Raw genomic sequence first — 100,992 nt, 5'->3', positions numbered from 1 at the left:
GAGCCACAGCTGTTCCCCAGAAGACAGTACCACCAGGAGCCGTGACCACAAAGAGCTTTGCCACACCCCATCTCCAGCCTTTCCCCACTGCTCAGGCTGGAAGGCCACACATGAAACACATCCCTGTGCTGAGGGAAAGACACAGCCAATGCCAAGAAGCCCAGAACAGGCCAGAGATTGGTATTACACAAACCAGAGTGGCATAAACCCAAACTATTTTGTTTCAGTTCGGTACTGCCTGCATGCAGAGGCACAGTGTAGCACAGCCTCTGCCCCCCACTCAATGTTTTTAATGAGATGACGGTGGGGTAGCAGCTGCACCCATCATAAACCTACCTGCTCTTCAACAGCAAGTTACAGGACTTGGTCTGTATTTCTGGCTACCTTTGCTCCAGGGTTTTTAGGAGCCTCTGGTCACCAAGAGCACCATTACACATACAGAAGATCACAGTGATCACTTCTCCGCTGAAATCTTGTTATGAGGAAGTTTGTGGCCTTAATGGATTGCTAACAGCATCATCTAAAAGGCCAGCTGCACTTGAACCATAGGGAGCAGAGAATTCAACTACTCTCAGGCCTTTGAGGAAACACACACCGACACAGCAAATCACTTCTGCATACAGTGATGCATATACAAAACCTTCAAGTACCCACTTCATGATAGTCTTACACCCATGTGATGTCATCACACATTCACAGTCTTCATCTAATTAAATATTTTTGCAATTGAAAAAACCCCCAAACCACCCCATCATAAAAATCACAGGATCATTTCACAGTGATGCCATTTAAATTTCTACACTGTGAAAACTGCAGAGACTGATAAGAGGCCAAAGCACATTTTATCTGAAGGCTTTTATTTAGAGCTTTGCATATAGGTTTGTTCATATCTGAATCTCAACTGTATTCCACAGATTTTATGTTATTCTCCAAAAGCAAGTGTCTTTGCTGTATATATCAATTTTTCTCTTCTCTGACAGCCGTATCCTGTAAGAGGCAGCTGTGTTCTGCATGTTCATTTTCTTAACGGCAGCGGTGAGAGCTACTTACAACGCAGCACGTATGCCCGTAAGCATCATGCAAATGTTCACAACCATTTCCAATTCGGTTTTTAAAAAAAATAAATGAACAGCTGCTTTTGTTCAAGATTGGTTAGGGTTTTTTTTCCTAGCCCTCAATAAATAGAAAGCATAAGGCATGTGTAATCCAAATTCTTTAATGGAGCTCAAACTAAAATAACCCACCGCCTGCCATTTACCCGCCATTTCAAGTGGGACCTTTTCCTTCATCGGTCTCAAGCATTTCGCCTCCCCCAGATTTAACACTAGCAAGCCGGCCGCGGGTGCCGGCTGGTCGGGTACGGGGGCACAGAGAGAGAGAAAGAGAGAGGAAGAATGTGCAGGTGAAGAGCTGAAGATGCCGGGCCCGACGGTGGTGCTACTGGAGAGGGAGAGCAGCAGCCGGAGGGCCGCCGGACGCAGCGGCGGCCCCGGCAGGTAGCCTGACGGGGCGAGCAGCCGCCGGGACGGGGCTTGTCGGAACGGCCAAGCCCCCTCCAGCTCCCGGCGAAGGCCCAGCGGCACGGCAAGGGCGGCGGCGGGGCTCCGCTTTTCCACTCCCTGGCGGCTCCTCGCTCGGCACGCCGGTGTCAGCGGGACCGGCGGCGAGGCGGTGACCCCCGCCAGGGCAGCGCTACTTGCAGAGCCCCTCCAACCTCTCCAGGGTGCCCTTCATGTCCCGGATGCGCTTGGCCAGGGCGGGCACGGGCTGCATGGCGCGGTCCAGCTCCTCGCAGCGCGCCACCAGCGCGTACATGGCGCGGATGCTGAGGTCGGCCGCCTCGCCCAGGCTCTCCACCCCGTCGCGGTAGGTCTGGATGCAGCCGACGCTGAGGGCCGTCAGGGCCTGCAGGCCGCAGTGCACGTTACGCAGCAGCTCGTCCACCTGCGCCGCCACCTGCCCTGCCAGGGCCACCACGTCCTGCAGCGCGCCGGGGTCGATGGCGGGGATGGAGCCGCCGCCGCCCGCTGCCGGCGGCTCGCCCCGCGGGGCGCCGCTCAGCCGGATCCGCCGCTCCAGGTTGTTGGCCACGAACTGGGTGAGGCGCCCCTCGCGCAGCACCGTCCCCTCCAGCTCCAGCGCGCTCGCCAGCGTTGCCCGCCGCCCCTCCGGCAGCTGCCGCCCCGCCGCCGTCCCGCCGTCGGCGGCGAGGCTCAGGGCCTCCAGGCTCCGCTCGTCCCGTCGCCGCCCCGCCGCCTCCCGGCCGAGTCCCTCCTCGGCCGCGGCCTGGTGTCCAGCGGCCGCCGTAGGCCGCGGCGCCGGAACCTCCATGGCGGGTTACGCGTGCCTGGCCGCCGGCGCGCCACCACCCACCAGGGGGCGCGCCTCCACCTGTTTACGTCCCCCTCGATTGGCTGCCGGGCGCCGGGAGGTGTGGCAGGAGCTGTTTGTGCGCCGCCCGATTGGCCGGCACCGCTCGTGAGGAGAACCGCCCACCCAGTCTGTTCGCTACTCGCTGCGGGCCCGTGACTCGGAGACTGGGGCGTGCCCGCTGTTTGTGTCCCCCCGGATTGGAGGGCCTGCGGAAGCGGGCGCGGCCCCGAGTGTTTGTGTCGCTTCCGATTGGGCGAGGCAGGGCCAGAGAGGCCGCCTGTTCGCCGAGATTGGCGGCGCCCGGTGGAGAGGCGTGCCGCTCGCGCCGTCCTCGCACGGCGATTGGAGCTGGGCCGGAAGGGGGCGCGTCCCGCTCCGGTAACAACACAGGGGCGCTGCTGGCAGCTCCTCTCACTCCCCCGCCATGTTCTCCTAGCAGCGGATCCGATTGTGTCACCATCTCAGCCCACAAAGCCCGGGCAGACACTCCCCTGCTACCCGACCCGCTCGTCCCCGCCTGGGCTCGACCCCTCTTCCCGATACAGCTCTGGGTACCCACGTCCCGCCATGGTCACCACCACGGCGCCGCCGCCCTTCCTGGCTCGGATCTCGGCAGGCACCGAAGACCCCAGGCGGCTGCCCTCCGCTCTCCTCCAGCGCCTCAGGCGAGGGGACAGCAACTGCGAGAACCAGCCCAGCTGCTGCCTGGCGGGGCCGGGGGGCAGCGCGCGGCCCCCGCTGAAGCGAGTCCGGCGGAGGAAGGGAAAGATCCGGCCCGGCCCCGCCGGGCTCCTGCCCAGCCGCTACCAACAGTACCAACAGCATCGCGCCGGCCTGGGGAGAAGGACCCCGCTGGGAACGTACGGCCCCGGCGAACTTAGCGCTCACCCAGTGCCAACCGTCTCGGCCGCTCCCGGCCTGGTAGCGACTTCTCTGGAGGAGCCCCCCGCGCCCGCCCCCTCGAGACCCGCGCCCAGCAAACCCCTCAGGAAGGAGGTAAACATGGGGCTTCTACTTGTGCTCGCTTCCCCTCTTTTCCCCCTCCTCCCCCCCCCCGCTTGTCCCGCACTCCGGAGCCTGCTGGAGGGGGGTAGCGAGGCGCTCACCCCCTCCCCGCGGCCCCTCCGTGCGTGTGGCCGGGCGGGGGGGGGGAAGAAAAGGGGGGGGGAAGAGTTTCCGTTACGCCGCTGGACGGGGCGGGGGAGTGGGGGTGGAGGGGGAGAAAGAGAGACACACACGGGAAATCGCGGGCGGCGATTGGCTGCGCGGCGCCACCAATGGGCGCCCGCCGCTGCGCCCAGCAACAGCCGGATTTAGCTTGCTGGCCGCCCGCCAGCTGGCTCTGCGCGCGCAGTTGGGACGTGCGAGGGGCGCAGCGCCCCATGGCGGCCGCGGGGGGACCCGCCGGCGGGGAGAGCTCTGCCGCCCGCCCTGCGGCTGCCGGAGGAGTTGTAGATAGATGTGGGGACGGCTTAGGAGGGGAGCGGTGGGCGGCTTGTAACCCCGCCCGCTACACCCGCCGGGTGAGGCGGCCCCCCCGGGGCACTTGGCTCCGCGGTACGGTGCTTCGGGAGGCCGGCGCGGCGACGCGTCCGGTCCGGCGGCGGTATTGTCCTTGCAAGCTGCCGGAGGCCCCGCCTGAGGAGAGGGGCCGTGCCTTGACGGGAATTTTTTGTCTCCCCAGTTCTTAAAGACCAAGATGGGAAAGACTGAGAAGGCTGCCATTCCCTACAGCCAGCCCGTTCACAGCTTACACCTGTGTGAACAACCAAAGATTAACAGGCAGAAGAGTAAGTGTAACGTGCCGCTGACAAAGATCACCTCGGCAAAGAAGATAGAGAACTTTTGGCAAGATTCTGTATCGCCAGAAATAGTTCAGAAGCAGGAGAAAAAGCCACTTAAAAACACAGAGAACTTCAGAAATGCCAAGTCCAAGAAACCCGTTGGCCTGACTGAAGTGAGCCAAAAAGAAAATTACGCTGGGGCAAAATTCAGTGACCCGCCATCTCCCAGTGTCCTTCCAAAGCCTCCTAGCCACTGGGTGGGTGGCACAGCTGAACTGTCTGACCAAAACAGGGAGTTGATGGCAGTCCATTTGAAAACTCTCCTCAAAGTTCAAGCGTAGTTTCCCAGATCTCTTCAATAATTGGCAAAGAAAACTCCATCCAGGAAACTTAAACATGCCTTGTTGCAAAAAAAAAAAAAAAATTGCAAAAGACTGTCAAGTCTTACAATCACATTTAAAAAAAAATTCCTTGTATTATATTTTTTATGGTTGTGTAAATAGTGTACATCATGTATTATGTGTATATTCTTGTTCATACTTTGAGAGGTACATTTTAGTTTTGTTATGAAAGGATGTATTTTGCACTGCCTGAATGGTAGATGTCTTGTATATAAAATATGGACAATTTTAAGTGTGTGCTTGACACATGAAGACTTGACTTGATTTGCACAAGGTAATGAAAATTTTGGAAGGAGAGTACAACTTTCTGATTTTAAGGTTCCAGATCAAATGTGAATGTTTCATTTGTGCACTACTGACAACAGTTTCACATTCTGTGTCCCAATCAAGTACAAACATGGAATTTTCATACAAACGTGAAGTTATGCTCTCTGCTCTGGAAACCATATCTGGAATTCTGCATCTATTTGTTTTTAAAATTAACTGGAATTTGAGTGAAATTCCAACCCACCAATTTGAGCACTGCTGATTTCTTAAAAAAAAAAAAAAGAGCAGAGCTTTCTGCCAAAAATCCAATTGGTTACTTAAAAAAATAAATAAAATAATTTGGCCTCCCCTTAAACAAGTTTCTGTTTTCCTTTTGTGTGTGTGTGTCTGTCAGTTCAAGTACATGAGCTTACATTACTTGATTGCCTTTTAGTGCCTCAGTAGCAGTATTCTTCCCAGCCTTGAACTACCCAATTAAGGGATTCAGTACCTCATTAAGAATTCCTCATGGTTAAAAAAAAAAAAAAGGTTCCTTTGTGGTAAATCATTATAAGCTCCTTATCCCTTTTATAATTGAAAAATCAGATTTTGAGGAAGTTGTGCAATTACACGTTCATATTCCTGCTGCAATGATCCTCTACTGTTTTTCATAGTAAGCTGATGCTGCGAAGTAGCAATAACATAAAGGTATTGGATGGGGCAAGTCGAGCTTTGCATTTTTCACCAGATTTTTCTAAATTGCATTCCTCTGAGCTGAAATTCTTAAACAACAGGCCTGTAGCTTAGACTGAGAGGCGTGTTGAGGAGAACATAGATTAGTTATTTTTAAAAAAAGATTGATAAAGCAGGGAATTAATTTTACATGAGATGGAAAAATGAGTTTTCAGATCCACTGAATAAAAAAAAGGGCACTAGTGTGCTAGGAAGGATGCGTAAGAAGAAAAGAGCAACAGGAGGGTCGTCTGGATGAGGTGGTTCCTTGGTGTGATAGGTGTTTTCAGGGATATGGAACGAGCAGAAGCTAGGAATTTCTGTTCACTGAAATTTTTCATTATAGAGCCATCATGCTCTAAACAAAGAGCGTATGCGAAATTTTTGGCCCACCCCAAAGCCCAAGGTTCCTGCCTTGCAAAATGGACGCGTGTTGATGGATGGTGGGTGGTACCTGCTTCAGGGAAATCTCTGTCTTCAGTGGCCCAGTTTCTTGCCTAAATCTAAACACTCCTTGAGCCCCAGCTTGTCTTCTAAAGATGAACCAAAGTCCTTGTTTTCTAGTTTTTTAATAAACACTATATAGAGCAAAGATAAATTCTAGTAGAACTTCACTAAGGATGACTCAAGCAAACCCCAAGTCCCAGTTTACTCTGGTATATATTCTATTAATGTGCTTTTTGCTTTTTTTTCCCCTCCCTTTTCCCTTTTGCCTGAATGCCACTAAGCGCAAAGGAAAAGGCCCTGCACAATTCTCCATAGCTTTAGGCCATGGTTAATTCTGTCAACTGAACTTGTGATCCACTTGAATCTTGGTAATTAGCCTGACAAGAGCTAGTTTCCATCAGCCATGGAGGCTGGCAAGTTTTTTTTTCTCCTGATTATCATCTTTGTTAGCATCAGCCTCATTTCTTCTGTGTCCCTGGGAGCTGCCACCGAATTACATAGTTGCAAAACTAACTCCTATGTAAAATCAACCAATGTAACACTGGGAAGTTACTGTTTCATCCAGTCTTTTCCAAAAATCAAAAAAAACCCCAACCAACCCACAGCTTATTTAGCTTGCTTCTGCATCAGCGTTGCTGCTCCTGTTGTGACCTGGCAGGAGTGTTGGGGCACTCCATGGCCCACATCTTAAGATCTTCGGGTTGAGTCCCTTCCTGGCCAACAGATTGGATTATAAAACTAGGCCTTAAGCAAGATCATCTGAAAACTCAGGATATTGTCATCTGTTAGGCCTGTATTCTGCACTTAAGTTGTCACTTTCCCACCTTTTTTCCTTTCTACATTAGTTTCTCCAAGGGATATTCACTTTCAAGGTTTCTTTTGCTTTGACAGATCTCCCAGCGAGGCCTTGTACTACCCGAATGTGCTGGGTTTCGAGTTTAAAGATGATAGGTATGCAAAAGAAAAAACAGTGTCACCCTGGGAAGATGAGAATGTCTTTTGAAGTGAACAGCCAGCCTTTGAAGAAGACAATGAACATGCTTAGTAGATGTGTTATCATAGAATCACAGAATCACAGAATGGTTAGGGCTGGAAGTGACCTCAAAGATCATAAAGTTCCAACCCCCCTGCCACGGGCAGAGACACCTCTCACTAGACCAGGATGCTCAAGGCCACATCCTACCTGGCCTTGAATACCTTCAGGGAGGGGGCAGCCACCACCTCCCTGGGCAACCTGTACCAGTGCCTCACCACTCTCACAGTGAAAATTTTTTCCTAATATCCAACCTAAATCTACCCCCTTTCAATTTAAAAACATTCTCCCTCATCCTATCACTCCATGCCCTTCTAAAAAGTCCCTCCCAATCCGCCCTGTAGGCTCCCTTCAGGTACTGGAAGGCCACTATAAGATCTCCCTGGAGCCTTCTCTTTTCCAGGCTGAACAAGCCCAGCTGTCTCAGCCTGTCTTTATAGGAGAGGTGCTCCAGCCCTCTAATCATCTTTGTTGTCCTCCTTTGGACCCATTCCAACAGTTCCATGCCCTCCTTATGTTGGGGACTCCAGAACTGGATGCAATACTCCAGGTAGGGTCTCAAAAGAGCAGAATAGAGGGGCTGAATCACCTCCCTTTCCCTGCTGGCCACATTCCTTTTGATGCAGCCCAGGGCACAGTTGGCCTTCTGGGCTGCAAGTGCACATCGTCAGCTCATGTCGAGCTTCTCATCCACCAGCATCCCTAAGTTCTTCTCTGTAGGGCTGCTCTCTATGACATCATATATCAGCTGATATGTGTCTGCTCTAGAGGAATTAAATCAATTCCTTATTACACTTCTGGGTTCAGCCAGAGTAAGGAAGCTGAATGTGCTGCATTTTGGTAGATAATGAAAACCTTTTCAGTTTAAAATTCTCTTCAGTGCAATGCTGTGCAGAACTGCAGGGAACCAAGAGAGAACCAGCTTACTTCTGAAGGGTTAAATGGCACACAGTGATGGTCCTGAAAAATTAGCTTTTGTTGGGTTTTCATGCTTGGCCAAGTTTCAAACCATTAGACACCTTCACTGATAACGGCTGGACTGGTGCTCTACTAGAGTTAAACCGCTTCCATCTCCTAATGCAACAGGCACTAGAAATCCCAGGTGTGTTTGAACTCCATTACACCAGCATCTCTTCAGAGATGCTGCTAAATTCCTAAGTAGTCTGGACGTGAGGCTCTCACTTCTTCCATAATTTGAATTTTATTTCAGCTGATTAATATTTTATCCAAGTAGTGTCATTTTCAGCAGTTCCTGTAATTATTTTCAGAGAGTATTTTTTAAGCTTATGCATTATAAAGCGTTTGATACCTGCCCTAATTCAGGACTTTCTTCTGCCTTACCCAGTTTTGAGATCAAATATGAAGCTTATAGATTATGTGAAGCCTGAAGATTATAGATTGATTTTAATTGTAATTTTGAAATAAGCTATTTATTTCTGCATAGAAAGTCTTGATACTTCCACCATGCAGCTAAACACATTCCTTATTTTCTTCTACAACTCTTTGTGCTCTTTGAATTTTGAATTCATAATACGTTCTTCAATTGTTTGTGTTTTTTTTCATAATACATAACTGCCTGGACAAAGTGTTTAAGGGGAATTAGTTTCTGCTGTCATTTCTAAGAAGGTTTTATGTTATGCATAAGCTGGTCCTTGGCCTAAAGAGGCCAGGCGGTAAGCAAATAAGAGATAAAGGTTGTAAAATGTTAACATTTCCTGTGAAAAATTGATGCTACCTTGTTGAACAGGAACCATGGTGCTAAATATTTTTGATAGCGGGAAATATTTAGTTGCTGATTCAATAGAAAAGATTAATGAAGGAAACATCCATCAGTTAAGGAGAAACATATCATTAAAAGGACCTAACTACTGAAGCTGAGCAACAGAATGTTCTCAGCAGTGTAGAGGCTGTGAACATTTTTTTGTATCTAGAATGTAGAAGAATAGTGTCAGAGGTAGGACAGCAAAGTCAAGAATTCAGCAGAAATTGGAAAAAAAATCCTAAGGAATTAATTTTCACAGTGAACACGTCCTAGCAGAGGTACTTCTTCCTGTGTGTCGAAGTCAGCATTTATCTCATTTATTCAACTGCCAGAAAATAGGTCTTTAGGTTTTGCAAAGCCCTGACTCCTGTTCAATGTTAGTCCAGTGACGTTACTACAAGTTGCACATATTCAGGCCTGTGTGTGGCAGATGCAGATGCAGTCTGAGTGGTTCATAAACCCTTGTCTTCAGTTTGAGAATGACACTGATTCTGTGCACTTATCTGTAGGTTGCCACTGGTGAGCGACCCAGTGTGGTCTCTGTCATTCGTACCTGAAAGAGGAAGTATTTGGGAATCAAGGGCTTTTCTTGTATGTATAGGATGTTGCTAAGTATTTTGGATCATAGAAACACTGAAAGCATTAGGTTGGAAGGAGCCTTTAAAGGCCTAGTCAACACCTCCCCTCCCTCCCTTCAGTAAGCAGGGACACCTTTAACAAGATCAGATTGCTCAGAGCTTCATCAAGCCTGACCTTGAATGCCTTGAATGGGATGGGGCCTCCACCACATCTCTGGGCAATCCCTTTCAGTGTTGCACCACCCTCATAGTGAAGATCTTCCTAATGTCTTATCTAAACCTACCCTGCTCTAGTTTAAAACCATTGCCCCTTGTCCTATCACTACATGTCCTTGCAAACAATCCTTCCCCAGCTTTCTTGTAGGCCCCTTCAGGCACTGGAAGGGTGCAAGAAGTTCTCCCCAGAGAACCTTCTCTTCTCCAGGCCGAACAGGCCCAACTCTCCCAGCCTGTCTTCATAGGAGAGTTGCTCTAGCCCTCTGATCATCCCTGTGGCCCTCATCTGGATCCACTCCAAGAGGTCCATGTCCTTCTTGTGTGGAGAGCTCCAGAGCTGAACTCATTTCTAGTATGTATTTCAATAGATGGACAGCATTTCAAGATGCTGGCCATATGTATTTTAAGACATGGTGTAATCATTGCTGGTTTGCCATTCTTAAGCATAAAATTTTGAGGAGATACTGTATCTGTGAAAGATGGCATTTGCTCTTTTAATGAAGCAGTGGGCTTTTGTCAGGTAGGTCTAGGAACCTTAATTTGCAAATGTCCTTTTTAAGTGGTGAAGGCAATGGCTGTCAACATACAATTTACTTGGGGTTTTATTCCCTGAAGCAAGGCCTAGAGCAACATGAAATAAAGGTCTTAGTGTAGAGTCAGGCCTTCTTCTTGTTCTCTCTAATCAGCTGAATCTTGTGGGTTTTACTGCCTGGTGACATACCTGCAGAAGAAAGAATAATGTGTGTCCTTACTTAAAATAATATATAACTTAAAATCTGTAATTTGCTTATACACATATATATCTCACAAAGCTTTTGAAAGTTGCATCCCCAGCATCAGAATACTCCAAAACTGTTTGTTGTCCTATTTAGAATACCAATAGGTCCTTGTAGGAATTAAAGGAGTAGTAAATTGATAGACCTTCCTTGTCCAAATTTTAGACCTTCTTTGTGTGCAAGCACTGAAGAAAGCGCTGATACGTGTTTGTGCCCTGTACTAGGAGCAATAAGGAAAAAATAGTTGATGAGTCAGGTAGAAAAAAAAGCCTGAAAAACAAGGTCAACTAAGAGATAAGAGAGAAGCAGCGTAGATGCCACCACTGAATTACGTGGGAAGGAAAGATACTGCAAAAAAAAATATCTCCCAAAGTATCTGATGTTACTGCAACAGGGAATTTTAATGACTAGATGAGAAGCGATTTGCTACCGATTCTTGACCGGGGAAAGACAATGTGTGCAGGCAAGCCTTGTAGCTGACTGCCTCCACCTCATCAGTACCTACTATTCGTGACGTTGGTACAGCATTCCTAATGCCTGGCACTGATCTGGGTTTCACAGAACGCTGTACAAGTGCTTACTGCTGTCGAGTTTCCCCAGGTTTTTAAAAGTGGTCAGGTAAAGTATGTACGCACGTGACAGCAGCCTCCCTGTTTTACAGCTGGAAAAACAGGCAAACAGAAGTGAACCAGCTTGCGGAAGGTCACTCAGCAGGCTGTTAGCTAACCCAGGAAGAGATCCACAGTTTCTGGAGTTCCAGCCAGGTTTGCCCTTTGCTACTACGTGCCTTGGCTGTGTCATCTGCAAGTCTTCCTCATCCCACTGTGTAGTATGTAAAATCAATCAATATAATATTCTGCTTCGAGATTCTGTAGTCATTGAAAGGGCTGGTGAGAGAACTCAGGCTGCTTTTAGGTTTTGTGTTATGTACACTTTTAATACGCTTTAGTAATTTACACAGATGACCCTTGCACTTTCGCCCTTGTCTACTCATAACCCTCTGTTACAACGTATAATCTATACACACTGCTGTCATTTTCAGCTCACCCTCTCTGTCCTCTCCCAACAGCCAGCATCAGGCCAGCTGACAGTAAGTCGAAGGTTTCTGCTTCTTGGCTGCTGCTCTCCACTGCTGTGTGAGTGTGCTGCAGCCAGCAGCTGGCTGAGAGGCCCATGGCATGCAGAGTATCCTCATAGTTTCTTCAGTTTACATTTGCCTTATCTTTACGCTCCTGTTAGATTCTGGAAGGCAGAAAGAGGCCCAGTCTTTCCCTAGAGAGAGGATCTTCCTACAGGAGGACAGAAAGTGAAGGTTTTAAGTGACCATGTCTCTGTAATCTTGTGAAATGTGCCAGATGTGATGGCAACATCAGTGTATGTCAGAGCATTTGGAGAAGGCAGCCTTCCAAAGAGAAGGGGTTTCTCTTCCCTGCCCCAGAAGTGGCACACAACCTCCTCACCTGAATAGCCCTGAGATGAAACAGGAACTTCTGCAAAGGTGAGAAAGCCTGATTTTATTCCTTCCCCCTGTGGCAGCACTGAAGAGTTGTCCTGAATTGGTGTTATAGCAGATTACTTACACTCTTCCGAACAGTTGCCCTTTCACATCATTTTTAACACAAACATGCCCTACTTTCCAAATCCTGTAGAGACACAGTGTGGAGATGTGGGGGGAAGGGTAAAACTAATCATGATCTGGTCTTGCAGTCTTGATCCAAATGTCAGCTTAGTCACAACTTTCTTAGGAAGGGCTTTGCTTACTTTTAACATTATTGAGATGGTTATGTGGGCTGAGCCCTAAGGACGGTGAAAGACGATGCTTTCCCTCTGGGCAAGATGTGAGGTGCTGAAGAAGGTGAAGGAGCAGAAGGCTGATATGGGATGATCAAAGGAAGGAGCTCTTTGCTCACTTAGAAACCTTCATGTTGTCTTCCTCAGTTACAGCCAACCCCCCCTTACCTCACCTTTTAAGGACGCCTTGCATGTCTCCACACTTCCTTAATTTCCTAGTCCCGAGTCCCTTTATTACCAGAAATGCAAGGAATGTGTTTTACATACCCAGCAGTAACCAGGAGCACATTATCAACTTTTTGGTTCACTTCCAGGGAGCACTGACACCTAATAGACAAAGAATAACAGAAAAGGAGAAAAAGAGAAGAGAAAAAGAGTAAAAGAGTAGCCCTACTGAGAAGGACTTGGGGATTCTGGTGGATGAGAAACTTAACATGAGCCAGCAGTGTGCTCTTGCAGTTCGCAAGGCCAATGGTATCCTGGGCTCCATCAGAAGAGGGGTGGCCAGCAGGGACAGGGAGGGGATTGTCCCTCTCTACTCTGCCCTCGTGGGGCCCCAGCTGGAGTCCTGTGTCCGGGTCTGGGGCCCCTAATACAAGAAAGATGTGGAACTGTTGGAGAGGGGTCAGAGGAGCCACAAAGATGATTAGAGGGCTGGAGCAGCTCCCCTACGAAGAGAGGCTGGGGGAGCTGGGCTTGTTCAGCCTGGAGAAGAGAAGGCTGCGAGGGCACCTCATTGCAGCCTTCCAGTACCTGAAGGGAACATACAAACAGGAGGGGAATCAACTTTTTAAAAGGGTAGACACTGGCAGGACAAGGGGGAATGGATTAAAACTAGAGGAAGGCAGGGTTAGATTAGATATTAGGGGGAAGTTTTTTACAGAGAGAGTGGTGAGGTGCTGGAACAGGCTGCCCAGAGAGGTGGTGGATGCCCCGTCCCTGGAGGTGTTCAAGGCCAGGTTGGATGGGGCCCTGGGCAACCTTGTGTAGCTCCAGGCCTGGAGGTTGGTGTCCCTGCCTGTGGCAGGGGGCTTGGAGCTCTATGATCCTTGGGGTCCCTTCCAACCCAGGCCATTCTATGATTCTATGATTCTATAAATAATGAGGAAAGAAAAGAATTAAGAGAGAAAAAGTCAAAAACCTACTTTACTACTAATATAAAAGATGAAACACGGTGTGTGCATGCGGTACAGAGCAACGCTGCTACATTTGCTACACAGATGGAGTTACCGTGGCACGTGTCTCTAAACCATATGCATATACATTCAGGTATGTGTCTGCATGCAGCTTAAAGTAAAGGTTGAAATAAATGAATAGCAGGGAAAGTGCAGTGCCAAAGGGCTGGTGGTGAACAGGCAGAGTTCCCTCTCGTGGCATGCTTTGGCATTTCGCAGGGGTGGCTCCGCAAGCACCCCTTTGGGGAGCATCAGCCCATAATCGTCCTTGCCCTGAACCCACTCTTGTATGAGGTAGCTGGAGTAATTCCCGGTGAGGGCCTAATTGCAAGTTAATTTTAAGTGAGTTATGTAAACGGATTAAATCAATCATCCCCTGACTTTATATCTCACATGCAGATGCAGCCACTATCAAAAAATTCCCTATCAGCTTTATTCTGCTGCTTCCTTGAGTTGCTGCCCACTGTTAATACCTGCTATTGCCAACACCTGCGTTAGGCAGGGGCTTTGTGAGATCCCACTGAGAAAGGATAATGCATGGGATGTCACGAGGAGGTTTTAGGAAAAGGCTTTGCAGAAGGAAAGCAAGGCCAGCAGCAGCGGAATGATTTGTGGTTCAGTGTAGTATATTTATTTTAAGTGAACACCAGGCACTTAATTTATTAGGTCAAAATATTATTGAATTATTGTACTGTTGCACTAGGACACTGACAGCAAACGAAAAAGGCTCATGTTTTACCAAGAAGACAGCTGGAAGGTTAAGACTAAATACACCAGGCATGAAACCTCCATTTATAAAAAAACCCAGCCAATGCACTTTTGGCAGAGACTGTATTTTGTAAAACACAAACTTATGACATAATAATTACTGTGTCCCTTGAGCTTTAAAAATAAAGAAGAAAATATTTCCTACTGTGAACTTACGAACTGGGGAGGAGATTGCAGTAAATAAGAGTAAAAATGTTGTTGCTCTCTATCCTGTGTGCTTATCATAGGATATACAGCATAGAATGTGCCATAAATCAGGGGCCTAAATGTTAGACACCGATGTCTGACCTCAGCCACAACTTAACCATTAACAAACAGAAAAGGGTACGTTCATTTCTGGCAACTACATGGACAGCTTTGGAGGAGATGAGACATCATTCTGCTTCTCAGAATTTCACCAGATTATTTAGGCCAGTACCTGTCACTGTCAGCACTAACCCAGGCACAGCAGAGAGGACTTAGCTACCAGGTCATTCACCTCTGAAGAAATCTCCTCTAAGCTCTCAGTTGGAAGGGACCCGTAAGGATCAACTACTCACTCCACACAGGGCCAGCCAAGTCAGAGCATGGGACTACGTCTCAGTCCCTGGCTGTTAACTAACCCCCTTTGGGGAGGTCAGATCATTAGACATGGATTTTTTACACTTGCAAGGACTTTTCCTACTGCTGCCTCCTGGTGCTTCCTCTTTGTCCAGACACATAGTCCAAGATCATAGTTGGCTCTGATATGTACCCAGGCACAACTCTCTGTTGTGGTTTATAGAATCATAGAATCACAGAATGGTCTGGGTTGGAAGGGACCCCAAGGATCATAGAGCTCCAACCCCCCTGCCACAGGCAGGGACACCAACCTCCAGGCCTGGAGCTACACAAGGCTGCCCAGGGCCCCATCCAACCTCCAGGCCTTGAACACTTCCAGGGACAGGGCATCCACCCCCTCTCTGGGCAGCCTGTTCCAGCACCTCACCACTCTCACTGTAAACCTTTGCTGAGTTAGCTATTGTTTTTGAATTGGCAAAGCTTAGCCAGTTTGACACAGGTTAGCCTCAACTCTGTTCTGGAGGAACTCGTGACATCACTTCAATGTCATAGGCATTTAAACATCATCTAGGTACAGAACATTGGCAACTGAAGTCCTCCTTGTACTCTGCTTCCCCACATGAGCAGTTGTTCAGATTTACTGGACTTCTTGCAGCATCACTGTGCCAGGAGAAATTTTCTCTCCCCAGTGGAAAGCCTTAAGCATAAGCCCAAATCTGGAGTTCTGAGAAGAGGATATCCGCTTCAAATGAAATATCAAATATCAGTGAGATCCTTCACTGCATTCATTACAAGACAGAAAATGGATTATCATAAGGTTACTAAGTCACAAACCACTTTACCATCTATTATGTTCTATACTCCTGTGAAATTTAACCATTTGAAACAGGTGTCAATCATCTTCAAATGCCAATTAATAGCCGGTTTCAACACAGAAACTCTGAGAGCTGGAACATAAGCAAGAATTTGGATGCTGTAATGTTTCCTTACATCATGCTTCAGTTTGAAGGTCAGAGTGTTTCTCTGGGGAGATTGAGGTGGAGGTCTCAACGCTGAATAAGAAAATCTTAATTTTGTTCCTCAGCTGGAGGACCACTGCTGGGAGCTTGACCCTGATTTTCCTATATACTTTGACCTTTCCCTTCATGACTCAGACTGTGACTTTGTCATTGACCACCCTGTTGATCCACAGCATCTTGGAAGCAATTTGGAGTGGAACTGAGCCTGACTGCAAGAGTGTCATCTATAGTCTGACAAGCACAACAGACACAGTATTATTACAGCACTTCTTCAGTAGCAATGCAGTGGTTTTCATTGCAGAAATTATATTTTACGCATGCATTATTGGCTTATCTTGTCAATTCTGTGTTCATATTTATTGCTTTCCATTCTGAAATCTATTGATGTTTTTTAAAGTACCTTGATCTCATCCCTACATACCACACGACACCATTTTTCATGTTTAACAACAGTTTCTTTGCATTCAAATTTCTGCAGTCTGACAGCTCTGGATTTGTGCTACAAAGTAAGTCACGTGAAGAATAAGAAATAGTGCTGTGAGTCAAGTGATTTTATCAGCAGAATAAATGTAAGAAAACATTTAAGAATCTGTGTTACCCCCACACACACACACACACCTCCTCAGAATAAATTAGGTGCTGACATATTTTTGTGAATCTAGGCCTCTGTTCAGAGGAATTTCATAAGAGCTTTTTAACCTCCTGCGTGCAAACTGAATATTCCTGTATAAGCACAGAATCTGCAAGAGAGATACGTGACAAATAACAAATTAGGGCCATCTTAGTCATGAAGCTAAGTAAAGCTTCATTAATGATTTAATCCCTTATAATACTGAATGACATAAAGTGCCCCTCACCCTGGGACCTCTACCACATGTCCAGACCAGGACAGGTCTCCTGTCCTGACAAGGGAGCTTCTGTATTGCCCAGGAGAGGGCATTCAAACTGCTGGGAGAGGCTTTTCTGAGGAAAAGCGAGTGCAAATGCTCACCAAATACAGTCAGTCTCAGAAAATGTCACCCGGAGTTCTAGGGCCTGACCCTATGGGCACTTTAGCACGTGATTGTTTTCCTTATTAGTGAGTGGACTTACTGATGTGACAATTTGTAACAGCATTAAGCACATACTGAGCCTGTCTCCATGCTCAGGGCCCTACCAAAGATTCACGTTCACATGTTAACCATGAAGGTAGCAATAATTTCTCCACAAACTCTCTGTACACCTTCATCATTTTCATTCCCCCCATCTCTAGCTTGCATCCCACAAACAGCACTAAGGAGACAAATGTAACCCACGGTGGTCACCCCATGAGCTAGTCCAAGGACTGCCCTGTGAGAAGGGTGTGTTGTACCTCCACCACCACCTCAACGTGACACATACTCATGCAAAGGACGGTTCGTGCAGTCTTTCAAGGCAGGAGGAAACACGTTGTGTGCTGCAGGCCATCTACTTGTGAATTCTTCACCATCTCTAACCGTCCCCAGCCAAGGAGGTGTGTCAGTGCTGCTACCTTGGGTGAGCAGCAAGGATTTGTGCCTGCTTGATGGGAAAGTCTGTGGGCAGCATGACATGGCTGCAGCACCAGAATGGCTCTCTGGGAACTCCAGCAGCCACAGCTGATGGTTTGTGAAAGAGCAGAAAGAGATGTCACAGCTGTTGTAGGAAATGAGATGTATAGTTTGAGGGTATCTATGAGTTACTCAAGCAAATAATTTCTTCTGTTCCTCTGAGGCAAGTGCATGGTTCTCAGGTGGGATGTTCCATCCAAAATGCTTTTCATGCAAGCTGAATACCAACGCCACAGGGAAAGCTGCAGGTCTATCCTCTGATCTCCATACACACTATTTATGCAATGTTTGGAGGTTTGGAAAGTGCCTTTGGCACTCCAGAAAAATCACTTTGTTAAGGTAAGGTTCACAATATTAAAGTCTAATGCAAACAGTAGTTCCCAGCAGCTGAGCATAAGGTAATGCAGGCTGGAAGGGACGTCAGGAGTCCTCTGGTCCGTCCTCTCTCTCACAGCAGGATTGGCTCCAGGGTGGGACCAGCTTACCTCAGGGCCAATTCTGACCGTCTGAAGTGGAGCCTGGCAGAGGGCTGGATGATTGAGCGCATTCAACTTCATCCTGTCATACAGAATTCTCCCTGTCAGAGAGTCTAAATATAGCTCCCTAACGCTCAGGGTTTGGGAAAGCTTTGACATCAATCTGTCCCTGTTTGCTGCATATTGAGTTAAAAGGTCTGAAGGGTATAAAATATTTAAGAATGAGCAGGAGGGATTAAAAAAAAATCACAATGGATCTTGTATAAAGTGTTTTAATTCTGCAGTTGTCATCTAAAACCAAATGGGTGTTTAGCTTGGTGTCCCTTGAGAGGATTTGTCTCAGGCTGGTGGGAAAGCCTACCCTTACCTTACGCACAGGCAGCCAAGCGCATACACTGTACTCACAGCTTCCTGCATGCCTGCATGGATTTAAACTGGAAAAATTTGAACAGACAAGAAAAACTAAGTGATCCATACCGGATAATTAATTTGTTATAGTGTTCAACAAACAGGATGCTCAGTGGCCTTAGGATAACTCGTTCTGCTTGCCAGGTGGCAAATAGTTTTGCATTTACTGTCCATAAAATCAAGTGAATACATGCTGGTACTGTGAGTTTCACAACTATGTTACCCAAGAAGCAGAGCACAGTGACATACCTGACCTGTCTGTACATTCTGTCTCGCAGTATAACATATTTTTCTGAGACTAATTATTCCTTTATAGTTTTGGAAGTATTTCTTTTTAAGGAAAGTTCTGGAAAAGGCCAGATACAACAGTGAAAATAAAATTTACAAAATAGCTGGTGAGGAGAGTGAGGACACCTGATGGCATAGGAAGAACACCATTTAGAGATTTTCACATTGAAATTAGCAGTAGTAGTAACAGATGATGTATACCTTAAAGGAACTCTAAGAGGAGAGTGGAAAATTTTCATACTTACTTTTATGGCTGTGGTGCTGACTGAAAGTACTGGGCTGTATTTTTTTCCTTTGGAGAATGAAATCACTTTCTCTTAAGTATCTATTAAAAGTAAAAAGTGGCACATACAATCAATACACAGCCCAATTCCAGAAGAGACATTGCTAGCATTGGAAATTTAATTTTGCTCTTTCGAGTCACTCAAACCTTGGACTTTCTGCCAATCTGCAAAGTAATCACACTGGAGAGTCTTGTGATAGAGGCACCTGCTGCTAGGGAACCCAGATTAATATTACCAGCACATATTGAGCAGGCTGCAGAACAGCCAACACATACTAATGATGCCTGGGCTGCGAAGTCAGCTGGCAGCCTCCAGACACCCCATTGTCAGTCCCCTGCGCTCCGCAGTCACCACGGCTCCCTGGTACCAGCACAGGCACTCCTTGCCAGAGAAACTTTACCCTCTGGGGTTATTTTTTTATTTATTTATTCCAAAGTAGGTCAGTCTGTGCCATCTGCTGACACTTCAAAGCCACAGAAGTTTCCAGATTTGCTGTGGTATCCATCCTGCAGTTTAACATATATATTTTAATATCCTTTTGCTCTACCTAGCTGTTGTATGTAATGAGACTACTAATCACAAGAGCTCATTCAATCAGGTAATGTTTTTAGCAACTGAGTGCAGCCCTTGGAGTAATTTGTTTGTTTGTTTGTTTGGTTTTTGGCTGATGGTGAATCCTGGGCAATACTGCTTTCAACAGAGAGGTGCTCATGTGCATCTACTTTCTGCTCCTCCAGCAGCCTTGTTAAAAGCTTTGGGAAGCAATCAGTCCCAGATAAGCTTATAGTGGGTCTTGTCAGGCTCCTGTTAAGTTTGCATCTCTTGTTCTCTAAGGGTGAGCATGTGAAATAAAGAGCTTTTCATGTCCACAACTGTGTCTCTAATATCCTTGTACAGCACCCTCAGGTGCTCACAACCTGTTGAGTATGGGTATTTCTCCTCACAACCTGTTGAGTATGGGTATTCCACATGCTGCAAGGATGTCTTCTTTTAAATAGTGTTCTTGATTTGTATCGATGACATTCAAGTTATCCACAGGCAGATTTCTAGAGAGGCACTTCTCCACCTGGGTGAACAGGGGGTGCATCAGCAGCATCACACACAAGTCCTAACAAGTGCCTTCGGTATGTGACACAGTAAGCAGTGCTGACAGGGAGAGAGGAGGTCACATGCACGTGCTAGAAAACATACATACAACATACCACAGAGCACACAAGTATCCGATGGTGAATGAAGACTGTGCATGAGAGTGTAGGAGATGAACTTCTTAATTGCAGAATGGCTACCTTGCTACTAACTGGATGCTGTTCGTGGTATACCCATCTCAACCTGCTGGCATTGAGCCACCTCTGCATCCTGCTTCATGGAAAGATTCGGGACAGTAGAAGGAGAGTCAGATCTCTATAAATGCACAGACCAGATCTGCTATGAAAAGGTAATAAGGTTGTGAAGTTCCTGAACAAACTGCGACTCAGGGTCTCTCTGATTTGCTTAAAACTAAAGCAGCTTAACTCTAGGCTGCAACGAACAGGCTGGGGTAACTACAGATCAAGCTCTCTTGGACTAGAAACAACTAGAACACATTAGCTGAGTTTGCCAGATGTCATTGAGCAATGCATGACTTCACCTCGAAGTCATTTTAACCATTAGTTGAAACCAAAATGGATTGGAGTAGCTTGTTCAGTAACACAGTTTGACCACAACTGTTTGCAATTTCCAGTACTTGTGCACCGGTCTCTGGATGTACTGGATGTCCTAGTTCCCTGGATTTTAACAATACAAAAACATACTTGTTTCCTTTCACAGTGATGACTGCGCAAGTTGAAATGACCTTAGAGCTCTGGCAAAGTTCTGCATGCGCGTTACACTGACCTGAAAAAATCCAACTGCTCTCTTCCTGAGTTATTTGTATATACAAGGTCAGCAAAGTTCACAGTAATGTAAATTAGAAATCCCATTCTTTTTAATAGCCCTGTATACAAATACATTTTTTTCTTTTCCTTTTTCACTTGCCTGCTGATTTTTTCCAGAAAACTGATATAAACTCAAACAGACCTACAAATTCACTAACACCCATAAACCTCTTCTTGTCGGCAGTATGCCCAGGAATGTACATGGTGAGAGCAAACACAGTCTGTAAGTGTTTATTTAAGTTTATGATACCACAGAAATTAAATACAGACTAGAAAAAAAAAATCATTGTGCATTAAAACAGCTATTCCCAGCATGCTATTGCTTTGTATTCTCTTGCTGTGAATAAACTATGGGCTTGAAAATATTTATTTTGAAATGAATACTTTAAGCAAATAATCGTTATTAATGAACACCCATAAGGCTTCTTGTATTTGTATTTGCATGATTAGTACAAATCTGTTCAGTAATAGGAACAAAAACGGTGACTCTTTTAAATGTAATTTCCTACGGTACTATGGAAAATGTCAACACTTAATACAAGTGCATTTATGATTACGTAATGTATCATACTTCAGATTCCTAAAATTTATAACCAAAAAGCTTTGGGGGTAAAGAGATTTGCAATTAGACACAGGAAGCTGATGTTTTGTTGTCTCAATATCTCCTCAGTACCACTAAATCCACAACAAAGTACTTAATAGTAATTTGTGATGCCTTAAAGAAGTAATCCATTTAAGATTTCTGTGGACTGTAAATATATCCCAATTTTGCTGTCTATCTGTAAAATAGTATATGCACATGAAACAAGCTAGAGGCTTACACATATTTTTAGGAGGTAAAAATCTCCATCTAGATTTCAACTGAAATAAAAGAGAAAATTGAATATTGAATTTCCTGTCTTGAGTGGCCATCTTCTGCCTCTTCCACCCACAAACAGATACTGTCTATGAACAAACAGCTGCAATGCTTGAAAGCCTCAACAGATTAAAAATAAAGATCTGTAAGAGCTGCAAAATACTTTTATTCTCCAAGGGACTAAAAGAGTTAGGGCCTGGCTGTGGTTTTGTTTGAATCAATAGCAAAATTAAATTTTGTTTCTAATAACATAGGATGTCACTGCAAATAAGTCGTGGAATATATACATTAGAAAAGGGGCATTTGAATGCCAGGAAAGACCATTTTTTCATTGCTTTGAAAAATTTAGCACAGGCCAGATTTCATGTTTTATATAATTTTTTTTTTTTTTACATTAGAATAGATACATCATTTTAAGGGTTTAAGATATAAGTGGGTGTAGTTGAGACAAGACTTTTTTATTGGAGGAGTGGGAGGGTTTCATGGTGTTTTTCTCGAAGGTAAGATCTTTCACATTTGACACCTTCCTTGCTGTTACAAAACTAAAAGCTTGGATACAGAAGAGAGAGCAAGCAGTCAGTAAGTGTTGCGTGCTAAGAGTACTGGGTATCAGTAACACCAGCGATTTAATCCTCTGTTTACATTCAGCTGTGCAAACCTCAAGGAGCCCCATAGTAGCAGAGGAGTTTTATGGAACTCTTCAGAGAGCCAAACCAAAGGAAAAATGTGAGTTTATTGAATTTAGAGAACCCTGTCTTTTAAACATCTGCCTACCCTGGTTGGTAAAACTTAACTCAGGTAATTTGTGAACTTTTCTTGAGGTTAACTAATGTTTCATGTTAAAAATCTCCCCCCCTTTTCCCCCCCCAATGGCAAACCACCAAAACCACAGAAGACAAGTAAGCCTTCGCTGCATTCTTCTAGCTTTCAGAGTGCAAATAAGAATCTGCACCAGATAGAAGACCACTGCTTTGTTAAACCGGGCTAAAGCCAGTGAAGCTTACACCAGGCTCTGTGGCTCATGTTGCACTGAGAGTGATTGTTTGGGAAATAAATGCATTGGTTTATAATATTGCCTCCTCTCTCGCAGAGGATACCACCCACACAGGGGAGTCAGCAGACTGAAACCACTGATAATTCTAAGCTGTGTCAGGACAAACTCCGTGTTTAAAGCACAAAGTGCCAAGGGGGGTAGGGGCAGCTTGATTCAAGCTCTTGGATTCTGCACTGCAACAGCTCTGAGACATTTGTGTCTCGTTCTGTTGCCAGAGCTGGGGCAGGCGTCTTTGGCAGGTACAAAGAGCTGGGGGCTGCGGCATCTCAGATAGCTACAGCTGCCTTCTCAGCGCGTGTAGCTGAGCTCCAAGCACAGCTTTTTCCTTGCCCTTTCGCATACAGGCTCATAGCATTGGGACAAACAATGAGGTTTTAACCACGAAGTCAAACAGCTAATACACAGGTGACAGGGAAAGGAAGATGGGAAAGGTCCCAAGGAATGAACATGTTCTGGGAGGGATTTCAGATTTAATCTCAAGTTTTGTATGTGAGGTAACCAAATCTGAGGGGAACATGAAGCTCGTGTTTTCTGACCCCGTCGGCTGTGGACAATGAAATTTTGGCCACACTGTGATTAATTCTTAAGTAGTGGGAATGATATGCCCATATGGAGAAGACATTACTTTCTGAATCCATCTGCCCTGCATTACTTTTCCCTTGATAAGAAATGTATAAGATGTAGTGGCACTGTTGATCCATAAATGGTTAAAGATGATGACATGCTTCAGTGACTTAAGCTATTTCTCTTCCTGAGATCTTTAACATTCTTATGCTATATGGAGATACTGTGATCTGACTGAAGAAGCCCTTATCATCACACTTTCCTTTTTAAACACACAATCCCCTTTTGTACCATTGTATGTCTTGGTACGTACTTCCTAATATAAAGCCATTTGTAAACCAGACTGGAATGTTATTTTAGGCAAGCCCCTGTATAGCTCCTACACACGGCAACAGCCTACTTTTGTTTTTAATACTCATTGTGCTATTGTTTGCAAAGCCTTGGATTTTGGCTTGGAACCCGGGCCACCATCCAGTGAAACTTTCACTGAGTTCAGTCTGATCTGGATTTCAACCTAAATGCCTAATGTTGCTAATGTGGTAAACTTGATCATCAAGTTTTTTATGGCCACAACAGATGTTACTTCTTTTAGACCAATGGAAAGCTACTGAACCTCATCCACCCTCTAAAACAAAAATACAAGTATTTGTTTACAGCTTGGTTCCAGGAACATGAATTGAATTAGCAGCTGCAAAGTTTGTCCTTGTTTACTTACAAGTAAACACATGCACAATTATGTCTTTCCCCAAAGATTCATGATGTTGTCTGGATTGTGTTTCCTCCATGTAGTAGCAGTATTTTTAACAGTCTAATACTGCGTTGTAATTTGTTTAGCACTGATTTTTTTTTTTTTCTTTCTTATGCCTAGTAGACCAGGACAGCATATTTTGGATATATGCTTTGTATTTTGTAGACTCATAATTTAGATTGACTATAAAATACAACATTCTCATAAGCCAAGGGATGACCTATAGAAAATGAAGGTACTGAATTTGTTTTCTTCCTACTGGCGAGATTCAATGGATTTTCAAATGGTGATGGAATATTGAAAGCCAAGTGCCTTCACCTAAAGTAGGAGAAAAAGCATGATAGTGTAGTAACTGTGAACTGAAGCTTTCTAATACAAACAGCAAGGAAACTATTGCTTGATTTCATAGGTGCCACCCCATCTCTGAGGTAAATATCCAATAGTTCTTCCACAGAAACATAATAAGGAGGAGATAGAAAAGGAACAAGACTGGGAAGGGCTTTGTATAAAAGGAACAGAAGCCTCATTTAGCATGCATCCATTGCTTATCCATAAAAATACATTACACGTTTTCCCTTATCTTTCCTAAAGTGGCCTGATTTCAGGAGACCATAGCACAGTTCTCACTACAACAGAGAAAAAGAATTCTGCAAATGAAGTTTAATTTCTCTTCTGTAGGATGTCCTCGTCTGTGATGCTCCCAGCAGCTGTTAGAATGGTATTTACCAGAGTGGTTGAGCTGTCCAAAGAGCTCTCTGCTTCTCCATAGCTACTCTCACCACACCCTCCTTGCCCTGGCTCTTTTTAGACCTTTGTGCAATTGAACTCTCTAAAACAGAAGGAAATTACCCAACTTTTGCATGTTATTTTTGTGCCATTTTTGTGAATTGCATTAGGTAAAGGTCCGACAGACACCAAAGACAAGGTCAGGAGTTTTTATCTGGGAGAGGGAAAATCACAGTGGAACTGAGGAGGACCCCTTTGGAAGCAGAGAGCTTCAGCATACAGGTAATACAAAACTGGGAGAAGTGGCTGATAGACCAGGGGGGTTTGCTGCCATCCAGAGGGACCTGCACAGGCTGGGCGAAATCTCACAAAGTCAACAAAGGGAAGTGTGAAGTCCTTCCCACCACCCATCACCCCCCTGCCCTGGGATGGACTAGATGATGTCTAGAGGTGCCTTCCAGTCTCACTCTCTCCTGTGACTTTGTGACTGTCATCTGTAAATCATCTGTACATGTGATTTGTAGATCGCCTTGTGAAAATTTGGGGGATACATGAATGCCACTGAGAGTCCCTATGCTGCTAGGAGATAGACCATAGCTTATTATCCAGAAAATGTTGATGAGGAGGAAATCAGCAGCAGGCCATGCATTTCCTTTGTAAAAGAAGAAAAATAAGTAAGGGAAGATTGTGATTTTCCCTGATCTACATGAGATAAATTGAAGCACATTCCTCCTTTGCCTGCCCTACCCTGTAATGAACACCTCACACTTTTGCAAGAGGAAAGAAAGATTCCACATTTCAATGGGTCATTATAAAATATTAGCATTTCCATGATGGACACCTGCTGAACGTGTTGTAATACTTTCAACAACTGTTAAAGTCTAGCACTACAATATGGTAGTTCAAAAAGGTCTGTTATCTAGGTAAGGAAAATTGGGAGCTAGTGCAAATGGGCACACAGAGCTGATTATGGAAAATGACGTTGTACACAGAGCATGCAAATTATCTGGAATTGTGAAGTGGAACTTACTGAAACTACATACCCATTGTTATGTTAACTCAAACATGCAAGCTGGAACTGTGAAACTGGCATAAGCCCTGTAATCCTTCATTTTAAAAAATTTACATTGGCTCAATGCATGATTTACAAGTCCTCATGGCAGACAAGGAACATTTTAAGCACATCCTAAAGGTTAATTTCAAATTATTAAAACTGTGGTTACATGAGTAAATTACCCCTGTGATTATCTGAGATGTGTCAGGAGGAAAAACCAACAAGCTGTAAGCAGATAACATAATCCCTAAAAGTAATTTAGCCTCTCCCCATCAGTGGTAAATTTTCCCTGGATGAGCCAGAGCTAAGTTTGTCTCACTTTCCAATGCCTACATTCCTGTGCACTCCCTGCTCCTTCTTCTGCCCCTCAAAGGAGCAGCACGTTTGTTTGGTGGCAGCTGTCACTGCGGTTTGCTCTGTGGCCAAGCCTTGCCATGCCTGCACCCATCAGCTCAGGCTCAGCTGTGGCTCTGAGACCTGACCTCAGCTGTAATGCCAAAACAGCTTAGCTAAGCCAGTCCTAAGCTGAATCTAGCCCATGCGCTGGCCACTTCAGCTTTGCCCTTCATGTCAGAGTTATGTTGTTGGCATGTTTTGTGCAGTGCACTGTGTTGACTGCTCTCATCTGACCCCATGCAGAGCCATTTCTGCGATCTGACAGGAAACTAACTCAGCCAAAGAGCCCCTTGTTTTCAGTTCTCATTTCAGCATAGGCCGCAGCACGTGGTGCGCTCTCTACATCAGGTGCAGACGGAGCAGAGACTGCACAACAAGTACAGGAGAGGTAGGAGCAAGGAGGAAAAGTAGAAAAGCAGGCTTTGAAGGCTGTAAAGAAAATAGGGTTTAGGGAAACCAGGACAGGAAACAAGTGGAGGGGGGACCTGGGCTGACAGGGCAACAAACTGGGATTGTCTTTAGCAAAGACTGAAAGAGCTGGGAGGGAGAATGGTGCCTAGTGGAGCTAGGGAATACAGCTATGAAGAGGGAGCAGGACAGGAGAATTAGGATTCATCGGGTGAGAAGAATGGGACTGCAATCACTGAATTGGAGCCTGGAGGGGCAAAGTAGCACTTTTGGGGTGATGCTGCAGAATGCAGACTAGATCTGGCTGGATGTGCTAAGTGGGGCCGTAACAAGCACCCAGTAGTAGGGCAAAGACAGACTGAAGGGGCATTAGTGGAGGGAGGCGACAGGCAGGGAAGGAGGACTGAAACAATTTGTGGTCTGTGGAGGATACTCCACTTCTGCACTGACCCCAAGAGTCCCCAGTCTGACTCTCACCTTTTTCTCACTGTCAGTAAATATCTATGAAACCTAACACAGGATTCTGCTGTTTGGTACCATTCAGAAAACCACAACCTGCAACGTGGCTATTGCTTTGTTAGAGCAAATGGATGAGGTCTATGCAGTAGATCTAATCCTTCTGAAAATTCATGTGCGAGCTGCTTGGATGTCATGTCATGGAACATTTATTTTTCCAGTTTACAGCTTTTAAAACTACTGCAAGCCCCCACCTTTGGGTGGAAAACTACTGATCAGATATAGAAAAGCACACAGGGTACAGGATGAATCAGTGTGAAGGATGCAGTGGGCTGATCAGGACCCCATGGTTTGGTTAAGGCAATACGAAACTATACAGTGAACAGCAGTGCCTCAGGGAACCAGGCACTTAGGAAGAAAAAGCGCTCCTCACTAAAAGTGGGACACAGCTCTTTCCATGAGTGCAAAAGTGTCTGGGTTTGATGGATGCCTGGAGTGGTTGTTCCTAAAGCACAGCCATCGCTATCCTCAGGAACGCTTCGCCTGCTCCAAAGAGCTTCCAGTCCTAGAAATCCCTTGGCAAACATGCCTCAATTACATGACCCTTCGTGGAGCACCCGGCCCCTCCACTGCTGGCAAACACTAACTGCACGTGTCCATAGGGTAGTTGGGAGTTCAGCTGATGTTTTTTGGGTGGATAGTTTTGTTTCACTTGGAAGGATTTGGGGGTGGAGGGAAAGAACCGGCAACAGCCATGATATTTGCTGGAGTGGGTTGTAAAAGTAAAAATAGCTCGTGACAAATATTAGGCATGGGAGCCCGAACTCTGCTTGGAGTGGCTGAGAGTCCCATAGGGTTTGTGTGTCCCCAGGAAAAGAACCTGTGGAGAGGAAATTCTGTGGTTCAGCACACCAAAGTACATCTCTAGGTGACAGAAAAATGTGGAGAAAGTGTATGGTGGATTAACCATCATTAAAATGAACATAAAGTGAATTTATGGTCATTCAGTGAATGCAGGAAAACCATCAGAATTTGTCATGTTTCTGTTGACTTTGGCTTTCAGCAGTTACTGGTTGGTTAGATAGGCAAGGTCCCTGATACTGGCCATAGTCCAGACAACACAACCATGTATTTGATCAACAGGATATAATAATGAAAGTCAGGAAAACTACAGACGTGTACTGCTTGGACTTCTGTGGTCAGCACTGTGTGCCCCACATGCCGTGCAGCCTACACGTGTCAAGTCCAAAGCTTCCTGAAAACACCGAGCTTTCTTCACCAGGGCCGTGCAGAGGCTTACCCCACATGCTCTGCGTGCAGTGCTGTGGATGGCATCCAATTTCCCATGCCACAGACCAAACACCCATGCTGCGGGTTCAGGTGCAGGGTTGGGTCTTGGGTGTGCCCCAGGGGTGCAGAAGAGGACAGGCCACAGGTGGTGGAGCTGCCTAACCGTGGTGGGGACCATCCGGAGCTACCACGGCCCTATTCTCACCAGTCTGGGGTTCGGAAATATCAAAGAAACATAAAGGAGAAAAACAAAATGCAGGGCTTTTAGTTGGAAAAATGAAGGAGATGTTGGAGAAAGCAGCGTCTTAATTGCCAAGCCCTGCAGAGTTACGGCAGACCTTGCGCTTGCCTGCAGGCTGCGGGAAATGGCTCGCAGAGAGCAGGCGGGGACTGAAATCAGCGAGTTTTGATGGGAAATGTGTGTGTGAGCGAGATGTGTGTTAAGTCAGCAGCAAAAGACAGAGGTTAAAGGTATGAAGCGGCACCTGGAAGGCCGTCACAGTAGGAGCTGCAGAGCTCTGTAGAGCACAGGGTAGGTGACACCAGCAAGGATGCCCAGGCTCAGCCCTCGGTAGTAAGAGCGACGGCACGGATGCCCATAGGAACCCGGCGGCAGGGGCAAGGCGACAGCCGGCCCCCGGGCGCCCTGGGATGGGTAGTTCTGCCAGGACACCGTCGGCGGGCCGTCCGGGTCGGAGAACTACGCTTCCCAGCGTGCCCCGCCGCCCCGAGGAGGCGATATAAAGGCGGTGGCGGCGGCTGGCTCACAGGTGCGAGCTGGCCGGGTCGGGAAGAAGTGTCGTTGCTGGTGGGCGCTTCTGCCGCCGCCTCGCCGCTCCCTCATGAGGCCGCAGGACCCGCCGCAGGGCGGCCCCGCCGCCCTGGGCGCCGCGCTGCCGGCGCTGGAGACGCTGAAGCAGCGGGCGTGCGAGAGCGTGGAGCTGAACGCGGCGCGGCTGGGCGCGCTGAGCCGCGACATCTGGAGCCGGCCCGAGCTGGCCTACGAGGAGCACCAGGCGCACGACACCATGACCCGCTTCTTCTCCAGCGGGGAGCTGCCGGGCGCCGCCTGGGCCGTGCAGCCGCGCTACAAGCTGGGCACGGCTTTCCGCGCCGAGTGGGGCACGGCAGCCCCTCAGGCTCCGCGCCCGCTCCGCGTCGCCTTCCTCTGCGAGTACGACGCTTTGCCCGGTATCGGCCACGCTTGCGGGCACAACCTCATCGCCGAGGTGGGGGCCGCCGCCGCCCTGGGGCTGAAGGCCGCCCTGGAGAGCCTGCCGCAGCCGGCGCCCGTCGCCGTACAGGTGAGGGCCCCGCCGAGGGCACCGGCTGCGGGCCCGGCCCTTGTGCGCCACTCGGGTCCTGACTCTCTGCTCTTGCGCTGCAGATCACGGTGCTGGGGACGCCTGCGGAGGAACAGGGAGGAGGCAAAATAGACCTGATAAACGCCGGAGCCTTTGACGGCCTGGATGTGGTTTTTATGGCACATCCCTCGCAAGAAAACGCGGCTTACCTGCCCGACGTGGCCGAGCACGAGTGAGTGAGCAGGGTCTCTGGAAGGGGTTGGCTTGTTACTAGCCTTTTCTCCTCTCCCTGCTTTGGAAGGGCCTCAACTTAGGGCCAAGGACCTTCCTTGCAGGTGCCGTTCAGAGAAATCACTTGCAGTCATGTAATGAGCCAGGACAGCGTTTCAGACACTGAGCAGTTCTAAGTGTGCTGTTCAGTTCTAAAGATCTGTGACTCCCTGAGATAATCTTGCGGGTGTCCCCAAAATCTGTTCTTCTGATATTTCTAGGAGTTTCTTTTTACACGTGCCTGTGACTGTTAAAAAAAGCTTCATTTCAAAACCACCTGTTAGCTAAATTTTGGAGCATGCAACTGGAGTATGGCTCATGGTTCCTTGTTTTCCTGGACACTAGGTCATGTAGTCCTCTGCATGCATTTTAATCAGTTTCGGAAGTGTTTCACATTTTCTTTCCCACTTCTGAAAGAGACAGCCAGCTGAGCCTGACTGCTGCTTGAATACTTATTAACTTCCAGCCTCAATTTAATTGTGGCTGGTTTATAGCTATTGGTTCTTGCATCAACTTTTTTGACTCTCATGTCCTTCACATTTACTTCAGTCAGCTTTTTTTGCCAGCTAGCCATATAGCTCATCAGAAATTATGCCTTGTCATCTTGTGATTAGCCTTACTATTCAGTGTCGATGCTTGTTTGTTTCTATTTGGAGTGGTTTGATTTGTCTTGAAGTACTCCTTGCTGGATATGCATACCCAGTACCTGGGGTAGAGTTTCCATAGACCTTACCCAGCTGATGCTGGGACCATACTGTGTCATTTTGGAGACAGCTGGTATGTTTGGGGCTTCCTCTTCAGTCACTTTCAGGTAATCCATTCTTAGGCACATGCTTAGGCTCTAAGTTCATGATTTAAAAAAAAAAAATTGAGCTTGATTCTATTTTTGCTCTGCCAGTCTGCAAGGCCATGCTGGTTTTCCTTTGGTATTTATTATAAGCCTTCTGTTCTCACAGTGTCCCAGCTGTAGTCTACCAGCAGGTTTTGTTTTATGTTTTATGCCACAGTTACTAATGGCTCTTGATCCTAAGGTCTTACCATGTAGAGACTCCACTAGTAACCTCCCTCCAGTGCAAGAGTTTTTCCAACTATTTTTCTGATGAAATTCTGTAATATTTAAATAACTGGCTTTCCAGCCGTTTCTAACTTGATGTACTGACTGCAGTTTTCATCATGGTTGTGCTACCTTCCAGTACCTATGTGCTTGATTTTTATGGACCTTTTGCTTTTGCCAGTGCAGTCCCTGGTGGATAACTTGTGGTTTTTACTGCTGAGTCATATGATAGAAACCAACAAGGTTGGCAACACCTAGTCTTCCTTGCCTAGCTAGCCCTCTGCCATGTTCTGTCATTTCTGAAGAGCCTTAACAGGCTAGTGCTGTGTCCTTCCAGACTCATCTCCGCTTGGTTTTTGGTTGCTGTTCCTTATGACAGAATTTTTAATCTTCAAGTTGCAGTTTTTGCTGGTAGCTTTGTCTCTGTGTTCACTTTAACTCTTGCAATAGCCTTTTGGGTTTGATACAGTAAGATTTGGAAATCTCCCTTCAGAGGTGATGGTCTGCTGTAGGGTACAGTTCTCAGTAGCCTGTGGGAGAGGTATGGAACTGAAGCACTGAGCAAAACAACTTAGTGCTTCCAAAAGCTTGAAATACCCAGCTTACCTCAGGTCTATGTAATTGATATTCTAAAGGTACAAAGGCTGTTTTGATGATTTTTAATTGATCTTTCAGTTGTTTCTGAGGAATTGAAGGGCTGCCCATCACTGAATTGCGATTTTTACTGTATCTGTAAACTCAGAAGCTGGCTTGTGCCTGAAATAAATTAACATACTGGGGTAACTGATGGATGCATGCCAAAATTTGCTGATTCTTATACACTTATCCTTTACCTAATCAGTCTATTTATTGTTGGTCAAACAGGACCCACATTGTTATGCTAACATTCTTAACTTGGCATAGGGTTTCACTATTAACCAAAATACATTGTGTTTTTCTGAGTATGTGATGTGTGTAACAATAGCAGTACAAGAAAGTTTAAACACTACTTTTAGGGCTGGGGAATGCATCGTAACTTTCTGCTTTGAGTTGATTTCAGGAGTTGAAGTCTAATACTTGATGCTAGTGGATAAGGGATCTTTGTTTCATAAGGATAATAAATGTTAAATAAAACGGATGCTTTACAGAATGGGATGTGTGACCCTCTTGGAGGATGAGGGAGCATAGAGAAGGGCACAGTTAATTTGGATTGCAGGCAGTAGCAGTTGATGTTTTTTGCTGCAACAGTGTGCTCCATTGTGTCCCTCCTTGCTCTCCAGTATTGAATTTCTGTATTGACTAAGAGCTGTGGAGTGGTTCAGAGCATGAGGGGTCACTTCAGGATAAGAGACCAAGTTAGCATCTGTGCAAGACAGGGACAAGCAACTTAGGCTTGGCCTAGCTGGGTGAGAGACAGCTTGTGTGTCTCAGGGGAGCGCTGAGGATGGAGTTTTTAATGTAAATGGCTGGGTAAGGAGTGCATAAAGATTCAGTTAAAATCTCTAATACTGATAAAAACCTAGTGTTTGGTTTTGATAAGTAGTAATACTTCATGGAGTAGACAGCATTTAATTTGTCCCTCATGCAGAGTTTCCATATAATTTGAAATACTCAACTGTTTTGTAAGGCTAATATAAATGGCCCTCAGAAGATGAAGTCAAGCATGAATTCTTACTGGAAGTGTTCAGGTGCAGCGTTTTATGGCTTCCATGAAGATGGATAATAATGTTTGCATTCTTTCCCTTCCTTCCTCCCAGCATTTTTGAGCTCTGCGAGGAAAGAACATCCCTGCTATAGCATGCAATGTGTATTTTATACTGGGCTGTGCCTTTACTGCACTTCTAAAACTTGACTTCTGCTGCTTAGACATGGCTTGTGTGTGATCTCTGTAATGTGCTTTTGCTGACTTGTGTACCGTACACCAGTTTGGCAGGAATTGGCACAATCAGCCTCTACGTTTGAATCAGTGAAAAGGCTTTGTTACCCTCTGAGAAGAATGTGAGTTAACTTCAAGTCTCAGAACATTCAGGAGGTACAAAAAGGTGTTGGAAACACTTAATGTGAAGTCTGTATTTCTTGAGAAAAGACTGTACAGTAGGATGTTGCTGGTGGCTCTTGCCTGACTGGCTTTTTATATCGTTCCATTTATTCATTGGCTTTGTAGAAATCTTGCAGCATCTCCCCACACTCAGATACTTCAACTTTGCAATAGTGTAGTGCCAGGTAAATTGTCTGCTGCACAAAGCTTAAATATTGGTGTGAACAAAAGGAACTTCTTGTTTTAGAGCTTTTTCAGTGAATGAAAAACAAATAAGCAATGCCTTTTATTTCCTAGTGTGACTGTGAAATACTATGGAAAAGCTTCTCATGCTGCTGCTTATCCTTGGGAAGGAGTTAATGCATTAGATGCTGCTGTTCTTGCATACAACAATCTGTCTGTTTTAAGACAGCAAATGAAACCGACCTGGAGAGTTCATGGTGAGATCTTCATTAAATCTAATGTCCAGCAAGTAAGAGTTTAGGCTGTTGAAATGCTAACTTACACAATCCCACGATTTAAAGTATTGCATTGCTATGCTAAATTAGTCACTTTGAATACTGTGGAATAGTACCCTTTCATTTAAACAGTTTGTAATCTTTAAAATCTTGTTAGTGTCCATAACTAACTTCTGAAAACAGGCTTATGGGTCAGGTTCAAAAGAGGACACTGATACCTAGAAGAGGCTGGGCACACTTTAAGTCTTTGCTCTTGAAGATGCAGTTCAGAAAGGGAAAAAAGTGCTAGGTTTATTTTGGTACATAGCCTTGAATTTGTTCATGTATGTTTTCTGTGAAGTTAAGATTACTTCTAGAAAATGGAAGTATTACTGCATCACTTTTCTGGTAGACTTTCCATTAACTACATGGCATTTACATTGATACCTATAAATGTCAATGTAAATGCCATCTAATAGCAGGTATAGCAGAAGTGACTGAAGCTTATTTGCTGAGGTACAAGTGCAGTGATGGCAGAAACCTATAGTTCTCATTAGTAGCCCCATCAGCTAGGGGTGCACTGTGTTCTGATATTTAATATCTAGTAGACCTTGAAGTAGAAAGGTAATTTTGCAGTAAGATGTGTTAAGCTTAGCTGATATTCCTTGAGCACGATGCATTTCTTAATATGCTGTGAGAAAGTTCCAGAAGTCGAGATGGAAGCTGTCTTGTAGCTACAAACGCAGGTTTCCCTCATTACACTCATAACACTTTTTCCAAGTTGAAATTAAGGAAATTTGACATTTCTAGAGAACTTAGGAACCTAGAGCTGTTTATTTGAAAAGACTGTCATGAGCTTAAATTCTGGAAGTTCTGAGCTAATGATCATTTTATGTCTTGGCTGCTTGTGTGCTGTATAATACATGTGTGTATTTCTCTCCAGGATATCTGGATGGAGTCTGGGAGCCCTAACCCTTTTGACTGTAGATGAAGATGCTTGCAGTTCTGCTGGGCAGCTTGAATTTCAGACAGCAGGCAATGCCTTGGCTCTCTATCCTATTGCTCTGTAGGAAACAAGGCACTTAATTATGAATTTGGGTGTCTGAAACTCCTATGCTGCAGGTTTAAGATCGGAGGTGCCTAAGTCTTCTTTTAGATCTAAACCTAAGACTCTTAGCACTGCTTTCTTCATACTTTAAAATCTACATGGGTACTGCAGGCAAAGAAAGAATTATATAAACAAAACTCCAAGAGATAACACTTCAACTACAGCAAAATTTAAATTACTGTGATACAATGCCTGCCATAAACCTGCCATAAACCTGCTTTTCAAACTGGAAATATTTAAAATACCTTTGGGAAAGTATAAGCAGCCAGAATGAGATTTCTATTTTAGGAATACTCTCTTTACAACAGTGTGATGAAGGTCTTGTGTTGCAGGCTTTTGCAGTAACAGCCACAGCTGACTTGAGTGATCATAAAAATCTTAGTGTTAATCCACTAACAACTGAAATAGTTTCCACTTCCTTTCTAAGAATTTTGAAGCAATGTTTTATGTACTTGAACAGTGTTGGCTTGAGTTTGTCTAATAAATAATAAATTTCTTCCCTGCTTATGAGTGGAGTAACAGCTGCCCCCTGGAATTGGAATTTGGATCTCTTTTTTGTTCAAGAAATTGTATTAGGCTGTAAGACAAAGTTCCATCTAGAAGCATGGCAAACTAGGTGTGCCATTAATAGTGTGCAGGCAGCCTGCTTTTAAGGTATATCTGCTGTCCAAAGCAGCTGTAATACAGACTGAAGCTTAGGGGAGACATAATCTTAGACTCTATCCAGTTCCATTTGCAACTATGTGGGAAAACAAATGAAAGATCATTAAGCAACTTCTTTTGAGCAAGCATAATGTCATGCAAATTTACATAATACCTTTTATTTGCTGATTTGTTGGTCCCCTTTCTATGATATCTGTCCCCATCATGTGAGCTGTTCAGTTTCTTATGAAGCAGTACTGGTTTAATTCAGCACTCTGTTTAATTTGACTGTATTTGAGACTGGAAAGGTTTTACCTGGGGGGAGTTCTGCACCAGAAGTAAAGATTTATTGCTTATTTACATTCTGATGGCCCTGTCTTTTCAGGATTGTGACACACATAAGTTACTTCATGCAGTGTTGCCATTTAAAGTAGTTTCTCAGATTCTAAAGTAAACAAATCTTACTCCACATACATACATTGAGGATGTCAGCAAAGCGAGTAGCCTGTTGAAAGCAATGAGCTGTTATTGCACTGAAATATCATGTAGAATTGAAGCCTACAATGGGTTTTTTGTTAAAATACCTAAATGTTGTGGTCTTTTTATGGTAATGCCTCTGGTGCCGTAGTTAAACTATACAGTTGTCTCATTTCCTTGAGGAAACATTTAAAACTAAGGTTTCAATCCTGGATAAAACTGTACATGTGTTATACACCCCAGTGTCTAAAGATTTAGTATGAGGAGGAGAATGAACTGGGTGCACAGCAGTGCACACATTACTCCAGTATTGCTGAGAAATGCACTTTGCTGAATGTGTCTCCAACTGGCAAAATAAGTTTGAAACATTTTAGTTGGGGAAACATTTAAAAGTTGTAATCCCAGATAACCTTTATAACACTTTTTTTTCAGTGGCAGCAGATTGGTTTATGACTCTGATGCATTGAATTACAGGGGATTAATTGCAAATTAAAAGTATGGCTTGTCTTTATACCAGATAACTAACAAATGCAATGAAATCATGCTGAAAAACTTGTACATATCCCACTTAATCTGATGTGATGAAGAAACTGTCCTGTACTGTGGTCTTTACATTCTTGTTATATTTCATGTTCAGTTGATGTTTGTTCGTTTTGTTTGTGTTTAGCTCTTGAGCAAGAAATTTCATGACAGGGGTGAAGATCAAGTATTTGTGTGTAATAGTGATAATGTGACTTTTTGCCTTTCTGCAGGAATAATAAAAAATGGTGGTGTGAAGCCCAACATCATTCCTTCTTACACTGAGCTAGAGTTTTACCTGCGGGCCCCATCAATGAAAGATCTTTCAGTTCTGACGGAGAAAGTTGAGAACTGCTTCAAATCTGCAGCACTGGCCACAGGGTGCAAAGTAAGAATGTATTCATGGTTGTGTGTTTCTGTTACACTGGAGGTAAAGTGGGCCAGAACTGGAAATTAAGGGTTTCAGCATTTTTATGTATGGTGTAGCTGGAAGAAATCAGTGTCAGTGATACAACTTGCTATTCTGTTGCTTTGTCCTGAAATTACGGTTTGTTTTATAAATAAAATGCCAGAGTACTGCTGAATCTAGGTTGGGAGAGACTTCCAGAGGTGATAGTCTAACCCTCTTCTGAGCAGGACCAGTTAGAGCAGATTGCTCAGTGCTGTGTGGTTGTCTTGAGTATCTCCAAGGATAAAAGTCTACAACGTCTCTCAGCAGTGCTCTAACCACCTCATGACAGGCAAGATTTTTCCTTGATGTTTATATTGTGTGATGACTGAGTGTTGGTGCAGGTTGTCTGGAGAAACTGGTGTTTTCATCCTTGGAGATACTCAAAAGCTTCATTGATGGGGTCCTGGGCAACCAGCTCTAGATGAACCTGCTTGAACAGGTGAAGTTGGAGGTGACTGCCTCCAGAGGTGCTTTCCAACTCCTGTGATACTGCTGTATCTAATAGGCATTTCCTTTGTTGCCACTCACCATATCCCTGAGCATCTGAGAAGTCTGGTTCTGTCTTCTCTCTACCCTCCCCATTTGGTAACTCTAGGCAGCTTAGCCTTCTTTTCTAAAGGTTCAACAAACTTAATTTCTTCCAGCTTTTACTGGTATGCCATGTTTTCCAGCACCCTAATCATCTTGGTGACCTTTCTCTGGACTTGCTCCAGTCTTGAGTTCAGGAGCACAGAAGTGAACACAGTACACCAGATGTGGTGCCACAGGAGTTGTATCAGTGAAGACAGTAAAACAGTAATAGCACCAGTATTGATTGTAGATGGATGCTACAAGTAACAGGCAGCAATTTGGATTTTTGTGCCACTAATCACAACACTTGAATGTCTTCTATGTTTGCTGAGCCAGACCTGTCATCACGAAAAGCTAAGCGCTGCCTTGCACCATCTGCTTTTCTGTGAATCCTGTGCTGGAGAGATGCAATCACCTTGTGGTTCATGTGCCTGGACATGGGTCTTAGGAGGATTTATCTTCTCTGTAATCTCCCTGTGAGCTTGAGGATGGGACAATCTGACCAGTCTGTAATTGCCAAGTTCCTCCTCCTAGCCCTTCAAGATGTATGTGACCTTCAGCGCTCTTACAGTGAGCTGGAGCATCCCTCTCTTTGCTTTGCCCCATTAAGCAGCAGGCTCACTTATGGATCAAATGTGAAAAACTAAGTATTTCTCAGTTAGCATTCTTTTTCTTTTGAGTGACTGTGGCTGGTTCCAGCAACATGGCTAGGTTGAAATGCATCACTAAGGAGGTTCTAGCTATTCTGTAGCTACAGGTCAATGGCTGATACAGCTATGAGAAGAATGTCTATGCTCATCAGAACAAGTATGTACAGTGTGTATTAATATGAGATACTGAGTTTTAAGGCCTGTCTGAGGTGTTGGATGCCATTTTCCTTGCATGGCCCCTCCACTCTTAAATAGAATTTCAAAGAGTGTACTTTATGCAGAATGAAGGGTAAGATCTCTTTTGAAGCTTGACACTGGTATGCTTTTTACATTTGTTTTAAATTTCTTGCCTGTGTGAAGCAGTTTCATGAATGGGGCTGTAGTTAGTGAAGTATTCTAGAAAAAAGTAAAATAAAATTTGGTGAAAGACTAAATTGACTTCTATGCAGTTAAACAATACCTCCAGTGGAACTAATTGGAAACTGTTACAGGAAATGTTTGCTTACTATTTTTGGAGATACTCTTCATGAAATCCCTGCATCTGGAATTTGGCTGTCTAGCATAAGCCTGACAGAACACCAGCTGTGTTTTCATCAAGCTAATATTTGGCAGAATGTTACATTTTTGATAGAAACTTGGCACTTGTGTCTGTTTTGATATGGGCTTGAAATATGGATGTATAACTTTTTGGAGCTTCAAATTGTTTATATGAAACTGGCTTAGGTTGATGAAGAAAATTCAAATTGTTTGGGGTTTTTTGTCTAGGTGGAAATAAAAGGTGGTGAAAACGATTACTACAATGTACTTCCAAATAAAAGCCTGCAGAAGGTTTACAAGGAGAACGGAAAGAAGCTTGGAATAGATTTTATATCAGAAGACTATATCTTGAATGGTTTGTCAGGTAACTCAGTTTGGGTTTTTTTGTTATGACTTAAGCTTAGATTGATCAGCTCTTAAGTGTATAAAATAATGGGATAGAGGTGGGTTAAACATGTTTAGTCAAAAGAAAAAAGCCAAATTAAAATAACTGAAGCTCTGTAAAAGGATTGTACCTGTGGCCGGTGTTTCTGTATTTGTTCAAGTTGAGAATTTTTCCCAACACGTGTAAAAAGCTGTAACCATTTTCTGATAGTATTTGCAAAAATACTTAAGTAAGAAACAGTCTGGTGGGAGGAGAAAAGGATGGAAAGACAAGAACTGTCTTACTGAGAACATGAGGATGTGGAATATATTGCAGCTCTTTCTGTTGCTTTGAATTACAGAATCCTGGTTTATGCTATGAAAAGTTTTTAGGAACCTTTTATAACAATATTTTCCAAGCTTACTTGTAAGCAAATGTACTAGCATCTAACTAATATTTTAGTGGGAGTTTTTGAAGAGAAGTAGAAGTTTAATCACCCTAACCTAAAGATCTTTCTGGTAATGGGTAATTTTGTGCCTAAATTATAGCTCAGGAGTTCAACAGATTAGCTTTCCAAAGGGTGCCATTCACGTAGGTGTTTGCCTCTGGGTCTTGACTGTGTTACAAACTATTTCCTTTTTTTGGTGTCTCAGAAGTGTAGTAAGAGGAGTATGAATTCTTAAATGCTCAGCTGGGTTTATCACTATCCTCAACAGGTTTTTTCAGAATCTACCTACCTGAGCTCTGTTTAACTGCTGCTGATACTTTTATAGCCTTCACTACTGATCATAACTGTGTATATACATATATGGGCACTGTTATGTATATGTAAACATTCTTACTATGCTCATGTTAACTGTTTTTGGTTAGAAGGGAAAGATTGTTTTCAGTAAAACGAGTTAGTACTGCAATTGAACTACTGGAATATTTGTCTCTAAAATGCATGTTATCTTTGAACAGTTAAGATCCTGGTATTTGAGAATAGAGTTCTCCAAACTTTTATTTGTGTGACAGTATGTCTAATGGAGCTCTGGTTGTTTTTACTCTTATTTCTTACTTGCCTTCCAAATGAAGACCACACTGGCATATTTTCTCCAATCGGTTCATTGTCTTGGGTTTAGAAACAAATTATAACTAAAGGCAAATTTATTTTCTTTATTCAGCATGGTACAAATCAGACTTGCTACTTTTTTTAGCTTGAGGTGCTGAGGAAACTTAATTAGAATATTTACTGTAGTGAAACTTTCTAGAGCTCTGTTGCTTCCCTCAAGCTGTTGTATTAAGCATGAGGATTGAGTACCAGTGGTCATGCTGATTCAGACTTACACCTATTTGTAATAGTGCTTTCACATGTAAGTTATATGATATGCTAAGTGTCAAACATTGATGTGCTTAAGAGAAACTCTCCACATGCCTGTCCTGTCCTGAAATTGCTTGTTGAATGTTAAAATGTGCTTGAGCAATTATGTTTTTATTGCCCACTGCACTAGGCTTTACTGAGTTTTCTTTCCACAGCTGCTGCTCTGAATTTTTGCAGTGGGGATTCAGGAGCAGTAACAAAGCACAGTCTCCAGATGCACAGGAGTGGAATTCTGTGTGCAACCCTTTTTGGGAGGGGCTGAGTGTATTGTTTCACTTTTTTCAAGACCTCTGTTTCTGTTTAGTTTTCATACGGTTTTCAATGTTTTCTTTTAGGATGTCAGTTTCTTCTGTTGAAAGGGAAGGAAGATAGCTCAGTTGCTTCTCCATGTCTGTGCAGGAGAAAAGTCGTTAACAGATGAGCGTACTCGCTGCCACCTCTACATGGGTATTAGTATCGGTCTGCGTACAGGTATCGCTCTAGGTAGCTAAGCATTGTGAAGAGTTCCTTTAGTCCATCAAATCACACCACCTTGTGTGCACAGCCAGGATGCTGTGAGATAACATGAATCTGAGTCAGCTTTGACCAGATGCTGTGACCTCTTTCTGCTGGTAGGGTAGCTCTGCAGCAGGGTACTGATGACCTCCCAAAACTCATGAGTTAGTGTGCCTTAGCTGTGGCACCCCCCCCACACACACACACTTGTGATAGCTTACTGTATTTTTAGCATTCCTAGGGGGTCACTGCCTTCCTGTGCACGAAACTGGTATAGATAAGGAACTAATAGGTTTTGAAAATCCCACTTTTGAAGCTTGTGGCTGTATATGAATCCTTACTGGAATCTTCTGCATTTTTCCTTGTGTTCCATGTTCGTGGCAATACTGGCTTCAATTGTGTATGGGCTCAGTGACTTGAAGAGGCTTCAGTATTGGCTTCAGGATTTTTTGAGTGGCTGCAGCCTGCAGTAACTTTCTGCTGAAGACAGCACACAAGTCTCTGCATTGCGTTGATAACTGTTCAGTTATTTATGTGTCTAGAAGGAAACCTGATCTCTTGAGCACATGGTTCCAGATGTTTGTATGGAATCTGTTGGAACACTCAGTGTTTTAAATATGCTGCTAGGCACAATAGAGGGCAAGATTGTTTTATGCTTTTAGAAGAAACCTGATCTGTACACCTCTAGCAAGGTAGTAGACTTAATATGGACGTAACCTTAAGTGGAATTACATGACCAAGGGCTGGGATGCACTGAAATTAGTAATGCTTCATTTGATGGGTGAGAGCAAGGGAAAAGGGCATCACAATCATTCCAACAGGACTTGGGAAGACAAGCCTTAAATTCTTGGTTTAGCCTGGAATAGGCAAAACTCCTGAACTTCTAGTTTTTCTTTCCAGACTGACCAAAGAATGGGTCAGTAGTGTGAGCAACTGAAAATTAAAGTAACTTGTTGCTGTGCCAAGAGTGATGGGGAAGGTTTTTTTGGACAAACCTTGCTGTTTCCATTTGTCTGTAGGTAGAGCAAATAAGCTTGCCTTGTCCTTTTTGGTCACGTTATATAGGCTCTGTGGACTCACTTCTAGTGACTCTCTGCTCCCAAGTAAAATCTGTAAGCTAAGATTTCATTAGTAAGTCTTAAGGCATTAGCAGTATCTTGTCTCCATAAAGTATCATGCTATGGAGGCTACCCAATGTGTTGCCAATAATTTTAAATCTCTGGAGCAGCCACTTTATATGCTGTTGCTTAAAATAAATTCTTACAGCTCTGTTCTCAAAAGTCAATTGAGGTTTTAGTTGGTCATTGCTATTTGTCTACTTAAAAAAAAGGCACTTGAAGTAGTTGTAGACTTTTGTAGTCTTCTGTGGAGGGTCTACTACTTCTGGATGGTATTAAATAGTTATGGCAGTATTTTGAGATAGGTGTTATCTCTAGCTAACATACTGAAAGTGTTAGTCAGCCATGAAAGAATCATCTTTAAAATCTGTAGCATTGATAACTTTTTTGCCTATGAAGCACTAGTGTTTTTTCTAGAGTTCTGATCTTGTTACTTCAAGGGCTCTTGTGCTGTTAAGGTCTCCACAACTGAAAATAATCAAAAAGCACAGGAAAAAATAGTTGTCTTCAACCTGGTTTTGTTTAAAGATAGATTTGCTCCTTCAGAATCCCCACCTGTTGCTGAATATTCGCATACTGGTGAAAAGCGGTAACTCTTGGGCCTGGTTCTAAGGGTTGTAGCAGGGGAATAGCTGGACTGGCTGCCTGAAGCTCCAGGCAGGAGTTTGCAGCTTTCATTGTTTTGAATCAGTAGCTTATATATCAGGTGATGCTTCAAAAAATGAACAGTGAATGGAATAGGAACATGCTGATTTGTTTTCCTTGCAGTCCAGTAACTGATTGTTGATCAGAAGCAAACTGGAGAGCAGCACCTGGAGATGGCTAGTTAGGGAAAAATTCTGATGGGAGATTTTTGTATGGATAATAACTCACTAGAAATGCTTATGTCTTACTAGTTGGGGCAGAGGATAATCTGTTTTAGATATGGGCTGATGATAATCTGTCATACATTTTCTTACAGCATTTACAACTGTTCAACACTTGCTCATTAAGAAAATTTCTGTGCTGCTTCTAGGTTCCACTGACTTTGGAAATGTTACATTTGTAGTCCCTGGGCTTCATCCATATTTTTACATTGGCTCTGATGCGTTGAATCATACTGAGCAGTACACAGAAGCTGCAGGTGAGTGAGAAAAGTGTGAAGAGATTTATATTTGGAACTCCTGTTATCCATTGTAGGGTCTGGTTGCTGACTCTTTGCTACAGCACATCTAGAAATGATAAATGCTTCAAATTGCAGAGGATTAAATCTTTCATGTGCTTTGGTGGTACTCAAAGCTACTGTGTAGTAAATGTAGGAAAGTAGAAGTACAAGATCTGAAGGTGGCTGCATATGAGTTCCTGTGTAGAAATAGAGTGGCTCAATTCAAGCACAATGGGATCTGAGCTGCATACATACACTGAAACAGCTTGTTTAGTTGTAGAGGTGCAGAGAAAAGCTGACAACATACAGAGTTTCTAGATTTGTTTTTAAAGTTGAATGTATAAGAGAGGGATGACCAGGTCTCATCCTGTGAAAGCCTTACTTAGTATACCATCTAGATGGAAGAAATTAGGAGGATTATCCGTAGCACATTCAGAAGAGCTGCTGAACATGAGCAAAAAGTTTGAAAGTAACTTTTAAAAGTAACTTTTCCCCCCAAGGCACAGCACTCTGGAAATGTACAAAACTCTGAACTTTCTGAAAAGGAAGGTGTGAATGCTCACTTTCCTGTTTCCAGTCTTGCTTACATCAGCAGAAAGCAAAGTATTTTCATGTGGAAATTTGTTTTGAGGCATCAAAATGGACATAACTTCATGCAAGTAGATTTTAAAGAAACTGTTCCTGCAATTGAAACTTGAAGGTCTTGTTTTACAGAATATGCTTTATGTGGTGTCTGATATTAGTGATCCCATCTGAAGTTTCTCTCTCTCTGCAGGGTCACAGAATGCTCAGTTCTACGCTCTGCGCACAGCCAAAGCTCTGGCAATGACGGCGCTGGATGTCATTTTCAAGCCAAGTCTGCTGGAGGAAGTCAGGGAGGACTTCAGACAAGTGAAGCTAAAAGAGGAAGGACAGATAAATCCAGTAGAACCTAAGAGAGAGTCTGTGTTGGCGTAGGAATGTGTGCAGCACACCAAACTTTATTAAACCTCTCTCAGTAGGATTGACTTAATGGAGGTGCTGTATGTAAATCCCAGAAGGGGCTGGATAAACTCATAGCTGAAGAAATGCTTGGGATGGGGGTTTTCTTGGACTCTGAGAAGCAAATAGTACCATTGCTTTCCAGAATGTGTGATTTCATCTAGCTGTAATGTTTGCTGTATTCAATATGGTGATGCATTTCAGAGGGAAATCTCAAATATGTGGCCTTTAAGTGTCAATGTTGAATAAATGATAGTGTTTAGATCCCTTGTCAGCGATTTTTCTATGGATTGCTAAAGCCATGTTCCTTATAGGGGAAATACAGCATTTATGTAGAAATTCTTGTTCTAAAACAAGTACTGTTCACTCAGTGATTGTACGCTGGATCTGATTTATGCAGCATTTCTCTCTGGACCATTACTTTTTCTTGGAACAAGACAGACTTAAACTGAGCTGGTTTCACTGGAGAGAAGGGTGTATATTTAGATTTGCACTAATAGCTTCTAAAAGTGGAAGAGAAATGTTTGTATTGAAATGTGATTTGTAAAGGTTGATTGTCCTTCCTAATAAATTTTGGAGATGTTGTGAAAGTCATCAGTCAAAACAGGAAGGCAACTGTGTGTTTAGTTAAGGTGTCCTGGAAAATGCACCTCAAGTTCTAAGGCAGCAAGTGTCCATGCAAAGTGTTGCACAAGCTTAACTGATCTGAAGGATGTGTATAAATTCAGCTAAACCAGTTGAAATATCTTTGAAGGTGCATGGTACACTGAAGGAGTTAATGAAGGTGACCTTCAACTGGTTGCGTGCAGACCCTTCTAGTAAGCTCTGAGAAGCTTGCACTGAGGATTGCTTGTGCAATAACTGACTTCTCAAACCCATTTGTTCCCATTCCCTAAGCTGCACATCCATTAAGTCCTGCCAGCTGTCCTTTCTGTGTGGTTACTCTGTGTAATCCTTGTTATTTTGCTTCCCAGGGACATTAGTGTAGCAGATTTTCTCTAGGTGCTGTTCTGCACATCCAAACCTGTTAGGAATTTCTTTTAATTTGCTTGTTTTAAAGGATGTTGTGAGTACATAGAGAAGGGACTAATGTTTTCTTCAGATACAAATTGCTGAGTCTATGGACAGACTGAGTGAAAAAAGCAACTTAGTGGTTAACATTTCCTTAAGCATAGGTATTACAGGAAGCTTCTGGAAAGTCTATGCCCAAAATTTCAGAAACCTTGTTTTTAACAGCACCAGTCTCTAAATAGGGAACTGTAGAATTCAAATCAGGATCTATTTTATTAATTTCTATATTCAGTTTCTAATTTTGGAAAAAACAGAGTCCTTATCTTGTTTTCTGTGCATTCCCTCTGCATTTCTGCATGCAGTCTTTAACACAGGCCTCCAGCTGCAATTTAAGAATTCTATTGATGTTTTCCCTTCTGGTTGTATGTCATGTGAACAACATAATTTGACAGTTTTTAGACTTTCAGGTGATATTTCACATACTCTGTGCTTGTAGAAATAGGGCACAAACTTTAAATATAAGAAATGCTCAGTGTCTTAGTAAGTAACTGTATAGCTGGCTCTGGGAGAGCTAGAGGCATAGATAATGTTTTGTATTATAAGGCAATTGCTTGAAGGGTTGACCCCCAAGTCTCAGAGGTTGCTACTGGGTCCTTACTTGCACCAGTATCCTTGCTTTCCTTACACAGTTTTGACAGAGGAAAGCATGGAACAGAGGGCTGGACTCTGAGCTACAGGTATGTCCAGGTTAGTAAGTTGGATACTAAATCCAGCTGAAATTTGGTCCAAAGCTTGTCAAAGGAACTTCTTCCTTAATGTTTAACTTCAACCCTGCCTTCCCAGCTCTCAGACACAGATGCAGTTCATGAAGTTCTACTGGATTAACAGGCTAGTTTGTTAATTTCCTTAGGGTACGTGGTTTTGCTGTCCTCCTGCAGGACCTGCTTCTTGCTTTGCTGTGTTTAAGGTGGTGTGTTGGAGTGCCAGGAACACATGCTGCATTGTTGGGTTTCCTACTGGCTGATGGGCCTTCAGTTCTCTTTGGCTGGACTAGCTGGCTGTTGGCTGCATCAGGGATGTGGTTGAGTCACCGTACCTGGAGGTGTTTAAAAGTAGAGTAGATGTTGGACTCGGTGACATGGTCTAGTGTTGGACCTAGTACTGCTGGATGGATGGTTGGACTCAATTTTGAAGGTCTTTTCCAACTGAAACCCTTCTGTGATCATTTAATTAGACATTTCTGCCCTAAAAGAGAGTCAATTTTGTTTTAATCATTGCTGGAATTAAAATGAAACTGAAGTACTGATTAAAGATGAGTTTATATCAATAAAGCAATTTAATAGTGACTGAATTTTCTTGTCCCTTGATTAATACTGGGTTGCTGCATGACTTCATTTAAATAGATTTTTTTAATAGTATGTTTGATTCCACCCACCCCTGCTTTGGTATGATTTTGTGAGAGCTGGGGGTGTGTTAAGTTTCCATTTCAGGCTGCCATAGTGAGCAGTGTTATTTGAGGGTTAGTGCTTTTCAAATGCAATATTTAATAGTAGTCTTTAATAGTTAAACCAGCCCTAAGATTATAAAACACATTAGAATTCATAGAATAATAGGAATGGTGCTTGGGAGGGCTCTGGAGGACCTCAGTTAGGCTAAATCTGGCCTGGTGTGCAGCTTGAAGTGGGATGATCACCAGTGCTAGATCAGATGAGCTTGACTTGCTACTGAATGGTGGAAAACTCCAAGGAGAGAGACTTCTCAACTTCCCCAGGCAAGTGAATTCCATTTTGTCTGAGAACATTAATGCTTATGGCCCAGGACTAAAGCAGTTTGGGATTTAAGGTTAGGATTTTCCTGTCATGATGATACAGATGAGAAATGTGTATTCCTGTGGGGGGTATAACTCACTTGGATTTTCAGTGATTTGTGCTGATAAATCGTGTGTGTGAAAATACCTAGCATGGCTTTTTAAGTTACCATAGCTGCAGACTTCCCCAGGCTGTAGCTTAAGAATATTGGAATATTTGTCAAGAACAGTACTATTAGCAGTGTCTCAATGTGTAATAAACTCTGATTGAGGGGTGGCCAGCAGGGACAGGGAGTGATTGTCCCTCTCTACTCTGCCCTCGGGAGGCCCCAGCTGGAGTCCTGTGTCCAGGTCTGGAGCCCACAATACAAGAAAGATGTGGAACTGTTGGAGAGGGTTCAGAGGAGCCACAAAGATGATCAGAGGGCTGGAGCAGCTCCTCTATGAAGAGAGGCTGGGGGAGCTGGGCTTGTTCAGCCTGGAGAAGAGAAGGCTGTGGGGGGACCTCATTGCAGCCTCCCAGTACCTGAAGGGAACATACAAACAGGAGGGGAATCAACTTTTTAAAAGGGTAGACACTGACAGGACAAGGGGGAATGGATTAAAACTAAAGGAAGGCAGGGTTAGATTAGGTCTTAGGGGGAAGTTTTTTACAGAGAGGGTGGTGAGGTGCTGGAACAGGCTGCCCAGAGGGGTGGTGGATGCCCCATCCCTGGAAGTGTTCAAGGCCAGGTTGGATGTGGCCCTGGGCAACCTTGTGTAGCTCCAGGTCTGGAGGTTGGTGTCCCTGCCTGTGGCAGGGGGGTTGGAGCTCTATGATCTTTGGGGTCCCTTCTAACCCAGGCCATTCTATGATTCTATGACACAAAAGAGCATCCCTCTTCAGAGTAGAGTTCTCATGCAAATTCTCTGCTAAACCAAAGCTGGCTCTTCATCTAGGTATGCTCACAGGCAGAACTTGTGTCTATCCATAATCCATACAGACCTGCCTATAGACTTTGCCACGTAAAACTAGCATCACTTGGGTTAGCCTCCAACAAACGGGTGTGAGTTATGTTGCAAAGTGTCACCCTCAGGAAGAAGAACAAGGAGCTGCGATATACAGGGCCTGGGGTGGAATGTCACCTTCTCTGTGACTTGGACTTTGCAGGCTTCTTAGCAGCCCCCTGCCTGTGAAAGCCCAGGGCTCCCTAGCCCTACCACTGCCACAGGATTTAAGGATGTTCAGTATTTGACTGGATTGAGTCCTGAGCAAGGCGGCCTTACCTGCGCGTGTCAACCCGTGGATGTCGTTCTTTGGAAGGTAAAAACCATGCAATGCTGTACAAATGTGAAGGTTTATTGCCTTTTTTCTGTGTTTCTAGAAATAAAACCAAACAAATCACTCTTACTGTGGAGATGGCAAGGAGCAGAGTGTTGATTGGATGCAGAAACGTTACACTGAAAGGCTGAATGCCAGACCCATGCATGTAAATATGTTTAATGAGTACAGCTGTTGCTCGCAAACACTGGCTGTATATGACATATCCTGTACTTACAGAATACATCTCTATACACATTTATATGAGACTGAAAAGGCACTAGAGTTTCCCAAATAAAACACATACATATTTACAATGTAAAACCAAACATGAAGGTTGGGGCATCAGTTCAGGAAGATGTGCTGGAAGGGAAACTTTGAAAGTCACATGGGACGATAGAAACCAGTCTCTCACTGAAAGCCAGGGAATTAAAAAGTCCAGCTCCCATTTGTATCTTCAAAATCTCCCTCGATATGCTGGTCAGAGGTCAAAGAATGTGCGTAGCATAAGATTAATGAGTCTATATGTCTTCTAGCAGGAATAGCGTAGCCAGCAGAACTAGGGAGATGATCATTCCCCTGTACTCAGCTCTGGTGAGGCTGCACTTCAAATACTGTGTTCAGTTTTGGGGCTCTCACTACAAGAAAGACATCAAGGCCCTGAAGAGTGTCCAGAGAGGGTAATCAGGCTGGTGAAGGGTTTGGAACCACAAGTCTTGTGAGGAACAGCTGAGGGACCTCAGACTGTTTAGCCTGGAGAAGAGGAGGCTCAGGGGAGACCTCTGTAGCTACCTGAAAGGAGGTTGTGGTGAGCTGGGGACCAGCCTCTTCTCACAGATAAGTAGCCATGGGACAAGTTGCACCAGGGGAGGTTCAGGTTAGAAATTAGGAGAACTTTCTTCTCAGAAAGAGTGGTTGGGCATTGGAACGGGTTGCCCAGGGAGGTGGTGGAATCACTGGCCCTTGGGGTGTTAAAGGAAAGGTTGGATGAGGTACTTAGGGACATGGTTTAGCAAGTAATATGGGTGGTAGGGGGATGGTTGGACCAGATGATCTTGGAGGTATTTCCCAACCTTTATGATTCTATAAAGGAATGTATGGTACTGCAGCAAACTACATAGCATGAAGCGTCTTACAAAGCTGGAGAGCTTTCTGTAAAATCTGGCAGTCCCATTCGGGCTGTTCTTAAATTGTAGAAATTAATGAGTTCTTAAAATGCTGAGAATCTAAAAACATTCCTGTGCAAGGAGTGCCCAAGAAATCTTGGAGCTTTTTGTGGCAGAACGTGCCATCGGAATAAGGAATAAGGTAGGGTGGCCAGAGCCGATGGCCAGCCTGTCCTCCGCTCTTACCAGAGCGACCTTTCCACCTTCTTTGACTGAAAAGTTTATGGTTTAAGGAAATTGTTTGGGTTTTTTTAATCTCTTGAAAATACCTGTATGAGAAAGATACGATAGGCAGGAAAGCTGTTAAAATGAAGCTAAGGTAGTACATGCATGGAAAACATTAGGCTGTGTAGATATAAGGGGTAAAACTCCTATGGGGGGGTGTCTGTTAATGATTCTTAGCATTTGTGATCTCGTTGCCCTGGCTGTAAGTTTGAGGCGAGTGCACGTAGCTTTGTGGGTCCTGGTTTTAGCAGCTGTAAGAAACGCTGGGTACGTTTGCATGACCTTTATTTACAAAGGAAGTTAAAGCAACAGCCAGCAGTGTTCAAACCACTGCAGTGTCTGTGTCATGAGCCTGATGGTCGGTCTGTCCAGGGCAGATTTCATGTGAGAAGATTCACTTTCTTTTCGGAGACACAACTGCTTTGGTCTGATTGTCAGAGCAGCTACACCTCTAAAAGACAACAGCATCTGCTGTGCTGGGAATGATGGGTTGTCATTGTGTGCAAAAGCGTGCGTGCGTTCCAAGTCCTGCTAATCCAACCCCTCAGCAGCTGTGGATGTTGGTGTAAAGCACATGGCAGCAGAGACGCCTCTGGTGCTCCTGTTACTTGTCAAGGCCCCTGATTCCATCCAACTGAGTCTTGCTTTCCTGAAGTATTTCATCACTTCTGCACCGCAGATTTTACCATGGGGGATATTTATGCTGACCGGCTGCTCTGCAGAAACCATGATGGAGAGTTGGGCCTTCAGTGAGTGGTGAGTGCCCCCAGCTCCAGCTGTGTGTCCTTGCTCCTGCCCTGGAAGGTGCTGAGCCTGCTCCAAGGGCATGGCAGGCTGCAGGGTGCTGGACGCTGGGTGAAAGCAGAGTCAGTTGTACTTGGGTTGGCAGTGGAGCTGCTATCTCATGGTAGAAGCTCCTTTTTACTTCATCCCAAAGTTTTTGGTGTGATATCATCAGTAACTCGAATATAAAGTCCTTACAACTGCTTTATCAGCTGGTGAGCATCCTGCTATTCACTAAAACCAGATGACCTACGCTTTTCCTGAAAGCAAGTACAATTACTGGTGGCTTTACAGGCTGCAGTGGGTTCTCAGGCTGTACAGACCAGTCATCCCCCAACTACCTCAGAGAAAAGAAGCTTCTACAGGAGTGGTTTTATTCTTTTCATAGACACTCCATTGTCTTCTCTGGAATATTTTGCAGAGAAACCTGTTTCCTCTCCCAAGGAAACTCAAGAGCAGAACTCACCAACCCAACCAAGGAGATCCAAGGAGAGCTCCTGTGTTTCCCAGAGGATTTGATTAGCACTGCAGGAAGTCTGGCTTTTGTTTCTTCCTTAGTAAACACACACTGCCAGCCATATGTTAAAAAGATGGTCAGCACAGCTTGGAAAGATTTCTTTGTTTTAAATATGATTGACACAAAGCTCCAGTCTGAAAGTCCTCCTCCCTGGGCCCGTCAGCCCAGTGTGCATTAAGCAGTGGGAGCGAGCTGTAGCCATCCATAACCTTGCTGATGTGTTTGCAGTACTGCATAGCTTGTGTGTGTAATGACCATTTCTGACCTCATCCTGCAAAAACACAAGTATTGGCATATTCTCATGTTTCTTGGTACTGATTGTGGTCAGTCTGCTGAGTTGAGAGATGGAGGCATGCACACAGGTGCCTAGAGAATTCGGATTTCAGGGGCACAAAACAGAGGATGCACCATATATAAGCAGCTGGTGATTACAGTCACTCATTCAAATAGTTGACAGTGGCCTGTGAGGCACAAGAAGGAACATAGCACAGCTTTAAATAAGTATAAAATTTTAGCTTGTATGTCCTGTATTTTGCTGGAATGTGAAACTCGCACAGTTAGTTTTGCTGCAGATGAGTGGCATCTAATGAATACAAAATTAAATCCTCTCCCTGCCAATCAAAACAGCTCCCCATTTTCTTCCTGTGAGACTGTACTTGCAGTTAATGTCACAACGCTCTTTGTCACCACAGAGGTCACCTGTATTTATGAAAAAATGGACCAGTATATCAAGTTAAATAGAATGTATGCGCCAGGGAAGATAATCCTGGAGTACTTGTCGATGGCGTGAGTGTCGATGCGCATGCTGACGTACCGCGGGTTTTTCCTCCTGCCCGAGCCCCGCTCTGAGCCCAGCGCCAGCTGCACCATCATTCGATCCTGTTTGTCCCCGTTCTCGGACACGTAGTGACCCAGTTCGTTCACGTCCCCGTCGTTGTAGCTGCCGTCCATCATCATGGGTCGGGGCTGAGGTAGGCTGCACGCACAGGGAAGCTGTGGACACAGGTAAGCGCAGGGTGATTCGGGGTTGTACACAGACATCCCCTAGACATAGGGGGTTGGACTTGATGTTCTCTTGAGGTCCCTTCCAACCCCTACAATTCCGTGAATCCCTTTTCTCCCTACAAAAGCAGAGGGGACGAGCCTGGGGAATTCAGGCTGCTGGGACACAAAAGGGAGAAAGAGAGGATGGAGCTGGGCAACTGCTTTTTGCATCTCTAATTTCATGTCTGCAAGACACCATGCAGTGAGGGAGAGAGTGGGGGGGTCTCTGTGGAAAAGCTCATTTGGCCAAAGCACTGGTGTCATGATGTTAATAAAGGTTGCACAAAGCTGCATTGGAGATAGCAAACCTCACCTTGTCCCGCAGTTTCCTCTCCTTCCTCTCCTGCACCGTGGTCAGGTAATTCACTGCTGCGTATTCCAGCACCGAGAGGAAGACGAACACAAAGCTGACCCACAGGTAAATGTCCACTGCTTTGATGTAGGAAACACGGGGCATGGAGGCGTTCACCCCAGTGATGATCGTAGACATGGTCAGCACAGTCGTTATCCCTGGGAATAAATACACCAGCAGAAAGCTTGTAAGGCACTTCCAATCTTGACTCTTCATCACGAATACGGCTGTTGTTTCCTGACGTACCTTGCATACTGTTTTTCATGTCTGAGTGCCAGGTGGGTTTCACTGTCTGAGGAGGCCCTGATTTTGTACTGGGGTTGTTCTCACCAGAAAGATCAGAAGGTGAGAAGAAGCTCTAGTTCTGGTCTCAGGCTGTTCCCAGCCTGCTTCCCCACCACACCACCAGTTCCCACCCCATGGACAGGTCTTTGTCCCTGTGCTGGCTGCGCCCCATCTCTGGGATCAGGACAGAGGGGATGTTCAAGTAACTCAGCTTTTAGTTCACTACCTCTTCCAGCACAGACACAAGTGAAGCCTGTCTGCCTCTGCTACTGGTACCTACAGCAAGTTCCCCAAGCGTGTGTTTTCTGTCTGCTCCTGGGAAACCCTGCTTTTTGGGAAGCCACCAGCCAGCTCCTACGCCTGGTCTGTGCCTTCCCCAGGGCAAGAGCAGGGACTAATGAGGCACCACAGGGCATTGCTGCCCACTTACACTAGGGGCGAGCACAAGGAGCACGTCAGCCAGGGCAGGAGCTCCTGTAGTTCAGTGTTATCCTGGCACTCTTATTTCAGGGGCTAATTATGTCATATTAATCATCACTTCGAAAGTTGAAATGGTGTATATAGGCACAAAGAGCAGCATTCACAGGAGTACCTCCATGCTAAATCTCTGTTATGCCTCTATATATCCTCACCACTGATAAAGGCAGGGCCTCATCTACCAAAAAGCCATGGCCCAAACATGCTTCTCTTAATGATGTCAAAAGGCAGTTGATGCTGTTTCTAAATACAGACACGAATAACTGCCCCACTGCCATCTCTGTTATGCTTCTATATACCCTCACCACTGAGAAATAAGATTTTAACAAGACATGAAATCCTGAAGTCTGTTCCCTGGAATAAGCTTGGGCCCAAAGTCTGCAGAAAGCACAAGCAGCACCGACTAAGGACAAAGCATCCATGTTAGAAGGAGTTTTATGTCCATGTCATAGTTCTGCTCCCGTGGTGACTCTGCTGACAGACAGTTTCATCTGTCTGAAAGATGCTGTGAAAGGGGAAGCTGAATCCCTCACATTGCACTGTAAACTTAGAAAACAAGTTGAACAGCACAGCTGGCTGACCGCGTTACCTCCACCCTCCCTCCTCGGGCAAAACTCAACAGCCCGAGTTTGGGTCAGGGCTGCTAATAGTGATTTGCACCTCCTTGCTCGCTGAGGTTTCTGAAGGATACTGGCACTCTGGCTCTACAGGTGCCCCGTCTTGCTCTGCAAACAGCAGTAAGAGCAGAGCTGGGTGTCTGCTCTCTGCTTTGCACCGCATGCCGCTGTCACTTACACAAGCAGGGAAGGCAATTGGCTCAGCACCACAAGGTGCATTTGCAGCATGACCAGCCCCCTTCCTGGGGGACATATGTGTGGCACAGCTAATTTCTGTGCCACAAGGCAGCGTGGGGCAGTGCACAGCACAGGGGATGGTGGTCAGGGCTGCAGTGTCAGGAATCATCTGTTACGTCTGCTGGCAAGAAGATTGTTTTACCTAACGGGACTCTTGCAGGAACTGCTCGGCGGTCAATCCAGAAGGACACCCAGGACAACATGACCATCAGAGTGGCAGGGAAGTAGGTTTGGAGCAAGAAGAAGAAGATGTGTCGGCGTAAAGTGAAGTTTATGTAGAGGCGATTGTACCACCCTGTGAAACAAAGAGAAGGAAAAAGAGAAGTCGCACCAACATCAAACTGCTTCAGGTAAGGTGACATTACATCAGGGAGTGCAATGACCAGCTGATGACCACAGATCTTTGCAATTTACAGAAAAGACTCTTTACCAAACCAATTATCAAAGTCAAAGTGTCTCTTGGGACCGTGTCTTCCAGAGAAGATAATATAACCTATGTGTTCAGAGAGTTTAATTCATGCTAAGGCTTGGTGTGACCTTTAAGAGGGACTGTCTTTTCCAGACTACATAAACATCAAGATGAAAGTCTGTGGCAGGTACAGCAACCTCAGCATAGAAGAGTCAGGTCTGATGGGCCACAAGGAGATCTCCTGATGGACAGTTCTCCATGGCCAAGGTCAAGAGGGATGGTTTACACCCCTTCTTGCCCAAGCCCACTCTCTGGCAGGCACTCTGGTACCCACCTGTGCTGCTGTAAAAGGCGAGCTTCGTGGTGGTGTGAAACTCCTGGATCAGGAACTGGGACAGTGATATCCTCTCATCTGTTTTTAGGGAATCGTTCCCATTCTTCCAGTAGAGCATGAGGTCATCTTCAGTATAGGCATCTAGGAGAGCAGAGCAAACCTCAGTGCAGTGCACTGAGTGCACTGAATGCACTGAATGCACTGAATGCAGGATTCACACTCCCAGCCCAGGCAGGGTGAGCCCATGTTGTGCTGAGAGCCACGCCAATGGCTCTAGTGAGCATTGTTACAGCCCTCAGGCCTGATGCATTTTGTAAACTCTTCTGTTTCTCTAGTCACACTTTTGCACACAAAAATGCTGTCAGGTAACCCACTGCATCAGAACTTGAAAAACTGCCCCCTATAAATCTCATAAAATCAGGAGTGGAAAGGAGATTTAGAGGAAAGAGCCTGCTTGGGGTAACGCAAGGAACAGTCTACCAATGGTATGAGACATGCAGGAGGAAGAGTTCTTGGGTGAGATTTCTGCCTGTGATGCACACATGAATCCTACAAGTCTTGATTTTTAAATACATGTGAAAAGAGTATCATTAGTCCTTCCAGATGGGTTTAGGAGCAGCTCTTTCCCAACAGGGAGGAAAAAACACCCACATGTGAATGCATTAAAGCAAAATTAAGATTATAATTTCTTACTGCAAGTTTAAAAGGGGGAAGAAAAGAGCTGCTATAAAGCTAAAAGTCTGAAATGTTGTATGAAATCTGGCCAACTCATATGTGCGCCATACTTGGGACAAAGGAGCTGCATGTGGATATAAGCTGGGTTTATCTCAAATAGGGGCAAGAAGTATAAGGGGAAGGTGATTAATGTCACTGCCCCATCATGGTTTTGTGCTCACTGTGGATAAGTGGATGATACACGTGAAGGGCATAGAGCCATTTATTTATTTGTTTGAGGTACCTGGGCAAGTGGGTGCTGCTGGAGACTGCTGACCTGTAGGCAAGCAGCCCAGGTCCTCTGGGGACTGGGTGTCAGTGAGGCAGCCTGTCTGGCTGCCAGGGGCACTGGCAAGACAGCGCTCACAGCTGGCTTTTCAAAAACACTGTGTTGTTGCAAACACCATTTCATTGCAGTCAAAAAATACGGGGAGGGAGTTTTTCTTACTGTTGAAGCCTGCTCCCTTTGGTTAGGGCTCCCATGAACGTAGCAGCAGTTTAATTATTATCAATATAATTGCATACAGGTTGGGTGCCCATGGGGCACAGCCCTCGGCTCCCCTGCAGCTCTGCTTTACTTACAGCTTTCAATCTCCAGGGAACACGTCTGTGTGTCCAGGGGAAAGCGACTGAAATCCATGTTACACATTGCTGTCACTGTGACTCTAGGAATAATAAAAAACACTCCATTAAAAACCCGTCTTCTTATGTGGCTGAAAAACAGTAAACCTGTGAGTTTAGGGTTTTTATTAAGTAACTACCTGGCCAGTTGCAGTCTTCTGATAAAAAATACCTTCCATTCTGCTAATGCCATTCCACTTCCTTTAAAGCCTTTTTTTTCCCCCCACTAAACTAGTCCTAGATGACTAGAAAGCTAGGCTATTACAAATTACTGCTAGACAACAAAAATGTTGGGGAAGAAAATGGGAAGGGACAGAGAGGGCACCTCTTCCTCTTTAACTCTCAACTAACACCTGTCTGCAGAGGTCTGTGCTTTCAATGGATGCTTTATATGATAAAATAATTTACATTTATCAAAGCCACCCTAGTGCCATGAGAGATGCTGGTAGTTTTCTACACCCACTATGGATTTCCAGGTGCTCCAGGAGAACCTGGTGATCACACCTGGCTACCAGCCACCAGACAGCACAGGCAGTGGCCCAAGTGAGGGCTGGAGATGATATGCCACAGAGACCACTGACATGATCTGCCTCAGCACTCAAAAAGATCTGGTCTTGCTATAGTCTGATTACCTCATTTTTGATAGCATAATTTTGTGTCTGCACTGGAAGTGCCCATAAATCCTGACTGAGCTGTCCTGAACTCCGGGGAAGTAAATGAAAACAGAAGTATAAGTCACAATGGGGAAAGATGTAGTGAATTATAGCCAGGCTAATGGTAGACAGACGTCTGTCACGTAATGATAAAGACAAGATGCAGTCCCTTATGTTGGCAGCCCTTTAGCATGTGCTGCTTTGTGCTGGCACCACTTTCCTATCTGGGTTTAGTCTTTGAGTGAAATCGCTTGGCTCAGATTTGTTGCTTGGGTGCCAGCGAGGTCTACAGTGGTTTCCAAGACAAGGCAAAGTCTGGCAAAGATGCTTAAATAGACAAATCCTGAGGAAAAAAATATAATCCACGGGCAAAGGCATTCATCAAAGACAGGCAGGCAGTAATGACCTGTTTGGTCTGAAGGGGAGATCAGTGTTCATCCTTCCCCAGCTCTCACAAAGCTCTCCAACCTGCAGTCACCACTGAATAGAAACTCCAAAACTCTTGTCAATTTGCTTTTCAACATGTTCACCACCAGTTTGTGCAGGGTAATTGTTTAAGCACAGGGCTGTAACTGGCAGCATCTAAGGAGTTTGCTACTCTTCTGTTCCCATCTTCTTTGGACAACCATAAATACTTGCAATGCATGTGAACTTGCATCATGAAACTAAATGAAAGAGTATGTAAGCATGTGTGATATATCTGAACATTATGTCATTTTATAGTCCTTTTTTTGTTGTACTAAGGACCTGAGAAAACTTTCCAGAGGGCTAAGGAAGATCTGAACCTTATCTAACATGCTGAGTGGAGAAAAAGTTCTAAAAATGAGACAGTAGACACTGTTCAGGCTGCGAATTCCAATGCACAGTAAGGTAAAAATATCAGAGAACAAGAAGATTCTTGTCAAACTGATATCCCACAGGGAATCAAGAATTGCTTCATAAAATCATAAAACACCTTGTCAGGCTGTGAAGCTCATCTCCTCTCCTCTCCTCATGGCAGGCTCAGCTCTACCTCTGTTAGTCCTAACTTCACTGTCTAACTTGCCCTTAAAGACCTCCACAGCCTTCCCAAGCAACGGAAACATTCAAGGTCACGCTTGATGATGCTCCGAGCAATCTGACCTAGTTAAAGGTGTCCCTGCTTACTGCTGGGGGGTTGGACTAAATGACCTTTAAAGGCCCCTTCCAACCTAACACATTCTATGACTCTATATGCTATGCAACCTCAGCATTAGTTATATCGATGCATCTTGCTGATACTGACCTCCTGTTTGGTAGGTTTTCCTTTTTTTTTTTTTGTCCTTCAGAACACATTATCTGTCATCTGATGTTTTGTTTATTTATCATGTATTTTTCTATTTCATTGTTGTGGAGGTAACGTTGACATTCTTGCATCAGAAATTGTACAGAAATTTCCTCTCTAAGAGTTTTTTTAGCAGTCATTTGGCAATAACTATTTTCTGACTGGATGGAGCTGAAGCCAAGGAAAAACAGAAGCACTGATTTTAGTTTCTTTTGGAGATTCGTAGTTGCTCCTCACTTAGCATCTCCCAGTATGAAAATGTTACTCATTAGAAAGAAAAAAAAATCCTTGTCTAATAATTCTCAGACTTAGATCAGCAATGTTCCTCTCAAAGCTGATCGACCAGCTGGAAAATAAGGGAGAAAGCCAGGGTTGGGATCACCCCTTAAACTAGAGGACAAAACAAAGTTTACCCAAAAGGTTCCCTTCGAGGAGGTTTCATACATTTCACATGAAATGTGAGCAGAAAGCAGGAAGAGTAATTTTTGGGTTGCTCCAGCCACACACATGAGTCACCAGGAGCTATGTATTTATCCCTTCATGTGCTGAAGGATGCTTCATCTGTTTTGTCGCTTATCATAAAGCTAAAGTGTCACTGAATATAATTCATACTTCTTCATAATTACCTATAAGAATAGAAGTTGCACATTTTGCTAGCCCCGGAGACTTCACTGTACTCATTCTTTTTTATGGGAGGGGTTTTTTCAGTATGAAGTAAAGCAAGAGCACAGACAGGACTCAAACTGCTTGCTTTCTCACACCACCAATAGCTCATGTCGACTGAACGCAGCTTTACCTGAGGCTATAAAGTACCTTCCCATCTGGCTGGACGCGGAGCATGACGTTGTCTGTGGTGGTGTCATGGATGAAGGAACGCTTGGAGTGGACAAAGAACATGTCAGGGACCCAGATCTTCTTCACCAGCCTGCCATCAAAGGTCATGCTTTGGTTGTTGGTACTGGGGAAGGACAGCCTCTCGTCTTTCCAGTAGTGCCTCAGATAAAGCGTCATGGTGAAGTCCTGCAACAAACAGGCTTATGTCACAACTTACCCATGATCAGCTTAGCAGTGATTTCTCCTCTCTGGGACAAGCCACGAGCTGTAAAGCACCATTCCTGCAGGTACATCCTCTCCCTGAGCTGCAGTGGGCATGATTGGCTGCACCTTGTTTATCCTTAGGTCAGACCAACTTACTGTGTTCAGAAATCAGGGTCCATCCAGGTGATGAATCCACCTCTGAATTGCAAATGTTGCATTTTGGTGCCTGTGAGCTGCTCTGGGGATCAAAAGGCGGACATACTGAGGGAGTGGTAGGTGGAGAGCGCTGCTGATCACTTAATCCCCCTTCCATATGATGCTGCATTTCTGGAGCCAACAGTGAAGGAGAATGTGCTGCCTGCACTGCCCTCCATGCAGCTCCAGCAGCTGCACGCTGCAGTGGGAGCTCTTCCTCCAGCACAGCCACTGAAATCTTTTTGACTCGGTATTTGACTGAGAATTTGTTTTCTCTTTCTCCCCATATATTGTTCTCAAATCTGAGACGTGCTCCTTCTCTTTGATCTCTGTTGGGAATCAGACCCCAGAGGCACTTGGGTTTGCCTTTTTCATTCAAGGGAAGCCCTCACTGATGGGCCACTCTGCCAGTGCCTCATCACCCTAATAGTAAAGAATTTCTTCCAAATATCTAATCTAAACCTACCCTCTTTGAGCTTGAAGCCATTGCCCCTTGATGAACAGTCCCTGTCCCACTTTCCTGTAAGACCGCTTTAAGTATTGGTAGGCTGCAATTAGGTCTCCCCGAAACCTTCTCTTCTCCAGACTGAACAAGACCAACTGTCTTCATAGGAGCGTTGCTCCAGCCCCCTGACCATCTTCATGACCTCCTCTGGACCCACTCCAACAGCTCTAGGTCTTTCCTGTACTGGGGACCCCAGAGCTGGACACATCCCTGGCAGTGTTCAAGGCCGCCAGGTTGGATGGGGCTTTGAGCAACCTGGTCTAGTGAAGGCGTCACTGCCCATGGCAGTGGGGTGGAACTAGATGATCTTTGGGGTCCCTTCTAACCCAAAGAATTCTATGATTCTATCTGAAGATAAGCTCACACACCAGTGTCTATAAGCATGGTATCTTTGGTGTAGCATAATATATTGCCCATGAACTGAAGGGATTGTCTGAGACTCACCAGTCTGTCTTGGTGTCTGGGATAGAGGAAACCAGATGGGTTTGGAGTGTTCTGTCTTTTACAGTCATTTGACACTTTCCAAGTATTTTGAAGTACTGGGATTTTTTGCAGTCTTTTTTCTGTGCAAGTGATTTGTTAGTTGCCACCTGTGCTATTATTACACTGGAGGCCAATATAATTCTTGGAAATGTTCTACATCGCATCCAGCTGAAGCTCCCAAAGCCACTGACCATATAATTTCTTCCTTTTCATATGATATATCTATAGCATTCTTTAACATTTTCTCCCCATATTCAAATTTAAATAATACTGTTTTGGGAAACCTTTTACATTGGTGCTGTGTGTTAATGTGTCCTTTAAACAGTATATAAATTGGCAGACCTTTGGTCTTCCACAAGAAGTCAGTGCCTCATTTTTTTGCATAAAGTGGCATGTGTGGTTTCTGTGAAAAAATCAAGTGTTGTCAGCTTTCATTAGGAAACATTTATTAATGCTAGTTTTGGGCTATTGAACTGGGAGCCCCTTTATTTTACAGCACATCATCTGAAAATCCCCCAAGCAACAACCTTATAATATCTCCCTCTTCTCGTGGTCCATTTCTCAGAGACACAATTAGCTCTCCCATTAAGTTTGCAAATGCATCTCCAGTCCTGGGTAACAATCTGTTTTTTCCTGTCTTCCCATCTTTCTTCCAGGGAAAACAGCTGCCCCACACATCCTGCAGAAGGTCTGTTAACTTCAGGGTCAGTGGCCCACAATAGGTACTTAGATTAATTAATTGAACAAAAAGACTCCGGTTTGTGAGATCCTAGTGAAGTTTTATAACATCCTCTGTTATTTTACCACTTTCTTGCAAATAGACAGAAAGGAGGAGAAGAGAAAAAAGGAAGATTGATATATCTAACTCCTCAGGCTTAAATTTAGGACAGAGGGCCCATCTGATGTCACCAATGTCTTGTCATCTAAAAAGCAACTAATGATCTTGCAAAGCACTGCAGCCTTTTGCTATAAAGCTGCACAAGTCAAACAGAATTGATTTTAACAATATAAAGTCTTCTCCATCATTATTTTATGAACACCCAAAATTGACCCTGAATGTTTTTTTCTTTACCCAAGGCTGGGGTGCTTTTCCCATGTTGCTGGGTGCTGCTGCATGATGTTAGATGAAGAGCAGGGCCAGTATTCAGAAAAGAGGGAAAGTCATCCAAACTCATAATATTTGCTTAAAAAAATGAGTAAGTTTGTTGGTTTAGGTGGGGTTTTTTTACATCAAAGTGCTCAATGCTAAGTTCTTTCTCTTTGCTTTCAAGTCCTAGTGCTTTTCAGGGGCTCTTTGGTCACCTTCACAAGCTTCCTCCTCAACCAGAAGCGCTGGGACTATCCCAGGAGAGGTGAAAGCTCCGTGTTCCCTGAGCTGGGTGCTCTTGGGGTGCCAAGAGCACCAGGGACAGGAGTGGCAGCTGGAGGGCTCCTCAGGGCTGGGGCAAATGTGTGCCCTGGTGTGCCTCAGCACTGCAACCCTGCTGTACTCTGCAAGGGATCCGCCGACTTCATATATCCCAGAAAGCCAGAATAGCTGCAGTGAGAGGAGTGTGGTGTGCAACCAGGGTGGCTGCTGAAACCCCAGCTGTGCTCTCACACAGCCACACTCCTGGCTTACACATTGGAGGAGGTCACGTGCAGGGTCTTTAACCCTGTGACTGTTAATTAGGAGTGCAGAGGAGCTGGGGCTTTCTGTGAGAGCTTTCAATAAAAGTATCAAACAGCTCTGAAGTACTGATTGCTATTTTGGAGAAGTATTCTGTAATATTTAATGTTTTAAAATTTTAATATTTTTTTCCTCTTCCAGAGCAAAAGCTGAGCTGCTGAGATGCTCTGGAGATGCTCTAATGGGGTACATCTGACAAGTTCTGGGCTTTGAAAGGGTGAATAAAATTGGTGTAGATCTTGCAATGTACATGCAGGGCCATCTCCTGTTCCCCTTCTGTGCTCCTGCTCTCCTGCACAGGCTGTTGCTTACATGTCATGTATATATGTATAATGTTCCCATGAAAAATCTCCTGCAGAAATCATACCTTACTTTCAGCTGTGTTTTGTGATTAAAAAAAAAAAAAAGCTCCTCTGGCATAGGATCAATAGAAGTACTTGTCAGCAGATTCAGATTAAACCCAAATCTACATCCTGGAAGCTGAGTGTACATTCTAGGAGGTATTCAAACCCCATGGACGCAAACCCAGGCAGACTGCTCTATACAGCCCTGCTGTTAGCAGGGATTTGGGCTAGCTGGTCTCCTGAGGTCCCATCTGACCTTGCCCCTTCCGTGACTCTTACCATGTCCACTTCAGAAATGCTGTCCAGACTTTCAACTTGGACATCCACCCCAACGGGAATTGCAGGGCCTGGGGGGAAAAATTAAAAACTGAGGAAGTATAAATGTGGAGAGTCAAAGTAATCCTCTGACTTTAATGTCTTAGAAATAAAAATAGATGTTCCATCTGAAATAGAAAGAACAGTAAAACAACTGAAAATAGAAACTATTGGAATGCATAACAAAAATCTCCTGATAACACTCAAAATCAACAATAAGACTGACCTATCACTGACTTTCTTTATTGCACCAACCCACACATGTCCCTTCAAAATTTAAAAGCCCTCTCTCTAGCTCTCAGGCTCAGGGCTCACCAGCCTGATGCCCAGCACAGCACCTATTCACATGCAGAGCTTCAGCGGTGCAGCCAAAGGGGATGTGGGAGTATTACTCCAACTTTTCCCTCAATTTTTATGCTCCTTTCTTGGGCTAACAACACCCGTGATTGCTTCTCTAAGTACTTGGCTTTCACTCAGTGCTCAGCTGTGGGAAGGACAGGGTGATGGGAGGGGATGTATTACAGGACTTAGATATGTGTCACTGAGTCTGGGGCTCCCAGGAGGAAAAGTCGTGCCATGATGATAGAATCACAGAATCACAGAATGGGTTAGGTTGGAAGGGACCTTTAAAGGTCATCTGATCCAACCCCCTGCAGTAAGCAGGGACACCTTTAACTAGGTCAGATTGCTCAGAGCTTCATCAAACCTGACCTTGAATGTCTCCAAGGATGGGGCCTTCACAACCTCTCTGGGAAACCTGTTCCAGTGCCTCACCACCCTCATAGCAAAGAACTTCTTTCTAATATCTAATCTAAACCTACACTGCTTTAGTTTAAAACCATTGCCCCTCGTCCTATCACTACGTGCCCTTACAAGCAGTCCCTCTCTAGGAGGGGATCCTCCATAATAGGGATCTGGATCTTTATATTTTTTTCCTCCTCCAGACTTTGACTAGCCCCTCAGATACCCCTGGCAATTACAATACAGGAGATCTGTGAAGATAAATAGTGCTCACGTTAGTGGGCTGCTAGGAAACTGAAACCTTTTTAAATTAATTGAACATGCTGGTATGTGGTATGCTAAGCAGTTAGCAATAAAATCTTCTTCCATCGGAGTATATAATGGTATCCTGGATTTGAATGACCATCTGTCAGCCAGAAAGGGTAGATAAATTACAACATTCTCTAATCCGATGGGTCGAAAGAAAACATGTTTCTCCTTCATCCATTTCCCTGAAAGCTTAGGTTGCTCTAGCACACTGCTGCAGGGCTGTGAGCAAGCCTTCACACACAGCAGCCAGAAGATTTTCTTCTGGGTTATAAACGAACCAGCCAGGTCAGTAAGCATGGTACTTGAGTTGATTATGCATACACATCACCATAATAAGATAACATACGGTGGGTTTGCAGATTTTTATCAGAAGAAAGTATCACTGAATACCAGGAATATTATGGCCTGTAATCAAATTTCCATGCCTTTGACTACTCTATTTGGTCACCCAAGGAGGAGGCTATATTGCATTGCACCCCAGTCCCCCTTAGCATGTCACGAATTCGTAACACAAAATAAATTAGAGACAGAAAAGGCTCTGATTGTCAGTCTGCCCATTTGCCTGACTACATGTCACAGTAGAAGTGACAGTGTAATAGAGGAGCAGTAACAAATGCACAGTTCTCATACCTCCAAAACCTGGTCTCATGCTGAAGTCATGGTCATCTATTCGCAGCAGCTGCTCTGACTTCGTCAGGGGAGATTTGGTGATGTCAGGGCTTCGTTTTAGGATTGGGCTACCAGGAAAAGAGAAGCACAGCTGTGAGTCCTAAGCAGCGCCTGCGGGAAGTACGTGCTTGAGTCACTCCATTGCCCCTTAGACCAGAACCACGCGATTGCTCGCAGTGGTTGGCAGCGTCTTATGGGAAAAACGAAAAGATTCCTGCACTCAACATACAGCTTGGGCACTCTGGCACTGGGAAATCAGCTGTTTGGCAGTATTTCATCTCTGTGAAATTCTCTCTGCTTACAGCCCAGTTAGGAGACGGTCGTTCCAAACTGTGGGCTGAAGGGATAGCGTGTGTGGATAAGTGGGGAAATGGAAGCGGGGGCGGAGGGGGGTGGGGAGAGCATTTCTGACATTGAGTTATGACATGGCGTGAGGCCAGGAATTAGGGAAACAATATATCAAATAAGCTACTGGCTTCTGCCCAGGAACAAAATGGAGACAGGCTGGGAACCAGGCCAAGAGGCAGGCCATCCCCTAACTTGGGATAAAATGATTAGCTCCTGCCCTAGATTTCTAACAGGGATAAAAAGGAGCATTAAGGGAGGTCTCTGAGCATTAATAGCCTGAGAGAGGGTCGTTCCAGCAGCTGCTGGGGTTGCACCAAATGCTGGGCAGAGAATGTTCATCTGCATCCACCACTGAAGGTGTAAAACTGGTGCTTCGGATGTTGCTGGCAGCAGCTCTTATCATGTGGGTGATGCCATGATGACCTGAGAGTCAGGCACTCAGGTGGCAGGAGGGCTTAAAAACAGGAGGAAAAGTTTTGCTGGTTCTTGGTTTGGGAAAAGATGGCATGCTGAGAGATACAATTGTATAGATTAATGGAAAACAGGACAACAAAGAAACTTCTACAGGGAAAATGTTCCTGATTTAAAGCTCCTCCTAAATGAGACTGCTGAGGCATGCTGCACTTCTCACAGACTCAAGGGCAGTACCTGTACTGCCAAGTACCTTAGAAAGATGCTCAGTCTCAGTTTAACAATTCCTAGGAACAGCAAGTCCTCAAGTGAGTTCATTGAGTCATCAATTATTCCTCAGGCATTTTAGAAGGTGGCCGCTGCTTTTGCTTTAGATTTAATGCAACCTCTCAAAACATTGTGTGTTTGAAGGAATGATTGTGCTCAACTGAGACAGGGAGCAATACTTTAGCAGGTCACTGGCAAAGCCTTCAACATTTGTGAGCAGGCTTGACCATGCTCAGAAAGGCTCTTTGTCCCTGGCAGTAGCAGAGGGAAGGATGAGTGGTAGAATGGAGAGCCTGGGGGGGGGAGCTTAGCTCTGCGGAGTGACACTTGGAGGGAAGGCACCTGCTCTGCACTGTATGGGTGACACAAACTGTGCAGCTCAAGGGGTGGTAGACAATGGCTGTGGTATCGCATCTCACTTCCATGAGAGTGTCAAGGTAACGTGTCACCCTCTGGGACCTGCTGGATCCTGCTGATGGCACAACTCCTCCCTAAATAGAGCTGGGATGCTTGAGTGGTGTCCCTTTCCCCTGCCACAGCCTCAGTCCAGACACGAGGATGCAGTTGGTGGGTTTGCCTACCTGCCTTGCTTGTGTGCTTCGCCATGGGCCTCCCGTCTCTGCCGCTGCGGCCGGCTGCACGGAAACGACAGGAAAAGGGAGAGCTGAGACACGCAGTCATGGCAGGTGCCTGAGGACATCAGGAGGGAAATGCAGTGGGAAGCACAGGATCCCCATGGTTTTACCTTCTGTTACACGAGTGAAATGGCTCTTACCTTTGTTCTTTCCACTTTTTTACCACAGGCTGTCGGCATGTCGGGCCCAGCAAAGGCGGCAGAGGGCAGGGGCACTGGAGGCTTGCCAAAGGAGGGGAGTGACGATTTTTCTAAGGTAAGATGCCATTGTTTTTGACTCCCTGGCAAAGGACCCAGGCAGACAGCTTGCCTTCCTCCCCTTGCATCCATGGCTGGCGCCACTGAGGCCTCTGGAGAGAGGCTGCGCTGCACGGACCAAGGTGGGCTGCGCAGGGAGCACGGCCATTACATCGACTCACCAGAGTCAGTTGGGTATTCTCATGAGAAGAAAATATTTTCAAAGTATTCCAAGGGGGAAATAAATACAGAAAATTGTGGAAATATTTGTTTCTGGGTTCACACTGTCTCCCAGCTGGCTGCCAAGAATGCTTCTCTCAGGTGTTTGGCAAATGTTTTATAGTGTTAGAGGAAAGAATATTGCTTTTAGCCATGTAAGTGCTAGCTTGAGTAAAAGTAGCATTTTAAACATTTAACAGTTTAATTAAAAGTTTAAAAAAAAAAGCTTTGCTCTGTAATCAACACTAACTTTAATCAGCTCTACTAATTAGATTTGTTTGCCCATTAGCATACATTTCAAATCCCACTCTAGAGATTTACAGAGGCAAAATTCCTTTTGCAATAATGTGTGTCACCACCTGGGCACCATCATCCATGCAGTGAGCAGTGGCCAAACCCCAGGCCTTACAGGATGTTTTCTTTCCTAGGCTGGGAACTCTGTGAAGCCACAGTGTCAGAAGGAAATTCATCTTTCCGCTGCCACAGAGAAGCAGACAACCTCTGCATCACCCAGACTAGGAGCAAGCACGCTGGGCTGTATCACCAATTCATCCTGAAGCAAAGTATTTGCTGAGTGGGATTGGTTTCTTCCCAGGATCTGCTGGGAATAAGGCCACAGGCAGAATGATGCTTTGGGGAGCCTTAGGATGTGCTGCACCATTGCAATTGCAAGGAGCAGCTGCTTTAGTACTGTCTGGACCTGAATGTTGCCCAGCAAATGGCACTTGCAAATGCAAAATTCACTTTTTTGAGTCTTCTACTTCATTGATATGTCCTTGGGCTGCTGCTGCTGTCTCTCACTGCTGCTCGCTTCTCATCTGCCAGCCATCAGGAAGTAATTTCACATGTTTGGGGGATAAGCAGATTCTGGCAACAAGCTGACCTATTTACATGACTTTAAAGTGCCCTAGTAAACTCTTGGCTGTTCAGGAATAGTTCTGGTATTCAAACAGGGGTGAAGAGGAACATGTTCTTGCAATTTCTAATATTCATTTCTCTTTTTAGAACTTACATAATGCTTTATGTTGGTCCAGGTCCTGTGCTGCCTGTTGAGAGAGCCTTCAAAGCATGGCCATGAAGGATTCATGGACGAATCCTCCCCATCTTCTGCACCCAGCAAACCTGGGTTGTTCCTCTTATTCTTCCATGTGACTTTCCACTGCGTCTTAACTAAACTTTATTTCCCCACCACAAAATGCCCCAGCCATGGCATAGGACTGTGATCATTTGTGCTTGGTTAATCACTTCTTTTTGCCAGTCCCATTTCCCTTGTCACAGCTCTGAGGCTCTGAGCCTCCCCTGCTTTCCTGCCTCCCCCCTGGCAGCAAAACATTTTTACGTGTCGCCAATCATTCCCCAGTTACTGAGATTTGAAGCCCCATTTCTTTCTACTCAATAAATAGCTTTTCTGGTCCAGTTCCTGGGGAGTGCTCCTCTGGCTAAGTGATCAATGGCAATTCCATCACGGGACCCCATTAGCCTGGATGTTTGGGCTGTGAATCAATAGCAAGCTCCTGTGTCTGCTGTCCCTGAGCATTTGCAGCAGGCAGCCACACTCAGGACACAGCCCAGACATTGCTCACAGGTTGTTCAGCGCAACTGTTTGCCACGGCAGCCACACAGTGTGATGGATTTGCTCCTGCCTTCACTGCAGTGACAGACTCTTTAAAACTAACTTATAACTCCTCAGGTAACATACACTGAATAATGGACAAACATCTTATTTTTCTTTTCTTTCTCCAGTCTCAATATTTTCTCCTAATAGTTACTGTGCCAAAAGACATTTCATGGCTCATGAAGCTCACTGAGATGCTTTTTGAAAAAGCAATAACTAGACCAGAGTGGCTTTTATTCATAGTGTCCCTGTGTGTTGCTAGAATAGCTCTTAGCCCCTTGATGGCAGCTGGGGTGATGCAACCTCTCCAAAGCCATCATTGTTCCCCCAGTTTCCCCCCTACTGCCTCAAGGCATCATGAGATGCCTCTGCACAAAAGGCTGTGGCTTGCTGGGGTGGGGAGTGGAAAGGCAGCGACAGGAGATTAGTATTGCTGGGAAAAATGTAATTCAGCAAACCCAGATTTTCATCACTCTCACTACAGACACAAGGCCAAAAGCAGTCACTGTTTTTTTTAAAAGCTTGACATTTACTACAGCATGTATAGTCCCTTCAACACAGCAAAAAGTCTTGGAGGGTTAGGGATAACCATGTCTCATTTTCAGGACAGTCTGACCATGACATCTGAGGAGCCCAGCAGGAATTTCCAAACACCCAGCTTCACAGGATGCATGCCAGAGAAGTGTCAGGTCCACATTTGCAGTGTGCACCAGAAAACCCACGGTATTGTTCATCTGTGAAATAAGAGCTTTTGGAAGCAACCACAATAAACATGACAGAAGTCACTGCCCACCTTAGTGTTCAAGTTTGCAATTACACAGCGTACAGCTGCCAACTGTAAGTCACACTCTCTTTTCTCTCCAGGAGGCAATATACCTGCAGTACACCGTGACCTATTTTACACTCTGATTAGGATAATCTCATTAGGATTTGAGAACATTTCTTCCTTGAGGAGTTAAACGATTATACAGTTCCAGTTCTTCAGGAAAAAGCAAGATCTGATGTACTTTCCTCAAGAGAAGAGTGAAAGTAGGTTGCTGACATAATGGAGCTGGTTCCAAACTGTCTCCTGGGTCGAAGGGGAGACATCCTCAAGGAGCAGTCCTGGTGGTGGGTGTGACAGATTGGGCTAACTGGGCCCTCTCCAGAATGTTCCAGGAGACCTGGTTACACAGGATATGGAGAAGGCTGAGGTACTCAGCAACTTTTTTGCCTCAGTCTTCACCAGCAGGTGCTCTAACCATACCACCTGGGCCTCAGAAAGCAAAGGTAGGGAGGATGAAGAAGTGCCCACTGTAGGAGAAGATCAGGTTTGAGACCATCTAAGGAACCTGAAGGTCCATGGGAGGCGCATCCAGAGGACCTGAAGGAACTAGTGGATGAAGTTGCCAAGCCACTCTCCATTACATTTGAGAAGTCATGGCAGTCTTGTGAAGCTCTCACTGGCTGGAAAAGGGGAAACATAACCCCCATTTTTAAAAAAGGGAAAAAGAAAGACCCGGGGAACAACAGGCAGGCCAGTCTCACCTCTGTGCCTGGCAACATCATGGAGCAGATCCTCCTGGAGACTGTGCTCAGGCACATGGAAAATAAGGAGGTGATTGGTAACATACCACAAGGCTTCACTAAGGACTATGCCTGAAAAATTTGATGGGATTCTATGACAGCGCTACAGCACTGGTGGAGAAGGGAAGTGTGGCTGCTGTCATCTACCTGGACTTGTGCAGGGCACCTGACACACTGCCCTACACTGCATCCTTGTCTCTAAATTGGGGAGACATGGACTTGACAGAGGGACCACCTGGTGGATAAGGAATTGTCTAGACAGTCACACTCAAAGAGTTGCAGTCAATGTCCCAATGTCCAAGTGGAGATCAGTGTCAAGTGGAGTTTCACAGGGGTTGGTACTGTAGCCCTAAGGAGAAGGACTTGGGGATGCTGGATGGTAGAAAGCTCAACATGAGCTGGAAATGTGTGACTGCAGCCCAGAATGCCAACTGTGTCCTGGGCTGCATCAAAAGTGAGACCAGCAAGTCAAGGGAGGTTGGACAGGGCTTTGGGAAACCTGGTCTAGTGGAGAGTGTCCCTGCCCATGGCAGGGGGTTGGAACTAGGTGATCTTTGAGATCCCTTCCAACTCAAAGCATTCTGTGATTCTATGATTATCAGATTCCACAAAACTCTTGGACAGTCTCTTCTCTCCATCCCTTATGGTACTCTTAGGTCTGCAAAGAGGATAAGCAGATCCTGTCTCAGGAAGTACTGTTGAGATGTGGCTGTGACATAATCTCTGTCCCTTTGGTTACTTGTTTTGATAGCAACATTCTGGCTGGGAGCTGTGGCTGCAGCTGATCCCAAACCCCCTACTCTGAGCAGACATGCCCACCACCCTGTGAAGCCTGAGAGCTGGCAGCTGGGGAAGAGACACTAGGGTCCCCATTCAATGTCTGCTTATCTCATGCCTAAATGATGCCTCCACACCTTCTCCAGTGCAGTCAATCCATAGTCTCTCCTAACAATGATATAGGGGAGGGTGTGGATCTTTTTAATCCAGTTTTCATCAGGACTTTTACTTGGAAAGTAATGAAAGCGATGAAAACTGCCTCATCCCTGCCCACCATGCCATGGCACTCATCTGTGGGCTCTCCATCCCTGGATGGACACAGAAGGGGCAACTTATGCCAAACCTCCTGTCCTACACCTGCCATGCTGCCCAGCCTTCACGGCATGGCAGGAAGAAGAATGGCAGGAGCCATGTTCTCCTCAGTCTACCCGTAAATTCTCAGGACAAGCTCCTGAGAAAACACTGGCTGAAGCAGAAGGACCAGGAGAGAGCAGTGGAGACAGGCCAGCTCCCTTCAGGGGACAAAGCCTTGGCAGGGAAGGCACAGGAATGGCAAATGTGTAGTGCTACTTCCAGGTATCTGTGAGAGGTATAAAGAGGTTAAAGACCTGGGCCTAAATATTTAACTAGGTTTCAGTTTTCCCTCTGTTTTATGGCTGGGTAGTGACTCACATTTATTCACATTATTTCAGCATCATGTCAAAGGCAAAAAACAGGTGAAGAATGTTAGGTCAGGGAATGAGGGAGAGGCAGGAAGGGGCTGAGGGAGGCCCAGGCTGTATGCACCAACACACAGCAGGTTTCTGCAGAGAAAAAGGGGGGCAGAGGCAAAGAGAGCTTGGATCTGCAACAGAGCCTATGCCTTGAGTGAGACTGAGGAGGAAAGATGCTGGATAAGGAAAGCTGGGGAGGGAGAGGAAATGCTGGGTAAGGTCAGAGAGGAAGATGTCATAAGGAGCAGAAAGGACACACCAGTTAAAATAGTGCCTCACTGTTCAGTGGGGTGACTCCTGGGGCAGGGACCTGGACTATCATCCGTGAGTTAGGGTGTCCCCTCACCACAGAGTGTTGTGGGGCAGAGATGACACCTGGCCCCTGAAATGCATGGCCCAGCATGATCACTGTTGAGCTAATGGACCTCCCAGGCTGTATCCCAAAGGAATGAAAGATAGTTTGGATCAGGAAGTTCACAGAAGGTTTCCCCCACAACATGTCTTTGCCTCACAAAGGACTTGGAAACACCTTCTTAGCAAGCAGGACATGCTGATGGACAGGAGGTGCAGCAGGCCTGGGTGAAGACTGAGAGGTAGTCCACAGCCTAAAGAAGTGCTTCAAGGGAAAAGTGAGGTAGCTGAATGGGGAGAAAAACCACCCAGCACTGGAGGGAGGAAATGGGAGGAAAGCTGCTCTTATCTAGCAACATGCACTGCAGGAGGCACAACCCACTGTGTAACATACTAAATCCCAGGTATGATGTAGGATAGAAACCCACTGATTTGTACTCAAACTGGGAGAGCTAAAAAGTCGTGAGCTGTAAACAAGCCACTAAAAACTGAGGAAAATTGATTACAAAAATGTATTTTATCTTGGCATTTGGCAAGCCCTTGTTTGCTTGTAATTATGGCGGGTTGTGTGTCCTTATGATTAGTAGGTTTAAAGATGGTGAAGAAAGGTGACCTATTGCTACTGTAGGTGGTTAAATCTATGAAAAGAAATGGGGAAAGAGCACTATTTTTGCTGTTCACATCACAAAGTCTGAGTAAAAGTGGGATTCAAAACTGTCCTACCATCATATTTTTGAGTGGTACAGAAAATTCAGTGAGAAGATCCTTTTAATCTAGCTTTACTTGAAGTTGGATCAAGCTCGAAATGCAAAATACGCAGAGATACATGCATGCACCCTTTAAATATTGCACTTCCTTTGCTCTTTGCCTGGACATAAACACTGGCAAAAGAAAAAAATAATAAGCAAAGCTACATATACTGATTATTCACAGAAATGTCATGCCAGCTAAGATGTCAGTGTTATACCAGAGGCTGCAAAAATTAAAGTGCCTCCTCCCAGAAACTGCATCCAGTGAGCGTGTCTGTTGGGTTTCATGTTATACAGGTTGAAAGAAAGACTTGGAGGAAGCAGAAGAGGCATGACTGAGGCCCATCCTGAGGCTGAGGAGGAGGCAGGCACTGTGCTGGGACTCCACTAAATGAAAAGGAGAAACAGATGAAGGGAAGGAGAGCAGCAGATGGGGTTAATGTACAACATGCTGAAAGGTTTAATGTCCCCTCGAGTCTTCAAAGAAAAGTTGATTTGTGGGAAAGTGCCAGCACAGAGCAGATGAGAGAATTAAAGGAATATTTAGATAAATTGGAGGTATTAAAGACAACAGAGGCTGATAGCACTTCTCTGGGAGCACAGGGAGTACCAACTGTCACAGTCTCCGGGCTGTAAGCAGGTACCTCTGAGGACTCCTCGCAGATGGGCGATACCCCGGAGAGAGGGTGAATGCAGAACCTGTTTTTAAGCAGGGGACAAAAGAAGGATGTTGGAGTTTAGTGTTTGAAATGAAACTGGGACAAACTCGTGATCGGTTTGTCTGCTCCCCCAGGGATAACGAGATTATAAAGATCAGTCAATGTGAATCTTTGTGATAATTGACGTCAAACCAGCCTAATGTCCTTTCTGACAGTGTAACTGGCCACCTCAGTGTAAGCAGGAGGAAAAGTAGATTTGAATAAGGTTTTACATATTTCATTACTAAACTAGGGAAATGCAGCAGAGATGAAACTGTGACTTTACACACGATAGAAAGACTGTGGTTAGAGTAACTGCCATTATTTTGCTGTCAAGAGACATTGATGTCTCTCAGATTTGATCCTGGAAACTACTAGCCAATGTTTTCTAATAACAAATGCAGGTGACAGAACTATAAAACTCATGCATGACAGCATATGCTCAAAAGAGAAACAATTTGGTGTCTAGGATCAAAATTCAAACCTCCTTCAACACATTGGAGAAATGCTCTGATGTCAGCAAGATGAATTTCAGTAAAAGAGAATGCAAAGAGCTGCATGGAGCACAGAAAAATAATATGAACAAAGGCAGAATGGGTAGTTAATAGCTAATTATCAATACTACACTTGTCTTAGTTCCTTATTTACAGCAATGAAAGCACTCTGTCTTTAAAAGGGCAATAAAAACATCAGCAACTCAGGAATTTATTTGCTCTACATAAAAATACAGAATTGTAACAATTCTGTTGTTAGGCCAATGTTAAGAAATATTCATATAGGCACAGGAGCAGAGGCAGATTTAAAGTAAACAGACTGAACAGTAACAAGTCACCAGGCTTTCACCCAGAAGAAAGCCAAGTAAGAAACTGTTGAATCAGCATCTAAAGTGTTCTTGGTGTCACAGGAGTGGAAGGTGACAATTTTCTATTTCTTTGGAAGAAGTAGAATCTGAAAAGCTCCATACAGCTCCACTGGTCAAATTAGCTACAACCATAGTAAAAGACACCAAGGGTAGACACTGGATAAATATAAGATATATTGAAGAAGACAGTAGGACTTTTCTTCAGGGATGTTATGCACTATAAATGTAATAGACATCTCTAAAAAGATAACGACCTTGTAAATGAGGGTGATCAAGATGGCACACTGTACCTTAGTTTCCAAACAGGGTGCTGATAGGTCCTTTCCAGAGCATTGTAAAGAAACCAACTAGTCAGAAAGAGGAAACTTCCCTTCAGGGGAACAGTTGCAAATAAGAAACAAAGGGAATAATGAAGATTTTTCACTGTGAGGAAAGATTTTCAGTGCAGTCCCTTGGGAATCTGTGAAAGGATCTCTGTTCAATAATTTTATAAATTATCAGGGAGAAAAGAATAATCACTGGCAACAATGTTTACTGAGGAAAGCCATTCAAGGTAGTCAAAATCAGAACTGGGAGTGGAGAATTACAGCAGGACCTCACGATGCCAAGTGACTTCAAATAAAATGTCAGTGTCAGTAAATTCAGAATAGTGTACATTGTTTCATACTTCATATTTTTGCAGTTTTTCAATGTACTTTCAGAAACAAGAGAGTTACTGCTTGGGAAGGAGGCCTTAGTGTCACTGTGGCCATTTCTTTGTAAGCATCAGTTTAATGTTCCCCAGCGCTCAAGAAATACAACAGAATGTTGGGTGTTACTAGGAATGGGGGGGGCAAGCCAGACAGAAAGCATTTCAGTGCTCTTAGTAACACCAAGGCATGCCTGCATCTCACATATCCAATGCCCACAGCTTGGAAAAAAGGCAGAGCAAGAGAAGAGAGAGAGAGGGAGAGAGAGCTCAGAGGTCATGAGGGCTTCCAGGCAGCCTGAGCAGGACTCTCCAGGTGGGAAGGGTGACACTGTGCAATGATACAGACTCAGAAGTGGCATGGTGAAGATGAGCTGGAATTTGTTGCTTGAGACACACATAGCAAGCAGGGGAAATTCCAAAGGATGTACATAGACACATCATGTCATCACTCTGTGGGATTCACTCCCACAGAAAGCTGGAAATGAAAGAAATGCAAGCAAGTTTGGAAGATACCTGGACAGTTTATAGAAGAAAGACCAGTAGGAACATTTCAGGTGTGAATCCAACCCTGGAATCAGGAAATCAAACCATTTATACGTCTTCAGGAAGGAGGAAACTGCCTTGCAGTATCTTTGGGGGTTTTTTTGCTCAGCTGCAAATAGGTTTTTAGGGTCTCTTATACCTTCTCACACTGGCTCATAAAACACATTGGAGTCATGATGAACTAGAAGACAGCATGAAGTGGCTGATCCTGAGCAGTTACATGGTGGCAACACTGACTGGAGATACTATCATCAGTGGCACAGTGAAGCGGCTCTATGAGTCGTGTGAGCCCAGCTACTGAAATACCAGTCGGGACAGTTCTGCCATGAATCACCTGAATAAAGACAGGAAGTTGTGTGAAGTGTAGGCACAAAATAAGTTCTAGAAATGATGAAAGGAGGCTGGTGATAATGATTGGAGTAGAAAACACCATTTTCAAAGTGTCATCTTTTTCAGAAGGAGGACACTTTCAGCCAGGTCATGAGAAAATACCACAAGACTTCCAAGAAAAGTTTTCACGCAGGACTGAAGTTACTTGAAAGAACAACAGAGGTGAAAAGGGAAAGTGAGAGAAACATCAAAGCAATAATGAGAAATAAGTTAATGTATAACAAGATAAAGAAGATGAGTGCTGTTGAACAGAAGAAAAGGATTTCTGGCAAGTGGAAGAAGAGGTAAGACAGCAACAGCTACTAGAGGAGAGAAGGAAGTTACAGAACAATATAGAGTTAAAAGCAACTGGAGAAAACCTGGGAGAACTGTGTGACAGGGGAAATGAGGCAGGTGAAGCAGAAGGCAGATAGTGTTCAGGACAAAAAGGAAAAATATTAATTTGGGGAAAAGGAGGAACCTTGAATGGGGGAAGAAAAGGAATGAAGGATACGGAGGTGAATATAGGAAAAGGAAAAGCAAGTTACCAGCATCGGAGGAGAAACTTCAGTTGCATTGGCCTAAAGTCCACTCTGGCTTCTCACTGCACTTCTGACACCCAGCACTGCTGGTGTTTGTGGTGTCAAGGCACAACACAAGCTGATGATCTTAAAAAGCAGTGCATTGGGAGCTGAGGATGCTCAGCACCTCTCTGGATCTGTCTCACTGATAGTAATGTGGTCCTATAGGCAATGCTTTCAACGGGCATTTTATGAGCTTATCTCTGAAGATCTGATCTAAAGATGGCTTGCATTAGTAAGCTTTGTTCATGCAAATAAATGCTTTCAGGATCAATCCTGAAGATAAGATACAAGAGCAAAACTGCAGGACAAGAGAAGAGCTTAAGAATCACTTGGGAGGTATAGGAAGAAATCCTGTTAGGGATTAATTTATAAGGCCAGAGAAAGCATTTTAGGGGGGGTGATGGACAAGGAGGTAGGAGCTACCCTACCCTACGTGTAGGAGGCAGCTTCAGTGGGGGTACCAGGATAGCCATGTGTTATTTGCAGTGTGCAGAGAGCTCACACACAACATGGCTGGGGTACGGAGGAGCTGACAACACAGAAGCCCTATCCAAATTCAACAAAAGCAAGGGAAGGCAACTTTAATGTTGTGAATGTTTGGTATGATGCTGAGCCTTTGAGAAAGGACCAGGAAGGAACCATGGCCATAATGATGCAGAATGGCTCCCTTCACTTAAGAAGAGTGTCACTAATTGTAATAACATCTGAAAATGTCATAAAGATCTTTGGCCAGGGAAGAGACCTTGTGATAACAAGCCCAGGGCTTATTGTGAAGGATGTCATTCAACTACTGTAAAAGAGAGCTCTACTGACAGAAGCATGGACAGGCAGCTTTAGAGGAGCAGAAATTGAGTTGCTGCTTGGAGACCAGTGAGGCAAAATGATTCTAACACAGCCAGGGAATGGTAGGGACATGGCTGAAAACATGAAGGGGGTCTCTTGGCTAAGATTAAACAAACATGATTAACCATCTTGCACAGAGAAATCTGCTGAGAGTTGTTTGTCTGAAAGGTGGTTATAATGCTGTCTGGGGAGATTTCAGTGTTGAGAAAGGCTTCTTTCCCCAGCAGTTATCTCTGGTAGAGCAATCTGGGCTCAGCTCCAGGCCAGTTCTTTCCCTATTGCTCATCCTCTCTAGCAGATTCTTCAAGTCTAATTAGCAGCACAGGCTGTGGCCCTTTAGTTGGCATAACAATGTTGTGACCTTTGGTGACCCTTTGTATTCTTTGAGTGACCCCCGTGCAGTCTGGTGGCTTTCCAAGAGCCTGAGCAGTTGGGAAAGCAGCAGACAGCCCTCTTGCTGGTGGTCTGGATCTCAGCTCCTTCCTGTTGGAGTTTTGGCACCGTGGATTTAGCAGGAGGAAGAAGCTTTGCAAACCCTGTAGGACTGGCACACGGCTGACTGCAAACTGCAAACAGGTCTGCAAGGTGGGAAAGGTTTTATTTTTGTAGTGCTGCTCTTGCAAGTGAAATTCCTTTGAGGTGATTTGTCCTGGAGATCAGCAAAAATAAGCAGTTGAGTCTTTGACTGACACACAGATGTTTTTGCAGTGAGTTACAGTGTTGGAGGGCTCTGTAAAAAGTCCCATGCAATAAAGCTACCTGCTTTGCTGCTTTCACTGTCACTGTATGTGTACTTTGACCTACACTTGTTTGCCATTTTCTTGTCACACTCTGCACTGCATCCTGAAGCCTCATCAGCTTGATTTCAGGAATGCTTTGGGACCTTTTGCAAAATTCCCATCATGCAAACCCAGTCCTCAAAACACTGTGGTGTGTGCATGAACTCCTGTGGGGAAAACCATGCCTGCCTGCTCGCCCTTCTTCAAGGCAGTTGTGTCTCATGATAGAATATACCTTAGGGTACCTGCAGTGCCAAAAATTATGATAGAGAATGTGACTGACCCTGCAGTCCCCCAGGCATCACATCAGCAGGCGTGTAAAGGCCATGGGGTTAGCTGGATTTGGGTAGAGAAAAGGACAAGCTTTGGAGCTGAAACCTGCAGAGCAAATGGTGAGGTTTTTATTTGCAAGCAGAGTTCATGGCAAGTGAATCTCCTTGACAGAACCTAACACTTGCAGAATGGCACCATCTAAAGAAACAAACTAAAAGCCTGTGTATTTCCTCCGTCAGCCGCACCACGAGAATCAGCAGCAAAGCTGGACACGTCTGTCGAGGACAGCAGGACACTGGCAGCACAGCCAAGGTGGCAGGTCTCTACAGCAGGTGCCTGCGCTGCCTGCCAGTGCTGGTGGCTGGCACTGAGCCCTGGCAGTAGGACATGCTGACAGTCTTGTACCCCTAAAGGGCTTCTGGAGGCAAGGAATGCCAGGGGTGCAGATCAAGCCATCCCAAGCATCCTGTAGTGGTGTGGAGCCAACCTTTTCCAGTCCAAACAGATTTCTCCCATCAGCCTCCAGTGAGGCATGTGGCTCCCTTCAGAAGACAAAGACTGCAAAGAAGGGATGGATTTCCATTCTTAAGGACCAAGGATTGGTCCTTATGATTGGCTTTATGGAGCAAGAGATTGCAGCACTCGGAGAGGAGTAACAAAGTCAATTGTTACAACTTTTTCAGCTTAATGGATACTCAGGGATAACTCTTGAAGGGAGGGGAAACAGAGTAGATAAAAAAATGTCCAGGAGCATTCTACACTGCAAGCTTTTTCTGAATTTATACAGCATCTCCCCTTGCTTTGTTTTTCTTAGGGGATCTAATTCTCTGATGGAAAACACTAGACTCTGAGAGGCAAAGGAACCATACCTGCTTCAAAACTATCTGATATGATCAATATCTTAACATATAGGGAACTACTTGTGAGTGCAAAGCAGAATGGACGTACCTCTAAGACAAGGTGTCCTGACATACACAGATGCCCAATGGTGTTGGGAAAACGTCATCTCCTGCTGCGGGGCTGCAACAGAGATGATGTTTTGGACCACAATGGACCACAATCCCAGGAGGTCAATGGGAGTAACTGTATACAGCACCTATGTGAGGACTGTGTGAACACTAACCCCAGTCCTGATGGCAACCCTGAAAAAACAGTGAGGGAACTTTAGATTAGATATTAGAAAAAAAAAATTGTTACTGAGAGTTGTCAGGGCCTGGAACAGGCTCCCCAGGGAGGGGGTTGAGTCACCGTCCCTGGATGTGTTCAAAAAAAGGGTTGATAAGGTACTTAGGGATATGGTTTAGCTTAGGATGGGAATGGTTGGACTTGATGATCTTCAGAGATCTTTTCCAACCTCGTGATTCTGTGTGTGTGAACAGAGGAGAACAAATGAATGACTGAGTCAAAGTTTGGGAAAATTCCTACACTGAGAAATATAAACTTAGTCTTTTGAATAAATCTAAGAGGAGGTGAAGAGAGGGCTTGATCCATCTAGATGGAGAAGAGATAAGCTAGCACAGAATAGGAGAAAATGGATGGAACCTAAAATTAAAGAATACTTGCAATCCTATTTTGAGTTTATGTGACATTGTAGGCAATTATCAGAAATTAGGGGACTGGTGTACAATTCTTACAGATGGCTTTGCTGCTAGTGCTTAGCAGCAGGAAATCAGATGAATGACCATGACTGTCCTTTTTAAACTTAAAAATGATAAGGCTGTTAATACCATTGGTCTCTTGTGGCTTATCCCATCACAGGGGAAAGAACTTTTCCACACTAAGGGTGACAGAGCACTGGGACAGGCTGCCCAGGGGGATGTGGAGTCTCCTTCTCTGGAGATATTCAAGACCCATCTGGATGCCAACCTGTATGACCTGTCCCAGGGAACCCGCTTTGGCAGGGGGGTCGGACTCAATGATCTCTGGAGGTCCCTTCCAACCCCTACAATTCTGTGAATCTGCGAAAGTGAGCGCCATACTGGACACCAGGCTGCTGATGGACAACCCTATGATTGCACACCAGCGTTGCTCCTCTCTCCCCATCGGTCCTCCTCAGCATCAGTACTGCTCTGCTGAGGCAGAAATAGGCCAGAAAGGGCTCCCAGGCCAGTGTGGGTGTGCTGGGAGGGTGGTGGACACAGCTTCTCAGAGCCACGATACCTCAGGGCTTTCTGATGGGCTTGTTATATTGTCACTTAATTGCAGTGACATTAAGTGTTTGGCACCGTGGGAGTTTTGATTAAAGATGCTAAACACGAGCATGGCTGTGTGCACTCCATGGTGGATGCTCTTCAGCTCAAATAGTGGTACCTAGCTTCTCACCCCTTAATTTTGCTGCAGCCAGCACATCACCTCTGCTGCCAGTGCCATGAAACCTCAGTGAAAGCAGAGGGTTTGTGACTGCCTTGCATCCACACTGTCTCTGGGAATGCATCCCCAGGGGGCTGGTCGTGAATGCCGCCACTGCATCCATTTTGCCAGCTTTACCTCCACGAAAGTGGCATCGCTGCTAAAGCCATTTCCTATGTATAAGATGGCTCAGGGAGTCCCAAGCAGGACACTGGGATCACTCTGTAATGCAGCCCTGGCTTCCCTACAAGGGAAAACAAAAAGGCACCGTGCTTTCTATGGTTCTATGATTCTTCCTTTCCACCTTTCAATCATCCTTTCCAAAGGCTAACAGGAAAGGTTTTAATTCCTGTGACTGTGACACTCCTGCATTTCCATCCCCGTGCACTTTATGGGACTAATTGTGATGCAGAGTCATTACAGAGCAGAAACAGTGAATATAGCAAAACAGAAACGGGATAGGTTCGGGCTGTCACAAGCAGAAGTACATTTGAACAGCAGCCTAAATGTGTCAGCTACATCCTCAAAAAAAACCCCTAAGATTTTCGCTCCAAATGCCTCTCGTTATGTGCCTGAGTATTAAAAATCTTCGTACAAAGTTCTGGATATTCCCCAAATATGATAGGAGAAATCAGAACTCAGCTGTGGCAAAAAAAATCTTCCTCAACATAGAAACCTCCTAAAATGGCTGTCTGCAAGATAGAGGGAGAAAAATATCACATAGCCTTTTTGAGAGACAGAGAAGAACAGACAACATCTGAAATAAATTTTAATGTCTTAATTAAATACACTGAATGCTCCTTCTGCTTCCTCTGATAACTGACCACAGCCTTGAAGTTTGCAGAGACACTTTCATTTTTTACCCTAATAAGCTCTATAAAACAACTGGTCTGGGAATAATAAAATAAATTCTGAATATTTTCTTTTCAGATCTCATGTCAATCTAATCTTCAGTGAATGCAATAATCCTCATGAGCCTAAATTTCCTCTCCACTTTCATGTAAATACTCTACCACATTTTAATCACAATCAATATAAGATAATGCTTCTTTTTTTACACTCTTTCAAACTTTGAGATACCACACAAATTCTTAACATTTTTTTTTGAGGGAGCAATGATTTTCACTGTAGAAAACATATTAAAACTTACTCGTTGGCAAAAACAGCAAAAGAAATTTGAGAGATCACAGTCTGTAAACACAAGCCCAAATTATCTTTTAGTCATTGTATCTTCACTTGAAACATTACATTTGTCCAAACTGTAGCTATTTGAATGCATAAAAAATGAGACTCACCTGCCTTTTTTGTATCCCTCGTGTATTTCTTTTCCTTGTCGGTGGGCTCTGCATTCAGTGGATAAAACCCATCCCCACAACAGCAGGAAGATGCTAAAATGCATTTTATGGACAGTCAACATGTTACCTGAAGGTTCTGTATCCAGAAATAGTCCATACAAGAAGAAGAAACCCCAAATGTAGGTCCTGTTCCTCTTTTTAAGACATTATCGGTCCGATCGTTATTGGAAGGATGTTTACTCATACAAAAAATCATCCTGCAGTATTTAATCTGGACAGTGGGGAAAGCAATTTCCACTAAACCTATAAATCCTTCTACGTCAGATGGCAGGGATTTTCTAGCAGGGGGGAATTCACGTATTCTCAGGGAACAATTATTTTTTTTGTCCAAACAGGCTATTTTACTAATTGGTTTAAATTGAACCCTTTTCAAGTACCTAGGGGAAATGGCATATACCTATTTCTGCCTGGTTAACTGAAGTAGTGCAGTTGGTCAGGCAGAGCTCATCAGTCGTTCTTTAATCATTGAACTTTTCTGTGTAGCCATGGCATTTGTTACAGGCATTGCAAATAGATTGAAAAGTGATAATAAATGTGCATCAGGTTCCAGCAAAAACTCTTTACTTCCATTCAGCTTCACAGGATAGTATTTTGACCCTGTGTGGTTTCTGTTACTTTAATAGACAGTGGTCCTGTGGCTGGAGTCAGTGCTTTCAGGACTTGTGTCATGTACCTCACTACTCTGCTGAGCAGGGTCTCTGGAAAGCACCCCAGTGTGTAGAGTGAGGGGAGATAACAGCACGGGGGAGATAGGTCTCCTCTGCACTGGGATGTTTGGAGGGATTCTGCTCGAGCAGAGCAGCAAATGCCAGAGCAGTAGGAGAGCTTGAGGACCTAGTGTGCTGGGTCTCATGTTGCTGCCAAAATCCTCATTGATGCTAAAGAAAATAAAACAGGATGGGCAGGTGGTTGAGCCAGCCACGTTGCCCATCTCTTTGAAGCTCACTACCTCCCTGCATAAACCACCGCACCATGTTTACTCCCCATTTCCGTGCCTCCCTGCCAAGGCCTCACAGCCCTGTTCCCACTTGTGCCTCATCGTGGAGATGCTGCCCCACCCTCTGCAGATACTACCAGCTTTGTCCCATCCCTTTGCTGACAAGGATCTTCCTCTGCCTGTTACACATGGATTTCTATTTTAGAGCAGTTTGCCAAGTCACCCATCTCTTTTCATAAAAGCCCTTTCTAAAACCCCCAGGGAAGAAACCTCTACCTGGTCTAAGCTGCCATGGCTTTCTTTACTTCAGTGAGCATCTACATTGCCTCAGGACCCACAGTAACAACGCTTCAAAAGCCACTGAAATTTCATTCCATCAACCAAGTTTCAATTTAATGATTTGCTGGGCTAAAACATTTCCTACACAAAGTCAGTCACACAGGCTTCAAGAGACAGGCAATCAGTCACCAGCAGGTTGTTGCAATGGGTAATCACTGTTGCTGTCCAAAGAAGTTGTACCTATCTTATCTTTGAAAATCACCTGCATTCAGCTTCCACTGATTCACATATCATTCTCAAGGAGGATAAAAGTACCTTAATAACTACTCTTCTCACCCGTGCTGAAATTAGATACAATCTTCTCAGTCTCTGCAATGATCTATATAAAGTTTTATGGCAACTTTCATCAAAGGAGCTTTTCTTTTATTTGAAATAAATTTTTGTCACTTCATAGACATTTTTTTTAAAAAACCCACACTAATCCCTTCCTTCTTCACCAGAGGAGCAATGGGGATTGACAAGCAATGGATAGCTATGAATTCACTTAGCTGTCCTGGGAAAGCTGGAGGTCCCTTGGCACACATGAAAGGAGGGAAACATCCATTCTCTCACTAGCAGAAGGAATTTATGAAAAGGAGATATAGGGAAGGCAAAAAAAAAAAAATTGGTTCAATTTCTTTTTTTTTCATTGTTATTCATAGAAAAGTTCAAATATGAGCAATTCAAAGAACAATCCTCAGAAGAAAATGGCTGGATGAGGGGCAGACACAGACTCATCAAGAACAAACCTCTTGAACAAACTTAACTTCTTTCCCTGACAGGCCAACAGGGAAAAATGTGGTTTGACACTCTATTAGGCATTGAGAAAATTTTCCAGCAATAAGGACAGTGAAGTGTTGTGGTAGGTTACATGGGAAGAGTTTGCAATTGCTGTCATTGGAAGTCATTGAGACAGGTATGGCTGATCCTGTCTCAGGACATAATGCCACTTCCATCTCCTGCTCAGCTCAGGAGCCTATTCAACACCCACCAGCTGTCACTGCTTTCCCTGGGCAGGGGACTTTCACTTCAGTCACTTTATTTCTCAGAGTTCAGTGAGGCATTGGGCTTTTACTTAGTTACTGGTGCCATCTAAGCACAGGTTTCCCAAGCTGCCCAGGATTCTAATCCCTTGTTTCCTGGGTTTTCATCAACAAAGGATGATAAGAAATGTCGCAAAAGGAAACAGTTTATTTGATCTGAATGTGTGATTATAGTGGACAAGTTTTATGAAATGAACAAGCTCTGAGCCAACCACAGATAGGCTTTTTCCATTTGACCACAGAAAAGTCAATTATTTGTTCATTTCTATTTATAACCCGTCTATCTCCAAAATGAGAGTAGTCAGAAGAAAAATTTGAGACTTTTTTCTCCCTTATGTCAGCAGTGTCCTGAGATGCTGACCTCATCAGAAGCAGGAATCCAGGCTGAAGAACAGTCACACAAGCCACCAGCCACCATAGGAAACCAGGAATACTTTCAGCTCCCAAGAAGGCAAGGCACAATACAGTATACAGTACTGCTACAACCATCACTCCAGTCAAATCATGAACCAGGACTCCTATTTTTAATTATTTACCCAAAACTTCAAACAGTGCAGTAATACATGGTATGCACTGTGCAAATACCCCTGGAGCTATAATCAGATTGCAGCAGCCACACACATGTTCTAACATCTTCCTAATGGGCACCTGCCTTTATCTAAAAACTTCTAATGCAAACATGGATGAATGTGCCACTGTAGCTCTGTTGTGATTTGTGTTTGCAGTAGCTGGAGGAGCGCAAGGTTACCTGTGCTGTTTGACTTCTGGGAAGTTATTTCCCCAGTGCAGCTCTGTTTCTTTCAGAAGTGGCACTCTGTGTCTCCAGGGCGTGCTGTCAGAGTGTAGTTTTTTACTTCTTTAGTGCCTTCAGTCACGAGTATTGTCAGAGACTTCAAAAATCAGGCTTAATGTGAAGGTAGCGGAGTTTCTCAATCCATTACCTGTGTCCCTTTTTAAGAGTGTACTTCCATCCTTTGGCATGCTCAGCTCACCTTGCTGTGCATAAGGTGAAATATGTCAGCTGGATCCTTCATGTTGTTGGATATAGGATCATCTCCAAGGAGGATTTTAATACAGATGATGGACAGAATTTGAACAATATCCACTGAGTTTCACTCTGGTGGTGCCAGCAGAGCTGGTGGCCATTCATGGCACTTGTAGCTCTGCTCATTGCATGGCTTGAAATCAAACTCCCCAGGACGTTAAGAGGATAAGAGAAGTGTGAATAAACCTATTTACACTGAGGTGATTTAAACTAAAGAAGACCATGCAGAAAGGGAAAGAAGATATTTCCTCTTCAGGCACAAGAAGCATATTAGCTGTGTTTCTGGGGACCAGAGACCAGGAGGTGCTGGCAAGAGTGGGGCACGGGAGAATATCTGGACAGGAAGATTTTACTTTGTGATGTTTGAACTGGCATAGATGTGCACTAGGATGGGAATCATACCACTTTATACTGGCCAAGGATTTCACCACAAGTAACTTTTGCACTTCATTAACATATTTTTCTTTATGGCCCTGCTCCTCTCTGGTCTCATCATCACATCAGAGCAGGTTCACATGCTCTCCATGGAACACTCTGGGATTTCTTCAGGTAATGATGAAGATGATAGTGGACCTCAAAAAATCACAAACACTAATTAATAATTAGATTTCCATGGAACATGAATGGCTGGGAGGAGAGATGTGCCAATGAACCCATGACCCCAAGCCTTCTTATCACAGAATAAAAATCAGATCGAGGCAAGGCACTGTCCATGTGCCTCTAAGCCGCTATAAATCCCTAAATGGATTGCACACTGTACGAAAGACAAGGGAAATAGGCCAAGCCTGTGCTGGGCAGAAACCTGAAAGGCTACAGCAAACAATGTGCTTGAGTGAATTGCAGTGCTTCGGGACTAATGCACTCGGCTGCCCATTCTCCCTGCTGAAGTGAATAACCAGACCATGGCACCACAACCCGGCAAATCTCTAATACCACTCCGGTTTCATCAGAGCTCTTTCCTCAGGGATGTCTTTGTCCACCGAATGCTTCTTTTCTCCCCACATGACGTGTCACTGTGCCCGTGGAGACTTAAATTTGAGTTCACAAGTGTCTTTACACGGCCTCACGCTCTGCCTGAGAGATTATGTGCCTTGCGTGCTGAGCCGTGTCCTTTTGTTTCAGCCTGTTCCCGGGGCAGCGTTAGCTGGATTAGGCGGCTTTGTGTGTACTGGGCCATGGGGCACCAGACCTTTTTGCACGGAGGTTCTGCTGCTGAAACTGGGAAAAGATACTTTAAAAAATAAAAGGCAAATAAAAGAGAAAAAGACACTTTTAGAGAGGTGCTTTACTTTTAGCAGTTTGAGAGGGCTGAATTAAAACACGTACACTAGTTCCCAGTGCAGCCCATTGGGAAGTATTTTTGTCTGCTGCTAGCAGACATATTAGAGGAGGCAGATATGGGATGCTATGGGTGTTAGGGTTTCCCCTGACACTCCCCATAGGTGCTAATCCCTGGAGCATACAGAACACTCTCTTAGGAGGCAGTGTTCCCTCAACGCCTGTGAGTTCAGCACGGTTGGAATAGCCAGAACTGAAAGGTATGGAAGCATTCAGGCTGGACTGAAATTACTCTCTGCATATTCTGGATAGGGATGAGTTTCATTCTGACTACTAGATTCTGGTCCTCAGGCCTCCTACCCAGCCCACACCATTCCTCTTGTTTGCAATTAGTACATTTCCTATGCACAGCAACCTAGCCAAAAAGGGTTTCCCAGCTTCCTTTGCTGTTCTTGCACCCCATCTGCATTACCCCCATGGGGAACCTCATCAGCAGCATGCTAAGGACCCCTGCCTGTCAACCAAGAAATAATTCAAAACACTTTTCAAAAGACAGCGACAAAATGGAAGAAGAAAGAAGGGTGGTGACTCAAAAATTCTTACACTCCAACACTGAGGCTCCAACAGGGCCACCTCGAGGCAAAAGCTAACACAGGTAAGAGTAACAGCTACAGGCCTGTAAACAGCTATTCAGAGAAGGCAGAGGTGCTTAATAAAGGAGTTGTACTGCCAATATTCCAAGGGGATTAAATGAGCAACTGAGTAATTACAGCCCTCAACCTGACACTGATCCCAGGCAAAGTATTGGAATGGCTGATATGGCACTCAATAAATAAAGAGTTAGAGGGTAATTTGATTAACGTCAATTAGCATGGCTTTAAAGAAAAATAGATCTTTCCGAGCTAATCCTTTTTTGATTAATTTAAAATGTGTTTGCTGGAGGAAATGAAGCTATGCAATGTGCTTCTGTAAGGCATTTAATATTGCACTGCATGGCACTTTGATTAAGGAACTGCAACAATTACGGTATCAAGTTAACATGAGGAAAATATTTCAAAACTGGATAAACCCCCCCGTATTGAATATGACTGTAAATGGCAACTCTTCATCAGTCCATGCAATTATATCTCCAGAGAGACTGGTTCTTTATTCTGTTCTGTTCTTGTCAATAAGCGAAATTAAAACACCGACTATTTCCTGAATAAGCCTGCAGTGGCTTGAAGTAGATCAGAGAAACTGAAGGATCACCGACAAGGATTAAATGGAATATCATAGGGAAAGGCACAGAAACTGCTAGTGTCATCTGACTACAGTTTACTGCAAAACTATCCTTCAAGAATGTGGGCAAGAATTTTAGGATAAGAAGGATAAATCCTGCACATCAGTGCAGAGTTTCCATGAAACAGTACCTTCCCATACAAACCAAAGTGGACAAAATTTGCTGCCTTGTATGTTTAGAAAAGGGAATATTGTGAAAGTATGAAGGTTATCTTACCTCTTTATGTGATGATGCAGACTGTCTGAATCTTGAAAATAGGAGTACTCCTCTAGCCAGCAAGCTAAAGTTTTATTAAAATAGTTTTGTTAAATCTGTTACAAGATCCAGTGGCTGGAAGACCACAGAAGACAAATTTGAAATAGAAATAAATTCATTTTGCGGGGTTTTTAACAGTACCAGTGAAGTTTGTTTCTATATGAGTGTACTTTTTAGCTGAAAACAGTGTGATTTTCTGAAGGATATGAGCTAGTTCTCAGGCAAGGCTAAATCTGGGGAAGTCAAACAGCTAGTGCTATATGGAGGTTCTTAACAGATAATAGATAACAATTTGTTGGGGTTTTTTAATAAAGTTTAAAATATACCACAATACTCTCTCTTGGTAGATGTACTCTGAAGTATATGGTGGTTTTCAATAAGCTGCTTCATGGAGTCTCTCACTTCCATAGGTGGCCATCTGGTAGACTCACCAGCCAACCACTAGTGATCTGTCTCGTTATCACTCGCAGGACTCACACATGTCAAATACAGCTTCAGCACCACTTCTGAGTTTTTCAACCAAACACTGGAATCACAGAATCATAGAAGCACAGGATCACTAAGGCTGGAAAAGACCTCTAAGATCAAGTCCAACCACCAAGCCAACACCATCATGCCCACTAAACCACGTCCCAGAGTGCCACATGTGCACATTTTTTTAACACCTGATGGGATGGTGACTCCATCACTGGGCAGCCTGCTTTTGTTTGACCACACTTCCAGCAAAGAATTTTTTCCTAATATCCAGCCAAACTTCACCCAGCACAACTCGAGGACGTTGTCTCTCGTGTTATTGACAGTTACTTGGGAGAAGAGATCGACTCTCACCTGACTACAACTTCCTTTCAAGTAATTGTAGTGAGTGATCAGTTCCCCACTCAGCCTTCTCTTCTCAAGTCTAAACAACCCCGGTTCCTTCAGTTACTCCTCATAAGACTTGTTCTCCAGATCTTTCACCAGTTTCATTGCCCTACTCTGACACGCCTCAGCACCTCAATGTCCTTCTTGTATTGAGGGCCCCAAAACTGACCACAGTACTCAGGGTGCGGCCTCACCAGTGCCGAGTGCAGAGGCACAACCACTTCCCCAGTCCTGCTGGCCTCAGTATTCCTGATAGAGGCCAGGACGCTGTTGGCTTTCTTGGCCACCTGGGCACACTGCTGGCAACTGTACAGATTATCTTGGATTTATTCAGGGGTGAATACATGAACAGGTCAACTGAGAGAAGTATTTTCAAGCTCCATAGTCTACTGGCAGCCATTGGACTGTGTATGAAGCACTCTGCACCTTTCAGTGTGTAAGGAGCCAGGGGCTTGTCTACCCAAATACCTTACCCACAACATGGACAGCTACATGCAAACCAGACATTAGGGCCTGCTGGGGAAGCATTTCTAGGAAACACAGCATTTCATCAGCAGGTAGCTGTCTAGGTCAGGTGCGTTGCCTTCTAGCAGAGGCTGTCTCGCTGTTGGGGACACCAGCCTGACCCAGCTGGCCAGCATATGGACTGCTGTGCTGTGGGATTCTCCTCATGGACTTGTGCAAGTATTTTTCTAAGTATGCAGAGTCAAAAATGTGACTAATGACAGTAGGTTGCACCTTCCTATTGTCGTTTTCTTCTGACCGAGTCTCATATGTTGAATGCTCATGGAAAACCTGTCCCAGTGGCTTCCTACATGTTTCCCCTCACTGGAGTCATTGCAAACATTTGGCCCAAATCCTGAAGCTTTCATTTCCCCCTGTGAATATGCTGCAGCATCTCCAGCATGGTCAATTCTGAGCTACTTCATGTTTTGCATTAACATGACTGCAGAGTGGCACAGCTCTAGCAACAGTATTCCTTGAATTTCTGTGCTGAAATGCTGTTAGTCTGACATTTGGATGCACTGAAGCTCTGTGAATTATTCATGGTCATTCAGAGAATTACTGGTTGATTTCTTTTCCTCTGCTACTGATCTCCATCACTTTGACACTGATGCCTCAAAGCAGCAATGAAAAAACACACTGAAAAGGTGCTATGAACTGCACAGAAACATACCAGCAAGAGAAGAGCAAACAGGAGCCACAAATCTGCAACATACAATTCTGATTTCAGTGGCCACCTTCTACAAGCTGCAAGATGGGTTATCACAGATAACTTGACTGACATGGCTTCACCACCACAGCTGGTACTGTTTACTGCCTCTGGATTTCAAGCTGCCTGCAGCCCTTCCACACCTCCAGGTCTGTGGTGAAACAGAAATGCCACAGCAGACATTCCCCACTGTGCCTCCCTCTAGCCTTCTGCCAGTAAGCGTGACCCCACTGGTGCTCAGCTGCTCTGTCCCTCAGATTTACATAGGCAAACTGGAGCTATTTTAAGCTGTTTTCTCCACTGAAGAGCCCTGTGAAAAATCCTTGCACTGGATACAGGTTGGATTTGCACCCTTTTTCTTTCTTTTTCAATTTTATTCTGAAACAATTGCCTGCTCTGTTGTCTCCCAGGATCTCAGTTTAGCAAAACATTGACTTGCTCAGTTTGTCTGACTGCTATTGTTAAAGTCTACACAAATATGTGCTGAGTGCACAGCGAAGCACACGTTGTGTATCTCCACCAGCTTAGCTTCTGCCCCTTGTCTACAGATACCATATGGTGCAATATGGGAAGAAACAAGACTGTAATTAGCAGAAAATTAGTCTGATTGGAATATTTAACTGAAATAAAATACTAATACAAGGTCTTGTTTTGCAGCAAAAGACTGCAAGTGTACAGGAATCAAAAGATGATTATGTAGCATGGAAATCACTGTAATTGGCAAATGAGCAAGTTTAGTATGTTTGTAGAGCTTTTTGAGTATTAGAGGACCCTGCTTGTCCCTCTGCAGAATGAGGGGGTTCCTCAGGTGTTAGCACAGACCGCTCTTGGAAGTGGCTCATGTCACAGGGAAACAAAACAGAAAGAAACCCCCCACAAAGAAACCAACCAGTTCTTCTGCCAGTCTGACCCAAGGGAAAACTTCCTTTCAGATTACAGAGATGGTGATCAGGCTAATCCTGGGCACACATGAGAAACACATCAAGCAAACACTGAAAAGCTTTTCCATGACAGGTCTGAAGAGTCCTGCCTCCCATCTGTTGCCAATCTCTACTTCACTTTTGGAAGACAAAACCAAAGTGCCCCTACTCTTTCTCTTACCCAAATAAAAGGTATGAAGAAGAACAAGTGTGACAGTGTCCCAAACTTTGAAGGTGACCATCTCAATACTGACATATGCATCTTAAATCCATGTGATCCAAGAAAAGTACAACCATGAGCTTCCCTCACCACCAGTCTTCCTTCCAGCACCCTTGCAAAGAAACCAAACAAATGGCTGCCCAAAACCTGCAAACTCATCTCCATAAACTCATCAAGCCCCATCTTGTATCACTTTACCTTCTTTGACCTCACTTCCTGGTAAGTAACGGAGGTCCTCAACGTTACAGATAATTAGAAATCTACAAAGATAATGAGGGGACTGGAGCATCTCTGGTATGAGGAAAGGCTGAGAAAGCTGGGGATGTTTAGCCTGGAGAAGAGAAGACTGAGAGGGAAATCTCATCAATGCTATTAAATATCTAAAGGGCAGATGTCAAGAGGATGGGGCCAGGCTCTTCTCAGTGGTTCCCAGTGACAGGACAAGGGGTGATGGGCACAAACTGGAACACAGGAAGTTCCACCTGAATATGAGGAAAATCTTTGCTCTGAGGGTGACAGAGCACTGGCACAGGCTGCCCAGTGAGGTTGTGGAGTCTCCTTCTCTGGAGATATTCAAGATCTACCTGGATGTGACAATGTGCAACCTGCTCTGTGTGATCCTGCTATAGCAGGGGGGTGGGACTAGATGATCTCCAGAGATCCCTTCCAACCCCTACTGTTCTGTGATTCTAGTTTCCAGTTTGGCATTATTCAGTTCTATTAATGTGAACCTGCATCAATTTGCCCTTTGACATCAATAATTTTCCTTTCTGATATTTATCCTTCCTGAAGTGTCCACAAACTGCAATCACATGCCTTCACAGCTGTGATTTTGCAAGGCTTACCACGACAAGCTCTCGAACTCTCTCCCTGTAAGACCCTAATCATCCCAGGAGTCCTTCCCTACACCTGAGCCTGTTCACATGCATATTTCTTCAACATCAGTAACCAGAATTGTATAAAATATTAAAAAATATTCCAAATACTCCCTGATTCTTTCCGAGGCATCATCCCCACCTGGTGATAATATTTTCTGCCTTTCCCACAGCAGTCACCTGCTAGAGCATTACTAGCAATCTCTTTAGTATCTACTTTTTTCAACGTCCTACTAGTAATGGAGAACAGTTTATGTCCCTCTTAAATGTAGGGTCCTGTGCTTGACCAACACAGCCAGATATCTCTCCTCAGCTACTTACAATTGATGAGCCCATCAGCACTTAGAAGGGGCGTATCTGACAGCCCAAACTTTGTGCAGGTCCATCAGCAACAGCAGATCTTTACTCAGTGTCTCACACTGTTAGCAGAAGAGGATGGCTGCACAGTGAAACTCATCTGGGCCCTCAGTGGACCTCAAAATGGTGCAAATGGCAAGAGGCATTTGATGAAACACTGTGTGGCAAAGCCCTGGGGCTGGATTCCACTTATGGTGGGGTCTGCCTAGGTAAGGGTGATGTGTACGGTGCTGTCCATCCTTCATGGGTTCTCCATCAGGGTGGGTCTTCTGTTGCTGGGAAGCTTGCTCACAGAAGGCACCCCTTTTCCAGGCTTAGCTGCTTCTTCCTCTGGTGTTATCTCCATGGGAGCTGCTGAGATATCTCAGGGCTTCAGCAGAGCTACTAAGTCACAACTTTTAATGCTGTCATTTCCCAGGCTGCACAGCCAGAAGCAGATAAGAACAGTCAAATATTAATGGTGTCATGATTTGTGTTTGGAATAGAGATTTTATTCATGCCAGTCTTCATATCATATACAATTTTTTATTAGTGTAATGTTGATGTTCTTTTCACAGTACAATTTATCATTGAGACTTTAATGAATTATTTGATAGGCTCATTTCATATCAAAGTCATAAAGCAATGTGGCTTGGATGTGAGACCATCAGCCTTGGTATCTGGCTTCTTGCTATTTGAGGAAACTGTTTGAAAGCCAGACATTTTATTAACACAACCATTGTCTAGAGCCATGGATGTATCCCATGCCATGGCTTTAATTTCTCCCTTTGGTTTGCAAGGATATTTGAATCTTTATACAAGTATGAACCAAGCCTTGAGAGGAATCTGTTGAGAAGAAAGGGGTACAGCGTTGGGGTTGTAATGTGGTAGGTGAGCTGCATTACAGAAAAAGCCAGCCTTTTAAGAAAAAAAACCCAAAAAACAACTTCCCCACGTGGTTTCACCATTGTTTGGTTTTTTATTCCCTTCCAAACCAGGTCAATGCCAGTTATATGAATCTGTTCCCATCCCACTAAAGCGGTCACATGTGGAGGCCATTGAAAAGAGCCACTGAAGTGTGTGTGGGTGAGCATGAGGCACAGTGCCGGGGGACCAGGGCACAAAAGCTCCATCAAAAAGGTCTCAGCAGCTCCCTGGGGGGAAAAGATAGAAGAGGCAGTGTTTTTCTTACATGGCTCTATTTCCAGATAAAAATAAAGCAAGCTGGATGTACACCTCCTTGCAAGCACGCCAGCAGAGTGGTAGAGTTTAAAATGCATCAGACAGATACACCATGAAAGAGGAAAAAGCCTCAACAAATATAATTAACACAGGTTTTGCTATGACTGTTTTGGGTTCTCACATCGTTGCTTCCCGCACATTTGTCATCTTCCTGCATGTTTGTCCTCTTTACCCTCTCACAGCCAACACCTGATCTTCCTAATGCAACCTTTTGCTCTCGTTTCATTGCACACTCAAGCCAGGGCACGCAGCAGCAAACGAGCCACAGCAGCAGGGCAAGGCAGCCCAGGATGTGTCCTGCACCAGTGCCATTTGCTGGTGTCCCGTGACAGGCGGCTGCGCTGGGAAGTGACACTGATGCAGTCTGACTCTGCCTCCTGGAGCGAGGTGTGGGCAGAGGTGCAGGCAGCACCATGGGAAGCAGGGGGGGCAGGCAGGTGGGCAGTGGTGGGGGTTGTGGTGCAGGCAGTCATGCAGGCAGGCAGCAGCAGGGCAGGCAGCAGCAGTGGTGCAGGCAGCAGTGGTGCAGGCAGGCAGCAGCAGGGCAGGCAGGCAGCAGCAGGGCAGGCAGGCAGCAGGGCAGGCAGGCAGCAGGGCAGGCAGGCAGCAGCAGGGCAGGCAGGCAGCAGGGCAGGCAGGCAGGTAGCAGGGCAGGCAGGCAGCAGCAGGGCAGGCAGGCAGGCAGCAGGGCAGGCAGGCAGCAGCAGGGCAGGCAGGCAGGTAGCAGGGCAGGCAGGCAGCAGCAGGGCAGGCAGGCAGCAGGGCAGGCAGGCAGCAGCAGGGCAGGCAGGCAGGTAGCAGGGCAGGCAGGCAGCAGCAGGGCAGGCAGGCAGCAGCGGGGCGGGCAGGCAGGCAGCAGCGGGGCAGGCAGGCAGCAGCAGGGCAGGCAGGCAGCAGGGCAGGCAGGCAGCAGCAGGGCAGGCAGGCAGGTAGCAGGGCAGGCAGCAGCAGGGCAGGTAGGCAGCAGCGGGGCAGGCAGCAGGGCAGGCAGGCAGCAGGGCAGGCAGGCAGCAGCGGTGCAGGCAGGCAGCAGCAGGGCAGGCAGGCAGCAGGGCAGGCAGGCAGCAGCGGTGCAGGCAGGCTCCCACCTGCTGGAGACAAGCAGCTCCACAGCTACTTTTCCCAGCTGCCTGGCAAGAGGGCTCCCAGCAGATGGGGCCTGGCAGGGATGTCCACACTGTGCGGCCCCAGCATCATTGCCCGAAGGCCAGGGTCTGTCAGGGAGAAGGTGAAGGGGGTTTTGGGAGCAGCTCAGGGCTGGTTACATGTTGCTCATCCTGAACAAGCCGTGGCAGGACTGGAAAGGGAAGGAGGCATAAAAACAATACAAAAAACTCTTCCTAAGGGGAGGAATCATTTTTTCGTGCAAAAACACATGATCAAGATACTAATCTTTAGGATATGGCTGGGTTTTGAGGGTGCCATCATGCAATTTGATGTATCAGGGGAGTTAACTCCAGCATGAAGAGTCTGTAAGCAGACGTCTATTTGTATCTGGAAGGAAATGACACCTTCCTGGTACTCTTTGGGGAAGTGAGAGGTTTGGGGCGGGGGCTCCCTCACAACCTATAAAAATGCCCAGAGTGGGGGAAGTGTGAAAAATATCCAGGTTTCTACAGTCCACAGCCACCCTAATGCATGGATAACCACAGGCTCCAGGGGAACCAGTTGAGGAGCTCCCACAGGGGGTAAAACTCACCCAATAATGCAAAAAACCCCCCAAAATAAAATACATCTATCATTTATTCTCCCTCCTTCTTCAAACAACATCACTCTCTAATCATGGAAAGCTGCCTAGTGTGAGTGGGTTTGTTTATGGCTTTGGTTTGAATGGCAGTTTCACTGAACACTCAGGCACTTAAAAGAAGCTCTGATTTCTTAGGCCAAATCCTTTTCCCTCCCTCTCTGGCAAAAGTGAATTTGTTATCAGAGTTTTGATACTAATAGTATTTGAATGGTTTATCTTTAAAGGAAAATAATGTAATTATTGCAGGGAGAAATCCAGAGCAGAGCTAATAGAAGGGGAGACAGCGGTTTGAGATGCTCTGGGCAAGGTCCCAAAAAGCAGACTGTGGGCATGTGTAGCTGCAAGTTAATGGCTCTGCAGCATGGTGTGCTGATGCCAGCCCAGAAATAGCCCAGGAAAAGCAGGAATCTCCTCTGGAAATTCAGCCCGTGGTGTGTAGGAACAGGGTGGCTGCGTTTTGTGCTGAATATACAAAGCACAGTGTGTCTGGGAAAGCAACGTGCCCTTGCCAAAAGAAAGAATATTCTAAGTTCAGACTTCAGTTTTGATTTTAACAGGAAGAAAAGGTTGGTTTTCCATGATCAAAAATGGAAACACAACACGATTACGCTCATCCATGGATGACAGACCTGCAGCCTGCGGTTTTTGTGACCATGGGCAATTTCAGAGCATGACCAGGAGGCTTGGGGTGCCTGATGGGGTTACTGAGCACACCCACTGCTGGGAGTGGGTACTCCCTTACGGTGGTACTTTGCACCTCTGTGCACATGGTGCCAGAGGAAGGAGACATGTTTCTTTTTGGCTGTCGTCCTCTAGAATTCACTGCGTAAAAGGAAACTCCCTGTGGGACAAACCTGCTTCCCCCTGCCTACAGTGGGACCCAGGTAGGATCACAGTATTACTGGCACAGAAAAAAAGGAGTGGTATACACATACCTGGGAGCCCTGTGCAGAGCAGAAAGATGTGGAAGAACTGCCCCATGCACCCAAGAGGCCCCCAACACACACTCATTATCATCAGTGGTCGGTGCACGGTATCCTGTGCTACCACCCAGAAATGACCCCAGAGAATGAGTGTCCAACATTAAAAAAACCCTGAAACCCCCCCAAAACCCACCAGCATCATCTTCCCCTCTCCATCAAAATACTTCTGCAAGCTTTTCGGTTTGTTTCCTTCCTTTCTCCTTATTTCACAGCTTCTTTTCATAGTAAGACTGAGCAAGGAAGTTAAACAAACCCGGGGAAAATACAAAGCAATCATTTCTAAACCAGCATGTGTACAGACAGAAAATGTTGGTGAACATTTTTTAAGACTAGATGCTTTTAAAACCCTAAAGAACCTCACCGGGATTTCTCCAAAACATTGCCTAGTGAGGGGTTTTTTTTGTTGTTCTTTTCTTTCTCTAGTGCTAAAGCAAATTAAAAAATGTTTTTTTATTCATTTGTACATGCTTTTTGCACATGGCTTTTGCAGCTCCTTGGAAGAGCTGAAGTTTCCATTTGGCATTGAAGGCATTGTCCAGCATGCCAGAGCCAAAAAAGCCATTAATGATCTCCAGGCTGGCACCCCTTTAACAGGAACTTCTTTCATAGCCCAAACTATTAGAAAACATTCGGCATTTCTGAGAGATGATTAAGATGATCTAATGGGGCTGTGTCCATCTCTGATGTCAATCATCAAATGTTTTTAATCTCATTGCTCCTGTTGTATGCACGGGTGACAGAGCCCTGCTTCCCTGGGGAGGGCTGAGCACCTGCCTGCCCACAGGAAGTGGGGAATGAATTCCTTGTCTTGCTTTGCTTGCCTGTGTGGGCTGAGAGGCATGGCAGCTGGGGGTCTTGCACAGTGGGGAGAAAAAATGGGTTGTTTGTCACTTGTTTGGTATATATTACTATTATTATCATTATTGCTATTGTCATTGTTATTGTCTTCTTTAGTTTTCTCACCTTCACTCATCCAATTCTCTCCCCCATCCCACTGTGGGGGGAGTGAGCGAGCGGCTGCCTGATGCTCCGCTGCTGGCTGGGGCTAAAACCACAACAGCCATGCAAAGTTGCCCATGAGTAAAAAGAAGTTGGATTTTGCTTTGTGCTGAGAGGCATAAAGCTGCTCATGGGCTTTATTGGTAAAACTGGTGTGTGAAAAAGGCTGAGAGGGGGGCTGATGACCATTTGGTCTGCGCACACCAGCACCCAACTCCCATTGTGGCTGCTGGGAAGCCCTGTTTGCACACCCAGGTAGACCTTTGGCAATCAGGGACTTCTGGAGATGTCTTCTCTGTGCAGCATTAGCCTGGGCAGCAGCCCCATGGTGTCTCTTTCCGCCTCTTCTGTCTGCCCCAGTGTTAGTTTAAGCCGCAGAGCAGTTTGGGGTGCTGCTGGCCAGGCTGTCACGTTCTCAGTGCAATCGCTCTGTGGAGATGCACCCAGCCCATTCAGCCGTGGGACCCAGAGAGATGGGACGCCCTTAGGGGCAACATCATGCCCCCAGACACGAGCACAGGGCTCTTCCAGGTCCCCCTAACATGAATGGACATAAATGGCAAAAACTCTAAGGAGTCCCTTAAAGAGAAATGTGGGGAGCTCAGCCTCACTCAGCAGCCTGTGCACCTCGCTCCATCTGCATTGATTAGCTGCAAAGTTAATCACCTGCTGCGCTGCTTTTGAAGTCGCTGCCTGTGACAGTATCTCCGCCGCCAGCCTTTCTCCCCCTTTGAAGTCCTTCTCTGCGCAGAACTTACTTTGTTCTCACACTTCTTACAGATATAATCTGCTTTCCACAGCTTAGCATCACTGAGGGAAAGCAAGGTGAAGCGGAAAGGAGACAAAAGAAAACCCCAACATCTGAAAGAGCCCGTTTTTCTTGCTGAGGACCCACGCTGCTCAGGAGATGGGAGCCTCATTTGTCTTCTCTTATTCACGTCACACCTTGTGGGGCTTCTACTTTACGTATGTTTATGTTCTGTAAGTCAATACACTGTAAAATATAAAATGCTCAGGTAAAATGGGATAGTTCTTGCCTTAAGCCATAAATATAGAATTCCTTACAAACATCCGTGGATGTAGCCAGAGAGCTGGCGTCATCCTGCCAGATGTGAGAGCCCTGACGTGCCCAGGGCTGCATGCAGCCATCTCCTGCATCCCTGGGACATGGGGACCACATGGTGCCCCCCTCCCATCTCCCACTGCCTCCTCCACCACATGTGCATCACCAGCAACATATTGTACTCTTCAGGAAACAAGCTCAGTGCTCCTGGAATTAGGATCTGAGTGACGCTGGATGAATCATAACCTTTAAAAAATAGCAGATTTTTTTTAGGGGGGTCTATTTTTCCTGCAGTGGAACAAAGCCGGATTTAAAGGTCTGCCGTGGGTGGATGATTGCAACCCTTGATCCTCGGCCAGAAGCATTACATTACATAAAGAGTTTTTTTCTTCATTAGGAATTAATCTGTGCTAACCAACTGTCAACTCCTGGTAACGACCATTTATTAACATGCTGCCCTCCCCAGACTAGGGGCATTTAACTGACTTATTACATTAGATGTAATATGAAAATGCACTTATCCATATCCCAGCCATGCACAGGGCCCAGCTTTCCACTTGCCTGCCCACACGTGTGCCAGTGCAGGGGAAGGAGGGCAGCCAGGGGCTCAGCCTTCCTCCTGCCTCTCCGCTGCCTGGCTGCGGGATGTGGCCAGGGCTCATCAGAGCTTCCCCACTGGGGAGTCAAGCTGATAGGAAAAAAAACCAACCCCAAAAAGACCCATCCTGTGAAAGTCCTGCTTCAGAGTATACTGGGGACATTATTTGCTCCCATGGCAGGAACCAAGGTTTGCGGCGAGGCAGAAGACGCATTTATGGGATCTGTGAGCTTACCAATGATTCAGTCAGCACAGGGGGTTGTTCTGCCCAGCAGAGGTTTTGTAAATGTTCACAACTGGTCACTTCTGGGATGCCAGGTAACCTATCAGGTGCCGTGGGAAAGATGGGGCTGTTGTTCATGGGTGTTATCACCTCTGTGCAGTATAATCAGACATTTAATGAAGTAGCTGAAAAACATATACTTAAAAATAAAAAATTTAAAAATCAAATTCCAACCTCAAACCATCCCGCTTCTCCTGCAGTTGGAAACAGTAGGGGTGAGCAGGGCACAACTGTAGCAAAGCTGTTGTGAGTCTTCTCTGGGGCTTCAAGTAGGGTCCCAGACAGAGCAGAGGTCACCTAGTGCAAACGAGTGAAGAGCAGAGGGAGCCTGATACAGAAACTTCCATTCATACCCACTGCTGTCAGGCCCAAGTTACAGCGAGGGAGGTTCAGCCCGGCTACCAGAGAACACTTTCTAGTTCTAAGGGTGGTGAGCCACTGGTACAGCCTGCCTGGGGAGGCTGTGGGATCACAGGTTTTTAAGAGTCTGCATGAGTCTCTGTCAGAAACAAGCTCAGCCGATGCTGCCCTCAGGCACCAGAGCTGGCTGGCTTCCCCAGCAGCCCCATGGGGCCTTGTGGTGGGGTTGTACCCCCAGTCTACCATTCCTTGGCCAGCAAGGTGGTGGTGCAGGAGCTGGGCTGAGCCTCACAGCACTGTGCTGGAGACTGGCACACGCCAAGCCTCTGTGCCACGCATGTGCACCCTGCCTGAGCACCCAGGGACCAAGTTCAGCAGCTTCACCCTCTCCAGCCTCCCCATCCTTAAGAAACACTTTTCAGCCCCTTTTCCCCCTTCTATGGCTATCATCAGCTTGTTTCTGGGTGATTCCTGGTCTCTCTCAGCTTCACAGAGAGCAGAAATGAAGATTAGTGGTAGACACCAAAAGATGTCCGGAAGGGTATCTGCTTGCCAGCAAGCACCTGTGAAGTCTTCAAGTCTGTTACCAGCAGCAAGTGGGGAGCAGGGGGAGGGAAGTGCTTTACCTTCTCCCAATTAAACTGCTTCAACTGATTAGTTTATAGGATTCACTTGTAAAACAGCCTCAGTGGTTTCTCCCCTTGGCAAAGCACCAGCACAAAGGTTGTTTGCACTGGAGTGGTTAGTCACTTATTTTCATGGCTTTTGTCACCAGCTGAGACGTGGGAAGAATATTGACATGCTGGAATGTTTACGTCAGCTGCCAGAGGACTAAGGAAGAGAGAGCACCAGTGCTACAGTCATGATTAAAGAACGGCTGGAGAAGTGAGGAGCAGCTAATGGCTTAGTAAAATACTGCCAGTAAAATACTGCCTTTGGCACAATCAATAAAATACTTACTTTCATTTGCAGGGGACATTTTTCCTCTTCTTGCCTCTTTCTATTTCCCTACTTTTTTCTCTTTTATTAGGGAAGCCATGTCCTGCTAAGCCCTGCATGGCTGGGCCTGCACGTGGGTGGGCAGGAGACAGGGAGAGCCCTTCCGTGGGAGGCTGAGCTTGGGGAAGGGCATGGTGATGGACAGCATTGCTCCTGGGCACCATCACTGCTGGGTCCCATCACCACCAGGCAGCATCACTGCCAGGCAGTAGCCCTTCCTGTGCACATTAGTGACATAAAGAATGACGCCCACAGAACTCCTACCCCAGCCTTACTCTGTGTGAGTGGCTGTGAGGGCTCTGGGCAGCTCAACAAGTGCCATTTCCATTTAGCAGCTCAGTTCAAAATTGAGTGACACAGTTTTCATGTCCTCTATCATTTAGGGCACAGGGTACCCAAGAGCCTGGGACAGACCATTTGACCCCAAGTGATTAGCAGGGCCTTCCATTTTGATCCTTTACTTTCTGTACTGTACACCAGCCCCTCTACAAATGTAGAAGCCATTTGGAGCAAGGTCTTCTCCTCCTCCTTCTCTCCTGGGCTACCTCTGGGTCAAAGGGAGGTCTGATGTGGCTGGAATTTGATAGGAAAATCCTGCAAACAGTGACCACATGCAGACTAGGGCACCAACTTCCCTCATGGACAAAACAGGCATGGAGAGCCACCTGTTCCAGAGGAAGAGAAACATTTCCTTCAGCGTGCCCTCCTGAGGACAGATGAGAGCCGTTTGGGGCAGATGGACACTCATCCTGCAAAGAAAGAGTCTCACAAGGCACAGCATGTGGGACCAAGCCCTGAGGAAACACTGTTTATCACCTGCCCCAGGGTGGCAGTTAGCATCCATGTCACCACCATGGCTGGGGGTGATGATTATGGTGACAATATCGGAGATGGTTAGTGTCTCCAGAGTTGGCCCAAGCAGGAGTTTGCTTTCCTCCTCACATAGTCTTACAAAGTCCTTCTCAACACCACATCTGAGTAGCTAGCAGTATGCATTAGATGCTGAGGCTGCTACCTGCTGAAAATGATAGTTTTTTTCTCTTTCCCAGCTCCTCAGAGAGTGCCTTATTTCCTTGCCTAACAGCTGAGTAACTCGGCCTGCCCTGTTTTGTGGAACAACAGCTCTCCTGAAGGTCTAGGTAGAACCAGAGCAG

General features: G+C 45.1%; 4 protein-coding genes across 4 annotated transcripts; 2 read left to right on the top strand and 2 right to left on the bottom strand.

The window, feature by feature from the left end:
* Window positions 1-840: 840 nt before the first annotated feature.
* On the bottom strand, window positions 841-2,833 carry BORCS6 (BLOC-1 related complex subunit 6; the record flags this gene model as incomplete). Its single annotated transcript, XM_084261340.1, is given in 4 exon segments — window positions 841-2,337; window positions 2,341-2,508; window positions 2,512-2,763; window positions 2,765-2,833. Coding segments are annotated over 4 exon segments (1,134 nt in total). The 3' UTR covers window positions 841-1,692.
* Window positions 2,804-5,183, top strand: PNRC1 (proline rich nuclear receptor coactivator 1). The gene is made up of 2 exons (XM_084261341.1): window positions 2,804-3,369; window positions 4,058-5,183. The coding sequence occupies exons 1-2, from the start codon at window positions 2,941-2,943 to the stop codon at window positions 4,496-4,498; spliced, it is 870 nt and encodes a 289-aa protein (XP_084117467.1). The 5' UTR covers window positions 2,804-2,940; the 3' UTR covers window positions 4,499-5,183.
* A 23,789-nt stretch (window positions 5,184-28,972) lies between these two features.
* Window positions 28,973-45,990, top strand: PM20D2 (peptidase M20 domain containing 2; the record flags this gene model as incomplete). Its single annotated transcript, XM_084261745.1, has 7 exons — window positions 28,973-29,434; window positions 29,518-29,666; window positions 33,073-33,215; window positions 36,192-36,346; window positions 38,395-38,530; window positions 42,519-42,626; window positions 43,423-45,990. The coding sequence occupies 7 exons, from the start codon at window positions 28,973-28,975 to the stop codon at window positions 43,602-43,604; spliced, it is 1,335 nt and encodes a 444-aa protein (XP_084117871.1). The 3' UTR covers window positions 43,605-45,990.
* Window positions 45,991-51,142: 5,152 nt separating this feature from the next.
* LOC311190063 (gamma-aminobutyric acid receptor subunit rho-1) lies at window positions 51,143-63,767 on the bottom strand (the record flags this gene model as incomplete). Its single annotated transcript, XM_084261913.1, has 8 exons — window positions 63,713-63,767; window positions 61,997-62,064; window positions 58,280-58,503; window positions 55,489-55,571; window positions 54,193-54,333; window positions 53,592-53,744; window positions 51,795-51,991; window positions 51,143-51,430 (listed from the first exon to the last, which is right to left on the bottom strand). The coding sequence occupies exons 1-8, from the start codon at window positions 63,729-63,731 to the stop codon at window positions 51,143-51,145; spliced, it is 1,173 nt and encodes a 390-aa protein (XP_084118039.1). The 5' UTR covers window positions 63,732-63,767.
* Between the last annotated feature and the right edge of the window lie 37,225 nt (window positions 63,768-100,992).

The sequence above is a fragment of the Gallinula chloropus genome, assembly GCF_964237585.1.
Source record: "Gallinula chloropus genome assembly, chromosome: 3".
Taxonomy (NCBI): Eukaryota; Metazoa; Chordata; class Aves; order Gruiformes; family Rallidae; genus Gallinula; species Gallinula chloropus.
Note: the sequence above shows the minus strand (reverse complement) of the source record. Positions and strands in the feature narration are given on the sequence as shown.

Coding starts and splice junctions, on each gene's coding strand:
- PNRC1 (XM_084261341.1), top strand. CDS start 2,941: ATGGTCACCACCACGGCGCCGCCGCCCTTCCTGGCTCGGATCTCGGCA. Junction 3,370..4,057: donor GCAAACCCCTCAGGAAGGAG/GTAAACATGGGG, acceptor TTGTCTCCCCAG/TTCTTAAAGACCAAGATGGG.